Below are 144179 nucleotides of genomic sequence, written 5' to 3'. Positions count from 1 at the left end.
CCCGCCCTAGGGTTTCGTTTCCACTGTACGTCCTGCTTTCCATCTCAGTCTTAATAAGTCCTGCTAAAAGTTTGGTCCTGCTAATAAAATAAGCCCTCCTAAGAGTTCTATTTTTGGTGCAACAAATGAAGATGGGCAGTGGAGAAGATGAAAGAGAATTAGTGAGCTAGAAGAAATAATCCACCATTCACATATAATACAGTGACAGAAATGAAGTGCAACTGGTTAAGATGGTTTGGTCCCTTACAGAGAATGTAAGGGAGTAAAGTGGCACAGAAGATATACCAAGGACACCCAGGTGGCAGAAGTGACCAAGGGAAAGATGGCTGGATGACGCAGAGCATGATTAGAAGAGGGTAAGAGTAAATATATCGAGAATTAAGGCAAAGGATTGCAGCGACTGGTCAAAGATTGTTGCAGATGCCAAGGCTTTACACGTGCTGTAGCGCCGAGGAGTAAGCATAAGAGTATGAAAAGAGAATGAGAGTGGAAAAGAGAATTACGAAGGGGCAGGAAGAGAAATAGACATTGAGAGGGAAGAGACTCGTGGGGGGATCGGTTTGGTGTGGTGGCTATAGTGTTGGCTTCCCACCCGGCGGGCTCGGGTTCAAATCCTGGCAGTGGCAGAGAATTTTCAGAGATCCCTGCTTGAATGTTGTGTGGAGGACATTTCAAGCGCAACACTCCGTCCGTCGGATGGGACGTTAAGCCGTGGTCCCCTTGGCGCCTTTCGTTAAGAGCAGGCTAATGCCAACGCCAGGTTTCTCTCCACCCTTCCTTCCATACCCTTCCCTCATGGCGCAAATGACCTCAGCTGTCGGTCGCCTCCTCCAAATACCAAGTACCACCAAGGGACGCGTGAGGAGTTGAGTCCCTTGGTGTCGGAGTAATGACCATTCGCAGAAATTAGGCTGTTGTCATTTTCCGTCCCACCCTTCTCCAGCCAGTCCCAGCATCCCAATTCCACCCTACAACATAAAGCTTTCTTTCCTCCCCCCTTAATAACCCCCCTACCATCTACTTGCATCACACCAAGAATTCATAGTTTTACGAATAATCCCACGTCATGAGACCAAGTAGTTACGTGTGAAACGTGTATACATGCATAGTACTGCAATTTTAAGATGGTGGCGGCGAGGTAAAGTCCTCGCCTCCCAAACAGGAGGTCGCGGGTTCGAGTGCCGCCTGGGTAAGTTACCCCTATCCGGGGCATAGTTGTTTGTGTACGTTAAATCGTTAACATGTTAATAACCCCGATGTAAAAGGCCGTGTAGAGCTGTTTTCAGTAGTATAGAAATAAATATAAAAAATAAATGATGCCGATTTATTATGATTCGTCATGAGAAGACAGGGACTAATTATAAGACTAATTATATGGTGGGCGATGAATGGATAATAGATCCCCACTTCACGTTACATCTCATGCGGGAGATGAAGGAAAAGGAAGGGAATAGAAATAAGGTTAGATTTATAGATAGAATAAAAGCGGCTGGGTTTTAAGTACTGTGAAATGAAGAGGTACGATGGGTGTGGGAACAGGCCGGAGCGATTCGTAAAATAATAAGAGCGAACCTACCTGAACCGGAAAAATGCCTTATATTGTAGCCAAGAAGTGTCATTTCGGTGTTAATCCATCGCGAGAGTGTTGTGAATGATAGTGCAAGATTTCAAAGAGGAAGAGCCACCCAAAGGGAAAAAAGGAAGCACTCAAGTGAGCGCGTAATTGGTGATTAGGGGAAAAAATGTTAATGGATTCTAACGATGATGTTCTAGCTTAAAAGTAGTAGCTTTCGTAGAATGATCTAAAGGTCCCGGATTCAATATCTGGTGATAGCAAGTGCATTCATTGACTCCTGACCACAAATCCTAACCGTTTGAAGAACTCTGGAGAAAGAAACTGATCCTACTCGGAACGTGTGAAATTCACGCAGCTGCTGCTTAGACCGGTGTAAATTCTAGCCTGACCTATTCAAAGCAACATTCGGGTCAACAATGTGTGATTGAATGTGTATACATCGCTAATCGCACCAGATCAAGATTCATTAGGAATAAATAGTAAAAACATAAACAAGTAATTTACTTCGTACTAGAAATCTTAAGCCTGTTAAATAACAACGATACTGTCGACATTCCAATCATCGACCACAACTAACCGAATTAACTAAAATTTGGTTTTCGGCAAGGAGAGTGCAAGATTTCAACGAGGAAAAGACACCAAAAGAGAAAAGAAGGAAATAAGTGGGCGAGTAATTGAAGATTCGGGGACAAAAAAGGTTAAAAGAGACTCCCTTTACCCCCAGAAACAAAGAAATGGAAAAATCTTTATTCCTGGGTAAAGTCTGGACCCTTTCCCGTTTTTTTTTCTTTGGCTCCTTTGCGACCAATTTCTTTCCTTACTTCTCAAACTCTCCGCCCCATTTTAAGCGTCGGGCGATGGGGTGTTTTGTTTGCCCCACTGAGCTCCAGCCGACTTGACAGAAATGAGGGGAAAATTGTCAACAATTTTTTTTCTCGCCCTACGGTCGATTACAAGAAATTATTAATCTAGCTCCTTCCTTCTTGGCTCTAAAGATTTCCATTTTCTCGCTATTGACCAGCGCTTCGCAACGGATATGTCTCGTATAACATATTGTCACATTTTATTCCATCAACAAAGAGAAATATTTCCGATTTTGATGTCACCTATTTGTTCATTAGCACTCGTGGCGTCATTTCATGAATGATACTACGTCACTATGAAACGATAAGACGCCATATTCGTTTTAATGAGGAACCTCTGGATCGGATTTTAGGCTTCAATATGCCAAACGTTGCGACATGTCAATTCAAATGAGTTACTACGGAAACGAAGCGATCTTAACCATAGCAACATATACCCACAAATAAAGAGTCCCACTCGAATGGTAAAATTATCTCAAACGCTCCAAGGACCATATTTCTGAGGTTCTTGGCCCAATTTAAGGAAAACACAATGGTAATAAATAGTAAGAATCGTTCAAAGTTATAAATATGTAAATACACCTTGTTCACCCAAGTTCTACCATACACCATACCGATAACTGCGTAGTAATATATTACCTATCTTCGCTAGAAATTATATATTACTTACACCCGTATAAAATCCATCCTTTTACTTTTACGACAAAAGATTATCTTAGGTCAGTACGTCGCGTGAAGTGAACTAAACGACATAAAACTTGAGCGCTTTCAATGCAAAGTGCATGTAAAATAAAAATAATATTGGATTGTTAAACTGCGGCTTGAAAAGTATAATGAAAAAATAATGAGACGTTAAAAAAATAATGCATATAATAACCATATATCCAAAGATATATTCACTCTCCGTAGCATCCATAAGATCCCTTTAGTACATTTAAAACCTGTTCTCCACAAAAAAAAACTCATGAATTGGCACTTAGTTCGCCTTTTATCTCACTAAAACATATTACTTATTCAGTCACAATTGGATTGGACCGAAAATTAATCACCGTAAACCTCAAGGCTTTTCTATAGACTTCGTACTAATAATTCTATTCGCCACGAACCATGTAACTGTCGGCATACCTTTACCACTAATTAGGCCAGATTGCAGGCAACAGATAAGCGGGGGAGGCCGCCATCCATACCCAAGCAACTGGCACAGAAATTTGATGCAGCAGATAGGGAATTAATCCCCGAATGAAAGAAAAAATTATGAGTCCGCCATTGCACTCCTCGGACCGGTCACGAAGGCAAACAGCGAACCGATGATTCTCAATTCTGCATTTTGGGCTTCCCACTGACTCAATGCCGCCAAAAATCTGCGTTTTTTTAACTGCCAATTAAATACGCAATGTGCGATTACCTACAATTGTCTGAAACGAATAATCTTCCAGTTTAAATAAACGAGACCTATGAATGAGAATTATCGATACGATTGCGTAATCTCACCCGTATTGAGATTAAATTCATTCAAACAATTGCAATTGCAAATTTCCTTTTCGGTTTATGGGGTGGGGGGTTTCACCTTTTTCTGAGAGTTTTTTCCATCACCATAATCTAATTTCCCTGACATTTCCATGACTTCCAGTTCTGATATTTATTTCCCTAACTGGTATGACGCCTGCTTACGTCGGGAAAAGAAGTGGGAGCGATGCGTCCTCTTAATATGAGGGATTGGGGGGATAGAGGGGGCTTAAAGGGGTTGCCCACGGACAAAAGCAGAGAGAGAGAGAAGGCAAGAATAAGGGACACGGAGGAAGGAGAGGATAGGGAGGTTGGAGCCAGCCGCCTCCTGGGGAATAACTGCAGTGTGTTCCTGGCACCAATCCAGCGGGCGGCACGCATTATTAGGCGCATATATATGTGAGAGAGGGAGTGTGTGCTTCCAGCCTCCACTCCACGCCGCCACCTTCGGCAGCCGAGAGTCACGTGATTATGGGGCAAGATGCTCTCTTCACTCGCAACGACGAAATCTCCCAACAAAACACTACGTCGCACAAATCGAAAACAAAGCGATGCACCATTACATGGGGAACGAAATATAAGTTATGGATATCACGGGGAATAATATAATACGCTCCGCAGAAATTACGATACAAATTCAATGAAACATTAATTACGATCCAATTGTGAACTAAATTTCTTTATTTTTGTCCAATTCCATTCCGGGAATTGGCCGTTTTCTGTATAGGTACACTGAATCACCATTTCCATAAAAAAGCAGTAGGTAACTAACATTCTCTCATAATATGACATATATTTACAAAATACAATATTATTAATATACTGAGGACAACTTTGCAAAAGGAAGAAAAAATCTTCCAATCTTCTCTGTACTTTAGACTTACAACGAAGCTTAGTCAGCAACCCCACCAAGCGATCAATCTCTTCTTGGTCCATCCGATGTAATGGTAATCCATTAGGGTAAATGATAGGCTGACTCATAGTTAATTCCATGTTTTATTTCCTGAAGCATGAGGAGCAATGTGAGTGGAATTTTTTAGTACACGATTCTGTGATGACTTCTGTATATAATTCGTTTTCTACTACAAACTGTAGGTTTGATATTTTTTTTTAAACGTTTAGAGAGGCGTTCTTTCATGAAAGATGACTGTACGTTTCCTGAAATATATTACTCACCAACAATGCCATTGTTTGCTCTTAAGTTTTTGGTGAAGTTTCCCTAAAATGGGTGGCGGAAATAAACACTGCGCATTTAACTCGGTTTTTCACTTCATAATTTGGATTGGATTAGCAGCCACGTTTGTCATAGGAGTGGAGAAAAGATTTGGAAAAGGTATTCCACTTACAATCAAATCAATCATATGCTTGACAAATATGATAAAATATATTTATGACTGCATGATGTTCTAATGCAGTGAAAAAGAAAAGAATTTGCCCCAAAAAGGGGAATAATATCGATAACTAGAGTCAACTCGATGGTTTCGAGCTGAAACTTCATTGCAACAGTGAAAATGGTGTCAATTGTTTGCATGCTACACGCCGAATTTGGTCTCATAAGTAGACACCTATCATTACTGAGATCACTACGCTGCAACGGATGAGGACCAACTGATTTCATGATTTGTTTTAGATGGAGCATATAAATTTCATACTCATAGTCAGTTATGTAACACAAATATCATATTATTACCATTGATTTTAATGAACCGACTATATTTTCGAAATGATCGTTCCGAAGGTGTAATGCATGGATTCTTCCGGTGAGGTCACCATTATTTGGTTTCTCACACAACTAATACAAAAATTAAACCACTACATGATTGTCGAAGAAAGTGTTGTTCAAGATTAACTTTAGGTACAATACATATACCAAATTTACTCAATACCAGCGACGATTTCCATCCACCATTTTTAACCACTACCGTGAAATGAACTGTCCGATTCAGCATAAAAATCCATTTTTAAATAGAAATTTCACTACACAATAAATAAGTAATACACTACGATATCAGACATAGTACAGCGTTCAAGACTAAACAACTCCTAACTATCTGACGTGGCTCTTAAGATAAGTTGTTTCTTAGGTTTCATGTCCGACAATCTGGAGTTAGTTTTCCAGCCTCAACGTTATGCCGCAGGGTGATAATTCACAGTGTAATGGTTGTTACTGCCCAGTGGTCGACAGGAAGTGTAAAATCTATGTGATGGATAATCTTGCCGTGTAAATGGAGCAATATTAGGTGAGTACACTGAGATGAATTTGAAAATTTATTCACCAATTAATTCGTAACCTTTTTAAATAGGATTATCCATCATTTGACTGGAAGAAGTGGATTGCAATAAATCACACCGGAGATTAAATGCAATCATTACAAAAGGGCAAAGGAGGTTTCCCCTGAGGCGGTTACTTCAAGGCCATCCTGCACGCACGGTTTCAGATATTAAAATCAAGGTACGCAAGATCTATTTTCTGAAGAAGTTCATTCATGTGACAAAAATGTCTTATTCACGGCTACTAATTAAGTGCCATTAGATGATATATCAATTTTTTTCTGTGCCCTTATAAATCAGTATCAATAAAGCAATAAAATTCAGCCAGAAGAAATAAACATAAAAATCCGCGTTAACATGTATATGCAGGTGTTAAGTGTCGAGAAAAAATTGAGACGAAATTAAGATTTCGCGACTCACAATTACTTATTATAAAGTACGTACAAAATTCCCCTGATCTTTTAAAAAATACACTCATAAAATATATGTATGCATCACTTAAAAAGTTGGTTCTAAAAAATCAAATATGATAGGTGCCAGTGCCAATGATCGACCCCTAACATTCCCAAGAATGCGTTATCATTCAAAATCCAAACCGATGCATATGCTAAACCGACAGACGTATAACAATATGAGTGGCGGGACGTGTTTCGACTCCGGTAGTTATTTCCTAGGAGAAAACTGAAAAAAATTAGGTGCGGATCTAAAGAGATTAGAATGTTCGAATTCAACCTAGCATAAAATAAATATCTTTTTCGTTAAAGTAAAAACGAATATCTATGCCCATCCGTTTGTCAAAATATCGCTCTCATTTTATCATTTCTGTGGGACCTTAAAATATAGTTCGGTTATTATACGAGGTTCACCGCATCACTCTAAAATAAATGTTTTCATGATATCTCAAGCAATGTAGTTGTATCACGTACCCTCCCGAGTCACTAGCAGTTCTCAGGCTAATTCATGTAAAAGCTTTATAACGCTCCACAGTTTTTGATGAATCACGCCGCTTACCTTTGTATTTTACTGATTTCACTGATAAAAACTTTTCGCAAAGTATCTCGTTGGCATAACGAGCACTCAAAGTGTAGCCTGAAAAAAGCAAAGAAGCATCTCTCACTTTTTCTTCCCAGTATATTCCCACAACACGCTAGACGAATCCTGGCTACTTTATGGCTCTACGGAAAATATTGCATTTAAGTATGAGTTTCCACAAAAGATTTTTAAAAAGTTTGGGACTAATTTCTAATCCTTTTTCTAAACAGTACGACACATTTACATTCCCGTGCGCAGGAAATTCGTACTTCCTCATTTTGTATATAAATAGACCCAGGGAGTGCCAGGACGTAATGAAAAATACCAGATTTTCTCTGTGGTCAGATAAGATTCATTTGAAACAGCACGACCAGAGAACTGCCGAAGCGTGAAAATACGTCTTCGGAAATTGGGGGCACTTTCTTTTCGCTTAAGAGAATTATTAACCGCTACGGTTTAAGATATTAAATCCAATCCAATCACTGTAGGTAACTTAAGTTTATCAAGAATGAGATGGTGGCTTAGAGTATCAAGAATTCATATACGTACAGGTTTTCCAGAATAAACGATTTTTTCATAATAAATGTCTATCCATGTATAGAAATGCATACTGATTTAACTCTAAAATCAGTAATAACTGAATGCATTCAGCACTTACCTAATTCTTCAAGACAAACAAACAAACAATAGAAGAGCGGAACCGAGGCAGAAAAATAAAACACGATCGGTAAATAAAAAAAACGCAAGATCCACAACCACTCATCAAAGCACTCGTCAGTTTTAATAGTCATGACTGATACACACATATTTATTTTCAAACAGAATTTTGCATGTTCTAGCTTCGCAGGCGGATTGCCTTCATAAGTATTTGGTAAGTTTGCCTTTGCAAGAATGTGTAAGAATAATTTGTTAGCATTCCCAGCATTTTTATGAACGTACGGTGTGCATGTGAGAATCACTTTTCATGCTGGTATTCGATCCCCCACAGCCAAAAAACCTAGAGGTGGCTCGCAGGGTATTATGAAGATCAAGGGGATTCCATAGAGGAGGCCCAATTTCCCTTCCATTGAAGGCTGACTTCTGTTGCCACTTCGGTCGCATTTTAATCGGTTTTCAAAAATGCCCGCGGCGCGGTGATGAGTGCAATACGATCCACTTTTTCCAATATTTTGCAAAATAATGTCTGTAATTACGATGAATATCATTGATAGGTTATGAATTTGAATAAATCACATCACATTGCATACAAATTTCGGCTAAAACCAATGATTATACCTTATTTCCCCGTGACACTCGGATTAATTTGTCCGTCAGCGACTTTTGTAAACCCATTTAAATGCGAGGTGGGTGACAACACATTTAGAGTCTGTCTGGAGAATCCTCTTTTGTAATATTCATGATGCAGATGTAGACGCATGCGACCACGCACTCTGAAAACATAAAAAGGCCTGGAGACGTCAAAAACACTTACGTTACAATACTCCCTGGTCCATCTCTTCCTCGCATTTGACGATGCTGGTTGATTAGTTAGGGGGAGTTTCCCGGGGTAGGCGGAGGGTGGAGGTGAGAAGGATTAATGGGGCGAAGCACGCCCATGCCTCGAGCAGGATTCGAAACCGAACCGGTTGGGCGGGAGGATGGGGGAAAGGGCTACGGAGGAAGAGGACCTTTCTGCAAGTCGTCGGGAGCCGCCGCGCGTCGTAGTGTGGCGGCAACGGCGGTCGAGGCTGTTCCGACCGCGAAGCCGAGCGGAGCCGGTCCGACGAGGCGATGGCGAAAGCCAAGAGTCCCGAAAAACGCGTTCGGCAACGCTCGACTCCACGCAATTTCGCCATCGACATAATTAATAGCCGAGATTTTTTTCACGTCCTGGATTTTTTCCGCGTTCGCAAGCCCCGGAAAAATATACGAATCACTTTGGGCGAAAGGAAATACAGCGTCAAATCGAAAGAGATCGGCGAGAAAGACACCAGTATTGAAGAAAGAAGAAGCTTTTTTACGGCAAATAGCACCTTATACCGACGAGTTATTGTCGACGATGGACCCGGATAGAAGCGTGAAAACTGTTCATATGAATTGTCTCGAACAACATCGAAATAAGAAGTTGAAGAATTTGTTTTTATAAATCGCTGCACTCGATAGGACGACTGATTGCGTGATTTTATTTCCCAACTTGTACTTTTTGGTTCATTCTAAATTTGTACAGGATATTTTTATTCATCTCCTCATGTTTTAGTATTTTTTGGCTGTGATTTATCATGGGTAACCCTTAATTTCAATTCTAACCTTTCACGGATTGTCTAATGTAGATTGTTATAAAAATTAACTTCCCTTGATACGAAGACGAAATAGTGGAGAAAAACGAAAAGGTGGAGGGGATCTATCCCCTCATCTCCCCCATAGTTACGTCACCGTATGCGATAGCTTCAAGCTTTTTTTCTTACTTCATAGTGAATCTACTCTATTTTGGCAAAGATGATTTTCTTAGAAGAATGAACGCATCGATAATGATAGCAAGTTACCAGTGATGATGATGAGTATCGCAATACTATGAATGAAAGAGTGACGAGCAGGGCCAGATCATAGGGGGGTGGCCAAGGGGCCCAGGCTCTGGACCACCTACCAACCCGGGGCCACCCACCGAGCATGAGCCTTCCGCGAACATAGAGGTAAATCTAACAATATCGAAAAAAAAACCATCACGTATGAGTGGATTCGAAGTGAAACTGGTTTTATTTGTTTTTGGTTAACATGTAGTCATCAAAATTGACGTTAATAAATGATTACTGCTGCTGATAAAAAGCATTTTATCCGTTGGCGCAGTTAATGTAGCTCTGGACGCAACCAGTAGCATGCCTTCAGGCCGCTATACACGGTGAATGATCATGCAAATTATCATGCTGAATCATTCACAGGACAATGCGAGCAAAATAGAACTGTTCTAAAACTGTTCTGAATAGAAATGTTCTAATTTTCACTGAATGATCATGCGGGCGACGGTTCATTCGCAAATTTCACCGGTATACACGGCGGCATTTTCCTGTTATTACGTTGCAAACTGCAACACCTTGAAACACTGGGCATCCCAAGAAATGGGCTCCAGGCCACCCACATCCTAAGTCCAGCCCTGGTGACGAGACAGCACTAGGCCTAACTTACGAATGAGCCATCGGAATAGTAAGGGATGGGGGGTGGATTTGTAAGAGAGAAAACGCCCACAATAATTTTTTCAATTAACACCATGAGGTGATTTCTTTATCGAAGGGAAAATATATGGCCTCGACCCAACTTTCTCCTCCACTGACACACTCAGTCCTCCGCTTGTTCAGAAACTTGAACACGAAAGATCTGAGCATTAAGTACCCACCAATAAAATAGCAGACCAGTACCATGATTTTATTCCTGAGATCAAAATAGAAATGAAAGGCGTGTTCGTAACTCCCCGCAAATCAATTCGTTCTACCAAAGAATGCTCCTTCCTTGCATCAATAAATATGGATTTTAAAATTCCACAAGTCGATATCACGACTAATGCGACAAGTCTCGCGTGCTTCTAGTCATTCAAGGTGCAAGGATTTACGAATGAAAGGGAATAATGGATCCATAAACCTCTACCCAACTTTTACAATCTTAAAAAATACAGTTATCGTTAAATTCCTCCAGGCGTCGAGTAAATTTATATTAGTCCACAGGTAGTATTACGTGATTAGCTGGGGAGAAACCAGATTCGGATTTTGTGACTGAATGGCTATCTTTTTTACCACCATAAATCATTCCAATGTATTTCGAATCCTTCCGAACAAATGGGTCAATAACCATTGCTAGTGAGACCTCACGGAATACCAAAATTTTCATTGCTATCGTTCTCTAGCTATCGATGTCTTAAATATTATTTTCAAACAATTAATAATAAAAAATAAAGATTAATTGTAAAAGAATTTACTAAAATAAAGGCAACAACCTTGAAGGAAAAATATTATAGGGCACTAATTAATCCTAAGCCACTTACACATAAGCTCTTATTTCAAATATCATTCAATTTAATTTGAAATAGATTAGCATATTCTCCGACACAATAAATATGACTTCAAGAATGCAATTAAGGTTCATGACCATGACTTCTTAGAATAATCTTACCTATTTCGCAAATAAATCATACAACGGGATCCAGGAACGGAAAACAACTAGGATAATCATTCATTACTCTAAGACGTTTGAGTGAAAATGTACCAGCTAGCACTAATTATTTTCAATAATTAATCTGATATTATCACCAACTTGACAATAAATAATAGGACGAGTTTATAGCAAAAAGATATCTAAACGCAAATAATAGGGAGCAATCAAGTATTACGTAAGCACACTTCTTTCCTTTACGACCACCACATCCCTAGAAAATACGCACTTTACAAACATCTCTCTATACTTTCTAACGTAAAATTTCAATTATTTAATTTTGATGCATATCAAGGAAACTAAATATTTTACACCATTATTGAGGCGTTTCTTTAGCAACGCCACAACTGTGTTTTTGAAAATCGTACTAGTATAATAATCGTCCCCCACTCCTTTCTTTCCTCAAGAGTTAGACCTTACTGTCTAGCAATTCTATATCACCCCCCATCCCACTTGTCAGCAAACGTAAACATATTTGTATTCCCCCTTTCCCCAAGGATAGTTAGGTAATACAGTTAGTGTACTAGAACGTCTCCTTGGCAAGAGTACTATCAATAAAACGGAATCTAAGTCTTAATTTCAAATGGCAATGAATAGGAAGAAGAAGGAGATAACGTAAGAAGAAGATTTCGGGCATCAACCTAGAAAGGAGAGCTACCACGAAATATCTCCTGCTTCTAAGCCACAAATATTTCGTCTATTTGTAAGATTTCAAATGGCAATGAATAGGACTAAATCTTACAATTAGACGAAATATTTGTGGCTTAGAAATGGGAGATATTTCGTGGTAGCTCTCCTTTCTAGGTTGATGCCCGAAATCTTCTTCTTATGGAATCCATGTTCCGTTGAAGAGACCTGACCCAACTATGACCTCACCGCTTCCTGTGCACCATAATAATCTTGGAAGCGATGGTCAGCGTGTGGAAAGACAGTGTGCCATCCTCATTCAGAATTCGTAATTTCACGCCTCGAAGGAGTTGACGCGAGATAATACAGGAACCTACCTCACCAAATTTCCGGATAGACAACACCCCTTTCTTAATGATTTCGGGGAGAATTTTTTTTAAATCTGAACTTTCTTAACTTTCCTTTGAGGCAACCTCGGCGTTTAATGGTCTAAGCGTTTGGCTGCGATGTGGTAGGCTCCACTCTGAGCCCCAAACAACAAAAAGTGATCAAGCACCTCCAAAAGAATTTATTCAGTTTCGTAAGTGGCAAAATAATTACCTTGGATAAGACAAAACTAAAAGGTGGGCATGATTCCACTCAATTTCCAATTCTGAATCGAATTCACTCACCTCTCGGGTTAAACTAAGATTGCAGTTTGAAAAGTGTAGATGTTGGACCGGAGTTACGATAGGAAACGTAATTCACAAAAAACCGCCTTGAATATAGCGGATACTAATATTCTTTATTCTTTTACTACACTTTGTAACAGTTCCCACAATATGCCTATTGAGGGGTCTTGCGTAGTAGTAATAAGATATAGACACAGACTACTAAATCGAAATTAAATCGAAACTTGAAGCTTGTACGTGGTGGAAGGGCTCCATATTATCAATAACCGACGTTGTTACTTCCACAATATATTTTTTTTAATTTTTTTACCGGTTTCGGCTGTTACGCCATTATCACATTTTCTGTACTTACTGATAATGGTGTAACAGCCGAAACCGGTTAAAAAAAGAAATTTTTAATAATGTTGTGGAAGTAACAAAGTGTCTGTTATTGATATTACTAAATCGAAGTTCTAATGAAGTGACCGACTAATGAAACGTGGGCAGCAACTTTCGCGTTGTTATTTTCAAAATTGTGAGTTCTAGACTGAATGAAGAAGATTTTTTTCTACTTGTAAATTATATTCCCCTTCCATCAAACGAATTACTTCCCTGAATCTCGATCTTGGGTTCAATGGTGAGTACGCAACTTAAGGGTGGATGGCCATATTTGGCGGAACTGTATAACAGAAAACGTAATCACATAGGTATGCATTAACATTGTACATCTACAATAATGGACCAAGTTTCAATGCTATGTCATTCGAAAAGGATGACATAATGTGTGTTGTCGAAAATATTACAGCCATCGTTGAACCGTCGTCAGACCGTTAAAAAATTTGTGAAACCTACAATATTACTGTACATGTGATTATTTATTTACTTATTTTCATCGCCCCGAAAACAGCTCGTTTAAGGCCTTTTACATCGGAGGAAATAACATGAAACAAGGACTAACATACACAACCATTCTCTGGGTAGGGGCAACCTACCCAGGCAGGACTCGAGCCCGCGACCTTCGGTTTGGCAGGTGAGGACTTAACCCCGCCGCCACCGAAGCCGGCATTGCGATTTATGGCGGCGGATTGTGATTCCTGAACAAAAATACGCATAATTTTGCGGGAAAACGACAATTTCACGATGAAACAGATTGTAAGGCCTACTCAGATTGACAAATTTCCTCCGCCTACTCCACTGAAGGGTAGCCCTTGGGAATGCCATCGGAAAAAAACGTACCTGAGGCGTGAGAGTTGAGATATTGGTTGACGAGTGAAAAAATGATGGGTCGAATATAGTATAACCGGGGATAGAGCGGGTGGCTATGGTCTGGGACGGAAAAGAGTGAGACCGGCGCACGCCACGCCATGGCAAAGAGGCACGCGACATCCACAGACAGTGTTGTTGTGGGGGGGGGGTCCGAAGGCAACGCCGTAGTCCTCCCTTCCCCCCCGGTCACCCTCAAACACGCACGGCCTGCTTAAGCGAGAGTGCGTGACCCGAAAGACGGATCACGCATCTCGAGAACAGCAACAACGCCACTCGAGGGGAAAATATTGAAAAAAAAAAGACAACCGTCACCCGCACCACCGACGAGGACGAGGAAAAAAAATATACCACCCACGCAAAATGCGTCGCTTCTATTCCAGGGGATGAAATGCGTGGTGTAAAAAAATACGAAAGGTGATTCCTGCACCTTCCCACGTTCGGGATAGCGAACAGTCTCCCCTTTACCTCACTAGAAACTGAGCTCTCGAATTTGGGAGCGCATTAACCCAAAACAAAGGCAAACCCCGAAACCACGTGACTTCGGGAAACGTACATATTGATTTCAATCGTGGAAGCGTGGGTAGGCAAACCTAATTAAATTCCATAAGAGCGAGGTGGCTCAGAGAAAGGAACTGGCCCTCCTACTTACACACTAAATGTATGAAATCCACGCGTCTGTAGCTTACTTCGGGGTGAGCTCCAGTACATCATCATAATTAGAACGTATGCTAACTTTTTTCATAAAAACAACCGTCCCTATAATCGCTCAAGCACATATTTTACAGAGAGAGACAACAAAAACGAAAGTTATGAATGCAAACTCAAGAGGTTAGCACGAATTAAACATATAATCGATATATTCGGCTTTCACTCGGTGGAAATTCATGCACAATGAAGATAAACAACCTTTGTAAATTTCCACAGAACTTTTTTTACTGGTAAGACGCGTTTCGACGCTAATGCCTCTTTGTCTAGTACAAAACATCCCTAGCAAAATTAAGTTGAGGCTTGTTCGGTACATATCTTCGTACTCGAGGATGAGGCCTTTCCAATAATTGAAATGAATAAGCGAAAATGACGCCGACGTCGCACCAATAAAAAAAATGTGGAAATTTACAACGGTTGTTTACCTTTCAAATTCAACATCTTCATACACTCCGACATTTTTTGTGATGAATAGTCATAACGACCCATCCTGATATAATCCAAGGACCGTGACTTTATATAAGAGCGTGCTTTCTAGAAACACAACTGCGAAACGAGCTTCGATGATCTCTTGGTTACGGCAAGATGCTGTGGAAACCGCGGGCGGCACTTGGAATATTGCTGACACTCCTATTCCCGAAGAGAATTTTACACACCGTCACTCAAAAGCACGGGGGGTTTCTACTCTCACAGAAGACACCGACCACAGACCTGATGACTGCGGTTATGTTCTCCGTTACGTGAACCACAGGCCGAAGTGCGTCTCACGAGAGGCATAAGATGCCGACGTCAACGCGTAATGCATGACAATTATTTTTGGAGTCGGCCTTATATCATCACTGCCTGAAAAGCACCATAGTTATCAACCGTAGGGCGAGGAAAATGAGTATTCACAAAAATATATGACAGAGAGCGTGATGTATCTCACAGTTATGCTACGCAAAATAGGTACTGTTAACAATTTTTAGATATAATAACTTCTGATGAGTTCATTAACCGCTCGCTTAGATAGTTAGCAAAACGATGTTTTGTTGTTAACTCAATTAAAAGCTAAAATCTTCATCTTAGCAACGTTTTGCCTAAGTATCGACGCATCAACACCACAAAAATTAATTTTACAATATTATGCACAGGATCACACATTTTAAAAACACATGAAAACAGATGCATAACCATCTACTATCTTTAGATTTTTAATTACATCGGCGATTTTGAATAGGAATTTCCGCATGCCTTATTATTTCTTTTAAAATTTAAATTTTTACAAACTACATGCTACGACATGTAAAAGGTGAATACTTATCGTTACTATCAATTTTAAAGCATAAAATATTTTTTCCTTCTACCTACAGTGTAGATTGATGCCTACTATTTGCTCCACCATCGACCTCTTCGATACCAAATGACGGTGAAACTGTCAATGGTATTTCTCCAATCCCCGTAACTTACGTGAGTATTCTTGAGCAATTTGCAGGAATTTAGTAAAGGTGGAATACAAACTAGTTATTCTCTGTCTCCTCAGCACGACCCTTGCTAGCTTTTCACATGTAATCAATGGCACTTCTCTAGTATGCTTAAAATACCTATTCATAAATCAATCCAAAGCATTATGTAAGGGCATGAATAAATTATCTAATTCCAAAACAGTGCTAAACTAAGCTAATATGCTACCCATGAAAATATACAAAAATGTTAGATTCTTGCGTTTGATACGAAGATGCAGACGAAAATAGGGTGGTTTCCTATTATTTTTTTATTGCCTAAATCGAAAGATTATTACTCCTGGAGTACGTATTTCACGCTTTTAGATTTTTAAATGACGATATCTATTTTTCGCGATTAAATGAAAAGTGACAAATTTCAAGCGCGCGAAAACGCGACGCGTAAGTAGGAATGATGGGAAAAAGTCCGTGCGACGCATTTCTGGTTCCCCCTCCCGCCTTGTGAGGTGACCTTGATCGAGGCTCTGAGCGCTCATAGGACGCAGGATGCTAGCGGGTAGCTGAGTACCTTGCTGGATGGTAGCGCTTGGCTTAAAAAAGGTTTATTAATGCCTTATCAAACGAAGAAAACTTTCCGACCTTAGCCAGTTTTAATAGGTGATTATTAAGACATATTTCCCTGAGCTCTGTGCCTCATGCATGCATTGGTAACCTCAGACGATGTATAACTCCTATCCTCTCGTGTAGAAACTAGGTCCCTGTGACGTCACGTGGAGCGGAATCGCATGGGCGCCAATCTGGCCTTTTTCAAATGAGGATAAAATTTGACCCTTGCCATTCGTCTAAACCGAAATTTCAAAAACCAAATAATTTGTGTATTATGAATATACTAATGGTGGGTAACGAATCGCAATCAATGCCTTTCGTTTTCTTTGACGAAGGAAACTACCCTATTTGACCCAAGATAAAAGTGGAATGTTTACAACAAATAGCTCTAATTGTCAACCATTTTTTCCTAATTAACGGTTTACCAATGTCTGTGACTCTGAGTTGTCTAATTTGAGCTCCTTAAGCTACCATATCATTTTTTTTATTATACGTAGGACTGTGTAGCGGCTAGTCCCTCTAAATATTCGCGAAGTACATCAACGTACTCAACGCATTTCTAACGTCAACAAGAAATTTAACAGACCCGCATACACTAAACTGCCAGTTTATTTGACCGTCAATCATTCCTCACGCGGTAAAAACGGGCTGCTGGGTTAGAGTAAATATGGCGGGTTGGAATGTGGCAGATGGTAGAGGAAGAGAGACAAACGGAAAACTCAAAAGACTCGGAGGAAAACTTATGGGAAAGATATACAAACGGAAAAAAGATGAAAACCGCGGCAGCGGCGAACAGTCCCGTCTTGGCGGTCGGCTGTCTGAGGACTTGTGAGGTAGGGTAGTGAGGGAAGTTTACTTCGCGCACGCATGGAGAAAAAAGAATTTCACACATACTATTGTAAGTATTCAATTTTAATACTCTTGTTTTCTTCCATATTGAAGAAGGCATATGAAAATAATGCGATTTGAAAACCAAAGTAACACAAAATTTTAAGGTGATATTTTTATTTATTTCAATCATATTGACGGAGTCATATGCAAAGAATATGGGTTAAAAGAACCAAAGTAACCCTTCGTTGCTGACTTAAACTTACATATTATAAGGTAATACTTTTATTAATTTCATTTTTTATTCGTCACAATTATAGTGACGAAGTCAGGTGCAAAGAATATGGGTTGAAAACCTAGGTCTCTGCAACTCTTCATCATTGAGCTTAATTTACCGATCATAAGTAGATTCGGCATGTGGAACTTATTATTGCTTTTAATATTGTAGATAAGCGAATCCTGATCTGCGAATACTGCGTCGGAAGCGCTCTCTGGTCCTGGAACCCTGGTCAAGGGACATGATTTTTTCTCTGTGTATTTTTCGCACAATTCGTGCATTGCGGGTGACTCCCGTAAAAGTTATCACCGTGGCTAGTCCCTGTATGCTTGCGCTCTTCGTAAGGCTATAATCGAACAAAGTCCATTCCTACATATACTTGCGCCAAATCTTGTTTCTCCTTAATTAACCACGTAAGCACCCGATGAAGTTTTATATTTAATTACTTATGCTGATGTTGTCAGTGAGTTGTTGATGGGAGGAGAAAGAGGATTGTTGTGGAGGGAAAAAAGGAAAGGACCCCTAAGAAAAGAAGCTGTATCTCAAATAAAATTAAATGATTTGGAACAAAACAAACATAAGACTGGGTTTGAAACAAACATAAGAATCGGTTTGAAAGATACAGCGTAGGAATAAAGCTATGCCTACGAGAATAAAGAAAAATCACCACTTGAATGTAACAGCAAATATTATTTCTTCGGACTATTTTTCAGATCTTTATAGATATTCCATGAATTTTAAATACAATGAAACGCCTGGACTTTCCCTGACTCTCCTGGTTGTCCATTCGAGACTTCAGATCACCATGCATATTAAGGGAACTCAATGCCTTTGCGAAGAGCGTCGCCACAGACATCACGATTTCCCATTTTAAATATCATTTGCAGATTTCAAATTTACCTTCCCCATGGCGCACTTAAATTTTTTTAAACATTCCGAGATTGGGAAAAATTTGTGCAGTCAAAGCGAGACATTGTTCATTGTAGAGTCGAGATTGAGGACAAATTGTCTTCAATTTAATATTTATTCCCATTTCACAATACATTTTGTAGCTGTTTCGACCAAAAAATAAAGATATCACCCCATAGCTGCAAATATTGGTCTTTTAATCATTGAGCGCAAGCAGAATATTTAGATAAAAAGCTGCATTAAAGAAAACGGTGCCAGTTCTTTCGAGTTTTTATCAAATAAGTTCCAAAGATATAATAGAAAAAAAACTCAAAACACGCGTATTAATATTAAATAGTTCATACTAATACTATTACATACTGCAACAATGATAAGTTTTTTTATTCAAAATTGTGAACAAATCGCACCTAATACTTTTCGAGGACTAAATTTCTGCCAAAATAGCAACTACCCTTAATTAATAAAATCTTTTTCCGTAGCCTCCGACCGTAAACTTGGAAACACTTTTTTTCCTTCTGACCAACGACTCGCCGATTTATACGTGACGAGGAGAAGGCATCGAATGGTTCGACATTCAAGGTTGCCCTTACGGAACCATACTAATTCTTTTTTTATTGAGAAAATAGCAGGAGGTGAGAGAGATTTAGCAGTCACGAAGACTGACTGTGGAGGTAGGAAGCAAATTCGGCGGTTAGTTGGGAAGAAATTGCAAAAGAAGTCAATGGAACCTAAGACGACAGGTAAGAAAAATGTTAATAACAAGATTCGACTGAGAATACAGGTTGGAAAATGAACCGACGACAATACTAGCTTATCCCTAAATTTGGAAGAAAACAGTAGTATTAACCCTTTAAAGACCCAACTAACTTACCAACTGATTTTTTAATTTTTTTCATATCCTATTTATTTAAGAATTAATTAAGAGATATTATGAAAGACACCCCGAAAAAAAATAATGCGTTTTCAAGCATGTTTCCAAATGGGAACACGCCACAAAATTTTGATATTGCTTGAAAAATAAATGTAAAATTGGTGAAAAATCTAAGTTTAACAATGTAATAAATTGATCTCTTGAATAAATGAGCATTTGTTGCTGGAGAGTGATTGCAGGGAAACTATCGAATAAACCGCATACTCACTGCAGAGGTGATGAGAATAACCAATTTTGAAAAGGTATGATTATTGACCAATGTACATACAAGTCATGCGATACATTTAAAAAAATACTTCCACACTTTATTTACATAACAAAAGCTTTACAAATAATTACAGATGTGACATATAATTTTCATGAATTTTTATAAATATGTCCCCAAATGGGAACGTTGGACAGTAAACGATTAAAAGCAGGGATGGCAACGAAAATGTTTCGTTAAGACCCGGAGCGAAACGAAAATACGAAGCGCGGGTTTAATTTCGTTCCCGCACGAAATAAAAATCACCAAGGAGCTTAGTTCCGACCCGGGACGAAACTTTATTCCAGGGAACGAAACTAAATTAATCGAAACTCCGTTGCTCATATTTAAGTTTCGATCCCAGAAGTTGAGCGGAGGGGGCTAAGAGGGAATAGTTTCGACCCATTACGCTTGACAAACGTGTAAAGAGGTTAAAATATTGAGTTTAAAAATCGAAAGGCCAGTTTGTGTTCACCGTTCTCCTGTTAGTGGTAAAAATAAGACTGCCCCATGCATCTAATGGCGGTACGCCGAAACTAAACTTCATCCAACCATACTTCATGCTCGGTGTGTGGGTCGAAACTAAACTGTTCGAAGGTGAAGAACGTGGTCCCTCCGGTGCAAAACATTATTTGTGTTTCGTTTCGTCCCGGAGTTTAAGTTTAGTTTCGAACCGAAATAGTTTTGACGCCGATTTCGTTTCGACCCTTAGTTTATCTCCCCTGGTTTAAATCCATTTCGGTTCGTTTCTATATTTCCCTCCCGGGAACGAAACTATTGAAATTTTACTCGTTTTGACTTTCGCCTCGTTTCACTTGCTATCCCTGGTTAAAAGTGAATGATACAGTACAATCTCTGCAATCCGATTTTGCGGTATTCCGACACGTCCAGGAATCCGGGCGTGCAGGGCTGGCGACCTTCCTTCGGCTAATATAATTTGGTAAGTTTTTAATAAAAGATTTTCATAGTGAGTGTTTTTTTTACTTATGTTTGTAGGTGTTCCTCATTTCATAACTTGCATGAAGTGCTCAGGGTTTATTCTGCCCTTATGACCATAATCTTTATTATTCATTTGGTTATCTACCTTGACTGACACCTTAAGCAGGGCTTAATGCTTCAAATTATCTCCCTCACAAGCTCCAGAAGTACAGCAGATTCCTCCCGAAATAACTTGTATATGGTGAAGACCTCTCTCCTTGAATATATCCTATGCCTCTGGCTCCGCCTGCGCGCTGCAGCGTCTATTATCAATGGCGACTGTGAGGATTTTGCGCCCTCTGCCCTTCCAAGTGGCTTCCTTGCGATTAGTAAGTTGGATTTGGATAGAGTTGGTCTGAGAGGGTTTGGTGTGGAGTTTAATTGCGCATCATTATAAGCGATGACGCGGTCAGAAACTCGGAGAAAGGGGACCCCATGTAGCGCTGTGGGACTGGGCTGTCGTCGGATTCAGCGATTAACCTAGTCTCCCACCCACATCCAGCGGCTCTGCCGGTGTGTGCCCGGAACTTCGAAATCATGGGACACGCATCATTTCGTGCCGGTTTATAGGAAAAAAAATAGGGATGGCAAAAGAAACTAAACAAAAGTCGAAACGAGTAAAATTTCAATAGTTTCGTTCCCAGGAGCGAAATGTAGAAACGAAACGAAATAGATTAAACCCTTAGAGTGCCGGGGAGCGCCATCGCGCCCCTCCTATCTCTCGCTATAAGTACAGCAACTATTTTTTTAACAATAAAAATTAACTCATATTACCAAAAATTCTTCAAATACTACATTAAAAAGGTGAAACCACATATAGTAAATATTTCCTACAGTTGATGAATATATACCTTCAGTTGTTTTTGAGACCTCATTTTTTTCCTAAGCTACTGCAAAATCAGCAACAATGCCTCGGCACTTTTAGCGTAGTACCTAGGAAATAGGTTGCCACTCAAAGGGGAACTAAATTCAGGGTCGAAACGAAATCGGAGTCATAACTACTTCGGGTCGAAACTAAACTAAAACTCTGGGACGGGACGAAACGTAGGTAATGTTTCGCACCGGAGGGACCACGTGCTTCACTTTCGAGCAGTTTAGTTTCAAACCACACACCGAGTACGAAGTATAGTTAAATGAAGTATATTTTCGGCCTACCGCAATTGGATGCATGGGGCTGTACTGTAATAGAGAGGAAATTTAGTGTTTCGACATTTTTTCCCAGGGTTTTAGGGGATTGTAGAGGCGGTCAATACAATGGGTTGTTGTCGCATCTCGTCTCGTTCATCCCCAAACATTTGTATGAATCAGTCAGTTAGCGTTCCGACGTGAGTTTTATAGTACACTGATTCGGGAGCGTGGTCAAATAGTGGGTGGGGCAATTGGTTGCCGACTCCCCGGTTCAAATACTTGGTTTAGCCTTCTAATATCCGTAATTAAAATCCTCGAATTATGAGGTAACCTATGGAAAGGGACAGGCCCTCATACCACGAATGATTACCATGTGATATTCACTTGCCTGCGGAACATGTGTGTGAACAGGGGCGGATCCAGTATTTTTTTCCGAGGAAGGGAAGAGGGTCTGACAGGTATTCTCATATTTGAGATAAAAAACAAAATTAAAAAATTACTGTAGAAAATATTATCTTTATTTTGATAAAAAATTAATCACATTAAATTAAATGATTGAGGCTCCGTAATACACTAAATAAAACGAAAGTAATGATTACCGTCTTAAAACTCTTGTCTATTTATTAAACGTCAGGGGAGGGGCACGTACTCCCCCTAAATCCGCCTGTGTGTGCGAATATATAGAATTTAAAAGGACTTGAGAGTACGTAAACAAAATAAATCTTTTCAAATTAATTCGTCTTTCACATTGCGATTCAGGCGCGGATTCAAAAATCAACGCCCACGAAATCCAGCCACTTTATTTCCTAGGATCATCAAGCTCTCGCACCTTTGGCGCGGCATTCAACGCGCACGCCCTAGCGAAAATATCAATGAATTGAAATCTTATAACGACACCTAAACCCTTATCTGGATGGGACCGAAAAAAGATACCAGTGACACGCGAATCCGAAATTACTATGGAAATGGAGTGTAAATAGTGATATAAAAATTAAACCATTTGATACTATCTCCGCTCTTGATATGGAGGAATTTTCCATTCCCTTACACTGAACCACAAATTACCGAATGGCGTGCTTTTGGTCGCTGGGGCGGATGTGCTCTTTCAAAGGAACCGATTTTCTAGGTGGAACCCCCTCTCCTCGCAATCTTAATGAGCAAACTAATTCCTGTGTCCCTTTTTCCTGGCCACAAAAGAGCCTTTGTTCCTCGAACGGATAGCTATCTTACCCAGGACCAATTAATAAATCAAAGCAAATCACTATCGCAGACGCTGCAGTTATTAATTTGCCAGCTAATTTGGAAGTTGACTATCCACGCGGGAATTTTGCGGAAACCGTATAAGAGCCAAAACTTTTTCTCTCCAGAGCTCGTCAATGGATGGTACCAGAGATGACATTAACGAAGAAGACGAGAACGCAACCTTGGACCGAGAAATAAATAATTAAGAATGGTACACGAAATAAAATGCTCTGAGGCGAAACAAACGCGTGGGTGCGTGCAGAATAAATTGGAAAAGGAAATTAGATGATGAACTGCTAGCATAAGAAAATGCTCGCCAAAAAAAACTATAGCTACCTTGGGTACCTCAAGGGTTTGGCTGAGTTCTCCCATTTGCACTGACATTTCAAAAACTACCGATTTCGCAGAAGCGAGAAAAACGATAATAATACATGAAAAGCTGAAAAGCCAAGGGATATAAGTGATTTTGTTTTCCAAACGGAGTTAGGTACAGAAATTAAGTAAAAAACAAACGAGATAAACCAGATATTTTGTAGGATATTTGATTTCCCACTCGATGTCAACACAGAATAGGGACTCACTCGCATCCCTTGGCCACCAAGTTTTTGTTTATTTCTTTTATCAATTTCTGTGCCTAACTCTGTTTAGAAAAAAATTCATCTGCAGCCCTTGGCTTCTCACCCTCTCATATAATATAATAAATAAACGATAATTCACGTCACATAATACCAACGAGCTTAATAATAACAATGACAACATTATGCAATTGAAAAATAAATATATATTAGTATATTTAATGGAATCAGTATTGAGCATTAGCCCATGGAGGTTGAACCATGTAAGAAGATTGGCTCAAGAAGAGCCGTGGAAGAATAATGATCGAACCTTCATAAATAAGACGTGCTTACGTAGTTTTCAAAATAATTTCGTAAATAAGGTGCGTCTTACATGCCGTAAGATACGGTAGTTCTGATGTTGCGATCAAATTTTCTTCCTTCAGAAACCCTTAGATTGAGAGACATTAAATTTGGCGTCTCAAAATAGCCTTAAAAATGATAATTGTAGAACCGAGAAGTAATTGCATGCCATACAGGCCGGGCAAGTATTTTAACCGTCTCGTGCAGATACAGCCCTAAAATTACTGATAAACATCAACAAACTTCTCGCGAGAGAAATTATATTCTCGCTATCGCCAAGCTCACTAAAGAACCATATCATCCTAGCAGTGGCGTAACTAGGAATATGCTTTGCGAGGGTGTTGAAGGGGCTTGGGGTGGGGCCCCCCCCCCCCCCCCCCAGAGGGCAACTGGGTTTCAGGGAAAATTTTAGAAAAATGGCATGCCTTATACATTTTACTTCATTTTGGCACTTAAAATTTACCTTGAAGCAGACGCAGTTGTTGTACGTTAAAACTAGGCAATAGTTTTAATTATTTTTTTATTTCTCTGAGGCTTTTGGGGTGATCTACTCCCTAATCCCCCCTATAATTACGCCATTGCATCCTAGAGTAAAACACATGAAACAATACTTGCTAAAGTTCTATAAACTGCTATAAGGTTCCATTTGTGGCAAAGATGGCGGTGATGCAAATTTTACTTCCTTGGTTCTTTCAATTACGGGAACCGAGGGATAAATCTACATGAGATAACGGACAGAAATAATGATTATCAAATGAATCGACTGAATGAACAACGAGGAAGTTCTAAGGATAGAACGAGAGACCTCAACGAAAGCCTTCAGAAGAAGACAGAAAAACTAAATCGGCCATATCTTTAGGCATGATTGCCAGAGGAAGACATTCGTCGAGGGGCGAGTAAATGGAAAAACAGAAAAAGTATACCTCTAATAAAATACTTGGCATATGTACCGAAGGATGTATAAGAGAAGACTAAACAGCGAGGAGTGAAGATATTAAATGATAGGAAAATTGAGTTGAGGGCTGCATCAGTCCAATATTATTGTACTGGGTAAATAACGAGTGATGATGATGATGATTCAATTGTAGACCCTCATTGATATTCGCCTAATTGAGTGAATAATTAACTGTAGCCCCTACACTCAATAAGAATCACCTGCAATATTATATCATAAACATTTTCAAATGACGGAGTGGACATTTAACAAGAAATACGCCAAGAAACCCAGACAAAATACAGTCTAGATAGCGATCGAGCGATGCGCCCTCTTAAGAGGAATATTTCTCGCTCCTCGGCCATGAACCGTAGGTTTAGCTGTTCAGCAGTAAAGACAACGACACCGGCATAACTCATGAGAAGTCATTTATCTGTGGTTTTCTTCGGCGGGCATGGCTCACATGTCGGCATGTCCTGACTCATCTTTGTCTGTCTAGCCGTATCTCTGTCAATCCCTCCACCAACTTCACGCTCATCCGTAGTTAGCGACGGCTGGCAACATTATCTTCCCTTCCTCTGTTTTTAATTAGTTCGAACTAGGCTTCATAGGCCCACCTAGAGAAGTGGTCATGATACACGTATACAAAAGTAAGATAGCTATATCAGTGAGACTGATTTGACATTATTTTCCGACGCCACTCACTATACACGCTTGTTATTCGTCTGCTCGCCTCAACTAGGAATTCAATATGCGAGAAGAGCAAAAAAGGCTAACCTGATAATGAAAAAATACTAAGAATGAACTTCATCAGCTCCAAGCTCAAAATTCAATAACACAATTTTGATACACTGTTCAATAAAAAATTATATTTTATCGCTGTTAACACAGATATTTGGGAAAGAAATCACTTCTCCAACGCCTTACAAGATACTTTATATTCGTGCCAAAAAAGAGGCCCGATAGACCGAAAGCCTTCCGAAGACGGAAATTTGGCCGTGGCAAAACAGATCTTCACTATACAAGCAGTCCAAACGAAGGTGAACACAGCGCCAAAGCAAGATTCGGCACAATTATTTAAAATTACGCTACCGTTGACATGCACAAGTGTGACATACATAGCTTATTTTGGGCCCTATAGCACTTTCCATGGCTTCAAAAACAAAACTGTCGAAGTTGACACAATTTTGTGATATTTAACCAAATATGCTAAATAAATTAGGCTTTTTAATCTACTTAAAACTAAAATAAAAAGAAATCACTCCAGAATGCAGAAGTTATCAACATTTCAGCCTTGTTATTGTCTAAATTACAGAAAAAACTTATATTATTATATGCTTTATTATTAAATCTAATTGAAAATTGGCTACCACCCAGAGTGGCTATACCTATAGGGTTAACGTATGTTTAAGTAAGACCCATAATAATTAGTATAAACAATATTTTTTCTTTCAAATTGCGGCACTTTGGCATTCATAACACCCTACCCAACTACCGAACGGCTCAAAAGAAATGACCACATGTGACCTTAGTGAAGGGGAGTGGGGACACGATGAGCGACGCCTCTCCTTGTTAACTCCCGAGTCTTAAGTCAAGGGTGAACCCCAAGGATTCTTCTTCTTCCTGCGGCCATGGAGATCAGTTTTCCTCCTCTCATCGTGCTTAATTATCCCTCCGGAGTGGAAAAAGGGGGACTTCGAAGAGGGCACACCAATTAACGGAGAACCAAGAGGGAGAGGAGTGGAGATAGAGTTGGACGTAACTAAAATGTGTGCACTTGTACGAATGCATGGCTTAGGTAAAATTGAAAACACCACACCCACCTCTCCACCTTCTCTAGCATTACTATGCTCTTTTAGTCACATAGCCCTCTGCCTTTTGGGTTCACGCGTGGATGACGAAGGAAATAGACCGCAGGAAAGGGATATTTCATAGACACAAGTAATAACGTGATGTTTGACTTTATGGAAACTACTTACGTTCAGAGCAAAATAAAACTATATCCACAAACGATAGGAATATAAATGTAATCACTGAATTGAATTAAGAAAATTTGTATCATATATTGATACAACAGTTCTTTTCGAACAAACAAAAACAAAAAAGGTTCAAATGGGGTACCTATATATTCCACTGCTTTGTAAAGGGTGTTCTGTAATTGTGTATGAGAAGAAAAAAGTTAAATTATTATTATCATTAAAAATAAGTATGTTCAATAGAGAAGAGATAAATTTGAAACTTCATCCTTTCCTCGGACTACAGTGGATGGTGACAGCGGCGAAACTCATTTAAATAATCCCTACATTGACTTGGATGACGGATCAAACATTTCTCGTTTTCTTTCTTATGGATTGTATCATTTTAATTATGATCTGTCAATAAATGTTAGCTTTCGATGTAGGCGAATCTGCGCTATAGTCGAGTTTTGCATGCAGTAATTTATGGTTGGGCCAAAACAGGATATAGCAATGTAGTTTTAAGGCTTAAGTAAAGGCTTCGTGACCTGAGGAAACATTTCTTTTTCGCCAAGTGTTCCATATCGAGTGGTCGATATGAAACACTTACGGGCATGAATCGATTTTGATTTACTCTTCGATATAATTAAAAATTTCACCACCACTTTGTCATAATATGGACTTCATAATTACTTGGTGCGATTTTAAGCACAATACCCAAGATGACGCGACTCAACAATCTCTACGCCGTCCAATCATACCCCTCACGAAATTCAAGCGATAGTGTAAGTGCTCTATGAATACATATATAATATTTCTTACATTTTAAACGCTTATGAACATAATACTAAACAAAGGTGACACAGATATATCTTAGCCGTCAGTTCGAAACTCGCTTGATAATTGAGCCAAAAAAATATTTACCTTTACCTATTTTTATCTACCAGAAGAATCTGAAAGCAAATCATTCCATTCAAAAACATATTTCGACGATTTCATCCTAATTTTCGAAACGGTGCTATCGCGATCCTGTATTCTACGCTTATGGACACAATAATTGAGCACAAGGGACATAACTACGTCTCTTTACCAATTATAACCCGCTTGAGTTCAAGAATGAAATTGATGAATTCAAGCACTGAAATATTTCGTAAAATATTACTTCATGTAGAGCTCATAGGTATACGAAATGTTTTGTGATTTTGGGAAACAATGACGATAGCTATTAAAAATTCGACAAAAAAGCAATCGAACTTCGAAAAAACAGATTCGAAGATAAACAACTGAAAAACCCAAAGAATATCGGAAAAATGCTCCGATTTGTGAAGGTAATGCCAAGGATGTGGACGGGAAGGGGAGTCACAGCCATCGTTCGCCGCCGCACAGCTGTTAGGAACGTGAGTCGTGACGTGAGTGGGACATGGGAGCCAATTATTTTTTGACATGACCCAAGAGCCGGAATACCGCCCGCGCGTTCCTCTAAGGAGAGAGAGAGAGCCAGGCACGGGGGAAGAAGTGCGTAGGGCGCCGGCGGACGGATCGCCGACGACCTCCCGACGCCGGGCGAAACACCCGGCCCGCTACCTCGCCGCGCAGAAGAGGGGAGCTGGCTGTACTCGTCCCCTCTTGCGACGAAGCGGTTTCCTTCTTAAGGCCGTTTTACACGGGGCACGGAATTGCGCAGGTTAGAGCTGCATTAATTTCTACAATGGCGTGAAATTGCGCGAATGCATGAAGGAAATTAGAACAGGGGCTATTTTGCCGTCTCGCATCCACGCATTCTCGCATGTGTTGTAGCAATTCACCGCTTTACACGACGCAATATTGGTTGCGCCTTCGCACGTACGTCAGATTGCGCAATTCCGTGTACCGTGTAAAACGGCCTTTAGAGGGCACAACAAAGAATTGTCAAGAAATCGCATTTTGTGTCTTTATCTCAAGAAACTTGGATCATTTAATTAGATATTTCGTGATTTTTTTAAATCTTTACGTCCAAATTCCTCAGTCATTGCCCAAAATATAGGAAATGGTGGTATTTTCGGTGAGTTCTCGTTGAAGATTATCATTGCTCATTGTATTATCTCTCCTTGTTTTCATAACAACCCCTAAGGATTACTAAAAACAAGAGTTTCCGCGGATACGACAATGATGGAAATGACAAAATCTGAGATCACGTGACGGCTGTGATTGCCTGTCTACGAAAATAGCGATACTTTTCAGTGTTTATTTCGATTGTAATTCTATAGCACTGAACTGAATATGAAAGCATCAGATACCGGGCGATTTATAAGTAGGAGGGCATTAAGATTTTTTTAAAAACCTTACGGAGATAGTCGAATTGAGTCGAATTTCTCAAGAAACGACAGAATGACATGAAAGTAAAGAGAGCTAAAACGATAAGCAAAGAAAAATTTCAACGATGAATCCATTTTGGGTTTACTTTGGGGTAACAACTGAGGGCTTTGGACATAAACGACTAAGTACAAAATAAAACGAAATATCTAAGTTAACGATCCAAAATTCTTGAGATAAAGGCATATAAAGAGATTTGTAGACAGCGAAAGGGATCAAGACTACAAAAAAGGATGTGGTTCAGTGATATCATTCGAATTCATCAGAAAAAAATGGGAAATAACAAATAATTTACGATAATATTCCCAATTTATTAATTTCTCGGCATCAAATATTGAATTTGGATTCACGCAATTTTCAAAAAATGAAACGAATATCGAATTGAATATTCAAATTCCTTAAGGTAACGAGGGATATAATCACAGAAACACTAATTTTGTATGTTCTCTAAATTTATATTAGTATGACCCCGTTTTTGACACTGTACACCATACCATTCTCAAATGTTAGTTAAAACCTTAGAGAATAACATAGTGTACAGTGGCGATACCTTGGTCATACTAATAAAAACATTTTGAGCCATACAATATTAGTGTTCCTGTGATTATGTTACGCGTTACACAGTTCCACCAAATATGGTCATCCACCCTTAAGTTAGTTCTTAAGGTAACAATAAACTACGAGATTTGGACGCAAATAATCACGATTTAAAAAAAGCAAAAACAGTTGACGAATAATCGGCGATAATGCTGAAATTTTTTCGGGCAAACCCGTTACCGGCGCTGCCGACCCCGACAGCGCAAGAGAAGGACCCGGCGCGCACGCAGGCTCGCCGAAGACGGAACAGAGAGCCTCTCTCCTTCCCGAGTCGAGCGACGAAGCCGTTTTCTTACGGGGAGGCGCAGCTAACACCACCACGGCGAGGGTGAGAGACAAGCGGAGTGTAAGGCGGAAAGACTGGGACGCCGGCGCAAGAGATTTTCTCGGAGGGTGTGTGTGTGAGTGTAAGTGAGGGAGAAGGAGACAGAAAGAGGGAAGACGCCAAAACAAAACAAAGATCGCCGACTATCTACTTCCTCTCCCCCCTTTCGCTCTGAAAAACGTCTCCCGAGAGAGGCTCAAGGGAGAGAGAGACCCACGTGGTTTTTTCGTGCGGGGCCACAGGCGGGAAGTAGTCTAAGGGCGGCGAAGGACGGCAAGGAGCGAAATGGAAGAATAAAGACCACCGGATACCAGGGTTAAAGTGATTTTGTGTAAAAATTCAATTCGACAGTCTATAAAGATGTGGAATTCAAGGCATCGATAAACGTAGGTACACCTGAATTATGTATTTCTTCATGTATCACCGAAAACAGCACCATTGACCCTTTACCGCAGTTGTTAATTTCACAGTAAAACGCATAAGAATATACGTACCCTGGATAGGGTAGATTTACCCAGGCAGGGGTCGAACCCACGACCACTTGTATGGCAGGCAAGGACTTTTCCCCGCCGCCACCTAGAGATTGAAGTGAGAAATTTAGGGGAACAACATATCTTACACCACCAAAGGCTGATTAGCTTGGGTTGCTTCCTTTATAATTGTATTATTTGTTATTGTTACAAGAAAAAACTGGTATTTTCTCATTAAGTTCATATGAGAAAGAGTTAAAACACTAAACTGGGGACTTACAAGGGATCGGACAAACTGATACCATTGATTTGTTACAAAAATATATTACTATGCAACGCATATACAAACGAAATGGCATTGGTCTCGGGGAATTTATGGGAGCGAGAACTGGATATTTTAATATCTAAGGTTATACGCTGCTGTAAATGTATTTTATAAGAATGCGTTGAAGATATGAACAAATGGAAAATACCCGAATATACATGGAATAAACATAACCATTCGACTAAAGATAATAACATGGAAATAACACCAATATATAATGATAGATAGATGACGGCTTAATGAAAAATGTATTGGAATATAAAATCAAAGAGCTGGTAGATCGCTTGGCTGTTAACGGAAGAAACAGGAAGACCTGGACAAATAGGATTGTAAGATACTCAATGGCTATAACATGAAGATATGAGATAAGTGCAAAACTTAGCCCTTCCAGAGGAGCCGAAAAGGCTACAGAGGTATACACCCATCAGAGTTGCTCTAATGAGTGCCAACTCCATTAACTCTTAAACTGTACGACTAAAAATTTAGCAAGAGAATTTAGAACTGAAAGATGACCTTATAAGCCCAAAATCGAGCCATAGAATGGCTATGCAAAACTACGACGGGAATAGCTAAGCGGATATTGATCAATGAGAAATTTGCAGAATAACTTACATCACACAGGCTTGATCTGTACTAAGCCATGGCTTCAGTTAACCTGCTTCAGTTAGTCAGCTTCATGGAATTAGATAGGTACAATAAATTGCAATTACACGCCCACCACGAAGAGCAAACTATCACTTTGCACTGGTAATAGTTATAGGGATAACTTCATGCAGAAAACCAACTCAACTAAGCGTATATTCATGTGCACCTGAAGCACCAGGCATGGATACTTAATTGATTTGTCTTAATATTACCGTATTATGATTAATAAAGGAATGCGGAATTTTTACCCGGATATTAATTTATTATGACTAGTTTCACCCGCTACGGTACCTGAGCATGAAATGAAGGGTGACTCGATGTCAATGGTGTGATAGGTGCTATATATGTTCACTGAGTCTTTACTTCCTTCATAACCACTCACTGGCTTATCTTTGGCATATGACTAAGATCGATGCTAGATTTACAGATACAAGTACCAATTTAAACGCATTGAAACGAACGAGGTAAAGCTTTTAGAAGCATTAACTCCGATAAGTAGATGTGGTTTGAATTTCTTAAGGAAATCTGAGTCAATTATAATAATTATGCAATTTTGAGGCGAGGTGATATTTGAAGTGCGGAGCTATGAGATAGTTTTAATGGAGGTACCAAGCGAAGAGAGTATTCCACCCAAAGAAATATTTACTTACACCAGGAAATAGAAGCATGGAAGTAAGGAAACAATTTATTATGATTTACTTTTGGAGCATGCTTATTTACCGAAGTGAAGCACGGACAATGATGGCAGCGGAGAAATCAGGAGTGAAGTCCTCTGAAATTTAGTGCTACAGATGAATGATGAGAATCAAATAGATCGACCGAGTTAGTAATGAGGAAGTTCTAAGAAGAGTGGGACAGAAGATAAGCTTCATGAAAACCTTGATAAGAAGACGGAACAACTTTATAGGCCATTCCTTGAGACACGATGGCCTGACGGAGACAATCGTCGAGGGAGAAATAGATGGCAATAACGGAAAGAGTACTTGGTACAAAACGTATGGAACAGAAAAAGAAGGATGTGAAAGAGAAGAAATACGTAGATGTGAAAAGATTAACTGAAAAGAGAATTCGAGTGGAGAGTTGAGTCGTACTAACCTTAAGATTGTTGACCAGTTATAATGATAATGACAACTGTTCCCCACAAAGCAGATAATTATTGCAATAGACAATCGGAAGTGAGAAACGGTACGAATTCCCTTACAAGAACTTAATTTCCCAAGGAATGGGGGAGTAACGGCTTGTGTCTCCAACATTTTCCGCATAACTAAATAAAAAAGGGCCATTATGATGACCAAAATAAATAATTATGGATTATTCTTTGTTTTCTGTGGCTTTTCAACCCTGGAACTCAACATCTTTTTCCTAGCCTAGCCCAGACTTCAATTTCTTCCGCAAGAATTGATTTTGAAACCTGGGGTTTCAATAACAGCCTGTGTTCAGTGATATTTCCCAGCTGAGGGATAGCCAGTAGATAGGATTATAAAAGATTGGATCATGGACTGGATGTAGAACATTGGTAAAACGATTAGCCTACGAAAGAAATCAAAATTTTCGCCGCGAGAATGTATTTTGCGACTTAGGGTTTCTATTACGGCCTGCTTTCAGCAATTTTTCTCAGCTGAAGGATAGCCTGTTTATGATTGTTAAAGACTGGATCATGAACTGGTGGTAAAACGATTAGCCTAGCCCAGGCTTCATTCTTTGCGTCGCAAATTCCATTTCGCAATTTGGGGTTCCTATAACAGCCTGTTTTCAGTAATTTTTCCCAGATGAACGATAGCGCGCATAGGGTTATAAAAGACTGGATCATGAACTGGCGGTACAACGATTAGCCTAGCGCTGACTTCAATTTCCTCGTCACAAGAATTCATATAGCAACTTCGGGATTTTAAAACGTAAGTTCTTGGGTTCACTTATTTCTATTCTAATAGTTTATTTCAATTCTAAAGCATAGCATTTTATTGAAGGTGAGGAGAGCTTTCCAACAAAAGAAAGCTCTACTTACAGCGGGAAAATTCACCAGCACCAGATTATGCTATGAAGAGTGACTCGACTGGATTAGTATGATACTTCATACGTTAAGTGAGTCTTTACTGTCTTCATAACCACTCACAGGCTTATCTTTGATAGAATATTAAGAGAATTTTAATAATATTTTGGTTTTCATAAATTTTTCCCAGATGAGAGATACCCTGCATATAGGTTAAGAAAAGACTGGATCATGTATTGGCGGTAAAACGATTTGGATTTTCCAGGTTCCGGAGGCCGTCCGTATCTCTTGTAGAAGGTCGGTGTTGGATGATGCGTTAGGCGGGACGTGTTGAGGGAATGAACGGAAGGAAAAGCATCATTCCTCTCCATCCACCTTGATCCGCACAAGATCGCGAGTCATTCGAAATAAGAGGGGTGCGTTGGGGAAGGAGGATCGAGCACTTGGCGAAAAAAAGGGTGATGACGTGATGGCCCGCTGAAGTTAGCATCGGCGAAAGGGACTTGCCACGCTTAGCTGTCTGCCTTAAAAAAATCATCTGCAGTCGACTATTTCAGAGTAAGTCTTGGAATAACTATATAGCTCGCACGTATATATACATATTAAAATGGGCATGGCGGAATTTTGCAAAGTTTAATGCCACAGGAAAAGAAAATTCACTTTGTACGAAGTGTCGAAACCATGGTATATATTAATGGTCAGTGTGTAACGTAAAACGCTAATTTTCTTTCACGGTACCACCAAGTTAAACCAAAAACGTTAATATTAATGCCAAAAATGAAATTATTTCTTGATTTTTAAAATTGTAATAAAAATTTGTTTTTTTAACATACTTGCTCAACATGAATTCGTTTTGGCTTTATTTCTAATTGATTGTCAAAGTAACGGAAAGATAATGAATGCAAATTTCTACGAAACCACTGAATAAACAAATGAAATTTTCATGTAGCAGTTTTTGCCAAATATACAATCTTCTACAATGCTGAAAACACTCTCCTGACTACCTTATTTTCAAGATACATCGAATCTATTCGTTTTGGAAAAGTATAGAGATAACACAGGTACTTTGAATTGAAACAAGAAATTCGCAAGATTTTACGTTGGATACGTTAATGCAAATGAGCGGAGTAGTTGGATTGATTTAGACTTTGAAAACAGTTTGGATGAAGATAGTTTTAATGTAATTATTGCATTCGGTTTACGAAAATCAAATGTTAGATTTTAGTATTCTTAACTACATAACCCTTCAGTGTCCCGCGGACTTCGGCAGTGAAAATTGGTAGGGAAAATAAAACATTTATGAGCAAAATAACCGTTAGTAGAATTTCATTTTGGCATGGATCTTCCCATTTTCTCTAAATACATATTCTTTCAATTCCGGGAATAACAGCGAAAAAATAGGTGAAATAAAATGCCACTTCGAGTTTTGCGCTACGTTCATAATCATATGCAAATACGAATGCAAACGAATAAAAGGAGCTTACCTTAGTTACTAAATTTCTATTCACTTCTTTAGACAAGCTTTTACGAAGTACCTTCACGGCGCCCCTCGACTTACTCTTAAAATCATGACTTATGATTATGATTTACTCTTAAAATAAAATGAAAAAGGTTTTAAAAAATGTATTTGACAGACATTTTTTACCATTTCACAAGGTACTATTCAACAAAGGTACACAACTCAAGATATTGCAAAAATGATTGTTTCAAATTGAATGCTTCACGTCCAATCGTTAGGGATGTCGACAACGGGATGGAACCCTACCCCTTATGGTTCAATTAATTCGAACAATGACAAAAGGGCTTAGGATATAGTGACAATAGAAAAAGAAACAACGCTAACGGCCGTGCGATTGGTGAAATGGATTCATGAGCTTAAATTTTCTCGAACCCTGAGGGACAGTTAGATTCCATAATTTTCGAATCGTTCCTTCAATTCTACCTATTTACCAACTCAACTTCAACTATGACACTTAGGTTTTCCTACCATACTACAACTGGAATGCTAATTGGTTTTAATTGAGCACCACAACTTAAGAAAGGACTATTAGCGCTTTCAGCGCAATAGTACAGACGTAATTAATATGGATGAAGGATCATGTATTCCTACTTACATTATTCAGTCTTCCTATCATAGGAGGTAATAAATACTCAAGAAAACGAAATAATGATAAGAATAATTCTTCCATCACACCTACAATTTTAAATCAAGAATTCGAGGATGGTAAGTAGATTTGATTTAACCAAAATCCTGAAAAATGCAGTTTTTGAATAAAGTCATATTGAATATCAGCTGATTAATTTGAAAATAAATAATTCAGGTAGGATAAAGGATACAAAATACATTATAGCAGAATAGTAAAGGATTGGCTATTAACTCAAAACGAAATACCAACTCACTGACGAGCACTTATATTTGCATACCAAGTGAAATATGGAATTCTCCAAGGCCTACTTTTCCATAGATACATGCGCCATATTAAACGACAAAGCTACAGCTCATAAAGCCTATTTTCCATGTGTTTTAATATGGTCGCGAGGCCTCCAAGGTTTCATAAAACAATTTAGATTAACCGATAAGGACTATTAACTAATGTGGACGGCAAAGATCTAAGTAGTCGCTCTGCTACAATTATCTGTTCCATGATGATAATTAATGTACTCATTATTATCATGCAGTCTTCCTTTTGCTTACTTGCAATACCCGTCTTGAGGTACTATGTCTGACAAAAGTCATATAATATTGGTTCTGAAAGCAATTTGATAACGACGGCAAACTGATGTCCAACAAATAAGAAAAATACGCCAACAGGCGTACTTCAGCAAATTCGCAAATTGATATTCACGTCACAAATGATAGGTAAAATATACACCGCTGATCAAATAGTCAATTCGAGTGAAACCTATTGAGAGGTCATAATGCAAGTTCAGTTTAAACAGCTTCGAAAATTAAAAGGGTTTCTTCCATAAAAATAGCGGAAAAATTAATAAAAGGGATATTAGCGGAAAAGCATTAAACCTGCTTCATGTTATTATTTCTGACAAACATTTCACAAGTATGTACAACTATTTATCAATGAAGGACGACTGAAACTCGTAGCTAGGGGGGATGCACTACGGAGAAGCTGAATTTGCCCCTATCTTAACAAACATCCGTCAGCATAATCAAATCCTTTCATATGCAAATATGACCATTTGAATCGCTCTTCATATCGATGGGTTGAAAATAAACGTTCATAAAGTTTTTTTGTACGCAGCGGAAGCATTTAACAATTTCTGAACTGCGAAGTAAGCTGCACTATTGAATGGGAACGGTGATGGTGACCAGAACTGCTGTGGTGGAAAATGAGCAAAATATTCTTACCTTAACTTCGGAAATAATCCAGCTGTTATCCCAAGATGAGAAAAACGATTCCGTCACTTCCTAATCACAAAGCACACTTCTCAACTCGTCTAAAATTGACGAATGAGAAACACTCAATTCCCCCCCAGTCACTTCTCGTCCCAGTACTTAGACTACAAATTTCTAAGGAAGTTGAAGTCTCCCCCCATGCAATAATACCCCTCCCAACCAATTCTTGTTCTCATTTCACAAACATTTCTCCTGAAGTCTACGTTCTTGGTACGTGGAAAGATTCGAAAACCGCCGAACCAGTAACCCAGACGTTGACGGTAACGCCGCGCGGTCTAAGTCGCCGCTGGTCACTGCGACACCGTGGAAAGACCTGGGCTGTTTTTCCTCCGAGAGATCGTTGCTTGGATTAGGAGAACCACAACTGTATCGGATACGGATAATTCCGTACAAATTTCAATGAGGTATGCTACCTAATAAATATTCTCATAAGCAACAAGGGGGAGTGAGTTAAAGACTCCCTCAACACACGAATAATTGCTTATCTTCCCCACAAATCAGGACGAATTCCTCATACGTGACACTAGAGTATTTCAGGACAGTAATACAGGAACACAAAGAACGCACTCACAAGCCTTCGGGGTAAAAATGACCCGAGAAGTCCTCACACAATCGCTTGTTCTCCCAGAATATCCAAACAAGAGCACTATTGAACGACGTTTATACTCCCGGAGAGTATCTCTCAACAGCTGGCTCTATCCGGCACTAATTCCTTCCCGAAGCTCGTCCTATTTTATCCTCGGATTGTACAGATGACCCATTCGGCAACGGATAGGCGAGGGAGGATGCGCTAGCACCAGGCGGCTTGGGCAAATGACTGCGGGGTGAAGAGGAAGAGAGACAATCCCCACGTGTTCCACACAGCCCTGCGTCGAAATCCTTGGCCTACCTCTTTCGATGTCCCTCGTTTTCAGCAGCAAAATAACACAGAATAGAACTCACTGATTACAGAAGGGAAAACCTGTCGTAGTAATGAGGCAAAAGATGGAGAGAGCTGTGGAGATGGGAGGAAATAAGGGAACAGTCGGATCCCACAGTCGAAAAACCGGTCACTCCTCCCAAAGATGGTGGGCTTCCTCGCTCAGACGTTTCGTGGTCCAAAGGAAGGATGCAGCAGGAAGAGTCTCCACCATCAGACTAATCAGGCTAGGATGTTTCATCCTCGTGAGTTATCCATCATCCTATTTGAGTCGAGCACAGAGCTGGATAAAATCCTTGGAGGAACGTCTTCTTGCGAGGGAAAGACTAAAGACACCAGAGGGGATTCAGTTCAGAATACACAGGGCACTGTCTCCAGTTCAAGCGAGTTCTTTTTCTCTCCCCTGGGATGACAAAATTCTATCGGACGAAGACGAGGAACGCGGAAAAGAACATGAATCATCACATCAACTGCACGTGACTAGCTTCCTTCTTTCCTCGCTTTGGAGCACAAAAACCCACACAAAAGTTCAGCGACTGTATTCCTTTAGTACGACTACGAGAATAACTCGAACCTCCTCGACTGCACAACAGTGCGCTGGTTTTCACTTTTGAAATAATTAAAAAACCTTCTTCGAGGACTAAGCTAGTCACACTACAGTATTCCGAAGGATGTCAAGTCAACGAAAAAACAAAACAACGAACGCAAAAAAAACAAAACACTTCTCACAAGAAATCCGTGTCCAGGATATACAATATGCCTTCCTTGCGCGACGGAGCTGACCAAGGGATATGGGAGGTGCGTATAATGCGTGCGGATCCGATTGGGGCAAAACGCGCCGAATCCTCAGGCTCGAAGGTCCCACAACTTGGCTCGCCTAAAAAAAATTTTGTGCACAGGAATCACTCAACTGCGAGCGCACAACACGCGGGAAAAATCCAACATCACACTTCGGCACACTGCCACACTCCCTCGGAAGCTGCGACGAGCCTTTCCCGCCCTCGCATTGTATATGACATGCGACGCAGGGAACAGCAGAGGACAAAAACGACGGAAGAACACAGGGATACAGAGATTTAGAGAGTGGCGCTCCGTCGCGCTGCTAACAGCGACGCGAACCTTGGCGGACTAGCAGGCTGTGGAGTCTGGTCGGCCTGTCTGAGCTCTGCAAGCACTCTTAGGGGGAGAAAGATGGGTGGGGAGGAATAAGGGGAGGAGGTGGGTGGTATAAGGTTGGGCAGGGCGGGAGGGGGAAGGGGACGGTTTAATGCAAGGGCAGGGGTGGGGGGAGCGAATACGGAGGGAGGGGAGGGAATAGGCGGAGGTGGGGGAGACTCCGGGGGATGGGGAACGGAGGGGAAGTAAAAGAGGGGAAAGGCCATGCGAACAGGGAGGGGGAGAAGGGGAAGTGAGGGGTGGTTTTCTCCGAGCAGTGGAGTGAGAAAAGGGCTGAACTGAAGGGAATGGCGGTAGGGGTTTAAGGAGGGAGAATGTATACAATGGAGGTGGGGTAGAATCGGAATGCATAGGCAGGAGGGGGGCGTAGAGGGGGGGAGAACTTTGCCTTTCAGTCACTACTACCCCCTTTCACCCCTTCCCTCTCCTTTCCTTCGAAAAATAAAAAAAAAACTTTTCTTCCCTCCCCACCCCCTGCCATGTACCCCTACCCTACAGCTTTTCAGACATTCTCTCTCTCCCCCCGCCTTTTCCCTTCCCACACTACCGACACCACAGCACCTCGGGGTCCCTTCGCAGCCCAACTACTTCCCCTTCTTCTCTCTTCCTAACCCTCTTTCTAAACCCCCCTCCCATTTTAACTAACCTCACCCCCCCTAGAGACCGCCACAGAGCGCGCGCGAAGCTAAGCGATCGAGGCAGAAAGCAAACGGAGTTCGCAGAGGCTGAACGTCCGCTACGTTCGGGTCCACACCTACAACAAGTAAATTAAGTGAAACCTTTGTAAACGGACACCATTCATCTTAAGGACAGTATTCAATTCCCGGGCAGAATTATATGGATTTGCATAAGGATAGAACCATTAGTATACGTCTTTTCCCACTCACGAACATTTTTTACGCACAATTTTACTCTTTTATTGACACCGTCGCCATGGGTTTTCTGACCGATATCTCCAAAATTGTTTTTTTTAATGAAAGGCCGGCCTCGGTGGCGGTGGGGTAAAGTCCTCGCCTGCCAAACCGTAGGTCGTGGGTTCGAATCCCGCCTGGGTAGGTGATCCCTATCCAGGGCATGGATGTTTGTGTTGTACTTTGTTAATATTGGAAACCCTCGTTGTAAAAGGCCGTCATGTGCTGGTTACGGGGAATGTGATTAAAAATAAAATAAAATAAATAAATACATTTTATTCAGTTGGCATAAACTCCAATGCTATAATTCTTGCGGTGTAATGTTAAGCATAAAAGTGAAGTTTTCTATAGATAAATTTTTATTTATTTATTTATTTATTTCACACAACACCGAAAACAGCACTGTTCGGCCTTTACATCGGGGTTGATAACATTTAACTATCACAAACATCCATGCCCTGGATAATGGTAACTTACCCAGGCGGGACTCGAACCCGCGACCTTCGGTTTGGCAGGCGAGGACTTTACCCCGCCGCCACCGAGTATGGGCACCTCTCACTTCCGGACACATTATTGAGGACCGTCGGTGTCCGTTGAGGACTGGTTTCTATATGCTGTAAATTTACCACCAAGTTTTTTTCCCGACCCCTTCTTCAAACCCGTGAAAACCTCCCCCTCCCCTTTCTCAAAGGTGTAAAGGTGATGTTTCTATGTATATATGTCAGTGTCTTGTACCAGATGACGGCTCTGTGAGCCGAAACGCGTCGTACGCTTAAAAATATTTAATTTTTATTTATTTTTTATTTTAAAGAAATATAACCACATACAGCATATGCCATTTTATAGTGGCCAGGTAACAATACATAAATTAGAGGACGAAGACGCAATATAACATGTAAAAAACAATAATTACATTTACAAAAACAAAAGGACAACAAGAAACTGCAGTGACAGATTACTTCGGTGACAGATAGGATAGGGAAAGGCTTATGAAGGATTTCAATGGAAGTGCAAAGGGGTCGATGTGTGGAGGGAGTGAGTTCAACACAGAAGTAATGCGGTAGAAAAACGAACGTTTAGTGAGCGAAAGTCTAGGAATGGGCATGTGGATTAGGGGATGAGAACGGGTAGGGCGGGGTGGAACTTTAAAATTGATAAAAGAGAGCAATGCTGGGCAGTCGATGGTGGAATTGAGAATCTTATAAATAAGTTTTAAATCAGCTGTGAGCCTATGGGTAGTGAGATTGGGGATGAAGAGGGAGGAGAGAATAGCATTAGTGGACATGTTGCGTAAATGCGGTATTCTATTTTTTACTATATTGGCAAAGAAATTGCTGACACAGTCCAGGGATGAGAGGTTGGTTTGTGAAGAGATAGACCAGATGGGACAAGAGTAGGTAAGAATTGGAAGAATGATAGATGGAAAAAAAAATGGAAAATATTGTGGAAAAGTGCTACTATCTTTTATTAAAATATATCGAACTTCCACCTGAATACCATTACCCGCAAGTCGTCAATGAATGATCTTGGCGAACTAATTGATAGAAAACTTAATTTATTCAAGCTTACGGCGGTTTCTCTGATGAGAAAAAAGAAGAAAGGTGCTGTTCCGCACTCGTCCGACCCCACCTAGAATATGCAGCGGGCATATGGGATCCGGTGCAGAAAGATTTAACCCGTGAACTAAATAAAATACAAAAGAAAGATGCGCGAATCGTCCAAAATAGCTACGGTCATACAGACAGCATTATCCAGATGTCAAATAAATTAGGCTAGGAGTCGCTATAGGTGCGGAGGCTGCGCGCTATGCTTAGATTGCTGGAGAAGTTGAGGATAGATATAGAGTGACACGGAGAACACCTTATTATAGCCCCAATATATTCCCAGGTCCGACAGAAGCGATATTTTGAGAGAGATATTTCGCTGAAAGGATAGACATGGGAATTCGTTTTTTCCGCGAACCCTAAAGGACTTCAATAAAAACTTGTGATTTTGTTCGAGCATTTGCTATTTATGTATAAACGCCTAATGTCCTAACAACCCTTGCCACATGCCTTTTAGGCGGTTTGCGAGGTAGTATGTGGATGTAGATTTCTCCGAGCACATGCAAACAGTCAATTCTAAAGCCATGTCACTTTCAGGCCAGCTATTTCATTACTCGGAAATTAAAGATCCAGAAGCTCTTTGTCAATATATTTTAACATAAGTATTTCCTGTGATAACCCATTGCTCTCCTATTTGGGCGATTTCAGCTCCGTCAAATATCTCTGCTATTAAATCTCTCACAAACTTCTTCTCAAGTAAAGTAAAATAAAGAGTCCCTCACACGCGTATTATGCCCATGAACACAATCCTTAAGCCTGAATTACACGATATTTTGTTCCATCCCTCTTAGTAATCACTCGAGCGATCGCTTTTCGCGACTGGAAAAGTGATCGCTCCACTGATAATTTTTCTGAATCACACGGTCCCTCCCGCCGTCGCTTTTCGCATCATTTTCGATATCACAGCTCGTTGTTATGGGACCCGCATTACGAAAATATATTGCGTGTTTATGTTTTCCTATGTAGGTAGTTCCCACGATTGTCAAACGTTGTGCTGCAATCGCTCCATACTTCATACGTTCTGATTGGCTGATATGGTGTTTCAGTGACGGTTTCAGTGACGAAAAAAGCGACCGGACGAGTGATGAAAAAAATGATGGGAATCCTCATCATTGGAGTGATCGAGAAAAACAATTGCGCGCGACGATCATTTCCGAGGGATCACTCGAGTGATTGCTGGAGTGATCACTCGAAAATGACGGGAAAAAATGATCGTGTGATTCAGGCTTTAGTTCTATTCCATTCACAACCTTCCTTTTGTACGGCTTAAAAGTGACCTAAAATTAATCTACAACATCCTAAACTCAATCACATACTGTCCCGAAATCCTTTCTGTCTTAATTTCCGAGTGCCCTCCTGTCCTACAGGCACCCATTCTCTGTTCCACATCATTCCTAGTCTCCAGATTCATTCCTAGACTCATTCAACGTTCACTTTTTCTGTCTTTCCCCACTTCTTAATGCCCCATCTCTGAGCCTTGATATCATTTCTCAATCCCCGAAACGCTTCACAGATTTGGCTCTATCTTACCTCTCTGATCATCAATAGCACCGCTTCACGTACATTTTTCACCTTTGTTATGATTCTCTTTATTTTCATATCCTTTTTTTTCTCTTATATTTCCTTATACTTTTATGGATTTGATCCTCATTATATTTTACGTATTTGATTCTCATTATATTTTACGTATTTGCTTGTCACTGGGCCACTGTACATTGGCAATATCGCTGGTCAGTTTCAATAAAATATAAAAATATACGCATGGGGGCACACGGTGACTACGGCGCCACCATAAGCCAGGGCCAAAATTGAATCCTCAGCTTCATTATAGGAAATGGAAAAACCAGCAAATGACGTTCTTATTATAAGCCATTTTCTCTAACCTACAAATCCTACATCTTTCTCATTAGTAGAAAAAAATTGGATGAACAAAATTATTCATTATTGGTCCACATCCATTTGTTTGTTTACAGTCAGTCACTACGGAGATCGAGTCGCGAGCATCCGTCGAGCATAATAGTACGTAAAAGGATATGCATAACCCTAAATAAATAATTAAATATTAAGGTTCATTAGGCCATGCGTTCTTCTTCGTAATGTCTTTTTTGTAATTGCTGATTGGGATAGAATTAGAAAAACAAATATAAGATACCGGTACACTTCCGTTTTCAGATCCAAGGAAAATTTATCGAGCTATTCGCCCCGAAAAATACATTAAAAAACTATCAGCATACATGTTTTGGTGTGTTGCATAATTTATGCATGGAACGCATAGCCGGCAAAGGAGCGTATTTCTGATTATGGCTTGGATGAGTGCATGCTTGGTATCGAATGACCCCATGCCGCACATCTTAGAGGGGGCTTGCACGGCAGCCCGTAGAAATAGATTAAAAGAGACAGCCTTAACCCTTCCGCAGATAGGATGACGCCACAAACTCACGTCTATTGTGTCAACACACATCTTTTTCTGGGTCTTGTCTATATTTATTTATTTTATCTATTTAATATAGGTCTCATGTGATTAGTTACTACTAATGCTCTTAAAAGTCATTCCTTTCATCAATGAATGATTATTCCTAATCAAATAAATAAGCTTAAGCTATAATGATGTCATCAAATATCAAAAGTTGGCGGTAACTTTCACATACTTTATTTCCGTTGAAATTTATCCCTACTCTCCATTTACTGATCTTTCTACCGATATTTCCACGGACTATTAGTACTAATTCTTTCACTGAATTGCGATTTAGGATCTGAATGAACCACCCCATTAGTCCTAACGTCAAACCAGACTACTCACGTCACAAAGCTTATATTTTCACCTGAGGAGCCTATTCATTGTATTACAACCAAATGCGCCGGGTTTCGCATGAGGCGTGTGACTCTAGTGGTCCAGGAGAAGCTATGGAGAGCCCAAGTAGACGCGGTCTGCAGTTTGAACCAATATTTTTCCCTAGACAAGCACGTATCATTTAGATTTACTAAACATGCACCACGATACAAAATCAAAGAGGAAATTGCCGGAGGAGCAATAGGAACGAAGCAGAGGCGCAGCCAGGCATTTCGTTCGGAGGGGGGATCCATATTCAGGGGGAAAAGTTTTGAAAAACAGGGTCATAAGTAAAGGGTTTTTAACTAATTTTAACACTTTTCATAACCGAAACAACTTCATTTTTCAAAGAAATCTTTCGTAAAGTCATGATATTTCAATATTTTTTTTCTGTTATAAAGGAAATAATTGTGCTTTTATATTTCGGACCCCACCCCTCGGCCCCCCTTCCTAGCTACGCCCTTGCAACGGAGGGCAGTATTCTGAAATTTCTCTGCCTTTGCATAGCTTAAATTATGTAGACCGGTGACACATTTCAGGGATTTCAGCATATGTAGCAGGATAGGATTCTGTATTAAACACCACGTGCCACTAAGGTACCTGTTGTTACGTGTTTGGCGTCCTTAGGAGCCTTCAGGATTTATTGTCAAATACTTCCTTTTCTGTCTCGCGAGTGATCAGCGGAGATATATTTTTGAGAGATTTTACGATCCGTTGCCTGATACAGTCCCATGTCGCCTAAATAATCACATATTGATGAGTGTGCATGGACTTGAGCAGCCCTACGGGCATTTCTTACCCTTCTTCTACACGCCTATAATCTGGGAGAGGTAAGAGGCAACATTTAGCGGTCACTTAAGAAAGTGACCGCTAAAGAGAGGAGAGCGAAATACCGTTTTCATTATTATTATTATAGTATTCTAACGATTAATGTTGAAGATTAAGGTTTTCACGATTGATTGGGTATCAATCAAATTTAAGTTCTCCAGAGAAAGGAAGGGCTATTTTGTAAAAGTATCTGATTTTGAGAATAAGTAATAAAAGTAGAGAAATTGGATCTAAAACTAAAAACAGTATGAGTAAGACGTGAGATTTGCTGGCATGTTACTGTTTTATTATAGTATTCTACCAATTAAGGTAGATTTCCATGGAGTACATTTTGGGAGCCTCCCTTGCCTTCAAGTACTTCCATCTTCAATTCATAATGAGGCTTACTCCCATTCACTATATCTAAAAATCCTATTCTTTTGCTTCCTCTCCCTCGCTTACCTAACATTATACCCTATAACGCCGTTTTCAACATCCCCTCCCCGCTAAGAACTCCCTCCATCCATACCTTCTGTTTCCTCCGTATCTCATCTAAAGGATCTACCTCTCTTCACCCACCATGTCCAGCACTTCGTTGTTCCTCCTTATCTCCGTCCTCTTCACCTTCTCCATTCTTCCCAAATCTCAAATGCCTCCAGTCTTCTCTCAACCTCTTTCCTACGTGTCCACTTTTCCGCACCCTCCAAATCAAACTCTTCACTAATCTTTTCTTTAAACGTTTACATAACGATCTCCGCATAAGCTCCTTCCTGTTCGTAAATGGAATTCTTTCTAAATGAGCAGTAATTAAATGACTCATTACTGAAATGCCTACCTTAAACGGCCATGATAGATAGATGGATAGATATTTTATTTGCTCTACGATTGCCCTATAGAGCATAAGTACATGCACACATAAGTTTGAGAAAATCTAATGGGATTTTCAATGGGAAATTAAACATTGTTATTAATTGCTGATAACAAAATATAAACTTGTACATCTGGAGAAGTATTACACTCATGCAGATCCACTTTCAATATATTGACATAGTCATCAAATTTCAATATAAATTGATAAAAATGCAGTGATCAGAGCAAATATTATAATAAATAGACAAAATACAGGATTTCATACACAGAAAATACGATAACTTTCAACATTGATCGTCTGTTTATGTTTTAGATCACAGGGATGTTATCCCTGTGATGCTCTTAAAAATTTACCAGTATCACTTTCTATGAATGCATCTTTATATGGGAAGGAATGGACGTTGGCAGCAGTAGAGAAGTAAAGAGTGGAGGTATTTGAAATGTAGTGCCATCAAAGAATTATGGAGATTAAATGAATCGACGGAGTAAGTAATGAGTAAGAGCTAAGACGCGTGGGAGAAAAGAGAAATTTTCTAAAAACCCAGACGAAGAGGACAGAACAAAACAATCGGCAACGTCATGAGTCATGATGGCCGGAATGAGACAATCGCTGGAAGGCAAGTGGATGGGAAGAATGGCAAGTAGTTTCTAGTTCTAGTACTTATCGATATTTATTTCCCTGACATTTCACACATTTCTAGTATCTATTTTTACTTTCCTGATTTCTAGTTTCGATTTTATTCCCCTGATTTCAGTATCTATTTTTATTTCCCTGATTTCTAGAATCGATTTTTATTTCACTCTTTTCTAATATCGATTTTTATTTCCTTAATATTTCCCTGACTTATATTATTGATCTTTATTTCCATGATTTTAGTATCGTATTACATTCCCCAAACATTTCAATACTTTCTAGTATTGATTTTTAATTTTATGACATTAACCCGATTTTTAGTATCGATTTATATTTCCCTGATTTCACTGACCGGTACGAACCGTTTGATGATATGATGATCACTGCATTAATTTGAAAAGGTATAAGCTGACATGAGGTCGTCGATGACGACACTTTGCGCTTAATTTCCCACTTACGCATTGTTAGGTGAAAGAGAAGACTTTCTCAGGATTTCCGCTACCGGTATCATCCCAAAACATACAAAATAGTTTCATATTACTAAAACCTTCAACCAAATACATTCATAGAATTGCAAAAGGCTGTTATAATTTCAGCCTGCCATATCACGAGAAAATTTCTCAACGCAATACAACAGTAAAGAGTTACCTTGGTGAAAACCCGTGCTCTTTACAATAAAACAACTCAGTGAAAACTGAAGAAAATTTAAGAAAAAAAGATAGCAACGATAATAATAATTGAGAGGGGTTATAATGGGGTAAAGCAGAATAAATATGGGAATTCTAAGATGGTGGTCGCTAGTATGAATCTTCCTGAGGTAAGGGTACTGATAAGGTGAGGATGGAGTACGACTCGTACCCCGAAACGTCGGACCCAATGGAGGAGATTACCCATTGGAACACCCGAACAACCTTCACAACCAGCATTAATCGTGAAAGCATTAAATTTTTTCTCGCTGTTGCACTATTCATTCCCAAAAATGTCAGAATTTTTAGAATAGGATACAGGACTTACCGTTTTTTTTCACATTATGGAGGGAGAGTCAGTTTAAAATCTTTGCTAAAATAGAAGTTAAACCACATAGCGTCGGGAAGAAGGGCGACAGGGGGACTGCCCACATGCATGAGTGAGTGAAGTTATTGGCGCGGCGGAACTATATCTCCCTACGTGTCCCTTATCTCACTGCGTTTGGCTGAGTGAAGTTCTTCCTGCAAGCATGTTATAGAAAAATTATAATTATTTTCCGCTACTGATCTAATTCTTGACATTTATTTCAAATTTCCCCGTAAACGGCACATATGGGCCTTTAACAAATAAGTTCCCTCTGATTGGTATCCCCGAAACGTCGGCAGCCAGGATTCGTAGGTTTATACTGGTGGAACACACGATCGATATCATTAACAATAATGTGAAGTTTAAGTCATTTTTCTCCGACTCGCTTGGAGTAAGCCAACCAAATTATTTCGGGACACGTAGCGAGATATAGCTCCGCCTCGCTATTAGCATCGCGCATTCACGCGTGTGTTAGGCGAGCGGGCCCTTCCCACCCATATATCTCTCCGTTTTGTGATTTAACTTTTTTTAAATTACTTTCCCTCCATGTTGCAGGGAAACAATAGATTCAGGATCCTATTCCACCAATATTACCCTATGTGTTTTAACTTCTATTTCAAGGAAGATTTCGATTTTTTAGAATGTACTTTCCCTCCATAAAATATGTAAACAATAGGTCTAGTATCCTATTCTACCAATTTTGACTAATTCAGGAATACAGCGTGAAGTTTAAACCATTTTTCTCTGATTTGCTTGCATCTAGGACTACATCTAACCAAACTGAGCGATATTTCAGGACACGCAATGGGCCTAGATATAGTTCCGCCGCGCAAATAGTATCGCTAACTTGTGCTTGTGGGAAGTCCTCTCTCGTCCTCCTTACCAACACCAGTGGCGCAGCAAGGGGGGTTTTGGGGGATAAAACCCGCCCCAGAGCACAGAGAAATTTTAAATTTAATCCATTTTACTTAATTGGATTGATATTAATAATAGAAAAGTGTAAGTATTAATAAAATATCCCTCAGAAAGCCGTAAAATTCACCATTGTGAATCATTTATCTTAAATTTATCCGTAATTTATTTATCTCGCACCTACCGCTTATCTTGGTGGGTATTCCATACCCCCACTCACCCCCGTATTAGTTACACCTAAACCCCCTCAGCCTTAATTTCTAGCTGCGCCACTGTCCAACGCTTCTATTAAACTTCTATTCAAAGAATTATATCAGTTTTAAAAATTAACCTTCCCTCCATATTGTATGAAATAATGGGTCCAGTCCACCGTTTTAGCTTCAGCCTAAGTTTAAATAATTTTTAACCGATTCGCATTCAATTAAAACTTCATCAACCTTAAAATTCAGAGAGAGATTTCGAGACACGTGGCTAGATATCGTTCCGCCTCGCTAGTAGCATCGCACATTCACGTGTGTTTTTGGTGAGTTAGTCCCTCCTCAACCTTATTCCCTATTCCTTTAAGCCCAGTTCTCCTTCCCTTAGCCAGTCATCTCTCCCTTCCTCGCCTTGGCTCCGAGATAGTCCGTGTATACGCGCTATACTAAAAGCAAAAGGGAGGGAGAGAAGGCTGGACTTGGACGGAACCGTGGTATGGGGTAAAAAGAGAGACGGAGGGGAGGCAAGGAGGAGGGGAAAGTAGGGGAGGGCCGAGGACGATTGAAATCGTTTGAGGGGAAGGGAGAGAGAGAGAGAGGCAGGTTTTTACGCGAGGAGAGGGGAGGGGGAAGAAGTTAGGGGGAGAAGGTAGGGGAGGTTGTGGGTAGGGGAGGAAGTTTTGAGGTGCGGTTATACGAGGGGAAGTGGTGAGAAGAGGGGCGAAGGAGGGGGGAGTGAAGGAAAAAGGAACGCCGACAGCGCCAGTCTCCAAACCTTCGGAAGACGCCATCACTAGGCGCGCGGCCAGTCTCGGAACCAGGACGAGAAGCAGACAGACGAAGGCTTAAAAAACCGCCATTCCTAGTGATTCCCCCTCCGTCCGCCAACAACACCGTCCCCCACCCCTTTTCGTACCCCTCAAAACCTCACCCCACTCGTATATTCCCGCACAATGATAACCCCCCACCCATAACATACCCCTCCTACTTCCTCTCAACCCCCTGTATCATTCTAAAACCCCCTTAAACATCCCATGGACCGCCTCCTCCCCTCCCAGCCTGTCCCCACTCCAAAACTGACTCACCCCACGGCTTGGGTCCTTCCAAAGACCCGCTCCCTCCTTCCAACAGCCCGCCTGCGGTCCGGCCCTACCCTTTCCACCCAACACAGCCCCAGGCACTTCGGGGGGTTCAGGGGGTGGGTTAGGGTGGTAGAGAAGGGGAGGACGCAGCGGTTTGGGGCGGAGAAGGGACTGGGGAGGGTGAAGAAAGGCATGGGGGATGAGGTCCTCCAGCAAGTATAGGAGGGATAAGGGTGGGGAAAGCTATAGGTTTGAAACTACAGGGTGGGGAAGAGGAGTGAAAAGGGAGGGATGGTTGGGTTTTGATGGTCGGCGGAGAGGAAGGAAGGAGAAGAGGATGTAGGGAAGAAGAGAGAGAGAAGGATAGGATAAAGATGGGTGTGAGAAGCGTAAAGGGCTAACGAGAGAGGAGCACATTCCCTGGGTCCCAATGGGTGGTATTATCTGGCAACGTGGCGGCGTGGACGGACGGGTGCCTCAAAACCATGCATGAGTGTGATCTACGTATGTGTGTGAGTATGGGGGGGGAATTAAAATAAAAGGGGGCGGCCTTCTTTACGTGTGAGATGGGACAAAAGTGTACCTCGTTCGATTGGCGATCCCTGTCGCTTGGACTTTCGCGATCATCCATCTACAGGGTTTGCTGGTGAGTATTCATTTATTTAACACCAAAACAACACCCTTTACATTGGGTTTTATAAACAAACTAAATTACATAAATAAAGTTGAAAAAACTAGTATAAAAATGATCTCATAAATAACAATAATTTTTAACATATACAATACAAAGAAAAGGTGGGTATCAAAAGACAAGCCTTTGCAATTGGCGTTTGAAATTGGTGCGGGAAGCAAAGAGTTCAAGAGAAGAAGTAGTGTTTGAGATGGAATTGAATAGAGAATGTAAATAGGTTTTATAAAATATAATTATTTTTTTAATGCAGTCAAAAAAAGCACGAGGATAATTACAGAGGACTCACAATAATAAAGAAAATAATTCAACAGATTCAGGCTTCAATTGGTGTAAGTTAGACATATTTAAATAAATAAAAGATCGTAGCACTTTTCCGCAAAATGTTTTACTGCGTACAACGCGTTTCGGCTCGCTGAGCCATCATCTGGTACAAGACCAGATGATGTACCAGATTATGATGAGTCTTGTACCAGGTGATGGCTCAGTGAGCCGAAACGCGTTGTACGCAGTAAAAAATTTTGTGGAAAAGTGCTGCGATCTTTTATTTGTTAGAAAAATGAAAATAATTAGCTGTTATTAAGCAAAAATTAGCCAACGACGAACAAAATAATATTTAACAGTATTTATAAATGAATATCAAAGTATGGCTCAACGAGGTATTCATCACAAACAGTGGCGTAACTAAGGGGGGGGGGAAGTGGGGATAGATCCCCCCAAATCCCTCAAGAGAAATAAAAAATATTTAAAACCATCGTCTATTTTTGACATATAATTACTGCATCTGCTTAAAGTCAAATTTTTAGCGCCAAAATGATGTAAAATGTTTTTCCTGGCATGTCATTTTTCAAAAAATTTCCCGAAGTTGCCTCTCCAGGCCATCCCATCTCCTCCATCCCCAAAGTACATTCCTAATTACGCCACTCACCACGCATATAACCCAAGTTGTGTAAGACACCCAATAAAAAGCAATGAAAGAAACAAAAAAGCACTCACACGACCAAATTTTTGCTGGCACTATCACCTTCCTCGGCGTTAGGAAAAAAGGGTAAAAAAAATTAGGTATTACATAAAATATATATATATTTGAGAAGATTGGCCGATCCTACAGGCGCTTACATTGAATTTTAAACTATGCATCAATATTCTTACATAATACTGTGTATATGATAGTAATTTCAATAAATTGGTGCTGTTAATATAGACTTTACTGGTCTTTCTCAGTACCTACTTATTTGTATACCAGTCACTCTGTATTTAAAAACAAATCGTTTATGTATAAGCATGATTTGTTTCGTAGTTGTCCCTACTCTCTGTCATTACAATGTCCACAGGTTCTGATCCTAATCAACTGTATTTCCCGGGGCATCGCAAAACTGCATACAGCCTTCGCAGATAAGTTAATGACATCAAATCTTTTTTCGGACGACTGACTCTTGATGATGATGGCATGTCTGAGAATATAAAAATGTTTTATGCTGCAAGTAAATGTATGCCATGTAGAAAAACAAATACAACGATCGTTTTTTTCCTTAAAAATCACAATTAAAAAATCCAAGCACGTCACCATACTAATTTTCGAACTATTAGCAAATATATGACACAAATGAAGTCAAATTAAGCCTAAAATTATTTACTCAATTCATTTCAATGTAAGTCTTCGTAGAATAAGAATGAGGGCATGCGTTATTTTTAATACGTCCGAGGTTTTGTGACCCACTGCCGAACACTTCCCCATGCAACTAGAGTAGACAGTTTCCTGTTAGGTACTCTTCATTTGCGCTACATTACGAGATTCTTCTTCCAAAGATATCGTACTTTGCAGAAAATTCGTTATTAGTTAGCTGATTACCTCCTGAGAGGATGAAACTCGTCAGTGTTAACATCTGGGTGAGAGGATGAAGACTTCACCTGAGGACGTGGAACGTGGCAGACATCAAAACATATGATACCATTCTCTCACCCGGTTGAAAACCCGGAAGAATTTCATCTCGTTATTATTGGTCTACCATTACGTAGTCACCCGCAATAGTTCTTACAGTGTAAACATTTTAAAGGTGAAACCATTTGCCTTGACCAGGATTCGATGGCGAATCTCCCGAATACGCGCCGGAGGAGGTGTGCTTGACCGTTCGGAACTATTCTCATCGGTTTTCATTCCTAACGGTTGATTTCAAATGAACGCAATCTGACTTTGTTGCATTCGAACATTTTCATCGACGACGATATGAGCTCACGCAATGAACCGCCGGAGAGTTTATTTCCAAATACGTACAATAAATGCCGAACGCGTTGCAAACAATGAGAATGGACGGTTTGGAATAAAAACCAATCGGAATAATTCGGAATGGCGTCAAGCACACCCCCCTAAGAACCTAAGGTAATTGCAAAACCAAGACGTTCTAGCCTAGAGAAGAAATATGTACGCGGACATGTTATTGTAGGAATACACAACATCGGACTGAAGAGCAGAGTCAAAACATTTCGGAATGATGGCTTACGATGACGATGCTAATCTAATTGTACTTCATTGACTGATCACCAAGACGTACTACCCTTGCTTGTTTGACTGATAAGAATTGAAGGGAATTCGAGAGATCCGGGTTCGCGTAGTTCCCTCTGTGCAATTTACATGCAGTTAATTCGTCGAAATTGCACCAGATCACTCCATCTGCCAAATACTGTGTCTTGAATACTCTTTTCAAGTTTTCCGAATATTAATTTAATAAAATCCTTCACCTACAAGAAAGCATGTCAAAGAGAGAAACACGCAAGTTCACAGAGATCCAGAGACGTTTTATTGAAATGAAAGATAGTTGCAATTTTCCACAATAATTTAATGCGTACGACGGCTTTCGGTTCACAGAGCCATCATCTGGAACAATACTGGAGCCTCACCTGGTCTTGTACCAAATCATGGCTATGTGAACTGTAATGAGTCGTACGTATTAAATGATTATGGAAGAGTGAAACTAGCTTTCATTTCAATAAACCGAACTTCCACTATATCACGTCTGAATCGGTAGAACTTATCGATATTTCTTCTATCTACTTATTGCATCTTCGACGCACGAAATCGGTGATACTTTCCATTAACGAACGAATCTAAGAAATCATGGTGAATATTGGAAAAAAAAGTCAATGTGCCTCGAGAAATATCACGAAGTAGAGTGACAAAATAGAGAAATGAAATTAAGGTGAATATTAGGGCGTGAAGAAAAAGAAGTACATATTAAAAAATCAGTCGTGTATAGACATTAGAAATACTAAAATACTTTGAAAAAACAAAAAAAAAACGAAAAAAATCGGGATAAACTTGTGGAAAAAATATAAATGAAAAATTACTAAATTATTTAAACAGATGTATAGATTAATTGAATAGTAAAATATAGAATAATGAGAATAATAAATGGATAGAATGATTTTTAGTTCAAGCTCAATAAAACTGATTATGAAGTAGTGCATTAACTAGTAACGAATGACAAGAATTGAATAAAGAGTGCTATATTTCGAAGATGGAAATAAAGGGCGAACGGTATGGAGCACAGGTTAATTACTACGCATACCTCGTTAAATTATAAAGAGGAGGGAAGGGAAGTGAAGTACTCCGGCATTTGTATTCAATAGCTCCCCAATCCCATGGCACGGGTTCAACTCCTGGACGAGTCGAATATTTAAGTGGTTCATCCAATACCGTACTTGAGCTGGGATTCAAGAGCGTTCCATGCATGTGGAATATGCCTGGGCACGCCTCTCAACGCCTTTCGAAATGACCATTTTCAGCTCGTGCAGTGTCGAGGGGGCCAATGTAATCCTAATTACCCTCCGATCACTATCGGAGCCAATCAAATTAGCTGCCAATCGTCTTCCCTGTCAATTGCAGCCGGATAACTAGTTCCCTGCCTGGAGGACCCAGAACTTATTTGTTTTCCAAGAGGAAATGATATTTTTAAAGTACCCTATAGGCAGAAAAATAACCCAAAATCAACAATTTACTAATGATGTACCCACCTCAGATAAAAATACTCAACAACACTCACGTTGGGAGCGTAGTAAATAAAGTACATCCGATGTCAACATTGAAACCACCGTCTCATCGTTATTGTGGTAAATGGATGAAGTTTGCAAATCAAATATTTAAATTAATTTCATAAAATCTTGAGTATTCTCTATCCTTGAGAATTTACCTCGATGGATATATATTTTCCAATCGAAATAGACAATTCACAAATCATGTCGTTTCCATTTTGGTCCCATGCGTATTCGTAGAAAAGCCTTCATGCAGATTTTTTTTCTGAAGTACATAGTTCCAAATCATTTTTTTCCTCAATAACGCTACTAAATACTAACTGCGATTTTATCTGAGAAATATTTATCACACACGTTGGTTCCAACTTTAATTCTAAGTATCGTAGCTGAAATTTGCTCCAAAACGATAAGCAGCAACAATCTCTAATTGATTTTGATGGATCGATTTGCGTGATAGTATTGCGCCCTGCCTTACCATTATGCACTTGATCTCTCCTTGCAAAAAGGATTTTAATGCCTTAATGTTTCGATTGATTACTTTGCGGCTTCAAAAGTCTGAGTTAATTTGAGCTAACAATTACAGTAGCTAGCAGAGTAGCTAACATTAAGTAGGGGAAAAGAGTTCTCAATCGATTATCCAACCTCTTCTCTTGCACGGGTCAGAAGAAAGGAGGGCAATAGAAATTCAACGAAAGTCAAAACCAGTACTATTTCAATAGTTTCGTTCCCTGGAGCGAGATATAGAAACGAAACGAAATGGATTTAAACCGGGGGAGCTGAACTCAGGGTCGAAACGAAATCGGAGTCAAAAATACTTCGGGTCGAAACTAAACTAAACGGCTAGACGAAACGTAGATGAAAGTTCTCATCGGAAGGACCACGCGCTTCACTCACCAATTTAGTTTTAACCCACACTCCGAGTACGAAGTATGGTGAATGGAGGCTTAGGATCCCACTACCACCTCGAGATGTGCGGGACCCTTTTCCACTCATAATGCGCAACGCAGTATTCCGTCGCAATGTTATGAAGCTAAATGTTTTAGCCTTACTTAACTGTGACCAGAGGGGTTTCGATTAATTTAGTTTTGTTCCTTAGGGTAAAGTTTCGTCCCGGGTCGAAACTAAACTCCATGTGATTTTAATTTCATGCGGGAACGAAACTAAACCTATGCCTCGTATTTTCGTTTCCCTCCAGGTCGAAACGAAACATTTTCGTTTCGTTTGACTTGCCATTTCTAGTCAGGAGAGTGGAAACTAAGGATACACACGCATTAAAAAGTATGTAACTCTCCTGGCGCAAATTCTTCTATTTGGTTTCCATCCCTCACTACCCCGACTGAGGGGTTCCAGTCCTCCATCACCACTAGATTTTCCAAATTACCCAAGATTTCTCTGATTATTTCTCGAGATGTTCCTACTCCGCATCCTTCCTCCCTATGATTGCTAGTTGGCATGTAAATTTGAACCATCACAAGGTTGGAGGGTCGCTGTTAGATTGTGACTACCAGAATCCTACCGCTTACCTGATCAATACTGGCTTAATCACCCTCTTACCATCTCCCTTTTTAATACTAATACTACCCCTCGTTGAAACACCTCCCCAGCACTACATATAACCTGTACTCGTATAATTCCTTCCTCAGCACTGCATATAACCTGTATCCATCGCTCCAATAGTTCCCACAATCTATCCACATCACTTCGCATAGTACCAAGAAATCTATTATCCTTTTCGAATCCATTTCTTTTTTTAACCAACAAAAAAAATTATTGCTATCACCTTCGTGGGCTTCAACACTTACAAGGAGACATAACGAAATTCATGCTCGGGTTCTGGTTGTCGATGTTATTTTATGAAACTATATAGGTAAGGTAGAAAAAGTGTCACGGCTTTCTTCTACTTAGGCCTAGGTTCGAGAGATATTTGCATGCAAAGATTTCTCGTACCTTGACTAACCTTGAGTAATCGCTATCTCTCAACTTCCGCGGTTTGAATCTTGCTGTTTAGGGCACTGGGCCGAAGCGTGCGTACCGTGTTCGAGTCCTGGTGTAGGCAATATTTTTCTCTCTTATAATTTTAGAAATCACTCTTTCAACTCATCCCCATTTTGCACTTTAAACCTCCACAATAAGGGTAAAAGGAGTAAGTATGCATGGAGAGGTGTTTGGCAGAGGGCGCTTACACGGGGGTGGGGTGGGAGGAGAGCTGGCGGTGAGATGGAGAGGAGTAATGGCTTAATAGGTGCGGCGCGATGAGAAGCAAGTGAGCGGAATAAAGATGACACGGGGGAGTGGAGGGAAGGACAAAAGGGGAGGGAGGGGAGGAGTGAGATGAGATGAGGAATAGGATAGTTTCCTTCATCAAAGAAAACGAAAGGCATTGGTAGCGATTCCTTACCCACCATTAGTGTATTCATAATATACAAATTATTTGGTTTTAGAAATCCCAGTTTAGACGAATGTTAATGGTCAATTTTAACCTCATTTGAAAAAGGCCAGATTGGCGCCCATGCGATGCCACTCCACGTGACGTCACACGGATCTAAATGCTATACGAACAGTCAGGAGTTTTACATCGTCCGAGATTACCAATGCATGAATGAGACACAGAGCTCAAGGAAACATCTCTTAATAATCACCTATTAAAATTACCTAAGGTCGGAAAGTCTCTTTCGTTTGATAAGATATTATTAATCCTTATTAAAGCCCCGCTGGCTTTAATAAAGATTATTAATACCCTATCAAACGAAATATTAAACGCAGGCTGCTAGCAGGATACTCAGCTACCTGCTATCAGCCTGCATCGTAGCGCCACTCATAGCCTCGCACCAAGGTGGCCTCACATAGCGGAAAAATAATAGGAAACGTCTGAGATTACCAATGCATTCTTGAGGCACAGAGCTTAGGGAAACATCTCTTATAATCACCCATTAAAATTGCGTAAGGTCGGAAAGTTTCCTTGGTTTGATAGGGTAATAATAATCCTTATTTAAGTCAAGCGCTACCTGCTAGCAGGGTACTCAGCTATCTGCTAGCAGCCTGCATTGTATCAGCGCTCAAAGCCTCGCCCCAAGGTCACCTCACACGGCGATAGCTGGAACCAGAAATACGTCACACGGGCTTTTCCCAGCATTCCTACTCAGCCGTCGTTTTTTCGCGCGCTTGAAATTGTTCACTTTTCGTTTAATCGAAAAAAATATATATCGTCATTTAAATATCTAAGAGCGTGAAATGCGCACTCCATGAGTAAAAATCTTTCGATTTAGGCAATAAAAAAATAATAGAAACAACCTTATTGGGGTGGAGACTCCCAGGTAAAGGTCGAGGGAATTGGTTGTATTTAAAATCAAATTTTGAAGTTTTATTTGAACGAAAGCTCAAAATTGTTTAAAAATTAATCCAGCCAAGTCTACTATCCTGCTTTTCACCTAACGTTAGTCTATCCAGAGTCATAATTACCGACTATCTTGACATAATATTCCTTCAGTCACCTCTCAAAAGGATTTAGGGTATAAGGCTCACTAGGCTCACTAAGGTTCAATGCGCATATGTCTTCACAACACTTGAATGCCAGAAATGATTTGTTTGTAAAAATATTTTTAATATATATTTGCGAATTAAAAGAAATATAAGGCTGAAAGGAAACTCAATCTTATCTACGTTGAAGGTGGACCCTTGAATCAAATCTTTGGTTCTCGAGTCTTGTGTTTCACACTCGTAATGCAAGTTCCAATAGCCCGATCACCAAAAACGAAGATCCTCCTTTAGCGTCGGTAAAGTTTAAAAACCTCATATTTATTACGATTCGTAAAACAATAAGTAAACAAAATGGTGCAGAGTAGAACCCATCCTTTCCCTTCATCAACTTGAAACAAAAACGAACCCAAAAACCCCTCAAGGTAACATGCATATCTTTAATTCCCTCGCACGTTTTAATCTATGTATATAATAGAAAGTCGAAAATCGTGTTAGTTACAACACTTATAACTCGAGAACAGCTGCATCGATTTTAATGATATTAGGTTCTTTGGATTAGTCTCAGCCCCGGATAAGATATAGAACATAAAAAATCGGAAAGGTTCACACAAAAATTTCACCTTTTTCATATGGATATGTTTTTAGGAGTTAGTAACACAACAACAATTGATAAGTCGGTAAAAACTACAAATTAAATTATTTGCTTTGTTTTTACCAATTTAATAGCATAACTTCGTAAGAATATAAAATTTTAATTACTGAATATATTCAAAACATTGAAATTGCATTTTAAAAATTTCATTGGAGCTAATTGTAAGCCCAGCTCGAGTTGACAATTCACTACCGTGTTTGTAAACAAATCTCCTAGCAATTGTTGACAATCGGTAATGTCCGTATTCCTGTCGAGGAATCGAGCAGTTTTATTTCACTTCCTCGGAATGTTTGCAAGTTACTTTCATCTGAAGGTGAGCTCATTTACAAAGTGTTCCAGAATATGATTCGTCACCACAAAAATCAAAAATGCTTGATTGAGCGAGCAATTTTGACGGCCAAAAACGAAGATGTGGATGACTCAAACTAGATAAATCAGTATCAAATAGTTGGTACACCGGATGAATTCAAATCCTTTAACTGTGTAAAAAACGAAGACGAAATCACCAATTATCTAACTGAATATTTAAATTCCTTGGACGTACCTGGTTTAGCAAGGCACGATTTACAGCTAAATGTAGGCTCTGTATTCATGATCTTTCGAAACCTAAACCAACCAAAACTATCCAACGGAACGCGCTTGGTGATATAAAAAAAATTGATAATGAATGCGATTCACGCGACTTCACTCAAAGGAAAATTCAAAGATGACGGAGTTCTCATTCCGAAGATTCCATGATGCCAACTTAAGTGCCCTTTTGAGCTTAAACGAATTCAATTCCCAATTCATTCGTGATAACGATTAACAAATCGCATGATCAGTCTCTCAGTTTTTGTGATGTTTGTGCTCATGTGCTAATGAACAACCATGATTTTCTCATGGTCAATTATATGTGGTATGTTTCAGAGTCGGTAAACCATCCGCTGTATTTCTTCCTTCGCTTCAAGGGCGCAGCTAGGAATTAAGGATAGGGGGTTTTAGGCAAAGCTAATACTTGCGGGTCTGTAGGGTATAGAAAACCCGCCAAGGTAAGCGAGAGGTGTAGGGGCCCTCCTCCGGACATTTTTTAAGAAAAATGGTTCAAAATGGTGGGTTTTGCGGCTGTAGGAATAGTTAAATATGTTTTGTTTTTTGACTCATCCGTCCACCTAATATTACTAACAAAATATTTCATGAAAAAATTCTCTGAGCTCTTGGGGGGGTTTTATCCCCCAAAAACCCCCCTCACTGCGTCACTGCTTCGCTTCGCAATATTTATTTAGCTTCATCCGCTTTATCTTGCGCCTGATAACAAAACAAAAACAGTTGTTTATCAGAAGGTGCTTGACGCAAGGCATTAAACCCGAATGTATAGGGCACACCGTGGTGTGTTTACGCATGCAGCACGTTTACGCAGTGCATTTTTTCCAAACAGGATACTATAACTGGCGCGCCTAAAGTCATTTGATAATAATTCTGCTTCATAGGGGCTTTTCTTACACGATTTTGAGCATCAGTCAAGCGTCGGTCCAGCGTTGCGTTAACCTCCCCCGTGAACGGGCCAAGTTTACGCAACAGTCTTAGAACGAAAAATATTTTTTTTACGTTTAATAACACAATCAGCCAACAACTGAACGCATATAATTTTTATTTCATTAATTGCTTTATAAAACCACAGTGCCCAAAATTTCTAAGTTAAAACGTGAGAAACTTCATTGAAAAAAATCCGCGTAAACGTGCTCCGATCCACCCTATGTAGATTCAACAAAGAAAATGTCTTTCTGACAAGCAATTTGGATACTTATTTATGTAGTTTTATTGAATGTGTATCCTTAATTTACTATAAAAAATCAAATATGATTAAAAACGATACAGCCGATCTTGATTTATACATGGTGTAACTAAACTGTAAGTTCATTGATTGTTAGGCGGTACGAAGTTCGCCCGGTCATCTAGTAGTGTATAAATATATGAAAAACAAATACAATTTTTACATTATCATAAATAAAACGTGTAGACAAACACGAAAATATCCATCATAGAAATTCAGTGCCACCTAGCTCGACTTTGGTCTAGGACCAAAGTTGACATTTATGATCAGTTAGGTGAATAGAACAGGAAAAACAAGCTTCTACAGACAAGGAAAAAGTATTATCCATTAGAGTTTCTATGAACTCCGGATCTAGCTGGAGAGGAACTGGTTTCCCCCTTCTCTCTTCCAAAATATTCAACAGCTACGCATCTAGGCAACCAGTCATAAACGAGACCCTTACAAATTGCAATCTGTCATGAGGGTCGCCGAAAAAAAAAATGTTCGAGAGCCCAATTCCAGTTTAACTAGCCGTTCTTTCAGATAAGGGTAGACATGTTGACTGCATTCAAATGATACGGCTACTTTTATGCTTCATAGACCACAAATAGGCTGCCAGTAGTGTAAAATGAAGAGTCACAAGTTGAATCCACATAAAAAAAATGAAATTTAACTGGAAATTTCGTTGAAAGCTTCAACTCGAATGCAATGAAAATTTAATTTATTCTTCTTATTAGACGGTTAACGAGTGGACGTTTCGTGCAAGAGTTCCTAGCATTCAACGATGAATATAATATACTGATGTCACTTTTAAAAAACGTTAAAAAGGTACTTATGAAAATATATTGGAAAATTCCAGTTTTTTATCATTTAGTCTGGATTAGGTATTATATTTCATATCATTACCAAAATGCGAACGTGTAGGAGAAGATAGTCTTGGCCCAGGAAATCGGAAGTTTTATGATTTTCATGCTTATATTTCAGGCAAAAGACAACCTTATCCCCATTCGCTCTTTTTTGCAATCAGGGTTACCGACTTATTTCAATTCAATTATTAATTACTTCTAGGTCAACCACATTTCTACGGTTAAGTATGAATACCAATGGCTTTGCCAATTTATCTGCACACTATTTCCGATCAACCAAACCAGCCCTAATGACGAGAGTTCGAATTTAAAATAAAAACTTAAATTTTCTTTCCCAAATAATTTCCATACATTTGGTGTTATCTTCAGGTGTAAGATTGATAAGAGCTGAATATGACGCGAATAATTAAGATCTGAAGGTATAATAAAATATATTTAAACCGGTCGTGAGAGAATGGTGAAATTATTTTCGGTGAATATACATGGGCGTACCCAGCGAGGAGCAAAAAGGGGCAGATGCACCCCCTAGAGGCAAAAATCGCATAAGTCTTTCGGGAAAATCAGGATTGGATCGAGACGAAAGTATTTAACAAATTTTCTTTAAACTAAAGAAAAATGATATAAGTATAAGACAAGTAGCTAAAATATTTTTTTTTTCAAGCAAATAATAATAAAAACTAATAAAGCACTGTCATAGTTTTCTTAAAATGTTGGTTTTATTCACCTTTTCAATGCTTAAATTTTACAACTTGAACAACCATGGCTTGCCCCTCACCCTAGTTTTGATCCTGGGTACACCCTTGTAAAGATACACAGCCTTTTTAAATTTTCAGTGATTTTTTATGTTATTTAAATACCAAATTAAAAAAATATGCAAAAATTTACAAAGGTTGTACATCTTCACCTAGTGAAAGCCGAATCGATCGATTTATTTGTGGTGAATTGCCAGTCAATTTTAGTTCACTAATAATGTTTATTCAGTGAACTTGATTCTTGTTCAATGGATGTGTCCAGAAATAAATCGAACGAAATGCAAGGAGGAACCGTAGTAGCGGAAGTTGAGGGACTTCCAGCTCGGCATGGAACTGTGAGAAGCCCCACACAGAACATACTGAAATGTAACACAAAATGTACTGAAAATGATTGGAAAAGGAACAGCAAGTTTGAAGTGAATTGTGGGTAATTAGGGATTTTTAAGAAAAACTTAAATTTTCCTTCACGACCAGTTTCAAAAATTTTTGTGTTACAACACGCTAGATCCTTCATACAAAAAAAGAAAAACTAAAATGATAAATAACATACTATTATCGTATCTCCCGCAAAAACGTCGCCACCTAGCTCGAAGACTAGAATGCAAGGAAGCAGGGCGTGAACATATAAATGTGAAAGGAGGCCTTGTATGCTCCTTCAGGTGTACGTGCTCAAAGCCACGTGATTCAAAGAATAAAGACCTGAAGATATACCAAAATGTATTTAAATCAGTGGCGAGAGAAAAACTAAATTGAGTGGTTTGGAAGCCAAGGGGTACAGGTGATTTCTTTTTTACACACAGTTAGGTACAGAATTTAGCTATAGATAACAAACGAGATGAATCAGATATTTGATATAGTGCATTTGATCTTCTACTCGATGTCAGCACAGAACTGAGACTCACCCGTATCCCTTGGCAGCCAATTTTTGTGCATTTCTTCTAACAATTAACTTTACCTAACTCTGTTGAAAAAAAAATCACTTGTACCCCTTGGCTTCCAAACCACTCTATTATTTTCGGTGGATTCCAAGTAACTTACTTATATTGTATATTTAGTAAACTTGATCCCTATTCTATGAATGTGTCCAGAAATAGATCGGACGAAATACATGGAGTGACCGTGGGTACGGAAGTTGGGGGACTCCCAGAGCGGCGTGGAACTGTGAGAGGCCCCTCGTGAAACCGGGTCTCCGAGACCACGAGGCCAATAAACAAACGCCGCGGCGTCTTGAGATGGACAAGCAGGATAAAGCGGGGTTGGCGGGCGAGCGGGGAATACGAGAAAGGAATGAGTGGGCGAGCCCTTATGCCAGAGTGAGTGAGGGGAGGACGATAAGAGAAGGGAGGGGTCGCGAAGGAGATACAAGGGAGATTAGGTCCCCTTGGGCGAGGCAGCGTGGAGGGAATAATTATTGATTCATTACTGCGGAATTTCAAAACACGAATAGTCACGATCATTCCGACAACATGAAAAGTAGGATTGACTAGGTTAACTAACAGTAAACTTTGCATCCTATATTCTGCCATGATAAAATGTAAACTATGAATGATAGTTTACACATTCAAATATAAAGCTTCACTACCGAACAAAGTTTTGAAATCCTATGTCATTTTCATCCTATATCATTTCATTTGACCTTAATAATAACAATAAATAGGTATATATACACATATATAAATATAAACTACAAATGGTAATTTGCCCATTTTTATATATACAACTCCACTACCGACCATGGATTCGACAGTCTATTTCTTTTAATTTGACCTTGAAAATGATATAAGAATTTTAGTTTTAAGGTTTTCGCAGCGATTGATTTCTCCTGACGACGTTCCCAGTAAGTGGAATGAAACGTTGAGACTAATATTAAGCACGCAGACGTACACCCGAAAATGGATTATAATAGTGCATGATATAAGAATGTCGAAACCATGGTCATCAGTGGAGTTGTATATTAAAGAGTGCAAATTACCATTTGTAGTTAATATTTTACTATGAATATTTATATGGCATTTCCACAAAGCCAAGTCTGAAACAATATCTTACAAATGTTGTACCACCAATTTGAATTTTCCGCCAACTAAAAGAGACAAAAATTCAACATACGGGGCTAAAAAAATATTTAACGGAAAATTTTATGTTAAAATTCCAACAGTGGAGTCATGAAAAAATTAGCACTGCCAGAACGCCCTTTCTTTAACTTTTTTTACAAGTGAAATATTACTCATTGTTTTTTATTACGAGTTACGTATGCATATTTTGTAAACGTATATGCATTTGTTTAATCAATATTAAAAAATTTTGCTTTGGTGACGAATTATTATGTATTAGAAATTTTTGAGGGACCAAAATTGATAAGTGTTACATGACTATTATGCCTTTTGTCAACTAGGCACTATGACTCCACTGAATTCCAAGTCATTAGCCACTAATGATATTGCTTGATCAGTGGATGCTGGAGTCGTGGAATGAATCTGGATTTTAATTTACGAATAAGTGCAAGTAAGAGGTTAACTAACTGTAAACATTACAGCAAATACTGTGCCACCAATTCAAATTTTCTATTGACGTAGAGAGACGACAATTCAACATACAGGGCTAAAACTATATTTAACAGAAAATTTAAAATTAAAATTCCTAGTCATCAGCCACTAATGATATTACTTAATCAGTGAATGCTTGAGTCGTACAATAAATCTGGATTCAAATTTACAAGTAAGTACAAGTAAGAGGTTTGCTAACAGTTTACATCATAACGAATGTACACCAAGAGAGCTCTTTACTTGGAGTGAAAAGTAAAAAAAATACAATTGTTAATATGCTACCCTGCTACGTAAACTAACAAATCGAAAACTCATCGTGGAATGATCATAAGTGAGCTGCAGAGAGATTATTTTGCTGTCAAACAAATTACTTCATCTTATTCGAGTTTTGATTTAGTAGATCAACAAGATACACTATATAACAGATGGTTTCAGGCTTAACTTTGTGAAACCTTTCCATTTCGGAAAATAAAAGAATAAAATTTGTAAGGTTCACGTAATATATTTAAAAAACATACTCGGGTTTCGTAACACCCACCTGAAATTGTAACCTTGCTACGAAACCCAGGTGGTGTTTTTTTTTATTTGTCAAGTGAATTAGAAAATTCATTTTTTTATTTTCCATAGATTATGCTATCCTACCGTTAAGCATACACCCGCGTTTCTGAGAAAGTTTTTCGTCTTCGCAACGAGGCATAGGAATAATACACCACGGCATATAAGGCTCCAATGTGAACTAAAGCGATTCTAGCGCCCCTCGCTTTGTTGGGAAACTTTTTTGTTCCATGGCGTAGTTAAACGTTACACGTAAATGAACTGCCTTGGGAAAAATTATATCAACTGCTTTGTGTCAGCCCGTTCGGGTATGCCATTGTGGGGAGGGGGGAACGGAGGTCGAAGAATTTTCTCCCAATTTCCACGTCAACAAAAGAGATTTCAGATTAGTGAATACATATGGCGTTGTCACAACAAATACGAGGACCTTCACCTCAGAAATTCCTCTCTTTTTACGTGTCCAGGTTGCTGAATAGCGAGAGCCACTTTTAATACAACTCGGGTCACACGCAGCCGACCTTAAGGAAAAGGTTGAGGAAAGAAAACACAAGTGCCTCGGATACTCGACTGCCTCCAAGACGAAATACGGCAAAGACACCTGCTTACAATGAGACAGGGTGTATTTCTTTGGCGCGACATCAAACAAAGCATTCGTTGCGCACAAGGGGCGGAGAATAAGCTTTTGCCGTGCCGTGCGATAAATACGGCCAAGATGTGGATTTTTGCGCATGAGGTCAGAATTACTTACAGTGTCAGTCTCTATATCGATATTTTTACTGTCAACGATTCACACAATCCCAAATTCCTGAGTTCCATATCTTGATTATCATATTTTTTCCATACTACGATGTATTGGCTTAAACAGTGGAAATATTTGGTCCACTTAAAATCGTTATGGAGAGTATAATCGTTTTAATGAATATCCTTTCATAATAAAGACTCAGGGGATTTTTGAAACTAACCTGACCAAGACTGCATCAGCAATCAGGTACATGTATATTTTCAACAGATTGAAAATTCCGATATGGAACAAAATTCAATAAATATTAGTGGTAGATTTCTTAAAATTGATGAAAACGTTTAAGCATTGGAGTTACGTGCTTTATTAAATATGTTTAACACTCGTGAATAAAAATCTAAGAAAAGATGAGAGATGATTAGCAAAGACATCCTAGTATTGTACACATTCAGGAACTTGAGCTAAATTATGAAATTCTCCCAAAGAAAAAGTAAAATAAGGAACTTCATTACATAATTCACAAGTAACTACAAAATAATCTCTAGATAAGAGCTACCAGGCCTTCAGATATAATCTTTCAGGCCATGGGTGTCCAAAATTTTCAATGTGAGCGCCACATTATAGTTTTCCCTCATTTATGCGGGTCGAAGGATTAAAAAAATCAAAACAATCAAATCAATGTTGGTAATTTAATTTCCTCAAAAATTGGAGTATAAACATTGAAAATTAAAAAATATCTTGTTGGAAAATATCCGGGTGTTGGTAAATATCAGGTTAAACCAAAGAAAATCCTGCCGTCAGTTTTATGCAACCAAATTAGTTAGACGGATGATTTGAATTAAACATTTCATTTAAATCAGGTTCCAGGTTAGATGAGCCAGTTGCAAGAATTTTAAGTAAATACACAGGAATTTGTTTGGCGGGCCGGATGAAATTATGTGTCGGGCTGGATTTGGCGCGGGGGCCATAGTTTGTACACCCCTTTTCTAGACCAATAATTATACCATTGCTTTCGCTTAACCACCAGAATGAAGCACCTCATCGTTGATAGCCATATTTATCGAATTTAATCACCGTAAATTCAATATTATAAAGGAAATTTGAACAACGATGGTCGATGAGGATGATGGCTTTGACGAACCGGACCATTCCAAAACCTAGTTCGCCGAGCTGGCAGGATTAAAATTATTATTAAATGTCACAGAGAGAAAGTTAAGGCATATGTATAATAATCCAAGTACGGAGTATTTCAGAATAGCAATATGAAACGGTATACAAGGGAGGTTAAGAAATCATCTTCTTTTTCTTCCTTCCAGGATTAGGCTACTAGCCTGTTCCGGCTCCACATTACCAACTTTTTCTTGGTCTTCCCATACTTCTCTTGCCAATTGGTTGATATTCAATTGCTTGTTTTGGAATTTTTAAGAAATACAACAGATTACAATAAATGGTTTCCCAAGGCATGCCATAAAATTCTTCGGTCAGTTAAAATATTTATTGTGATATAATTCTATTGTCTTAACATTCCCAGTATATCCTTCGAGGTGTAACTTAAATATAAATAAAGACTTACTATTCATTAATAGTAAATTCTCTTTGACAAAGAACGCGTATTACCCATATCCAACTCATTTTTATATATTTCCCATACTCCAAAATGGGAAAATTCCTTGCTAAATAAAGAGAATATTCACTGAAAAGCATAAATCACAAACGCACACGCTAGAAGATAAACATCACTTCCGGACTAAATACAATTATTGTGAATACTACGAAAAATAGTACCTTTTTAGACTAGATATTTTGAGGAAGGATGCTGCTCCTGGATTAATTAAAAAAAGAAGAAAAACGTAATAAATCTCACCAGAATCGAAACAAGGGAATTAATGCCTTCATGATAACCATGGATGCCGACGCTTCTATTGTAGACGGAGACATCATCTTCTACACATTGGCAAGGGAACATATATTCAAATGATCCGGGCTCCTGTGGAACAAGAAAAGTTGATGTAGGAAAAAATCACTTATTTAGGAATTCGGTGGGTAGCACACAGATGCAAATGCACAGGTGTATGAATATGGTACGCAGTAAAGCATTCATATTCTCGAAAATTATTCGACCCGCAAGACTCGACGCAAGGACGAGCCTAATTACATCTCTCAAAAGAATCTTTGCGAATCCATGGGTGTTTCCCACGAAATTACTAGAATAAGAGCATTTAGTGGGAAGAATAACACACAAATATCATTATGCACATGCATAATAAACTTTGGCAGCATTATCATGGTCCTTTTGTTAGCAATATAAGGCATTTTTCACTTACTGAACTCACATCACAGCATACCGTTGAGTATAGAATCATATGTAATCTGGAGAAAATATTTTTTTTTTAAGTGTAAATAAATTAACTTGGTACAATAAATCAAAACTATTCTGAAAACTAGGAACTAAAAAAAGATTACCTTTAAATTCAAACATTACTTAAACATTTTTGTAAGTCTGACGACGTTCCCAGTAGAAGGAATGAAACGCAATCATTGAAAGTTTACTCCACACATTAGTACACCCAAAGTATACTAAATCATTCTTTGAATGTTCATTCTTCATTTAGTAGAAACAAAGAGCAAGTACTAACTAATATATACGCACGCGCAGCCGAAATAAACTAAAGAAAACCCTTAGAATTTGATCATAATTACGGAAAGGCATAAGTACAGCCCAATTAAATTTTAGACGGCCTGTACTCAAGACCCGTAAAATGCTGAACTCGCATGCATAACGAATTCCAACGTAATTGGAGACAGAATTTGCAGCACTAAATGCAAAGTAACATCTGGTGCACCAATGGTCTATTGCACAAAACAGGTAGTAGACATGCGAATATCTCATAGCAGAAGTGTGGTGGATCCTTCACAGAGAATAATAGCATAAAATAAAAGCTTTCAAAGATGAACTTGTAGATTAAGACCACGAGTAAGATTTTTTTAGTTTAAATTAAATAAGAGTTTAAGCGTGTATGTATAATACGATTGCACTATATCGCCCTTTTTGAGAAAAATTGTTTCAGAAAATTATGATCGCACATTTTCGTCCAAACTTAATCATTAAATGTCCTGAGTTTTGAATAAAATGTAGAAAAGCCTGGATACACAAGAAAAACTGTTTTCAAGGTAACTGCTAAGTGCATCCAAAAATAATTTGCGTTACCATAGTAACTGAGTAGTGGCGACTCCATTTTTATAGAAAAAATTCTATAATTGTCTCCCCTACCACCTCCAGAAGTATTGCACATTCCTGCTGAAACACTCCGTATTTGACTAAATGAGAATTTACGCATAAGGCCGATTAGTGAAAAAAACAGCAGACAGAACGTGATACTTGCGCTAAATAACAAGTAAAAATGGTATTGAGACGGAGTTGTAGACAATTCCTTAAAGGGAAGAAAATATACGCGATCATCAAATAAATCAGATTGAACTTCGAATTAAAAGCTAGCGCAGCCCTAAAAATATCTCTCCTGGTTTGAGAATTCTGTGTACACGAATAATGAACACATATTTTTCACTTCTTAAGCGACTAATTTTCTTCCGGCAGTCGGAAATAACGAGCATAAACTTCTCATTATTACATGAAAGAAAAGAAAAATCCTTAAAGCATTCCGACTTCTCGGTCCACTCCTTCCTTTCGCCCACTTTGTGGTGGTAATGATGATAAAGCTAAAGGGAAACATCGGAAGCAAAAAGAAACGCTTTTTACTGAGGGGAGTATTAAGACAACTTTTTTATCCCTGGAAAAGAGGGCATTCCACGGAGGGGGACCTGAAGTACTTCTATTTTTAAAATGAACAATGATCTAGATGAGATGAAACAATTAAGTTTCGTAATGGAAAAAATAAAGAAAGCACGGAATGTCGAGGAATGAATATTTCTATCGTTTCTATCAAATGGGCAAGGTGGTTCACGAGCCTTTAAGCTTAAAGCCATTATTATACAATTTTTTTTCTATTCTTACTCAAGTTATTGTGATGTTTTCAACGATGATTCAGCTCCTTTTCCAACTTCTTTAACCCCAAACCACAGATGCATGATAATACTCCACTTAACATTTTGACATACCTACAGTAAGACAATTTTTATAACATCATTTTTCTCCTCTAACATAATTAATGGAACTATTCAATGTGTGCGCTTGCTTCCAGAAGAATTTTGAGAACACCGATTATAGTTGGACACCATAATGTGATTTTTTTTTAATTCTCATCAAATAACACAGAACTATTTTCAGTTTTCTGGAATTTGAAGCTATCACCATCCAGGGAATGAAAGAAATTTTAATATAATCCCCCTTTTATTATCGTATACATTTTAAATTTACATTACTACCTGAATAAGCATAGAAGTAAGGAAACAATTCATCAGATGCTACGCATGGAGCAAGCTCCTATATGGAAGCGAGGTTTGGACGTTGACAGCAGCAGAGAAGTCAAGAGTGGAAGCATTCGAAATGTAGTGCTACCGAAGAATTATGAAGATAAAATGGATTGACCGTGTGAGTAACGAGGAAGTGCTAAGAAGAATGGGAGAAAAGAGAAGCCTCCTAAAAACCTTAAGCAGAAGACGGGACAACTTAGTTGGCCACAATTTGAGGCACGACGGTAGAAGGATAGGTGGAAGGGGAAAAGGGCAAGGGACGGCTCCGAATAAGTCACGTAGGACAGGCTATAAAGGATGTAAAAGAGTAGGAATAATTCGCTATGAAAAGGTCAGCGGATAGAAGAGAGGAATGGAAAGCTGCGTCAAACCAATTTTAGGATTGTTGAAAAATGATGATGATGATCTTCATAAGTAAAAATTTATAATTTTTTTATATCTTGGACGACAAACACGAAGATATCGAGCACTAACATTTGAAATGAAATCTATGACTAGGAAATGTGAAAAATGAATTTCATTAACAGGGATAAAAATTGCCAGAAATTTCTTCTTATCAATTCCTCGTTCGATTTCTAAGTCTATAAATATTAATATGTTCATCACATGCCCGCGACTAAAGTAAATGTTCATGTAAAAGTGGTGTTACAATCCATTTAGTGCAAAGAGATTTAATATTATCAAGCTATTTACATTGATACAATACTGAATTGGTACTTTATATCTTGTAGTAAAACAAAATTGTGTGAATGGCGATTATGATAAATAAGTGGCCAATTTTCCTCTTGGATCAACTTTTATTGACATCTAGTTTCGATAGTGAAAGCAAGAATAAAAAATGACTCATAATTGAATGCAAAACGACATACAATTGCCGAAACTAGTTGATATCCATCTCACAACTAAGCAATCCCACCATGTCGACTGTAATAGCTTGTAATGGAAGGGTTGTATACTAAGTCCACTTTCATCGTGAAATTCTAAATGTACTTTTTTACTATTGTGTTACTGGGGGCCCGAATCTTCCTTTTCCTAGACTTGTAGCATTAAAAAAGTCTATTTTCTTATCCGCGAGCAGAGTGCAGGCACATACTAATAGAGATGGCTTCACCTTCAATTTAGACTAGAAGAATCTACTCAATTAATTTCTTGCACTGTCTCTCTGCCCTTGATATAGCAAAGGACAGTAAAAATTTTCACTGATTATAACAACAAAGAGTTGAAAATGTCTTACTAACTGACTAGAAATTGACGAATGAGTTGCGAAACCAGTAGCCAATAAAACTTATGTTCATTTAAATACACATAATATTGAAACTCGTGACAAAAAATATTTACCATACTATGAATAACACTTATAACCAGCATGAAAATTGCCAATCAATCATTCGAACACATATTGAAACAGATCTATATCGCGAATCGTAGTGCTTACTTTTATAATGGAATGGCTGCGAGCAATAAAAAAAATCACGGGAAATATAAAATGAAATCTTTAACCTCATGTTAATTATCTTAAAAGGACAAAGTCATAATATTGCAGATATCTGATGGTGATCTATGGCTGGGGGAAATGTAGGTACAATAATCTGATAAAACAAAAAAATCGCGGGATATATAACATGCAATGTTTAACCTCACGTTAATTATCTTAAACGACGAACAAAATCGTACTCTTGCAGATCTCTCATGGTGATCTATGACTAGGGGAAATGGAGGTACTATAATCTGATAATGAAAACTCCTCTAGGCAAACGGAGCACTTAAAAAATTCAATTTTCTTCTTCGCGAGCTGGGTGCAGCCATATGCTTGGAGATGGATTCGCGTTCGGTTTCCACGAGATGAATCTACTCGATGAATCTCTTACACTAACTGTCTCTCTCTCTCTCCATCCTGGAGAGGGAGCAAAGGACGATAAAATTTTCCACCGATTGAAACCGTTTAAAGAGAGACGTTTGATGGCTTCCGTACTCCCAGATTGTGTATATATCTCATCTCCTACCCCCCCGTCGTCCACCCCTATAGCATCATCATCGTGTCTTTCCCTCTTCGGGTGATGTGCACGGAGAGGTGGGGGGAGAATTGCGAGTACGTAGGAGTACGATGTTACTCTCGCAAATTATATTTTTTGATCGGGAAGGAGGAGAAGAATTTCATAATCGAACGTTAATGTGATGGGCGGGTGCCGCACATAAACAAACTAAAGGGCTTTGGATGAGATCGAGTCTGGTAGAGATAGGCAGAAGATACTCGCGCGCTGAGATGGGAGAGGAGGGTATTATCTACGCTATAGTTAGTGCCAATATTTTTTCTAGCCATAGATCAGCATAAAAGATCTGTGGGAATACAATTTGTCGGGCGTTTATGATTATTAATTTAAAAGTAACTTGTCAAGCAACATTTAATTTCACCGTTTAAAAGTTCAGCGATTGTAAAATCAAATTTATATATATATTTCACATACTCATCAGTAAATAATGAACGAGCATATCATGCTGCGTACGACGAACGAACATAAAAAGACATCGGATGCGATCAAGTCTGAAGTAAGTAGGTAGAGTTTACTCGCACGCTGAGATGGAAAAGGAAAATTTCTATGCAATAGTATTTCTATTTCTTCTAGCCTTAGAAAACCATCTGAGCTTCGTAAAAGTACAACTTTTCCGGCGTTTATGATTATTAACTTCAAAGTTATCTACCGGACAAAACTTAATTTCATCGTCTAAAAGTTCGTAGATTGTGGTTTCGCCTTTATAAGATAATTTCTCTCACTCATCCGTAAATGATGGACGAACTAAAGGGTTTTGAATGCGATCGAATCTGAGAAGGTAAGTGGAGAATACTCTCACGCTGACACGGGAGAGGAGGATAATATCTATGATAAAGTTAGTACCTCTTTTTCTCTCAGCTATAGATCACCATCAGAGCTCGTCAAGAGTACAACGTGTCCGAGATTTAAGATTATAAATTTCATAGTAAATTACCGGGAAAATTTTCATTTTACCGCATAAAAGTTCGTAGATTGCGAAATAACGTTGATAGCATCTATTCACTCACTCATCGGTAAATGAAAAACCATTGCAAACTACTTACGAAGAACTACCATAAAAATACATCGGATATGATCAAGTTTGGAATGGGTAGGAATATGGTCGTACGCTGAGATGGTAGAAGAGAATAATTCCTAAACTATTGTACCTCTGTTTCCTAGCCATGGATCATCATTATAGCTCTGGAAAAACATACTTTCGTTCGACGAATAATTGCTCCCTAATTAATCTCAGTAAGATAACAGGTAAAATTTAATTTCAACGTTTAAAATATCACCTCTATAGAATCAATTATTTAACTCATCAGTAAATGATGATTGTATATTTCACATTGCTCACGAGGAACGAGTATTAAAAGACTGGAAGCGATCCAGGCTGGAATAGCTAGGTAGAAGATATTGGCACGCCGATATCACTCTTTCTAAGCCCACGGTTCCTCTGTATTTCCAAACAATACATCATCGTTAAAGCTGAGTGAGGGCAAAATTGCCTTGGTGAATTATGACGGTTAATTTCTCCTGCATTTCATCGCACGAAGAGCGATAAAATTTAATTTATTCTTTAAAATTTTCAAAAATAGTGGGCTCTCGTTCGCAATAACACTGCATTTAGTCGTCGATAAAAGATAAACGCATATTTCATACTGTATATGAGGGACAGATAATCATAGACTATGGATGTGGGAGAATCCATAGAAGATAGACGATTTACAAAACTGAGAGAACAGGAAACTTTGCACTAATCAGACTTTCTAAACACGATTTACCTCGAAGTATTTCCAAGATATTGATCAAAATTGAGTCGCCCAATGAAAAAAAATCGTTTCGCGCATTTTACTTCACCAATTCATCACAAGGCAGAAACTACTTCATTCAAAAACCTCTAACTGCACAAGATATACCTCAGCATTGCGATACAGACAGCAACCATGTTCTATGGTTGATTAGAAAAAGATTCAACCACTAGGACCAACAATAAACTAAGGACAGTTATCCCTAACATTGAAAATTACCATAATTTTATTTTGGAGAGAAGCTATAATGGCTTTACAGTAAGACGCCTCAATAGATAGATCAATAACAAAAACTTTCTCTCCCACTGCATATCAAGCAAGCGAAGTGAAATGTAATTGCATAAATTAGGCAGGCGATATAGGAAGATGGGAGAACAGGATATTTATCACATACTTTTTCACCTAGACGTTTCCTACCTTTCTATTTTTCTGACCATAGATCACTATTAAATGCTTTCCGGTCAAATTAATCGAATCGATCGTCCTAGATACAATATTTCTCTGGAACTTCAAATTAAAATTTCTCGGTAAAAATTTAATTTCTTTTACTTTCATATAAACAACCGCATATCACATACCGTGACTATTCGCGAAGAGATAGATGCATTTTCCAGACGACTCATGGTTGATTAAACTCAATCGATTATTGATGCTATCGAATAGTAATGCGGTGATGGGAAAATAAAAAGATTGTCAGCAAACAGAAATTCCTCCATGTATTTCAGTGCTCTATTTCCCGTGCATGTATCATAACTTTAAAGTTACTTAACCGATACTATGGTGTTGGTTGACTGTGAAGTGTAATTGCAATGTATGATAAGTGAAATTACTTTTTCCGTTATCACATCAACGATTGTGAAAACATGTCCAAATAATCACCTCTAACTCCTTCGTATGCAACGAATATATATTTCAGACCACTGACGAGGGATGAGCATTGGGATGCAAAAAAGTCAAGAACAGATTGGCAGACGATTTGCAAGGACGGAGAAAAGGAAATTTCTCGCAAATCAGACGTTTATAAAATCGCACCACCACAGTATTTCCTGGTCATCACATGTAAGGAGGTTGAAACGAAACTTACTGTTAGTATATGTCTTTTTCATGAAATTTTCAAAACATAATAAGCTTTCTGTGCGATATTATTTTGGCAATCACATTTGAATTCCATTGCAACATCAGGATTTTGCAATAGGTCTCAAGTAAGAGCATGCCTTATGATAGGGAAAAAAGTTGATTACTGCTAGAATATACATGCTATTTTGGGAAATTAAACTAATATAATATATGTTTATGCCATTGTAATATAACTTAGGCTCATCACCGAAGTATTTTTGGAGTTATACCAAAATAAATGCCTTTATAATTACGTAATTGAAATAAAATCACGCAAGTGGTAAAAAATAGAGCTACTGCTAGGGGTCAACCCAGATATCTGAACAAAATATCAATTTAAAATATGAGGATTGGATAATGAAATTATTTGTACTCAATTTTACTTTTATATCTCGATGGATATCGGCTAAAATGGCAAAAATATAAAACAAATTTTGTGAGAGTTATTTGTTTAGAATAGTGTGGTAGCGAATCCACTTCCGTAATGACATAAAACGTAGGGGCAGAGCATGCAACCAAGAATAGGCATGGATAATAACTGCAGTAAACCAACGCTAGGATTCTAATACTAGAGCTGTCATTCTCCTTCGTAGTAAAAATAAAAGCGAACAATATAAAGAGATGAGTTTCTTTCATCTTCATGTAAGCATCTGTCACAGTTTAAAAATTACTCTCCACCAGTCCTCATAGGTTTCTGACTTCTACGATAGAACAGTGTAGGAAAGGGTCTACACTGATGTACACGAAGAGCATAAGGTTTTCCTTGAAAGAGAGAGAGACAGTTTTTCTAAAATTTTTTTGCTGCATTTTTATTTTCAATCTACTTGAAACCACGGAGCAAGCTGAGCAATTATCAGGAAAAAGCAAAGAACGCATTAACGCTTGTTTTTTTTCACTCAATTCTTTAAAACGATGCTGCCAACACACACGCACACGCTATATGGTAGGTAAAGCTTGAAAATTATTCTAACGCGAATGAAAAGTGTATACTTTTGCTGGTTAATATCTTGGAGAATTAAAATCTTGTTTGTATCATAGCTGGCATAAAATTTAAGATGGGTTAATAAGGGCTGATAGATATCGAGTGGGTACAACGTAGAGAAAGGAAAAAATCCGAAGATCCAAGCGCGATGTTGAGGATATTTTCCATATTGAAATAAGCACTTGCAATTTTCCACTGTTATAAAATTTATTTAAGCCTAGATTTTGACGTTACCGCATCATCTTTAAGATACAAAATCGTTCATAATGGTGTGTAGTGCATTGAATTTAAACGATTATAATTGGTTTAAAATTGTATAAATTCCATGCATCACATACCTTAATCTTCAAGGTACAAAATTGTTCAAAATGGTGTGTAGTGCATGAAATGTATACAATTTTATCCAATTACTTAAAATTTTATAAATTGGATACACTACGCACTATTATGAACGAAATTTGTTCATTGACGATGATGTAGTAACGTGGAAACCCAAGTACAAATTTCGTTCATAATAGTGCGTAGTGCATCCAATTTATATAATTCTAATTTGATAAAAATTGTATACATTCCATGCACTACACAACATTTTGAACAATTTTGTACCTTGAAGGTTATGGTACCTATGTAGTGCATGCAATTCATACATTTTTAACCGGTAAAAGATGTATGAATTAGATGCACTGCGCACCATTTCGAACTGTTATATACCTTAAAGATGATGGTATGTATTGCATGCAATTCATACCATTTTAACCGGTTAAAAACTGCATAAATTGCGTGAAATTACACACCATTTTAAACAATTTTGTACCCTTAAGACGGAGTACTAATATCGAAACCTGGGTCGGAATAAATTTTTATAATCGTGGAAAATAGAACGTGTTCATTTCAACTTAGAGAAAGAGATAGGACAACTCAATTAAGCCGCGGAAACATATTGGAGGGATGAGGGAGCACTCTTGATTTTTACGTTCATCGGTTATCCATTCCTCCGATCCAAACGCACTGCCGTCCCCTTCAATTCCCATCTACCGTTGCAGAGAGACCCCCTTTTAATGCTCCCCGTCGTCTCCTTCCCTGCACATCACCCCAAACCCCTTCCCGAAGCTTTTTAATTTCGTTTTAATCTCCGCATCGGGCCGACAATCTTGCGTAGTGCCACTCCATCCTCTACCCCCCTCCCCTCCTCGCCCTCCTCACTCACCCTTCGACCTTCATCCAATCTTAACCCTTCACCCCACAGCCACGTCTTTCCCACCCCCCTCTCTCGGACTTCCTTGTTTTTCACTCTCTCCTCTCCCTTCATTTACACAATATGATTTCCCGGAGAACACTACGGAGGTATAAAGACATATTGGTTTTCTTTTACGTTCCCATTCAAAATTCTTGCATAAATTTTCTTAATATCGTTAGTATTGCAAATACTTATATAAAAGTCGTTCAGTATTGTTACTGTATTGTTGTTACTCCTACAAGATTTCTTGCTGGGATTCCAGGATCAGACATACCGTGGCGATGACTCGGTTAGTTTCATTTTGAAATAATTAAAACTCGATTAACTGCCTTTTTATATAGCATTACTGATTAATTTCGAAATAAATAATTAATTTAGAAATAAAATCTTATATGTCCGTACATAATTCTGCATTTTGCGTTCAACGGCGAAACCTATCTCTTACGATCAGTCAAACAGCAACTGTCCAAGAACTTATGTGTTTAAGCGATGAATGTCCTTCCTCAGAGGTTAGCCGTAGAAAATTACCTTTCTTTATATTTGCATGGTTCTATACTTACTTTAAGAACAATGTTTGGTCTCCCTTATGATATGATGCATATAATTATCCGCAGAGACAACTGCGAAGGTAAAGAGTTTTGGTTTTCTTCTATGATTATATTCAAATTTCTTATGTAAATTTTCTGAAGATTATTAGTATTACAACTTATATAAAATTCATACGGTATTGTTTTTATTGCCACAAGATTTCTGATTGGGACTACAGGATCAGAAATATCGAGGCATTGACTCCATTCATTTCGGTAAGAAATAGTATAACACTGGTAAGTACACGAGCACAGTATTTTCCCATATAATTCTGAATTATACTAACGACAGTGGAATCTATCACTTACGGCCATTAAAACAGTGACGGTCCACGAGCATATACTTCGGTGTTTCAGCGAGGGATGACCTTCGTTAGAGGTTAATCGCAGAAAATTACCTATTTTTATATTTGCTTTCTTGCATACGAATATTATGTTGGGTTTCCCTTCATTTACACTGTATAATTTCCCTGAGAATACTACGGAGGTAATGACTTTTGGTTCTTTTTTACATCTCTACTCAGAATTCTAACGAACATTTTATAAATATTATTAGTATTACAAGGACTTATATAAAATTCATACATTATTTAACTGATGAATTCAGGTTTAACTGTGTGAACCTTTCCAATATGGAAAATGTAAGAATAAACTTTTCTGGGCTCATTATTCTATTGAATGAACATAAAACTATGTTTTTACGCATAAAATATTAATTAGATCACTGCCATCGTTTCAACACACTGCGTCATCCTCAGGCCAGAAGATGACGCAGTGCATTGTGTGTCTAAACCATGGTAATGATCTAATAAATATTTTATGTGGAAAAACATTTTAACAGTTTAATTTTCATTCAGTATGAATAAATTCCATAAAGTAACGCCTCAAACCATCAACTCATTATTGTATTTGAACACGCACGACCCGGGTTTCATAACAAAGTTACACGGTCGGGTTACCTCGGTGAACCTAACAAAGTTCATTCATTCATTACTCATCATGCATAATAGCTTTCACTGCAACAAGATTTCTCACTGGGATTCCAGAATCAGACATACTGTGGCATTGATAACATTCTTTTCTTTTAGAAATAGTATAACAGTCGCAAGTACACGTCTCCAATATTTTCCTGTAGAGCTCTGCATTTTACGCACTACGGTTAAACCTGTCACTTACGGTCAGTAAGACACTAACGGTCCAAGAATATATATGTGAATAAGCGAGGGATGTCCTTCGTTAGAGATTATCCGCAGAAAAGTATCTTTATATTTATAAAGTTGTACCCTTCCTTTGTGAATATAATGTCGGGTCTCATGCAGTAATTTTCCTATTATAATGTAAACAAAAGAGACATCGTGGTTTTTGTATGACTGATAAGTACACTAGTTAATTAAAATGTATGCACGTCTGAAACACCTTTTTGAATTACCTTCAACTCCTGTGTTCTCCTCTTCACCCTTCGAATGTCATGGCATCTTGGCCCTTTTTCTCTTCAAGGTTGTTACATCTACCACACAAAATTCCTTTCCTTTTCTTCTCTCGAGCACTACTCTTCATTTACATTATTAATATAGTCCTCTAGATATAACTATGGAGATGAAGTCTTTCGGAATTTCTCGAGATCACTCCCAACCGTATTTACCAACTAGTGAAAGAATAAGAAACATTCTTATTAATTTCAAAAATTATTTTAAAACTAGATTCCTTAATGGAATACTAGAATATCTTTACCAAGAAATTGGATAAATCTACAGTTCATAATGAAATAGTGTCTCAATGCCATGCACTGCTGGGATTAAGACTTGGGCATTTTAAATTGTTATTTCTCTCTACAAATTATTCCACTGATCCATCGCAATAGTTTTACTCAATTTTATTAATTTTATTACTAATTAACAAATGAGGCCTGTCAATGAAAGTCTAAATGGGATAACAGTATATCTTCATAATTTCTGTATAAATATTTTCTTTATAATTAAGGCAAGACTATCACTGGTGTTACAACCCCTTATAAAGATCTTTTTCACTGACACTGAGAGCTAGGTAAGTAGATTTGGGCAGATATACATCGGCAAAACTCAATTTTCTGCTAAGGCCGATACCTTCGAGGGGATTTTAATTAAAAACAAACAAAATATAGCGCAGATGAAACTAATATATACTGGTTGAATCTTCAGGAGTAAGATTTACTTTGTCATAGGGTCTTTTGAATTATAAATTCTAACCAGAATTTTCTAGATCAATACACCATACCTTTGTTTAAAAATCATCAGGATGTAGCACAGTTAACATATCGTTATATTATATTTAACTAAATTCATGAACAAAATGAGACAGAAACTAAATATTTTCCTCGAGAAAAAAAGATTACTCAATAAAAAATGCAGATCAATCCAACTGATAAAGCACGTGAAAAGTTTCGATATAATGCTCACTTTTCATACTGATACGAAGAAAAATTTGTGCTCAAAAACAAGATACAAATCTAAATAAACGCGATCTTGTCATATCAACAGATAGTCAATGAAAGAGCAAAGCCATCGCTATGCCATGCTACTGTCGTAACTACTAAAAAAGCAAGCAAGACAAATTTTTAAATAGCGAATTCAACGAAATTGTTCGCTACGTAATAAAAGAAACAAAACTGTCCAGGACATGATCGTGAATCACATAAATTCAACGCGAGTCTAAAAATAAAGTACCCACGAGATTGTTGTGAGGCAACAACAGATGAGACAATCCATTGTGCACGATATCGCTCAATCTATAACCAGTTTTCAGGCATTACAATGAAGCTATGAATACAAATGATGTAATCTCCGGTGGTAATACACTTGTAGTGGTGATATCCGAGGTGAATTCACAACGCGTATTACAGAGAATGGAAAAGATCGGAATATGTGAGTGAGCGTATCAACGGCTTGTTTTAAATTTAATTGCAATACGCTGTTTCTCGTGGATCTTTGCGGACAATAATAGGTCCTCAGACATCGGGACAGTCCAATTATCTTTCTATATTTTTTACCAAAAAATGAATAAGTTTTATACCCATAATTTTAAGTAGGTATCAATGAGACAAAAGGAATTTCATAGTCGGTAAGGATAATACCGAAATATAATTTCCTAATCGCAGTGTAGAATTAATAACTAGGAAAGTAAACGGCAGAGTGGAAGAATTCAGTCATATTTTGCGTTTGTTGGCATGTTATATTAATTGCACGACACTTAAATATTAGTATAGTAGATGGGATAATACCTTTTATAGGTGTTTGGAAAAGATGAGTCAGATCTCCTTGGAAGTGATACAGAAGGAAATATGCTATTAAGTTCTTAAAGGATGATCGATCCTTCAAATGATCAATTTAGTTAAGATATTTACAGTGAAATAATTAATTTGGTTTTGAAATAAATGCATCAAAAGAGGATCATTTTAGTTCTCATTAAAGCAGAAACGTGGTAGTGGGTAGCAGTGGCGCAGCGAGGGGAGGGTTTTGGGGGATAAATCCCCTCCCCCCCAGAGCTCAGAGAAATTTTTTAAGTTTAATCCATTTTACTTACTTGAATTGATATTAATACAGAACAGTGTGCGGATTAATAAAATATCCCTCAGAAAGCCGTAAAACTCACCATTTTGAACCAATTATCTTAAAATTCCGCAATTTATTAATCTCGCACCTACCGCTTATCCTGGTGGGTATTCCATACCCCACACACCTTGGTATAAGTTGCAACTAATCCCCCCCCCCCCAGCCTTAATTCCTAGCTGCGCCCCTGGCGGGTAGAACATTTTCCTACGGATCAATAGGTGCTGGGTTCAAAAGCGGGTGAGCATTGAGAAAATAAAAAACGATCTTTAGATTCAATTAATGAAACTGCTCCCGACTCCCAGAAACTGCATAGCTGGAAGTTCACAGTCCTATGGCTTAACCCAGGGTGATCTCTACATTCATATATCCAGATCAGCCTTCAGGTTGAGGCATTGACATAGCAACGTAATTCTTCTTTTTTCATCGTTTGTAACCTGTCCTATATAACTAATTCTAAACTGTGCCTTACCCTTCTTCACTTTCAACTATCCTTTCACGATTGTTTTCATCAGGGCAACAACCCTCATAATGTGGCCAACTAAGTTGTTTTGTATTCTCCCTAAGGTTTTTAGAAGACATCTCTTTATCTAATCTGCCAATAGAGCTAGAATATACAAAACATGCAAAACATTATGAAATATGCATTAAGGAATACATAAGTTAGTAGGCTACACTACAAGTCAATTAACCTATTTGTGAGTTCTAACGCTGCAGTTTTAGTCTCTTATTGATCGAGGAAAAAACAGCATTTTGAACCTATCTATTATACTGTCTATCTCTCTTTTTTGTGTATGTGACTGCTGCAATTTCAATACGGATAATTTTAGTAATAATGAACTGCGCTCCACTCGTCGGAAATCTTTGAAAGAATAATAAAATGCGCCCGAATCGGCAACAAAAATCAAGATTCCACAGGATAGAATATACGGCCTCCTCCATGTATTCGTCATAAAACGGAGAACCTTCCTCGGGGAGGCGATACAAGGCGAAAGGCTGACGCTGTTGCGGTGGGGAGTTCTCAAAAGCATCGGCGGTGCAGCGCCGTCATATTTGCGGGATAGGCGCCGGACAGCTGCGGTCTCTGGCGTCGCCCTGGAATAGTCGCCTAATTAGGCGGAGGGATTATAGAAGATGAGGGATGGCTCCGAGATGGGTCTTGTAGGCTCACGCGGTGACGATCCGCTCAACACGACAGGGGGGGGGGTGAAGTGGATAAGGACATCAATCGTCAAAGAGAATGCTACATAACGGACTTAGCGGGAAATACCTCAATAAAAGGATATTTCCCATTGTAGGAGCACTTAAAGTGTTCATTAAGTTGATATAGTTTTCACGCAAGAAAATATGAAATATTTCGATGACGGGAAGAAACGCTTGATACTTCAGCATTACTAACATCTAGTACCATGAGCCTCGGAAAAATGCCATGGTAATTAATGAGCATGGATAGCGTTGTGGTCCCCACAGTGGTCCGGTAAGCTAAAGGTCCTTGGTTCGATTCCTGGTGAAGGGATTTTTTCGTGGCAATTCATGTATACAAGATATATCAGTAATTTTCCACAGTTACAATGAAATACACATCATCCTACGTTTCGTCATTTTAGGGGTATGAAAAGAAAAAAATAACTACAGAAGTCAATTTCTTCCATCATAATTCAAGAATACCGGGACTAGCCACGGTAATAACTTTACGGGAGTCACCCGCAATGTACAAATTGTGCGAGAAATCCACAGAGAAAAAATCATTCGTCTTGACCAGGATTCTGGTCAAGGCGATGATTCTGGTCAAGGTAATGATTTTCTCTGTGGATTTCTCGCACAATTCTTCCATCATCATGAAGAACTGATGGAAGAACCTGAGTCAACAAGTTTGTAAATAAAAACTATTTATTCGAATATTATTGGTGTACGATACATTTCAAACCTGCTGCGCGAACGACGGTAAAATTCATATTAGGAAAAACTTCCCCTGAACCAGGAATGGAAACTCGGACTTTATAGGCGACTGCGCAGACTATAGAGTCATTTCTATGAAATTATATCGAACCAATATTCATGCAAATAACAAAAATGAAACTAGTCGGAACAGCAAAAGCGAAAATCAATTCTTTTCGCAGTCATTTTGAGTGTATCAATATTTTCATGACAGAAAGTCGAGCTTTTAAAAAACGGAAATAATTACATCAATGAAGACGAACTCAGATCAGGGGCGAAGTCAGCATCAAATTTGGGGGTGGGGCCGTGAGCTGGGTCCGGGGAATATGGAATACTCTAATACCCCCTAAGAGAGAAAGAGGCGTTCCTCCGTGTGAAATAAAAAAAAATACCCATTCTTTACGCATTTTGGAGCCTAAAATTTCATTCATATTCCTAGCAACAGATAAAATTGAACAGTTTTAGTCATTTAAGCAGTGGAGTAACTAGGAATATGCTTTGGGGGGATGATGGCGTGGCGACCCCCCCCCCCCCCCCCCACGCAACGGGGGTACGGGAAACATTTTTAAAATATGACATGCCCGGATATACATTTTACATCATTTAGGCACTAAAAATTTAACTTTAAGCAGATGCAGTTTCTGAATTTCAAAACTAGACAATTATTTCAAATAACTCTATTATTTCTCTGAGGCTTTGAGGGAGGATCTATTCCCCCATTCCTACCCAAAGTTACGCCACTGCATTTAAGGACACGAAAACTATAAAAATAATAAAAATAAACAATTTTTGATGAAATTTGGGGATATTCATGGTATTACAAAAAAAAACACAGCACAGTTCCGCAAACTTAACGGTGCTGTCGACTGGTTTTCTACGGCTATGTATCACAAACATATTTGTCTTGAGAATGACGCTATATTCGTCAACACTAGTAAACAGCAGCATAAAACTTGTGGAATTGCCCTTTGTTTTTTTTTCTTCCATGAATGTCTCTTCTTTCGACCAAGTCACGCCAAAATCAGATGATTTCAAAATTTGGGGGGGGGGGGTCATGACCCCTGTAACCTCCTTAAATCCGCCACTGAATCTAGGGCCACACAGATAGGGCTTTTTAATGAGGAATGGAATGGTATTAGAACTAAGGGCCTCAGCCGGCTATTTTAATGCTTTCAAGTAACTTCTCAATATTCCACGTCAATAGATGATCACTTGCATAATTACAGAATGAATTCGTGCCATTACAGCACTGATTAAAGAATAAACGTAAGGATTACAAGACGAAATAAAGAAGGAATGCAACACCAAAGCGCTTGCGTTTGATCGCTAATTGCATCAATAAGTCCCTCAAACGAACGTTGACATTTTGGCTTAACCTCAGTGAGACTTTGTGCCGTCTCACTTCCCAATCCTAACACCTTTCCCGCATAAATTTCATCTCCATTGTACTCTACGGATGTCATTGTTCCTTCATCTACGCAGAAAGAGAAGACAGGCAAAGAGGTCTCGTCATTCCGCAATGTTGAGAGTCATCGCTTTCAATAAATGACTTCTCGCGACCCATACCTCCGGAGACAAAGGCTTTCGGGTCTCGACTCTTCAGCCACTCCCACGGTTTAAGTATATACTCTAAAGAAGCTACACCTCTGATTCCTAAAATAAAACTTATGTAATCCTATCCTTCTCCTCTTCAGTGATACGCCTTTCGCGATACGTTGTCGTTTATTTGAAAACTAATGCTAGAGTTAGTTATAGATAGAACATGATTTGATAGTTTCCCGGCGAATATTGAGTATGACCCAAAATTAGCCCTCATACAAGTAGTGCCGCGCGCCGATATATCGGCCTTTGCTTCACAGCCGAAAACTGCCAAAAGCCGAAATATAGGTCTTGATGTTGTTAATTGTTCACGTGAATAATTATGCAGTGACAAAACTCTTGAATAAAAATCAGGATTACGTAAACAGCTAAAAGTTACGCAAATACTTTAATGTCATTATTAACTTGCTGGTTAAGGTGAACATTGTTAACTGGCACAATTGTAACGCGCCTACAGCGCGACAAATAATGTGAGACCAGTGCAATAGGAGTCAAATTTAAAAAGTAGCATATTGTTATACCTCAAAGTGAAATAATAAAGTTTTTCTCGAAGATGTCATATTTTATTTACCAAAAAACCTTTAGTATTTCTCGCCAGGGCCACTCCATAGGTGGGTGCCACTAAGAAGGTTAAATTATTTAAATTATTCACGGCATATTACCAAATGTGAGACTCAAGATAAAAGTAGGTTGGGAAAAACTTGAGCAGGTGGAGATATTCAACTATTTAGGCAGCACATTAGAAGAAAACGGATGCAGTAGCAAGGACATTAGTAAGCGAATTGCATTAGCAAAGAAGGCGTTCATGTACAGGAAGGAGCTTCTGAGAGGATCGTTATGTAAGAGTTTAAAGAAAAGGTTAGTGAAGAGTTTGATCTGGAGAGTAGCTCTGTACGGTGCGGAAACATGGACACTAAGGAAAGAGGACGTGAGGAGACTGGAGGCATTCGAGATGTGGGTGTGAAGAAGAATGGAAAAGGTAAAGTGGACGGATAGGAAGAGGAACGACGAAGTGCTGGACATGGTGGCTGAGGAGAGGTAGCTGTTAGATGAGATGCGGAGGAGACATAAGGTATGGACGGAAGGAGTACTTGGTGCGGTTGGTATGTTGAAAACAGTGTTAAAAGGTATAATGTTGGGTAAACGAGGGAGAGCAAGGAAAAGAATAGTTTTTTTTAGATGGGTTAAAGGGGGTATCCGGTATTCTGAATTGAAGAGGGAAATGCTTGAATAAAGAGGATTTTCCCAGCATGCTTTCAAAGTGCTCCATGGAAACCTACCTTAATAGGTCGAATACTAAAGTAATAAACCCTTAAGGTAGATTAGCATAGTGAATTTAACGAATCACAATAGCAAATTCTCCTCTACACCCATATCAAGTACTTCTCAAATATTCACGTGTAATTCCAAGTTTTTGAGGCTAATTTTACATTTTTTTAATGTTAGCCGCTGGACGCAAATTGAACTCACTTGGACCGTAGCCTACGTTATTCATATCGTATAATGTATATAGCGCAGGTTACGCTTGGACACTAGGATATGGTGCCTGATAAAGTAAATATATATCTTGTTAATGGCAGGATCCAGCCAGGTGACACAGATACCCACCTCTCTCTTAGGTTACTTTCTTCTAGTAATACTCATACGTCTGGATATTTAAAATTCCCCCTCCCCACTCCAATTTCTTCAAAACTTCCAGATTTGCGCTCCAACGCCCCCAAAAGAGCTAAAAAGAAGAGACATTTTTTAAGCACCAGCTTGGTATAAGAACAGAGGAAAAGGCTACACAGACGTTGTTTATCTAGAATTATTATGCCTGATTGCGAAACACGGACCCACGGAAGAAAGATAGGAAGAATGAAGAATTTAAGAAGAAGAGAATGATAGATGAAATAACTAATGAAGGCGCAATGAACAATTTGAAGAATAGAGGAAAATACTTCATAACATCCTTGTGGGAAAACTATATTTGGACAGGTTTGTACTTGGAAGACAGTTCAAAATGACGATTTGGTTCGAAAGTGAAAAAATTAGATAAGTAAGTACTTGGTATCCCATTATTTTATTAAGATAAAACTGTATTTTTTCATTCATCAATGTTTCTAATTGTTTCTTAGGCTATATACTTTTCTTTGAAATAAATAAAGACAAAAACCTTTATAAAATCTATCATTTTCAACCGATTGAACGAATGATGAATGATTATGTATACATTTAATTAAATATATTATCAATTATGTTTTTTCATCCCCAATGACGTCCACCACCCTTAGAAGAATTTATCCTCTCCGCTACAATTTCTGGAGGTAGTTTTCAAATATTCTCCACCAAAACAAGCGTTATTTGGCCTTGGTTAAGCATTCCAGTTAGGACCTGATTTTCCAATAGGCTAACTAGGCTTCAGCCAATGGCCTCAAGGTAAAGAAGGGCCAACATTCAATTTGTTCGCAAAACTAAAATTTCACTGTCCTAAAAACAGTTACCACCAAAACACTGAACCGAAAACGAGAAAAAATTCTAAGCGTATGACTAATAAACGAGCATTAAAAAGTATTGGTTAAGATAGACGCGTTAGGCTTATTAGGTCTATTTGTTTTTCGTACACCAGATTGCACCAAAGTATAGATCCTTACCTCCTCTTTGGCAGACGAGGACGTTACCCCGCCGCCACTGACGCCGGCATTAAAAGTACGACAGCGATAACGAAACTAACCTATCACCTTGAAACTTGTAAAGACAAAATAATTAATATACAAAGCATGCTTGATCAGCGTCAAACGACAGTACTACCAAAATAAACAAAGAAATAACTAAATTGCGGATAGTAATTGACTTACCCTCGTAAATCTGACCTTGATTCCAGTAAATTCCGGTTTTCTCCATTTTCCTCCGTAACCAAGCTCAGAGGATTCCTTCAAATCATCGCTATACCCGCACCCTCTCGAGGCATGCCACTTTAACCTTCGTTAAGTCTGCAAGTCCAAACATGGAATGCATAATGAAAGTCAAAATTGTAACGCGCATCGGGTAAGAGAAAAAAGCACTTGAAATCATTCCGGGAAAAGAAGAGGACACACTAATGTCCATTGTTCTCATGCCGTGTCCATAAATTTTTACAAAAATAATATTCGAGGGCAATTAGATGTTATCTCACGGCTGGGTAACTCGAATTATCATTTTGCTCAAAGCGGGACCCAAAATGTGAACCCTCGCATTTCGTCTGACAAGTGGAATCCAAGGGAAAGCGTATTTACCCGTCCTCGACGGCAGAATGCATAAGCGCGACGTTTAAGTCACACCACACACCAATTATTTCGAGTTTCTTTATTTCTGGTGGAGCGTGGAAAAGTTGGAAAGGACGATGAGTTTGGTCAAGTTAAAAAGAAAGGAATCGTTCTAGGTTTCTTGGAATTCTGCGCAGGAATCTTCCCTCATTCCTTCTTAGCAGGTCTAATATGCACAATGGCCATCTCATATTAAATACGCCATCACTATGTAATTCATCATCGCCATTTGTCAAGAATACTTAGTTTGGTTTGACGCAGCTCTCCATTCCCATCTCCTATCCGCTTGCATTTTCATAGCGACGTATTTATTGTCTTTTACATCATTAGTCTGTCCTTTTAGTATTTTACATCATTAGCCTGTCCTAAGTAACCATATAGAGGAGCATGCTTCACATGTTGCATATAATGAATTTGTGTCCTTACTTCTCTGCTGCATTCTCAACTGTTATAAGATTCTTCTTTATGTAGAAAGCCCTCTTCGCCTACTCTATTCTTCTGACTATTTCTTTCTTGCTTCGTCTGTCGTTGGTAATTCGGTTTCAACTCGGCTTCAATTCGCCTGGATAACAAAAAAAAACACTTTCACCTCTTCCAGCTTTTGTTTTCCTTGCTTAATGTTTGTCCTAGCCTCCCTTCTTTTGCTGCATACCTTAGTCTTAATATTTTAGTCTTATTTTTCTTGATTTTCAGCTGATATCTGACCATTCCCCTTTCCATATTTGTCAAAGTTTCCATTATATAACTACGGGCTGGAAAAAAATGTATACTCGATTTTGGAAAGTTGCCAATCTCCACAAATCAGATGAATAAATATCTAAAAATCCTAATTAAAGATGTTTCTTGAATATGGGGAAAGAACTGACGAGTGCCACGAGTGTCTCATAAAAAAACATGCCTTTTGTTAAATGTTTGTATTCAGATGATGATACCAGACTAGAAAAGGCTGAATGGTTTCAATAAAAAGGTAGTCCTGAGGAATAAATACAGAGCAACTTTTCTGTTGGCCGCAAGTTCAGGAGCCAAAACTCGATCTTCCTTTCCCTACTCTCAGCTGCCAACGTTTAATAATAACCGGCTTTTCTTCGCTTAGAGAGAATAAGAAACGAATCCAATGATTCTCATCAGCATTCAATATTGGTACTCTCGGTAAGGAATGGCGATAATCAGTTATACGATCCCTTCACCGCCATATAATGCCTTCATTTCCAGGTACCTTATTCCCCGTCACACTTGTTCACGTTCCCTCGGCAATAGCTTCGCGAAAGTCGTCCTTAAGTCTCCCTCACATTCAGTAATTACCCTCCCTCGGGACTCTTAGTTAAAAAGTCTCCACGAATCGCAATCATAATGCCCCATTATAAATCTCACGCATGTCCCCTTTTCCCGTTAGCGACGGAGAAATTAGCTTCCGAGAAAATATTCTACCTGGGATGAATGATGGATGCAACAACATCGGCTGTCGGCAATTTACTTCGTGAACGAGGAGGCATCGCTTCAAAATGTGCTCTTTCTCAGGAAAAAAAATGTGAATTCAATGAAAATAAGAATATTTTCCCAAGGTGTGGAGGTGAGCGGCCTCATGAAAATTCATATTTTTAAAGCATTAATTTATGCGCTCATACTTCCAGCTGTTCTTTTCGCATTCACGGTGACTTAATCGAGTTAAACAGTGGCCAGCCGCGCATCTTCTTAAGGGGATGGTGGCCTTTAACATTGTTCATTCGCTGAATCTATCTCAATACTAATAGAGAAAATAATTTGCACCTATCATTCTTCTTCCTTAGTCCTCTTATTTCCGGTATTGCGACCCAAATTCGGATATGCCTTTTAGAACGAAGGTTTCCACTGTGGTGGTTCGATCTCTGCATTTTCGTTTGGGTTCTCTGCCGCGTCAGTTGGCTTGTGGACAACAGTTTCCTGCCAGCAACTTCAGGTCGAATTCTGCCTCGCTTATACTGTATGTTAGGCTGGCTATGTGCAACTCTTTGATTGGCCTTCTCTTGGATGAGTTTTCCAGGTGCTGTGAAGGGGATATCCGTTACCTAGGTTGAAATGTAATGGCTATTTTTCTCACCCCTTAAAAAGCTTTGTCGCATCAAAATTAACGTCTTGGCCGGGTCCTTTACACGCGTGTTCGGCCATGGTGGAAAGTCGAAATTCCTTACTTTTCCTCGCTCTCTGGTGTTCTTTTATCCGAAAATTCGTTTTGCGATTACTATTAAAACGCACCGGCTTGCATTTGAGTATTGTATCACTATTATAAACAAAAAATTTGGATTCTAAACATCCCTTGCCACACGCCTTTTTAAGCGTTAATATGTAGATGTAGATGAAGATTTGAAGTAAAGAGATCAGCGCACTAAAAATACCAATCTATTTAAACGTAATTAAAATTAGTATTCAAGTTAAGAAATCAATAAAGGTGGCTAATTATCTTATATTTAACCCATTAACGATAATTCATAGCTGAGAGCGAATAGTGAGTTCGGCCTGCGACATCAGGAATTAATGAAACGCTTCAATTTTAAAATTGAGCTGTGTGACACCTTATGAAACAAAAAATACGAAGTTGAGTAACCGACATATGAAAAATATCATCTAATTCGCTGAATAGTAGAGGCCTTCACGTTGTAGAAATCCATCTTACTGATTTGTGAATGAAAAACTTTGCTGTTTCTACAATTTGGAACTTTATTTTCCTGACTAGTTTCGATACACTGTATCACATTCAGCTGGCTAGTCCTATGAATATGATACAGTGTATCGAAACTAGTCAGGAAAATAAAGTTCCAAATTGTAGAAACAGCAAAGTTTTTCATTCACAAATCAATCATCTAATTCATTATCTGATTTTTTAAATTTCCAATCTGAGCGAAAACAAAACCACTATACAAGTTAATAAATCAATGAAGGTATCTCACTATTTGATTTTAATCCTTTAATAATAATTTATAGACGGGGCGAAAAATGATTTCCTCCTGCGACATTAGCAATTGATGAAACGCTTCAATTTGGAATTCGACAGGAAGGAGCATCGCGACCTTAGAGGTTAAGCAACATTACGGCGTTAAGAACGTGCAACCTCTCCGCGGGGTTCGAAATTTCCCAGCCATAACTCATCGACGCTCGCTTGTAACCTTAAACCCGCTGCGTCATCTATCCATATCCTCCCACCAAACGTGCTGATTCTCTTCTCAAAGCATTCTCGCTCTATCTAAATAACCCTGCCATGCGCCATAAATTTTTATTAAGATATCAACGTCAGAAGTGGGAATTCTTCCTTTTTGGAAACACCCAAACACGCACTTCCTTGTATGAGCCAATGTCAATATACCACCACAACGTATTTTTTGGTGCATTTACTGACCGTTAAGGTAATACGTTAGCAATGGCGGAGCCAAAGTTTCTTCCGGGTTACAATCCGAGATGGCAATCGAAACAAAGAAAGTCAAAACTAGTAAAATTTTAATATAGAAACGAAACGAAAAACAATTAAACCCGAGTAGATAAACTCAGAGTCGAAACGAAATGGGAGTCAAAACTACTTCGGGTCGAAACTCAATTTTTTTTTCCATACCACCGAAATCAGCTCTATACAGCATTTAACATAGGGGTTATTAACTTTTTAACAGTTTAACGTAAACAAGCAACATTGCCCTGGATAGGGATGACTTACCCAAGGGGGATTCGAACCCGCGAACTTCTATTTGACGTGCGAGGACTCTACCTCGCCGCCACCAGGGCCGACAAACTAAACCTCTGAGACGAAACGAAACACGGATTATGTTTCGCACCGGAGGGACCACGTGATTCACTTTCGAAAGATTTAGTTTCGACGCACACATCAGGTACGAAGTATGGTTGAATGAAGTACAGGTTCAACCTTCCGGCATTAGATGAATGGGGCACTCATATTTTTGCCACAAACAGGAGAACGATGAACGCAAACTGGCCATACGATTTTTAATCTCATTGTTATTCGCATTCTGTCATGGAATGTGTCGAACATATTCCCTCTTTTCTCCCTCCAGTCAACTTCTGGGATCGAAACTTAACTATGAGCAGCGGAGTTTTGATTAATTTAGTTTCGTTCCTGGGAGTAAAGTTTCGTCCCGGGTCGAAACTAAACTCCTCGGTGATTTTAATGTCGTGCGGGAACGAAACTAAACCAGAGCCTCGTACTTTCGTTTCGCTCCGGTTTGAAACGAAATATTTTCGTTTCATCTCGCTTGCCATCCCTGAGAGAGAATGATGAAAATCAAATCGATCGACCGAGTTAGTAACGAGGAAGTCCTAAGAAGGGTAGGAGAGAAGAGAAGCCTCATGAAAACCTTAATAAGAAGACGGAACAACCTTATAGGCCACATATTGAGACATGATGGCCTGATGAAGACAATCGTCGAAGGACAGGTGGAAGGCAAGAATGGAAAAGGAAGACCTCGAACAAAATATATGGAACAAGTAAAGAGAGATGTGAAAGAGAAGCAATACGTAGGTGTGAAAAGATTAGCTGATAGGAGAACTGAGTGGAGAGCTGCGTCAAACCAATCCTAGGATTGTTGACCAGTGATGATGATGCCATCCCTGGTTACAATCCTCCCTTGAGCCTTAAAAAGACTTTTCCGCTGCTCATAGTTATGTTTTGGTCACAGAAGTTGAGCGGAGGGGGATGAGAGGGAATAGTTTCGACCAATTACGTTTGACATGCGTGTAGAGAAGCGAGCTTAAAAATCGAGTGAACAGTTTGCGTCCACCGTTCTCCTGTTATTGGTTAAAATATTAGTACCCCTTGCATCTATTGGCATGGCGGTAGCGCGAACCTCTACTTCATTCGACCATACTGCGTACTTGCTGTGTGGGTCGAAACTAAACTGTTCGAAGGTGAAGCACGTTGTCCCTCCGGTGTGAAGAATCATCTGTATATCGTTTCGTTCCAGAGTTTTAGTTTAGTTTCGACCCGAAGTAGTTTTGACTCCGATTTCGATTCGACCCAGAGTTTAGCTCCCCGGGTTTAAATCCATTTCCTTTCGTTTCTACATTTCGCTCCCGGGAACTTAACTATTGAAATTTTATTCGTTTGAATTTCGTTTAGTTTCTACTGCCATCCCTGGTTTAAACCAGTTGAACAAATGAAATAGTGTGGAAAATTACTACAGCTGTATACCTCATTACTATCGTGGGGCCCAGTGGTTAGAGTTAGGAGCTAAAAGATATTCTTCGCGCATTACTTTCCCACAGTGGAAACGAACCTCCCTTAACCGCAGGTGGATATTTGGAGAATATGGAAAGCCGAGTGAGGAGGAGAAGTGATGCTGTATGTATCGACGACGATCGCTTGCGGCTGGAGGTCTTGTGGGATGGATTGACGACTTCTTAAAGCTTTCGCGAAGATTGATTCACGCTTAAAGGTTGCCTTCGTGATTGACCCCCGGGGCGAAGGTGCAGTGGGATGGGGTCGTCTCGGTGAAAATTCATCGGGGCAGGAGGGGAGGGCAGTGCCTTGAAAGGGGAAGGGGTCAAGGTGGGTCACCTCGGAAAGAGATGGTGCGAGCCAGAACATGGGAATTGGAAAATTCCGGTCCCGCCAGCATTCAGGTAAAAAGCGCTTCGAAGATAATGTGATTATGAATATTTTTTTTAGTTTTTATTTGCCATATCTCTATTCACATTTCGTTTTTGATGTTCTTGAGGGGTTTCTTGGTAAAACAGTTGATAAAACTTGTTTGGTGAAAGTTTTAATTTATTTTAAAATTTTGATCAGGCCTCATAAATCAAAAACACCACGACAAATCCAAAATAATGTTGTACATCAAGTTCATAAGTTTTCAAAGCTATTCCTGGCATTAGAAAACATTCATCATCATCATCATCACTGGTCAACAATCCTAGGATTGGTTTGACGCAGCTCTCCACTCAGTCTTCCTATCAGCTAATCTTTTCACACCTACGTATTTCTTCTCTTTCACATCCTTCTTCACTTGTTCCATACAGAAAATATTATACAGCCAAATATAAAAAAAAGGATCGCATTGCACTCTTCACCGCTCCGCAGATATTTTTGAATACCAATTAAAATGCGACCGAAGCGGCAACATAAATCAGCAGGGATGGCAGAGGAGACTAAACGAAAGTCGAAACCAGTAAAATTTCAGTAGTTTCGTTCCCAGGAGCGAAATGTTGAAATGAAATATAATGGATTTAAACCCGGGGAACTAAGCTCAGCGTGGAAACAAAATCGCAGTTAGAACTACTTCGGGTCGGAACTAAACAAAAACTCTGGAATGGAACGAAACGTAGGTAATGTTTCGTTCCGGAGGGAGCACGTGCTTCACCTTTGAACAGGTTAATTTCGACCTACACTCCGAGCATGAAGTATGATTGAATGAAGTAGAGGTTCGGCCAACCGCCATTAGATGTATGGGGCATTCATATTTTTACCACTAACAGGATAACGATGAACACAAGTTGGCTCTTCGATTTTTTAGCTCGATATTTTAACTTCTCTACACGTATGTCTAACGTAATGGGTCGAAAATAATCCCTATTATCCCCTCCACTCAACTTCTGTGATCGAAACTTAACTATGAGCAGCGGTGTGTCGATTAATTTAGTTTCGTTCCCGGAAGTCAAGTTTCGTTCCAGGTTGAAACTAAACTCCTATGTGATTTTAATTTCGTGCGGGAACGAAACTAAACCTTAGCCTCGTATTATCGTTTCCCTCCGGGTCGGAACGAAACATTTTCGTTTCGTTTCACTTGCCATCCCTGGAAATAAGCCTTATATGCAATGGCGTACCCAGCGAGGGGCAGGGAGGGGCAGCTGCCCCCCCAGAAGCAAAAAAAATCGCTAAAGTCTTTAAGCAAAATCAGTACTGAATTGAAACGAATGTATTCAACATTTTCTTTAAACCCACGAAAAATGATATGTATTAGTATAAGATATGTAACTAAAATAAAACTATTTTTTCAAAGAAATAATCTCATAAACTAATGAAGCGATGTCATAATTTTCTTAAAATGTTGGTTTCATTCACCTTTTCCATACTTAAATGTCACAACTTGGCTTGCTCCCCCCCCCCTATTCCATGGCTTGCTCCCCCCTAGTTGTGATCCTGGGTACGCTATTGAGTATATGGGATATAATTCGGCCTCCTCTTATGCAGCCCCTTGTATAATACAATAGAAGGGGCACGCTACTAACCGCATTCAATTCTGTGTCACGCTATCCCACTCACAGGTCCCGTAAGGAAGGGAATGGCTGAATTTCATCCCATCATGACAACTAGGTTTTCCCGGGACACGCATTTCCCCCGAGCCGTCCTTCGGCGACTTGAAAATCAAAACGACGCGGAAGAGCAAGTCAATTGGATTCGACCGAAGGAGAGGTCTAGTTTCTCGAGGAGGCACGAGCCTCTCTTGCGGTCATCGCACGCCGACATTCAATACCTAATTGCAAGTCGGCGGTTGAGAAGGCGAGAGCGGTGCGTGCCTGCACAACAAACACGCGGAAACTTGGATAAGCCGCATTAAGAGATTTCATGATTGAAAGTAGTGGTTATGATAATGTATCGCTCCCCCGCTTCCGATCTTATTTTATTTATGTATATCTCTACATAGAACTTACTAACGCTCGATATAGGGGTTTTGTACCCCCAAACGTCATTAAATTGGTAATCAATATCGTCTCCTTTCACAGCAGCAAATTAAAAGTTACGGGCCATTTTCCAAAACTACTATATTTTATCTTCACGATCGGTGTTGGTAAATTTTTACTATCTTCATATGAATTTTTTTTTAAGATAATACATTTTTATTTTGTATTTAGTTGAAAATAATGTATTATTTTCAGTTCACGACAATAAAAAATATATTGAAACCGGTTTAGAAAATTTAACTGGTTAACAGAGATATAATAGTCACATAACACTTTTATCAATATTGTTGTCTCAAAATTTCTAATATATACATTCGTAACCAAAACAAAAAATGTAAATAACATTTTTTAATAAGGAAAACACTCAGAGTAATACTGCTCACTAACAGCACTCACTGCTAATTTTGCCATGACGTCACTGTTTTAGAAGTGAAATTAAATTATTAGCGGAAAAAGGGACTTTACTAATTTATGGATTTACTAATACGTTAGCATGATGTAATGTTTGGTTGGATAGTTGGATTCCTGAATTCCTGAAGACGATGGGCGAGTTGCTTATCGAAACATTGGATGGAGACATGGAGGATCTGATCTGGTGCATAACCGAGAAACCTGTACTGCAGAAGACGTAAGCATTCCATCAGATAAATCCTGAAACTACTCTCTATATAGAGAGCTTCTTTTGAGCGAATTAAGGTTAGCATCGAAGTGGGCAGAGAATGAAAATAGTGGGAGACGGAAGAAAAGGGAGCGGTCCATCCCTTCCGCTCCAGGAATCATATGAACCGTTTTGAGTGGGAGTGTTGTGTTAAAAGATGCTGGGCGGAGGTGTGGAAATTCTTGAGCTGGGAGGGGGAATAAGAGAGGTCACCGCCCCAGCAGCCGTTTCACAGGCAGCCCATACGCCCCACCCAAATGTCCCCCTCCCAGAGTTCCTACACCTCCTCACCCCCTCACACGTATTTTCGCCTATCTTCCGGCCCTTCTAGATGCTCAATTTTTCAAAGGAATCGCCACCAGATATGAAGGTATTTGATAAGAGGGTAGTTTCCTTCATCAAAGAAACTCGCCTCGCTTACGGACAAATTGATTCGAGTTTCATGGGAAAATAAGGTATAATTAGGGGTGTAATTCGAAATTTATACAGGTGATGATGTGATCTGTCAATTTTATAACTTTTCAATGCCATTCCTCGCAATAGGGTAGTTTCCTTCATCAAAGAAAACGAAAGGCATTGATTGCGATTCGTTATCCACCATTAGTGTATTCATAACATACAAATTATTTTGTTTTAGAAATCCCAGTTCAGACGAATGTCAATGGTCCATTTTAACCTCATTTGAAAAAGACCAAATTGGGGCCCATGAGATGCCACTCCACGTGACGTCACAGGGACCTAGATACTATACGGGTAGTCAGGAGGTATACAATGTATACCTCCTGATATACTATACATCGTCTGAGATTACCAATGCATGCATGAGGCACAGAGCTCAGGGAATCATCTCCTATTGAAATTGCCTAAGGTCGGAAAGTTTCCTTCGTTTGATAGGGTAATAATAATCTTATTTAAGCCAAGCGCTACCTGCTAGCAGGTCACTCTGCTGCCTGCTAGCAGCCTGCATCGTAGTGGCGCTCACCGTTTCGCACCAAGGTGGACTCACACGGCGGCAGCCGGGACCAGAATAACGTGCATGGGCTTTTCCCAGTATTCATACTTAGCCGTCGCGTTTTCGCGCGCTTGAAAATTTTCACTTTTCATTTAATCGCGAAAATTAGATATCGTCATTAAAAAATCTAAAATCGTGAAATACGTACTCCAGGAGTAATAATATTTCGATTTAGGCAATAAAAAAATAGAAAACCAGCCTATTGGAGGAGGCAATCGACAGCTGACGTCATTTGCGCCATTAGGGAATGATAGGTAAGAGAAACCCGGCGGACGGACGGAGTGCTGCACTTGAGGTGCCCTCCATAAGGCACTCAAGCAGGGATCGGGCGGCCTCTAACAAATCTTTGCCACCGTCTGGGTTTGGACCCTGTTTGTCCGGGTGGGAAGCCAATATCCTTGCCACCACACCAACCCGATCCCCACCAGATATTGAGGAGAACTATATATGCTTAATGATTCATTGCTGTAGTCGAATAAACAATGATATTTTACATGGCCCTTATGGCCAATAGTCTGAATTTAACCTTTTTTGCGCAGATAGTAGTTACTGAAGTCCTTTAATTTTCGGGGGAAAAACGAATTCCCATACCTACCCGTTCGGGAAAATATCTCTCTTAATTTATTGCTAATGTAGGACCTGGAAATATAGTGGGGTTCGAATATGATGTTCTTCGTGTCACTCTTAAAGACATCTATCCTCCATTGTTCAAGCAATCTTAGCCTAGAGTCTCCAGCGGCTCCCAGCCTAATCGCTTAACATCCGTTTAACGCTATCTTCTGTGCGCCCGTAGCGGTTTTTAGGGATCGCACAGTTTTCCGAACGAAGTCTTTCTGTAACGGATCCCATATGCTCGCTGTACGATACGTACATAAGGTGTGGCCGGACGTGTGCGAAATAGCACCTCTCCTTAATTTTATCATCCGAAAATCTTCACATAACAAGCTTGACGAATCCTAGCTTCTTCAAGGCCCTGCCTCTAATATTTCTTATAGTATGTCGTCCCTACGATAGGTTCGAAGTGTATTTATTTAATTTATTTATGTATTACACCGCCGAAAATAGAACTGTTCGGCCTTTACATCGGGGTTAAGCCTTTGGTGTCCATAAAGATTACATCAATAAGATTGCAAAACAAAATATGTTTTTAGGCTGACATCAATGCGTAGATTCCAAAAAAATTATATGAAAGCAATATCTCTAATAGTTTCTGAAGGCCTGGTTATAGGATACATTAACACGTACGGGTTAATGTCTAAATGTATGAACGCGAGAATGAACGCCCTAATGCACCGTGTGACCACCCAACTTGTGCGAATTCATGCACAGAAAATAGAACCTGTTCTAATTTGGTTCATGAATTCGTACATATTCCGTTCCGGTCCACCAAAATCATTCACGCAAACGTGCATTAACTTGTCCGTGCTAATGTACCGTGTAACCAGGCCTAGAGATAGTCTGAGACGTGAAAAAATCCAATCCTTGCTCCCTTATTATGGGGACATATTTTGTCACTAACATAAGAACACTTATTTTTTGAAAATTAAAGCACAAATGGAGAGTTTTTCGCACTAACTCCACAGGCTACGTAACAGAAAGGATAAACCGAAAGTCCTGTTATCGCTGACATTCTCATCGATTTGTTATAAAATATCAAATGTCCACTTCGTAAACAGCATTTCAAGTGAAAGTTCTTAACGATGTGGGAACTAAAATATCAAAAGGGCATCACAAAAAGAATTTAAAACTAGAAGTCAACATATTATTCTTCAATACAACCAATTCTTACTATGATACACCTCATTTGATTTTGAGAGAATTAAAAAAAATTGAGACATATATGTCCCTTGGACCTCAAAGAGTTAACAATAAAGCGATCACAAACATCCCTGCCATGGATAAGGTTAACTTACACACTGTGACTCGAACCCGCAATCTTCGTTTGATCCCCGCCGCAACCGCCGACAAGCAAATTGACATAACTCCTAGATATTTCACTTCGCCTGTCTTCGCTTGATGTCGAGCACTGGTAAAATACCAGGGTTGGTGAGTGAAACGAAACGAAAATCAAAACCAGTAGAATTTCAATAGTTTCGTTCCAGGGAGCGGAACGTAGAAACGAAACATAATGGATTTAAACCCGGGGTGCTAAACTCAGGGTCGAAACGAAATCGGAGTCTAATTCGGGTCTAATTCTAAGTCTACTTCGGGTCGAAACTACACTTAAACTCTGAGACGAAACGAAACGCAGATGCTTCGTACCGGAGAGACACCTTCAACGCCGAATACGAAACATGGTTGAATGAATAGAGGTTCGGCCCACCGCCATTAGATGCATGGGGCACTCATACTTTTACCACTAACAGGAGAACGGTGAACGTAAACTGGCCATTCAATTTTTAAGCTCAATGTTATAGCCTCTCTACACGTATGCCACACGTAATGGATCGAAGCTGCTCCCCTTCTTCCCCCTCCTTTCAACTTCTGGGATCGAAACTTAACTATGGGAGTTTCGATTAATTTAGTTTCGTTCCCGGGAGTATGGTTTCGTCCCGGGTCGAAAGTAAACTCCTTGGTAATTTTAATTTTGTGCGGGTACGAAACTAAGCGTCCTCTTATTTTCGTTTCCCTCCGGTTCGAAATGAAACATTTTCGTTTCGTTTCAGTCGCTAACCCGGTACTAACACAAAAGGAAAAATCCGGTATTGATAGGCAAAAGTGGGAGCTGTGGGACGCAACGAATTCGGCGTGTGGCAGAATCGCCCGGTCCATGACCCTCTCCGTCGTCTTTTCATCGTTCGGCGACATTCCTCGAGTGCCTTCCCATGATTCCCGTTCCATCCCCTCCCCTCCCTCATAATTCCCCCTTTTTATCACTCACCGCCGTTTCCACGGCCATATTTCTCCTTCCCCACTACTGTTAATCCCACACCTAGCCTCAAACCAAGTCTCCCACATGCTGGTTCTACTACTTTTCCTTCAGACTTCTCGCCTGGATCAATCCTGACCCACTCGGAGACTGGGAGAGAGGAAGATGAACCATCAAGATGGGTAAGGGATGAGCATACGATGTTGCGTGGCTATATACTTACCCGGGTATCCGCATTCGTGAAGCAAATTTATGTATATGCTTGTATAAATTTGTTTTCTTTCCTTTTTTCTCTATTTTTTGCATTTACTGAGTCTTGCTGTTTTTTTCTTTGTACCTCTGTCAAATGATTTTTACTAAATTGTAGTGCACTTGTAAATGGGCCGCGATAATCAATTAAGTGAAACTGAACGACAACTAAGATGCAAACAGTCCACTGTAGAAAAATCATTTGCCTTGGCCGGGATTCGAAACCGGATCTACCATATGAACTACTGTGGCATATTGGTACAGTCGAGCCGGCGAGAGTTGTCCCATGACTTTTCAAAAGGAAACCCTGTGCCAGCACGATTTGCAGCCAATCGCTGTCCCCCAAACGCACCTCACTCCCTCCCATAGTCATACAACGTTGTCACATGCATATGAAGCACTAAAACAAGCCCTTTTTTCGAATCACCAAAACAAAGGTTTCTTCCTTTGGGTCCTTCATGCTCGTTGTCCCTTCTGACTCCTGTCTTCACGGAACCTTTTTGTTTACAATTGGCGTGGGCGTTTCCCGTTCTTACCTGGCAACTTTGCCCCCTACCCGGAACTACGTAAATATCATCGGACAACTCTCGGTGGCTGGAGTGTAGTTAGCGGCTGTTGTATCTAGCGATTTGATCGATGGATTTTTCTTCCTCATAGGAAAACCCACTAAAATCCCTGGCACATTAATGGCTTTGCCTGGTTTCGCTGTTAGTAGGGCCCTCTTCGTTTCTATAGCGTTGAGGTGTCTTTCCCTCGTCCCGTCCCTTCCGCACCTTTCCTTTCCCAGAAGCGTCGACGGGCTCCTATCGCGGCGGCGCCCCTTTCCTTTTCCCTTCCTTTCCTCCCCCTCCCCGGGTGTCTGGGCGTATAAGCCACTGGCTTGGTTCCCGGCCGCGGTGTGTTGTATACTTGTGATTTGAATAGGGATAAAAGGCATAATGTGCACTTAAGTGAGACTCCGTAAAGGCATGCTGCTATCTAATCTCTTGAAGAATGACTACTAGTTGACCAATTTTTCATGCCGTAAGCTTGGTACATTTACTTGTACGTACTTGGCTCATTCGTTGAATGCAGAATTTTCGATTGTGATTGACAGGCAAAACTTTCCGTTTTTCGAACAATTGTGTACTCCTCGAGCTATCCGCGAGGAAAAATGACAGCCTCAAACCTTTCCCAGATAAGTCCCTGACGTCACGAGTCTGATGCGTTACAGCGTCTCAGCAACTCGTCGGTCTCTTACATGGCTCCTCCGTGTTTCGCTATTAAATAATGGAGGAATTCAAAATTCGAGTTGCAGGTAAGATCCACCGCATATGAAGTTGCGTTTGATGAAACGAAGTTCCATTTTTTTCTGAGGGCCTGGAAAATACTTAAATGTGCACTAAATATACCGCAGCAACAACCTTAACGGCCACAAAATCCTTATTTTCGCTGTTACACCTTAAATCATTCTCGAAATGACTGTCAAATGCACGCAGAGTGCTTGCTTGAACTAGTATTATTATAGAATTGTTATTTAAATCTTTCTTGAATATATTTTGTGTGTTTCGCTCTAAATATTAGTGAGTGTTTATCAAATACAGGCAGCATAGCCATTTTACTTACAATAAAAATTGAGTGTTTGGAACGAATTTAATTTTGTGCGGGTTTGACATGAAAAAGAAAGGATCTCACGCTGACCCATTACGTTGGTGCTTGCTAAATTGATTAGGTACCAATCATATTTAAATCAAAGCTATCGAGAGATACGAAGGAGTATATGACGAAAGGATCTGGGAATAAGTAATGGGAGTAAACAAATGGGACTAAGAAATTGTAAGTGTAGTATGAGAAGGACGTGATATTTGCTGGCATGCTGCATTTAGAAATACATCTGGTACATTTTCGTTGTAACTCTTAGCGTAATGTCATCAAAAGCTCATATGCATATGAGGATCTTCTATCAAAACTTTTTGCAACCAATTTGCAAGATCAAAAGATAATATTCATGGACGTATCGCCATAAGCTCCGGCCCCTTGTTTCGGTCAAATTATAGACCAATAAGTTTTCAAAATTTTGAATACGTTGTGGTTTCCATCTGACAAGTTTGAAAATTACCTCTTAAAAGTTGATATGCAACCAACCCTAAAATGACTCATGGAAGAGGTTTATGATCATTCATTTGATGCAATGATGCTTTTAATAAGCAAATTACTTTATAATTTTACTATCCAATTTACCTTGGCTAACAGCTCCCGCGCCAGATTGATTAGGAGCTATTTCATGAACGATGCGCTGTGCCAATGAATATAATGCCTGCATCTGTGAATAAGTAGTATATTGTAGTTCCAAAGGTAATTTGATGAAATGAGTTACGGTACAATTATATGCACATTTCGACCCCATAAAACCTATTTAGATTGAGCTTAATGGAAAGAATTTCCAATTCAATTATTTGAAAGGTATTAAGAACAATTGATTGGAAGAAAACATCGATAAAATGGATTTTAAAAAGCAATGTTGATTGATAAAAATATAATTGAACGTTTTTCTATCAGCCTTCGATAATACGTTCCCATTGTAATTAGGAAAGTATCATATACTTGAATAATTAAAATGAACTTAAGTTATTTTTATGAAGAAGAGCGACTTCTTGACATTATTATTCATGTACAATAAACATATAAACAACACATAAAGATGGCATGATTCTATTTTTATAAGTTCCAAATAGTCAAAATAACAACAGCGATGAATTTTCAATCACAAGTAAAATATTGTATCTGAAACCCAACAACTTATTTCTCAGTTATTTGTATGCATGTTTTCATTAGTATGACACTCATTAACAATATTTAGTTACTTTATATTTATGGTTTGCTTTTTGATTCATACTTTTCATAGTATTATCATAAGAGGAATGAGTATGGTATGATAATGAGGACATTGTTCAATGCTCAATTTCCGTTATATGTGGAATAGATTATGTTCCCAAACTTGGTCTGTCAATTGCAAAGCAAATTACTTTAGAAGTTCTTATTTGAAGTTCTTGAAGCTAGTTGAGGTTAGTAAATCTATGATATTAAAGATTGAAATTTCAATTTGACAGGCAGCAAAGATGTAGCTTCTTAAAAGGGGAGATTAAATTAAATAGAACGCCACATTTTTAACTGCTACTTTTATTTTTTCAAACTTTATTCCCAAGTAAGATTGTAATAAATTCTCAGCAGTGACCATAATCTTTTTTTAATGAGGAAATATTTTGATTCGCCACATAAACGCTCAGCAGTCAGAATAAAAACTGCCATGTCTTCCCAATCATAAGTAGCCTGTTATCATTCATGACTTTAATTTCATTCCTGCCACCGTAATACATACCTACTTACTCGAAAGAGCACTTCCCTTAATGTCTACCGAGCATGCAAATTTTATTGCCTTCCAATTACCACCTGAGCGTTTCTTAATCAAATTCGCACATCAAATTAATGCGCATATTCTTTTTGCCCATGGTGTATCACCGACTCAGCAACCGAAATTATCCGCGAAAAAATTTTCCACCGGAGGTTGGAGGGAATAAAAAAGCGCCGAGTTCACCCTAAAACATGGTAACGACCCTCTCGTGCAATCATCTCTCTTTACCATAAACACGAATGCAATCTTTACGGAAGACGACTCATCATTGCTTCCGGTTTCCTCAATTTCTTTTTTGCCCAAAGAGTGGACGAAAAAAAATTAATTCGCCTTTTTTTAAAAGAAAAGGTGGAAGTAGCAATCGCGGTAAAATATTTGAAAACCATTATTTTTTTCTCGACTCCTTTTTAAGGAAGAAGAGGTAGCAATCATTATATTTATTGCCCGCCCCCGAATAATTGAACCATGTGAGCACGAGAGGCTTCTCACAGATCTTGATAGCGGTGCAACCATTTTTATCGCCCATTCCGGGTTACACCTTTACGCCTCCCCGAGCACTTGAATGGAAGGCAACGACCTGCAGGCCGAAATGAAAGCACAAAGGTATTACGGAAGAAACGAATTTGTCAGTATTTAACCTTTTAAATGATAATGTTTTATAAAACTTAAAAGAAAGATGAAAATGGAAAATTGATTAAATAATAAGAATACGATGAATAGGGGTGCGCTAACTATTATTATTTTTCGATAATATTTACATTTACCTGTAATCAGTGGTGGATCTATTGGGGGGGGGGGGAAGCTAAGAAGGATATAGTCCCCCTTTGTGGATCAAATTTACACTAAATAGAATGGCAATTTTTTCCAACCCCCACTACTGCTGGAATTTTAACCCTCACTTAGCCACCCCCTTGTCCAAAGTGATTTTTTTTCCTGGGCGATACGGTGGATAATTAACTCCACCCCAGGATTTGCTTTACGAGTTGTGCATTATACATGATTGTATCAAACGGAAGGGTTGGCGAACTTATTATACCTTGAAGTACGTGCAGGAAGTACAAAGATGATAATGCGGCTTTGAATTACGCCCGGAGGGAATGGGAAGGAATGCGAATTTCCAAGCAAGATATGATACGAGGAAAAGCAAAAATATCTCAATGTTCTTCATTACAATGTGTACCACATAATTTTTTGATTGGCCAGATAAAAAAGAAAATAAAGAATAGGATGGAAGGCTATCAGAAATGAAGTATTCTCGTATTTCTCTCTTGATTCTTACAATTCGTATTAAAAACCTGAGGCTTGCCATCCAATTGCGTCATGAAGTTATATTTTTCCGATGATTAATTGACAACAAAATATAAATACAACTCGGATAACAGTCAAGATCTCCACAAAGCTAATTTTTTCCTAAGTACGTGGATCACTTGAATAATTGGGCAAAGTCCTGCCTGCCAAACCGAAGGTCGCGGGTTCGAGTACCGCCTGGGTAAGTTGAACCTACCCAGGGCATGGGCGTTTGTGATTATCCTTTTTTATTGAAAGTTGTTGATTCCCCGTTGTAAAGGTTTTAGGTGAGCTGTTAACGGGGTGATGAAAAAAATAAAATAAAAATTTCGTAACTAATAACTTCAGGCTTTACTTTGTGAAACCTCTCCATATTGGAAGTAAGGAAATAAAACTTTGTAAGGGTCACTGTTATTTAATTATGGGCACGACCCGGGTTTCGTAACTTGGTTACATCGTCAGGTGACTGATCTTGCATGCATCATACATTTATACAAAAGTACACAAGATGTCCTCACTGTCACTTGTGTGCTTTTGTATAAATGTATGATGCATGCAAGATCAGTCACCTGACGATGTAACCAAGTTACGAAACCCGGGTCGTGCCCAAAATTAAATAACAGTGAACCTTACAAAGTTTTATTTCCTTACTTCCAATAAAAATTTCGAAACATTCTATTAAACTCTTTCGCCGAAACTTCACTGTATTATTACTTTTCACTCTCTTTTTTCTTTAGAGCTATTCCTTTTTGCACTAGGGTAAAGTACAACAATTCACTCAGAACTAAAAACATTACATCGCTAAACAGAACCTTTTTTATAATTCTTAGATAAATTAATTAATTTAGACCACAAAAATAGAATAGGATCGCAATGCTCAGAAAATTCTTCTTTTGAAAAGTACTCTCCCATCTAATTATTCTACAGGAACCCGGGGCATAATGGGGTATTAAGTTCAAAACATAAAAAAAGAAGCACACTCTGGCTTAATAAAATTACCTCACATTTTTAATAGACCTTTTGAAATCTATTGAGCATAAATACAATAATATCGTGGAAAACAAATATTAATTATATATTTTTTCCCCAAAGGCAAAAAGTTGTCATTTGCCCCGTTCTGTCCCAGGTACGGGGCGAAATGGGGTAGTGTGGCAATGCATTGCAAAAACAAATTAAATATTTTAATTAAGAAGAAAACTCAACTTGTATGTTCTAATCTTTTAATTTGAATGACTTTTTGGGAGTAGTACATATATACTTAGTGTTTCTTAGTGTGCCACTCATATACACTTAGTGTACCACTCTTGCATACGAATTGTGAGCCAATTTATTGAAAATGCAACAAACGACCCAGTCTTCAACTGATTGTTAATGGAAATCGCCGCAATATAAATTCCACCATTCTTTTTTCCATTGTTTCTTACTTCTCCGTTTCGCCCCCGTTCTGCCCCAAGAACACGTTTACGCTTACCTAAAAACTGACACCCGAAAACAGAGTTTAGTCAGACGTTAAACAATACGAAACTATCGATAATTAGACGGAAGTTATCCTTAAATATGATCTTTAATTATTGTACTCGACTTTTGGGCCCAAATTGATCAAAAATTAAATAACACACATTTCACCTGGGAGTAGAATTTTACTGAAACACGCGCAAATAAAATTAATCACTACAACTTGTCAAAAACTGCTCCGTCAGTCATAATGGTGTTGTGGAGAAAGGGGAAGTGTGCTACCAACCTTCTGATAGATTCCTAGCACGATTCAGTTTCTATTGTATGTATTAGCTCGACTGGGCCATCCTGCCCCTATGGCCAACGTGCCCCGGTCTCCCCTACTTCAAGCAAATACCAAGAATTACTGTAATTTAAACACTTTAATATGACTTACCATCGATACAAAATCTTCCGAATTTAGAAAACAACAGCAAAAATTCACACAACTCAAAGTTCCCGCGTTAAAAATTAAATAAATAAACCAACATGGCTGCTAAAGATAAGCAATAACAGGTTAACCTATTTTGAATAACCTCTAATTGTTGACAGCACCTCCTAGACTCCAAAAACCCCGAACCTCATTCTGCTACGGCCCCCGATCCACCCCGTGTTCCCCTAAATCAATACAAATAGCAGAAATAAGTATAGAAATTCATTTCAAGAGTGACAATTAAACTCACAAGACAGAAAGTTACCACAACTTCCGTCCATAATCCATGATTTATAGATTCAATTAATATTGTTCCCCCATTTGGAATTGCAAGTACAAAGCACTTAAGGTTTATGAAGAAAAATATTGAGCTTCTCTTCGTGGAAGTTACTTCTATTTATAACTTTATGCCTGTACTTTTCCTCTTAGCATAAGTTATATACATTTAATCATGAATTCTAACGGTTTATTTGACAGCATGTGAATTAAAACGATGACTTATGCTCCCAGTAACTCGTATAGCTTTATGAAATGCCCGATAGTACAGTTTTTCTTTCTATACGAGGTTGACCTGCTTGGATGAAGTTTTGGGAACTCTGTTAACGTTTGAATATTAAGGCCAATATATTTGGTTGGGGCTTTCTTTATTGAAGTTTTAATTAAATTTTGGACAGGAACCCTAAACCCGTCAAGCGGCGGGTACATATTACATCAGAAATAGACCACTAAAAAGATTCTCTCTTCGATTTTCACGAGCCGGGCAGACGTTTTTTCGGCACTTTATAACAACGAGCCTCATAATCCTAGTACTGAGAAAGAATCAAATCCCTGTGTATGAAAAATTCAATAATCAGATATCAATCTCGAATTGATATAATTACACCAACGAGTGTAATCAAAATATAAATTGTAACGTAAGACGATTAATTTTCATAACCTTTTTTATTTACTTCAATTCTCTCCACAATACTCCACAAAACCCTCTCCTTTTCACATCCCTCTCAACAATCCCCTCCCCAACTTCAAAAAATCAGACGTTACAAAATGAATCCATCAACTTCTTAAATCAATGAGTCCTTCAAGGGAGTTTGAATATGTTTCTCAAAGGTATTTTGTTCTTTTTTTAATATTACACTTTCAAACGAAGACTTTCATGATCCTAGTACTAAGAATGAATCAAATCTCAGGGCATAAAAATTTCATAATCAAAAATCAGTCTCGAATCGATGCTATGACACCAACATGCACAAATAAAAGAGAAATGAATCCATGAATGAGAATGAAGTCCTTGAATTAAGGTATTCCTCAAGGTAGTTTGGACGTGTTTATTACATACTATTTTATTACTAATTAACTATTTTTATTACTAGTTATTATTAGCTATTAAACTAAAACGATTTAAGTTTTTCCTGGTGAATACTTCTGACAAATATTTCTCGGGTTTGCCTCCAGGTTAAAGCTTTTATGTAAGCCGACGTTTCGGAGACGACGTGTCTTCCATCCTCAAGGATTTTCAAGGATGGAAGACAAGTCGTCTTCCGAAACGTCGGCTTACATTAAAGCTTTAACCTGGATGCAAACCCGAGAAATATTTGTCAGCTATTAAACTATTTAACGAATTCTTCCAATATAGAACCCAAATGTCAACGAATGAAATGATGAATATATCGCAGCGTAAGGCAGCGTATTGTGCTCGTCAATTGCTATCTTTCCGTCTGCTGCTGCTCCCTGCATGCGAAAGCAAAGGAAATATACTCATTACTTTTTCCTGCTGTTTTATTTCATTAATTTCATACGTGAATTCTTATGGCAGGGTTATGAATGAAGCTACATTTTTAGAAGGCCACGCAGGAGCGGGCTTCGACCGTGTTTTTCAAAATTTTGACGTCACAAGGACACGGGATGGTCAGGATTGAAGGATGTTAACCTCTCTCGATACTCTTAAGAAGTTTAGGTTCAATTTCAATGCATGGGAAATTCATGCAATGCATGCAATGCATGTAAAGGAAATGCATGCAATGCATGCAATTCCTTTACATGGGAAAGACTTAGGTGTCGACATCAGCAGAGTAGTCATGAGTTGAAGCATTCGAAATTTGGTGCCACCGAAGAGTGATAAAGACAAAATGGATCGAACGAGTAAGGAATGAGGAAGTGCTAAGACGAGTGGGATAAAGGAGAAATATTAACAAAAAGCCTTAAGGAGAAGATGGAACAACTTAGTTGGCCACATTATGAGGCCTTATGAAATCAATCGTAGAAGGACAGGTGGAAGGAAAAAAGGGCAAGGCAACGAATTATATAAGACAGGTTATAAAGGATGTAAAAGAGAATAATTACGTCTCTATAAAAAGACTTGCGGATTAGAGAACTGGATTAGATCCTAGAATTGTTGACTGATTATGATAATCCCATTTCTTTTACTATGCATTTTCAATGCCGGCATTAAGGAAGTGTGTTTAAGTTCATCTCTTTTCTGATTCAAGTTCTTCTACAAAATCGGGTGAGTAATTTATTTTCATTATATTTTTAATGCAAACATTTTTCTATAAAATCAACCTCTACGAGTATGCTTGAACCACTATTTTGGCAATATACTTAGCTCGCGCTTAGTCTGCGGCGATTCTCATATCTTCCGTGTTTTTCATTTTCTGTGTCTCCCAGGCCGGAACCTAGAGGTTCGGTTACAACATATTAAACTAAAAGTTTTCAAGAAAACAGCGTTGGTGTCAGATGGTGTTTCCAGCTATTTGAAGAAGTCTCAGGCCAAGGAGCAACTTCAAATGAGCTCTCAGATAATCCAAATAGGTTCGTTGACGAGAACGGATGCTATGTTGCTATTCACTTCTCCTAATATCGAGGGAAAAATCCGTTTTACTAATTTCAAGTAAATGCGTAGGGTGCAATCGAAAATTATTTGGCTAAAACTCAAAGGTAAGAGAATGGTTCAATAAGTCTTTCGAAAAAAAGTTGAAAAACAAATTATATTGGGTCAGTTTTTTTATTTTTCAACATAGTCTCCAATCTACAGCTGAAACTTTAACAGCTGACTTGTAAAGAGTGCTATTTACTAGGAGAAATGATTTTTTGACACTAAGATAGCCATTTTTCAGAAATTATAAGGACTTAATGGACGATCCTCGTATTTAAATTTGGGGAAATAATTCCTTTCGAATTTTTTTACAATCATATATATTATTACAAGGCCTTTCCTCTGCCATTTAGCATATGCTCCGTTAATTTTGCACCTACATTGATAAATAAAGTATTATTTTAAACGTTGAATAACCGGCTTCTGAGGAAAAATACAATCTCAAACTCAAATTTCACAATTTACCCAATAATTTGACGTAAAAGTATCGAATTTTCCATGTCGATTACTCGCTCGAGGTATATAGCACATTTTTTTATTCTAAACTTAAAAAAGAAACGACCATGTCATTCCAAATAACAAGAAAACAATTCCCAATCAAAGTGGCCTTTGTAATGATAGTTAATAAAGCACAGGGTCACACTCTTCAGAGAGCCGGGTTGTACTTGCCAGCACATGTTATTACGGAAGAACAGTTGTATGTAGTATTTTCCAGAGTTTGCCTAATCCGTGATATTTATGTTTGTGTTAAAGAGATTCATATCCAAAAAGTTACAGACGACTACATTGTTACTTCTAACATTGTCTTTAAATAAGTTTTGTGTATTGCGTGTCATTATTCAGTAACAGACGTTATGATTGTCCCTTCCGGTACCAAACTCTCTAGCCCGTTGCGTATTCATGTTTTGTATATTTTGCAAGAAAACAAATATGGAGAAAGTACTTTATGATGCACCTTCTTCTCCATTTAAAACCCAATCACACCATTCCCTTTACATACTTTCCCCTGATAGCGCGAAATTGCAAAATTTTCGCACAGGTATCTACTTATTACTACACCTGACTATCTTTACAATATGATTATATGTAACCAGAGTGAAACCAGTAGAATAGTAAGAGCTAGAAGGCGTTTTAAAATACCAAATTGCCGAACTACGGTGTTCCAATTGTCCACTTTAAACTCTGCTATAAGATTTTGGAATGAAATACCGGATGATATTGTTAATTGTAAAACTGTTAATCAATTCAAAATGAAAATGTTTGTTTATTTACTCGAAAAATATGATTGTAATTAAAATACTGTAATATATTTGTCATTAATACTGTTAAATTGTATTTTCACTTTTTCTATGTTGTTCACTGCTGAGACTTAACTGTAAAATTTGATATGTTCCTTAGGACAAGGTCCTAGAACAATAAATTTATTATTATTATTATTATTAGCATTAAAGTAGATTTAAAATTCTTCAAGTATTCGTTTTTTCCGTGTATTGTATTAATCTATTTTATATATTTTTGCAAGAAAACAAGTAGATATAAATGAAGTACTTTATGATACACCTTCTTCTCCATTTAAAACCTAAGTACACCGTTTCCTTAACATACTTATTCTCTGATGGCGTGAAAGTGCAAAATATTCGCACAGATCACCTAGTAACTACTCATTAGCATTAAAGTAGATTTAAAATTCATCAGGCATTCATTTGTTCCCTGTATTGTATTAATCTGTTTTGTATATTTTTTCAAGAAAATAAGTATAAAGAAAGTACTTAATAATACACATTCTTCTCCACTTAAAACCCCAATTACACTGTTTCCGTAACATAGTTTTCCCTAATAGCGCAAAATTGCAAAATTTTCGCACAAATAGCATTTAAGTAGATTTAAGATTCATCAAGAATTCATTTTTTCGCATAATTACTATTCATCAATACTGATGAGATTCCAGAATGTAAGGGTTGAAAAAATGTCTGACTACTAATAGTCAACATACATATCTTTTCAACCCCTTATCGGTAATGCATCTCCAATACCACTTGACGTCTATCCGTACATTTGAGACAAACGAGAGTTGCGCGGCTTTCATGTTCTTTACCCCTCCTCTTCGATTTAAAATTCCTGCAATCGTCCCGAACGGACAGGCGAAACACCGTTGTTCCTCGTCCGTTCAATAGCTGACCAATTAAAAATAGATTTCCAAGGGCTTTGTATGTAAGGGGGAGGGGGCAAAACCTTTTCATTATATTTTTTTTTGGCAGAGGGTAACAACGTCTGAGCATTGTTTGAAGCGTCCATTCAAAAAGCTTGTGCCTATACAGACAACACGCGGGACTCCCAGGCCTCTGTGCAAAACATAAAAAAAGAAGAAACGAAATTGTAAGGTCCAACATTTTACTCGGGAAAAAATTCAAAACCGAAAAGTTTTACGGCGTCAAAATCCGCTGGCAATAATTTCAAACGGGGCCCATACGAAGGGAAATGTTTCAGCAACTTCCTCCGCCCCTTCCCTCTTCCCTAGGGACATGTCTGTGAGCAATACCCTTCCCTTTCCTGACACGTCTGCGCACAATAGAAATATGAATGATCAATCTACTATTCAACAAATCTCTTTCTACTCACCATTGACGACGGGTTCGCGATAATTTAATACACGACTTTCGTTTCCTTAATGCTATCAAGGTTGGTGATTCTCAGTAATCAGAGAGAAGGGCGATGAATAGCAACACAGCAGCAGATCACGTCAAAGAATCTATTTCGACTATCTGAAAACTTCACCTTTAGACAATGACCTGAAAAGGTCGAAACAATTTTTTTACTATTATTACCTCGTATAAGTATTTAATTTTTATTAATGCTGCGTGGAATGCAACAAAGTTTACTTTTAAATCTGTAACCTGGCTCATTTGATGATCCTCCATGGCCTGACGCTTTTATTATATAGCTGGAAATACCGTTTGAAGCCTGCGCTGTTACCTAGAAAACTTTTAGTTTAATATACTGTAGCCGAACCTCGGAATACTCTAGATTCTGGCTATCCGGTTAACCGGGTTACTTAGGCAGCCAGTTTACTTGGACCGTGTAAACAAAAACAGAATGTCTCTTTTTTTCGATCCGAAGCCTACTCCGCGATCTATTTGTCGTGAGAAATCGACAGCCTCAGCAGCTTCGCTGGTAAGTTTATGACGTCACGGACTCACACGTAATGTTTCGCCGCGTCCCAGCTGGGTACTCATTGCTTTTTTGTAATTATTTCCAGCGATTACTTCCCTCTGTTAACTGACCTTCTTGGTGAGAGTAAATGAAATAAAACTCGAATGAAGACACCAAAAAAATCTATTTACCTCCAATTTACCTACTTATATTACGGAATTACTATTCCGCGTCTGATTGAAAGACCCCATCCAAGTATTTTTCGTAATTAAAGCGCAACTATTGAATCACAGAAGAAGAATGCACTATTATCTTGTATAATCTTCTTTGTCATTTTGACGTTCATGTATTCATATTTACGGAATGTTTCGGAAAAATGGAGCAGCCTCCAAATTGCGACAAATTGTACCTGTCTAGATAAATCCCACTCGACCGGAAAGCACTGAGTTATACAGTCATACAGTGATCACTTTCTAGATAAGATAGTAGTGATTTTTCAGTAATTACTCCATCATATTCATGGAGCAATTTAGACAACGCAGCAACTACTTATTCCACTAAAGAGGAAATTTATCCTCCGTAACCGCCGACACAACGGCACAAATGAATTCCCAACCACCTTTGAGCAGGTACAGTTACACATCCATTTCAATAGTCATGAACATGATGCTCCAGTACAAAATTTTTAATTACGTAAACAAACAAAAAAAAAAATAAAAAAAATGATGTAGAGTATGATTTGTGAAAATGAATTGAAAACCCTTTATGTAAATTGGTAACTGAAAATATCTTTCACATAGGTACCTCTTTGACGAACGGGCGATGACTTGCACTCGTCATCCGTTGGGATATGACCCTGCAGGAAAGAAAGAGAAATATCATCTTTATCTGTTTCCATTTTCAAATAAAAAGACTATGCGAATCAAAGTAACCGATTATCCGAAATCTAGAAATAATTCCCCATAATATATATAACATGATAGGGGAGGTGAGGTTGAGGTGATTAGGGGAATGAAGGGCGAGGAGAGGGGGAGGGAGAAAAAATTTTATTTCGTAATTCCAACACAGAATATTGAACAAAAATTTGTCACCTGCTCCCCGAGAAGCAGATGATATTCATCGGATATCGAAATAAGGTTGATAAATCTAAAACACGTTGTTATTACGTATGTCGTAATAATTGTATTGACATGGATAATGCACGGATGTCAATAGGGTAGTTTCCTTCATCAAAGAAAACGAAAGGCATTGATTACAATTCGTTACCCACCATTAGTGTACTCATAATATAGAAATTATTTGATTTTAGAAATCCCAGCTTAGACGAATTTTCATGGTCAATTTTAACCTCATTTGAAAACGGCCAGATTGGTGGCCATGGGATGCCACTCAACGTGATGTCACAGATGCTATACGAGTAGTCAGGAATTTTACATCGTCTGAGAAGACTAATGCATTCATGAGGCACAGAGGTCAGGGAAACATCTCTTAATAATCACTTAACTGCCTAAGGTCGGAAAGTTTCCTTTGTTTGATAGGGCATTAATAATCCATATTTAAGCCAAGCGCTAACGACTAGCAGCCTGCATCGTAGCGGCGGACATAGCCTTGCACAAATGTGGCCTTACACAGCGGCAGCAGGAACTAGAATGACGTCACACGTACTTTTCCCAGCATTCATACTTAGCCGTCGCGTTTTCGCGTGCTCGAAAAATTTCCGTAAATACATAAATATACAATTGAATAATCGTCCGTATCGTGCAAATATACTAGTATTTAGCGGACCATTTTTTAAAGTGAAACAAGCACAACAAAAAAATAAAATGATACAAGGAAATGAAGGGGACAGTTTGTAAACTAAAACAGAAAAAAATTGTAACAACATGCCTTTTTTACAGCTTATAAAATCAAATCCATTTTATATAAATATACAAACTAATACAGATACATAGTTTTTTGCAAATATACCGAACATTGGATTGAATTGAATTTATTATGTGAGGCCAGATCAGAGCGTGAACTTAGTTTGAGTAACATGTAGCCAAGAATCTTTGCCAAAATATTCGGCTACTTTTGGAACTACTTACTTCACTAGATCTAGTATCTAGGATAAGGCGCTGGCGTAATTTTCCGATATGGCCGATGCATCGAGGTTAGTGCTGTGATCAAGGGGACTGCATAGAGGTGGCTCAATTCTATCCCACAGAAGGCTTTCAATCGGTTTACAAAAATGTCCGCGTCGTGGTGATGAGTGCAATGCGATCCACTTTTTTTCCATTATTTTGCAGTATAAACTTTGTCATTGCAAGGAAAAGCATTGGAAAGTAATTAATGTGATAGATCACTTCATAATATGCATAAATTTCGGTTCTATTAAACCTTATTTTCCCGTTAAACTCGGATAAATTTGTCCATCAGCGTCACGAGTGCCGACTTTTGTAAATCCATTTAAATGGGAGGTGGGGGACAACACATTTAGAGGCCGACCTGAGGATCCTCTTTTGTAATATTCAATAAATTCCTACCATTACTTTAAGGCATTCAATATATTGCTACCATTTTCTACGAAGTACCTATTGTAGGTACAAGTCCGGTGGATGGGGAATTGCAGGTTGAGAGAAGGGGGAGGAAGAAATGGGAACGGAGGATGAGATGAAGATGGGTAATGCCGGGTCTACACTAGTAACTTAAGTGACTACTTAAGTTGGCTCTGTATTTAAGTTGGTAGTGTAGGTGTCACCAGCTTCATTTAAGTACACCTCCACTTAAGTCATCTTAGAACCCAACTTAAATTGCGTAGGCAACTGTTTCCGCACGGTTAAAGCTCTTCATGTGTTGTAAATGGCACATAAATACCCATCTCACATCATCCCGTTGATTATGTTCTAAGTTGTGCTGTATTGTATGATGTGGTTATTGAGCGTTCTATTACGTTAGTTAATTTCTAGTGTTGGGGATATTAATTCGACGAATTTATTTTGTAGTGTTTCTCATCTTATTGTTGGTTTTATTTCCGTGAAAACTAATTGCTATACCTTTTGCTCACGGTGAAACTCGATTTATAAAACTTAGAAACGTTTTAAGGAATTTTAAGACTGACAATGAGACGACGGCAGAGGATCCGGTAAAACAGTTTATTTTCCATGGTGTCATAATCGAAAATAACGTAAACGAATGCACTCAGTAACTTCCCACACTCTGTTATTGAAACTATTGCATAGGGCTTTTATGTTAGTCCTAGGGATGCCGAGGGAGATAAGATGTGGCGATTTCATTGGACGTGGGAGGAATTAATGGTTGAAATTTAACATCAATGGTTTTAATAAAGCAGTGGAATTTGACTAGCAATAAGTGTTTTTGTTTACGTTATGAATATGTCATTCCACGAAGTCACGCTTAGTAATTCTAAATTCCTCTGGCTCCATCACCTCTCGCCATATAGCGTTCCCTCAGGAACTGAAATCGGTCTTTCCTTTTAACCTTCTGAATCCAAAATGGTTAATTCACGGAGTTTGGAAGTTTATTTCAAATAACAGTCGCTTTGGATCAAAGAATCACTAATTGCTCTCCTAGACCTTCATCTGTCAACATAACTGTTTCCCGATATAGACAATCACGGTGCTGAAGTCGACTTAAAGCTCAAGTGTAGCTACCGCACCACATTTAAGATTATATTTAAGTGAAGTCACTTAAGTTAAGTGTGTAGTGTAGACAAGGCATAAGGCGGACGAAGACAAAACAAGGGCGCTTGCGTGAAAAAAATGAAGAACGCCTAGCGGTGGGGAGAGGACCTTGGGGTTTCCCCCGCGCACAAAGTTGAGCAGACGCGAGGGAAGACGTGGAAAGGGATGGGGGAATCGTTTGTGAGAGACAGGCATCAGTGATAAAGGAGGAGAGAATATTTCGAGCAAGAAAAAGGAAGAGACAAAGAAATGTAGAGGGCTCTTTATTAGCGTCCAAAAGTTTCGCGGGGATCCACAAAGCTGGTATAAAAAGTTTTTGCGGCAAGGAAAAAGAAAGCAGAGATAATTATTTTCTCACCTTTTGGGTTGTGCGTTTCATTTCCGCTTTGAAATACAAATAGACACCTTTAAAAATGCAGCCAATATTGGTAAATGAGGTAAATCGGTATCTTTAAAAATTTCCTCGGATTTTCTGATATCAAGACTTAATTTTCAGTTCTCTTTTCATTACTACATTAACAATAAAAATAATTATTTCAATATAATCTCATATCAAAATTGTGATGCAGTTACTGGTACTAGACAACTGATTTGCCTACGCTGATGATGATCTAAGTTCGTCTTACGCCGTCAACTATTCTTCTAAGAGAAATAGTTAAATCAATATAGAAGAAGTTAATATTTTAGGAATGAAAGAGAAGATACAATAAATCCAGAGCACGCCTTATATGATTCCGAAAACTTCCCTGGGCTCCATAAAGCTGACATAAAACGTTTTATCGAGAAAAAAGAAAGTTAACGGAATTATTTGCTTATTTAATGAGTTATATTTCATATCAGCCATGAAGTAATAAAAACTGGCAATATATTTATTTTTGTTACTGATTGATATAATTCTGTATGGCAAGATTTTTTCATCCGAACATTCTTGATGCTCGACAATAATTTTTTACGTCCTTTCCATAAAAATAGTAAAATAATAATTCAAATCTTATCGCTAATGAAATATACAAAAAATGGTATTCTAACAGAACAAAATTGAGTCAACTACTCTCTTTATTGTCTGGATAGGTCAATCATCGTCAGCGGATTCTTTTAAGACTCATATCCGCACAAGGCTCATAAATCTGGAACTCGCACAACACTAGGGACAATAAGGACGATGGCTTATTTAAAATTAATTATTTTAATATTGCTTCATTTGAACACCTATTCATACACGTTACTATGATGGCTATGGTAATATAATGACAATTTTTGGGCTGCGGAATCGAGGTTTTCACAATTAGTTCAAATCCGAGCAGTCACGCAAGACGGGGAAAATATATAAAAAACGATGAAGAGTATGTGAAGTAAATTAATCATGTTGGTAGAAGAGGAGAAAATATTTCGAGAAAGAAAGGAGAGACAAAAAAATATACCCAGTGAGCGCTTAGTTAGCATCCGAAAACTTCGCGGGCTACACAGAGAAAGAAATGGTAAGTTTTAGCGGGATAAAAAATGAAAACAGATGGAATTCTTTGCCCACCTGTTGGGTGATGTGTTTCGTTATATTTAGGGAATAAAAAAATATTTTTTTCATAAATTCATTATTATTGATAAATGACGTGACATACTACCACGAAATTAACGTACTCGGGCAATTTGAGGACGATATTGATTTTAAATTACCATTATAAATGTAATGCAAAAATTATTACACTAAAAAACTGCATGCGATATTAGCCTAGAATTGCTCGTGGTATTCGATAAAACTGAATTATTTGCTCTGCCATTTTTTGTCGTCTTGACGTCGTTCGTTTGAAGTCTTTCGACGTCTGCCATCAAAATAGAAGTGCTAAAAATTGGGAAATGTGAATAATTGTTTTATTGGATGCTTGTAAAAATATCGCCACATTTTTTAGCTATCACATGCATCATAACAAGCTCTCTTTTTAACACTTTTTAAATATTTTAGCTTCTTTAAACGAGAGCTTTGAGCGAGTAAATAATACAACTACGTAATTGTCCTAAAAATATAGAGTATTGAGTAAAATATCGAAAAGGGTGGATACCCAAGAAAAACCGTTCTCGTTGTAATTGCAAAGTGCATCCAAAACTATATTTGCGTTGTCATAGCTCAGAAACTAAGGAGTTGCGACCCAATGTTTATGAACAAAAAATGCTTTAAATAGTCTTCTCTACCACTTCCTGAAGTATTGTGGATTCCTTCTGAAACGCCCTCCATAGTGATGGTTTGTATTATATAAGATGGTTAAAATGCATGCTATAGCAGCAAGATTCCATCACTGAATTCCACGGTGACTTACGTAAATAAACCAGACCTCGAACGATTCTTGTATTTATAACTAGACAAGACACAGCGTCCTTTTGACCTTTACCAAGCAGAACCAGAAATAAAGAGACTCGAAATAATTGCATGAGTTCAAATAACCCCGGGGACTTTTCTTTCTTGATTTTAGTCACAAGATATGTGTCACATAAAATTTTCAAGACGTTGATAAAATCTGTATTTAATTTAGATAAACTGAGCAAGTATTAATTTCTTATTTACTTTCAAAATCTCCGAAAACAGCGCATAAGCAGCTTTTACATCGAGAGTTCTAACTAAGTACCAGCGTAGACGTAGTGCTTATGCATCCTGCCATAGCTCAGTAACTGAGGAGCGGTGACCCCATGTTTAGAGACAAAAAGATGCTTAAAACTGTCTCCTCTACCACCTCCTGAAGTATTGCGGATTCCAGAGCCTTGATGTGGGGTAGGGGGGATGATCTCGCAGGGAGAGTGGCAAGATGTCTTCCGCAATCCCACTCTGGAAAATCACCCTAATACGCTGCTCAAGGGACAAATAACACACCCCCACATAACCTTAACTCCAGACCCCCTTCAACATGCACGCACATATATTTTTTCTTGCCGGAAGACACCCCTCTCTTACATTCCTATCTCATCTCCCTCCTTTAACCGCTTAATCCCCATTTCCTAAAAACCCTCTTGCCGACACGCCGGAAAGAAAATAAGACTTGTTAAAGGAGAAGTTTGTGTGCGGTCTCGAGAAACGGATGGTATTTTTTTCGGGTGGGTTATAGGGGAATTGAGGATCTGGGGGGACATTTTTTTTCCTCCGATTTACACTTCATCTCCCTTCTCTGTCTTTTTCTCCCCCTTCGGCATATTCGAACTCTCCTCCCTCTTAAGTTAAGGCCCTCCTTTAAGTAGGTCTGCTCCAATACTAACCTCTTCCCTTCCTCTCTCCCTGACCCTATGTCTTTAACCCAGAGGATTTAGTTCCCTATTTTCTCCTCCGTACTTTTTTGAGCCTTGAAGGAATACATCTCATGAATTGCCTCCGCCTGCAAATTCGGTTATAAGAGAAGGAATGGAGGTTTACGAAAGAGAGGAGAGAGGATGCGAGGATTTTAAGGCGAGCCTCTAGGAATTCATAAAGGAAATGCGAAAGGATATGGGGAGATGGCGGAGAAAAAATAAGCTAGTGAAATGTCCGTAAACAAAATCTGAATAATGCTATTCATTCGATATAATATTATAAATTATCTACCACCACATTAATTTTTTTCTGATTGGTACTGTATTCCTTCATTTCCTTATCTATAACCTTGTAAAGAGAGTCCTGGTCTAGAGGAAGAGGGGGCCGGATTGTGGCCTCATCTGGGCCAGGTAAACGAAATAAATCAAATCAAATCGAAGTTGAAAACTATAACAGTAGAATATTAGGGTCGACGAGTAGACCACGAATACGAAATAGCTGGTATCGATTGAGAAAGTGGTCGATCTTGATTAGAACTATTCGCTAATTCGAAGCAATCTGACTACAGGCAATGGTTTAACTTTGATTCTATAAGGGATTTGTTATAACGTTTTTTTAGCAAGCAGAATTTTGATTTAACAATTCAAGAAAAGAATTTGGCCATATCTCGCTATATTTGAACATCGTCGTTCCTTGTATAAAACCTGAACCAAGATATACCGAAGTATAATTTCTCACACATCACAGAAAACGAACGAAGTAGTCTTTCGCCACCGATATTTCCTTTTTTCCACTTCTGGAATCACAAAGAGCTCAAGTACCCCTGGGGAATTTTCTCCCTTAATGTTAGTCACAAGATATTTGCAACATATAATTTTCTAGACATTGCTAAAAACTGTCTTTATTTTAGGTAAACTGAATAAGTATTAACTTCAACATCTCCGAAAACAGCACATTACGGCTTTTACATCGGGAGTTCTAACTAAGAGTCATTAACATTCATAAAAGCTTCCCTTCAAACCTTCAGTAGACGTGGTGAGGACTTTACACCGTCACATATAGACCAGGGAAATACCACAAAAGTCAGTAGCAGAATAATTTGTACAACAAAAGACATCATTCAATTGCCATTTCTTACTAGAAAGGTATGCATGACTTTCATTGACTATATCTGACATTTGGGGCCTAAATGGTTGACTCCGTGTTTATGAAGGATAAAACTGACGAGGGGATGCTGGTATTTATGTAAATTTAATCGAAACTCCGCTGCTCATAGTTAAGTGTCGATCCCAGAAATTCAGTGGAAGGGGATTAGAGGGAATAGTTTCGAGTCGTTTCATTTCAGAATATAGAGAGGTTAAAACATTGAGCTTAAAAATCAAATGGCAAGTTTGCTTTCACAGTTCTCCTGTTAGTAGTAAAAATATGAGTGCCCCATGCATCTAATGGCGTCAGGAAGCACGAGGTCCCTCAGGCGCGAAGCATAATCTGTGCTCGGTTTCGACCCTGAGTTTAGTTCCCCGGGTTTAATTCCTTTCGTTTCGGGAACGAAACTATTGAAATTTTACTGGTTTTGACTTTCGTTTAGCTTCAATAGCCATCCTTGGCAAAACCACAGATAGCAAGGAAAGGAAAGTTCTAGAGGAGACAGGCAGGATACAGAGCATTACTATGGATCGAGCACTGAGATGGAAGGGGATAGTAAAATCAGAGTTACAGGAAAATAATTTTAGGTTAGTAGGGAAGGGAGAAGACGGGATTAGATTTGTTGATAGAATGGACGGGATTTGGCCTTGCGTAGAATTTGAAAGGGAATTTCAATTTGGAAATGGGGGAGATTTGCAAAATATTACACGTAAAGCTATCTTAAACGAAAGAATACTTTCATAATAAAGTACAGACTAGCAGTGCCAACCTGCCTGTTCAACAGCCGGGTTGACTCTGCCACACTCTGCGCTACCGGTATTAGCTTTGTCCCCTATCGTTGTGGCGCTGTTGCCTGTCATAGTTTTGCACCTGTTGTTGGCTGATAGTGTTTTGCGAAAGAGAACCACTGCAGGGGTGAGACAGGTATTAATTGCGACTTGTCACTGTTTGCCTCCTGTTTTGTGGGCACGCTGGTTTTGGCCTATTTTTGGACGTTCTTGCCCGCAACTTTTACGCATTGTCGATCTACAGCGCTGGGACCAAGTCTAAAGGCCTGGTTACACTGTACATTAACACGTACAAGTTAATGTACGTTTGCGTGAATGATTTTGTTGGCCCGAACGGAACATGTACGAATGCATGAACCAAATTAGAACAGGTTCTATTTTCCGTTCATGCATTCGCACAAGTTAGGTGGTTACACGGTACATTTTCGTGTTCATTCACGCGTTCATACATTTAGACGTTAACCCGTACGTGTTAATGCATCGTGTAACCAGGCCTTTAAGACCATTTTATAGGGGGCATGTAGCTGCGCAGGTTAGCACTGAAAACATTTTTGACATTGCGAGAATGCGAGCTCGGAATAACAGCAGGGGCTATTTAGCCATATGGCATCCATGCATTCTCGCATGCATTCTAGTTCAATTTTGACTGCGCCTTCGTACATACGTCAGACTGCGCAATGACGTGCCCGGAGTAAAACGGCCTTAAAATCAGGGATGGCGATAGAAATTAAACGAAAGTCAGTACCAAGTTTGAACAAGTTTATTTTGTGATCTCTTTTGTATGTAATATTCATATTATGTTCTTAATGGACATTTGTCCAAGAACAATAAATATTATTATTATTACCAGTAAAATTTCAATAGTTTCGTTCCCAAGAGCGAAATGTAGAAACCAATTCGGAGTCATAACTAATTTGGGTCGAAACTTTACTAAAACTCTGGGACGAAACGAAACGTAGATTATGTTTCGCAGCGGAGGGACCACATGCTTCGCCTTCAAATAGTTTAGTTTCGACCCACATACCGAGTACGAAGTAGGGTTGAATGAAGTAGAGGTTCGGCCTACCGCCATTACATGCATGGTGCACTCATATTTTTACCACTAACAGGAGAACTGGCCATTCGATTTTTAAGCTCGATGCTTTAACCCTTCTACAAGTATGTCAAACGTAATGTGTCGAAACTATTCCTTCCAATCCCCCTCCACTCAACTTCAGGGATCGAAACCTAACAATGAGCAGCGGAGTTGCAATTAATTTAGTTTCGTTCGTGGGATTAAGGTTTTGTCCAGGGTGGAAACTAAACTCTTTGGTAATTTTAATTTCGTGCGGGAACGAAACTAAACCTAGGCCTCGTATTTTCGCTTCCCTCCGGGTCGAAAGGAAACATTTTCGTTTCGTTTGATTTGCCATCCCTGCTTGAAAATGTGCGTGAAGAGATTCTACGTCGAACGAGCCAAACCCCCCCATTCCTGTAGCACTTGATACGACTGAGATAGGTGGACCTTTAAGCATGACAGCGCAAAATGCAGACAGACTGACACACTACAAACTTCATATATAAATAGACACTGCGCGGAGAACCTTTGGGTACAGAACCACGTCCGCCGCATAAGACGTTTAGGCGCGGTCCCCTCGGAGACTATCGTTGAAAGCTGGCTAATACCGATGCAAGTTTTCTCTCCACCCTTTCTTCTCTAAAAGGCACCTACGACCCCCTGCAAAAATACCACACCTACATATAGCTTCAATGACTTCAAACTTTCACGTCCACGTCTCCTCACGAGTCCAAAAACTTTGCAGTAATAATATTCTATACGCAAACTTCGGGTCGATTTTTTTTAATATTCGGGATAAATAATGAAAAAGAGAGGAGATATGAGAAACTTAAAGCGAGGGAAAGCAGAGTGGAAGCGAAAGAGATGAAGGACAAGGGGAGTGGAGAGAGAGAAAAAACTCGGCGTGTTATTAAAAACACAATTAACTTCTTCCCTTACTAATGCATCCACGAGGCTGCCGTCCGCCACCGCTACCGCCTGCCTCGGATATATATATTTTTTGCGCTCGTCCAACGTCTGTGCTGGGCATATCAGACACCGCAGCCCTTATTGAAGCAAAGACCCCCTTCGCTGGCAGATTGATCACCGCTTGTAGTGGGTCTTATTAAAAGTGAATCATACGGAGAGGAGGACGATGGGGGTTGGGAGGAGGGGTGAGTTGAAGGGAAGGGAGGGGGTGAGATGTCGGACAGGGGAGGGGGGATGCATAAAGATGGCGAGAGATGATGAGACCAGGAGACATGAGGAGAGGAAGTTAAGGCCGCTATGCGCACTGGATGCGAAGCTATGCGAGGGAGCCACGAGAGAACTGAATGGTAAGGTTTTAAACGCAGTGATGCAGGGTGTATGGCAGATAATTAAAAAATCCCTGAGATATTAAATCGTTTCAGGCTTGATTTTGTGTAAGCTCGATATATATCCATGATAAAAACACAAAGGGTAATTTCCACACATCAATTCAAAACTCAACTACCGTCCATGTTATGTCATTCTCAAGGACATATTATGTCATATTTTCAACATATTTCATGATAATATGTTGAAACCATGGTCGGTAGTTGAGTTCGGAATTAAAGTGTGAAAATTGCCATTTCTGTTTTTATCATGGATGATTCCAGGGCCGGGTTTGGGATGCGGGTGGCCCGGTGTCCATTTAGGTGGGAGGAGGGGAAGTGCCACTGGTTGCGTTCAGAGCTACATATAAACAACGTCAACGGAATTTTTTTATCAGCAGCGTTAACTATTCATTTAAAGTTACCGTTGACGACAACATGTTAAACAAAAAACAATCCAACTTCACCTCTAATTCCCTCATTTATGATGTTTTTTTTCTGTTTTTCCGATTTTGTGAGATTTAGTGAGTGGTGAGATCATCTATATATTGGCGGAGGGCTACTTGGTGGGTGGCCCTAGGTTGGTGGAATGGCCCATGGCCCGGGCCCCTTGTAACCCTCTTTGATCCGGCCCTGTATGAATCCCGTAGTATAACACGAACTTGTTGTATAACTCGAATTTTTGTTTTAAAACACAATGTTACATGTAACATATTACACGGATTTGTAACTTTTTCGTAAAATATATTGTATGTAACTTGATTCATATTACATGTCACACAGTATAAACACACCTTGAGATTTCCAGGTTTTCCGGGGAAATTGCTTAGTTTTCCAGGGTGCTATCCTAAAACAAGTATTTTTGGCTAATTTTTTATGGAAATTACTGACAACAGGTCTCGATCGTGATCCGAATCAAAGAGCACAAGCGTCATTTCTAGCTTTTCCAACCATCAAAATCGACAGTCTCGTATCATGCCATCGGCTTCGACCACCCCATACAAAGAGATGAAACCAAAATGCTCGGCCACTCCAAGGGTTACTGGGATCGTCTAACCAAGTAGGCAAACGAAATACGGCTATCCGAGAATAACTTCAATAGAGACGAGGGGTTCAGCAGAAGTAGTGCATGGAACTCGAACTTGAAAATGGCGGGGAAACGAACTCGGTCTCCGCCACTCGGAACTGTCCCAACATGACTACCTAGCTGTGCGAAAAATCCACAGAGAAAATAACCCACAACCTGTATATATCTGTGATAAAAACACAAATTGTAATTACGACTCTTAAATTCCGAACTCAACTACCGACCATGGTTTCAACATATCATGAGGGTCCTTCAGTAAGTCCTTAGAATCTCCGAGATTTATTTCTCTCTATGGATTTTTCGCACAAGTTGTGCATTGCGGGTGCCTCAATTAAGATATCACCGTGGCTAATCCCGGTATTCTTAAATGACTACCAAGCACCTAGCATCCAAAGATGTCACCTAAAACTGGCATAGTTGGCCCTGATGACAATGGAAAAGAATTTCATGCACATATTTGCAGCGATGGAGGTTGAGGAGGTTACCCGGATAAAATCCCTTGAAGAATTTACTACCACTTTTAGTGTATCTCGATCGTCAGCTCTGATGACGATATGATCTGTATCGAAATTAGTGGTGTTAATCACACTTATTGTTAGTCGTGGAAAATGACGACAATATATTCTCAATATATTACAATTTCACCTTGAAAGCGTACTGGGAGTAAACACATCTTGATATTAATATATCCCAATCAACCTTTGGATGTCTTTCAAAAATAAAAATTTTACCTCGTCATTATATCTGAAGTAACATATCTTGTATGATGTTGGGCAAGTTCTTAATATTAGTAAAATATTTTAATATCTTAGTTTTACTAATAACTGAAGTAACATTATTATATTTGAGATGCAGGTGAATGCTAACAAGGATTAACTCTGAAAACTTGAAAAGTTCAAGATGATATCGTCAGTTGTAAACGAACAACACGTTGACTAATTGAGGAATAACCATAAGATATCTTCGGTTAACAGGAATAAAAAATGATTTAAACCGGCTATTCATCGACAGCATTGGCCCAACACTTGCGTCAAGATATCTAACTTTTTAAACAGAAGAAAACGATTTTTTACATCCTCTTCCATCGTCTCTCTTGACGCTGCTTATACAGGGTGTACCATTTATCTTGACCACCCAAAATAACTTTTTGTCCAGATGTAAATTCAAAAATACGTCAAGCAAATGTTCATTAGCCGCCAGGGGGACATTTTTTAGCATGATTTCCTTCCTTGTATCTTTGTTATTTACAAAGATATGAACAGCGGTATTTCTTTTTTAAATGGCACCATTTATTTTTTATTCGGCAATTCATTTCCTCCATTTAAAAGAGACATACCGCTGTTCATATTTTTGTAAATAACAAAGCTACAAGGAAGGCAGTCATGCTGATTAATTGTCCCCCTGACGGCTAATGAACATTTACTTGACACATACTTTTGAATTTGTATCTGGACATAAAGCTACTTCGGGTGGTCAAGATAAATGGGACACCCTGTATTATAAACATGCTCCCATGTGTATAGGCTGATAGAATTTTATATAATTTTAAACCTCATCTCAGTATTATCTGAAACACCTGGTAACTTTCATATTTATAGTAACTACTGAATATTTATCTTCAAATTACGCATTTTAATAAATGTTTACGTTCATGTACGAATACTTACGTAATGCTTCGAACGCACCTGCTAAATTGGAGTACGTGTGCCGGACCCGATGCGTCCCAGTTAACTCGAATGTAATGCATAAGTAACCGTAATCAGAGGCGTAACTAGGAAAATTCTTTGGGGGAGATGAAGGGGTATGGCAAGGGACCCCAAACCTACCCCCTCTCCTGGCAACGGGAAAATTTTTGAAATTTGACAAACCAAAATTTGGATGTAGCTGCATCAATGGGTATGCTAAAACTCAGTGACGTAATCAGTAATATGCTTTGGGTTGAATGGGGGGCTTAGGGCAACGACCCCCCACCTGGAAACGGGAGGGGGGGGAGGGTGGACCGAGGGTAAATTTTTGAAAACTGACATGCCTGGAAATACATTTTAAACCATTTTGATACTTAAAATTTGGGTTTCACTCATAATTGTGCGGGAAATCCTCACAGTAGGGAAAACAACAGAGGCACATTGTATACTATACAATTTTCTAAAGCTTTGGGGAGGGATCTATCCCCTTGTTTCACTCGTAATTATGCGGGAAATCTTCACAGTAGGGAAAACAACAGAGGCACATAGTATACTATACAATTTTCTGAGGCTTTGGGGAGGGATCTATCCCCTCATCCCCCATAGTTACGCCACTTCCTAATATGAAAACATCAGGACACGTAAACAGTGAATAGTTCTCGGGTCTCCCACCGGGTAAGGTCCTCCATATCTCCTTCCGAAGTTTCGATGTGCAACTCGCCTATCTTCTTCATTGATTCAAGAATTCCCGATTCCTTGGATTCCTGAATACCTGAAGACGATGGGCGAGTTGTACATGGAAACGTCAGACGTATATATGGAAGACTTACCCGGTGTGAAACCCAAGAAATCTTCACTGCCAATGTTGTTCGGGAAAAAAAAAAGAAATTATATCATCAGGACACATTACTTCATCATTTAAGGTAATTTCTTTTTTTCCCCGACTCATAAATGACTTTAATAAATGCTAGTCGTAATTTTGTTTGAGCACTTGCTTTTTATATGTGGACGGCTGGTGTCCTAACACCCCCTGCCACACGCCTTTATAGGCGGCTTGCGGGATAGTATGCAGATTTAGACACGTAGCGAGAGTAGTCCCCCGTCGCGTAGCATCGCACTAAGAATGTGAACGGGGAGGTGATACAGAAAGTGACGGGAGGAAAGGGTTTGCCAAGTGTAATGATGTCTAGCTGGAAAGAGTGATGGAGGGGGAAAGGGGTAAGGGCAAGCAGAAGGGGTGCTGAGGGATATGAGTTCCAGGATTACGACGAAGGGGTACGCAGTGTGAGGAAAAGGGTGGTATTTCACCCCCTCGTGTACAGAGAATGGAAGAGTGAGGGAAGTAGATGTGGAGTTTAAAGTTGCATAGCATAGAGACTCATATCTCCGACTAAATTACCAACTGCCTCCAGGGACTCGTCAATAAGGTATAATTTCAATTTTTGTAATCCCTCCAAAATAAAGGACATTTATTTCACATTTGAATATTATTTTTCTCGATATTTTATTAATGTTCCTTCACACGATATATGGTATTCTTGGCAAGATCAAACATTTTGACATATTTAGAAGTTTTATGCTACCATCGTTCCAGTTGTGTCCAATACTTTAAGAAATACTTCCGTGATTATTATTTATGTAAGAGCCTCAATATAAAACCAGAAATTTACTGATCTCATCAATAATTCGAGGCATAAGTAGTTACTCATCCTAAAAGCCACGCATACGCATTTTGACCCAAATAGCGATCTAAACAGGATAAAATTCCAATCATATAATTCCAGTTAGTATTGTGAGTTCTAATTTTGCGTTATTAATTAAATATTGAAGTTAATGCATAAATCTTCATGGACGTTATTTCTACAGCAAATATGTTTTGTAGATGTCCATTCACTTTTTATCGTCACAACGCAAGTCAAATGGATGAGACTCACGCACTAGGTCGGAGAGATGAAATAAAATGAAATTTTAAAAATATAACACACCATATAATGACTTAAAATATTTTTCGATAGTAATTTGAATAACCACGAAAGAACACAAAATATTTTGACCAGGCGAAAGATTGACGCAAATACTGGCATGCAAAAATTTTTAATGAAATGAAAAATTCCACTTTTTACGGTCGCAAGGAAATAAATTATTGCCAGCGACTCCCTATAAAATTATTTCCCGAATTATATTCAGTGACTCTAACTCACAATAACCTATGTTTTTACCACTTTAGAGCATAATATCCGCGGCAAGTTAACTGCATACTAAACTACATAGTGAAGTTTTAGATAAAATGCTTTTGAAGTAATACTTAATCTTTCTGTCTACTAAAAGAAGTTAGTGTTGTTACTTATGTCAAGAAATAAATCACGCTCGAATGAACTGCAATATCTAATTAAAAATGTAATACTTTACCATGATTAATTCTTTTTAATTTCACATTATTTGAAGGGAAAAATTTGCATGTACTCTAGTCTGTAAGGAAGCTGTGTGACTGCGTGACTAGTTTCATTAGAAATGACCTCCTTCTATGCCTAGGTTAAATGAAGAAACTTGCGATGGTGATATGCGGCCTTTATTGCGAAATCCTGAGCCTTGGGTGCCGTTTTAATATTATTTTTTGCGGTGGGGATGAGCGTCGTAATATAGGTACATCCCAATTTATTATGCCCTTTTGATTAATTGACGTCATACTCTGTCCGTTCCCCTCCAAGCTTTAGCTGACGCTTTTTCGCTTAGGGCTCGCAGAGGGTGCGTCGGGGGAAATATTGAATGTACGTTAAACGAGAATGGGGTGCAGGACCTTCCATTCTCTAGAATTCGGAACCCTTCAATTACCACACCTATTAAAAATATTTCGACCATTAGATTAACTTTTCGGTACAAATATTTTGAAAATAAAATAGACCAACGGAGTAAGCAATGAGGGATTGCTGAGAAGAGTGGGAGAAAAGAGAACTCTTCTTGAAGGGAAGACGGGAAAACTTGGTTGGCCACAAAATGAGACATGATGAAAACAATTGCAGAAGGATAGGTGGCAGGGAAGAAGGACAAAGGACGACCCCGACTGACTTACATAGAACTTATAAAGGATGAGAAAGAGAAGAAATACGTCGCTATAAAAAGGCTAGCGGATGGGAGAGAGGAATGGAGAGCTGCGTCAAACCAATCTTAGGATTGTTGGCTAATGATGGTGATGATCTGCATAAGTAAAATTTAAAAAAGTTTTTTTTATATAATCTGGACGAAAAGCAAGAAGATAGAAGAAGTGTTAACATTTGAAATGAAATCTATGACTGAAAAATACGAAAAATTAATTTCATTTACAGGGATAAAAATTGCCAGAAATTTCTTATTATCAATTCCTCGTTCGATTTCTAAGTCTATAAATATTGATATGTTCATCACATGCCCGCGACTATAGTAAATGTTTATGTGTACGTGATGTCACTGTCCATTAAAAATCGAAATTCATGAAATTAAGCGTCAAGTATCTCCTGTAGGAAACGTGGTAAAAGACCCTTCTTTGTCTCAAGGCACAGATTTAAGCTTTAAAACATTCTGAGTCAAGAAACCGCTATGTACCTATAATGAGCGAAGCACAAACTGGTTAATAGAAAGGGTCTGCATCGTCTTCCGCGACCGTGCTAGGGCGCCCCCTTAACTTTAATGCTGATGTTAATGCTGAATTTAAATGATATCATTAGATACTGAAGCAAAAACATATCGGTTATTACTTCATTTCATCACTTCGTTGTACAAGAAAGACATCTTCATGGTTCTCATTTTTCATTCAAAAGCACGCCTTAATTTCCCTATTGTATTGAATGCTTAATTTAATAGAGTTATTTAATGGTACAATAAATATCACCTAGGAAAAACACCTTTTCCGTCCCTAGTCGCGCTATTCTTAGGATAGCCAGTGGACGGACGAAAAAAAGAATGACGAAAATATCGATCGATCGATCAATCAAGAAAGGGAAAAATAATCGATCTATCGGAGGACACGCACTCTCAAAAGGGGATCGGCGAGGCTTGAAGCTGTTTATTAATTAAAAGTTCCATCTGTTTGATCCAGTGGACTCATTTTCACGTGAGATTGCGTGTGTTTAACGTGAGAAAGAATCTGGACCACGAAAGGGTTTCTTTTTTTTAATCAGGGTGGTGAGCCTTCAATTTTGATGAAACCCGTGACCCTGTGCTGATTTCATGGGGAATATGTCAATGCGACGAGGGATGGGGAGGAAAGGAGAGATAGGAGACGATAACAGACTACATGATCACAATTCCTTTCCTACGAGGGTAATCTAGAAAGTAACTGCCTTTTGTAAGCAGCGCTAGAAGTAGCGGGGTTACGCCGTAATTTTGACATAGACGCGCGCAGTAGATCAGTAAGGCCTCGTTCAAATTACGATTATCCGAGCGATCGTCCTAATAATAGTTTGCAGTGTGAATGAATGCCAATTTACCATGGTTACAAATCACCAAAAGCAAGAAAAACAGGCACTCTAATACACAGGTTTCAATGGCACACGAGTAGCGAACGGTGATACCAAGATGGCTAATTGCGCAAGAATTTTCTGACGTCCGGCTTCAGCGCCACCGTTAGGAAAAGATAGGCACTGCCAATCTAGAAGTATATATCTGTGAAGGGCACCGTTACAACTAGGGGTGACGACTGATAAAAGATATTGGGGGGGGCAACACTGGGGGGTCAAGCACCGGGACATTTTATGAATAGTGAGTTTTAAAGTTTTTTAATATATTTTAGAAGAGTCATATGATGAACATTGGGACCCTGAAAACTCTTCTCTCGATAACTCGGCAATCCGGGGAAAATCGACAAGCCTGACACATCTTTTCCTCCCCTCAATATCAAATTTTTGAGGGGGCTCGGACCCCCTCAGAACCCATGGAGTCAGCGCCACTGCCTGCAACCATGACCTATCTCCAAAAGGCGAAAAAGTAGCCTTGGCAACCCAAACAATCTAACATAAATTGAAAACTTTTATCATAAAACAAAAAAAAGAAATTAGGCAAATTAGGGATGAGTCGATCCGATTATCATCATTATCGATGGAATCATAATAAAAAAAAGACGATCGATTTATCCGATTACCCGATCGGATTAGTCTATCATATTTTTTTCGATTCCGATTCTTTCAAATCGATTCCCGATTCTCGATTCCATCGATACATTTTTTACTAACACGTGGGATATTGATTTGTCACTAGCATTGCACTCATTAAAATTTAAGAATTGAATGGAATAAAATAACAAAGAAAATTAAGAGGCACAAAATGTACATTTATTAAAATAGCGAATTAGTATTACCGTATCAAATCCTCAGCTTTAATAAAAAAAGAAACACTTTAAGGCATAAATTGTATGTATTATATTGATTTTCAGACATAATTGTATAACTTAATAATGTACAGTGCACAATGGCTCTGATGAGTAGCGGCCTTTAATCTCCAAGATAATAGTATATTTTCATATTATTAATCTTCCTGCAGTCGATGGAATTGGAATCGACTTTAGCTGATCGATTCTCGCTTTCGATTCTGACCCCGAGAATCGGCGGAATCAAGAATTGGCATTTGGAATCGACTCATCCCTAAAGCAAATACATGGTGAAGAAACAATGTATCATACGGTCAAGAACCAAAGAAATTCTAACGGAAAAGCTGCAGGTCGTAAGAGAGATACATCGATATGTATCGCTTCATCCAATCTCAAGAACAATTTTATTGCATACATCTTAGAATCAAAACTTTATTTTTCCTCATAGTGGCCAAATAGATTCAAGCACTTGTCGTATCTTTTAACTGTCTTTGCAATCCACCCTTCATAAATATCTGCCGCCCGTGAATGAAGCCAACCTGTCACTGCATTTTGAAGCTCCTCGTCATTACTGAACCGCTGAATCCGTTGAGTTGTGAACGTTTGTTCTTCCATAAAAAAAATCGTACCCAATGACGGACTAAACCTTCAATCATAATGTTTGGGCAATAAGCCGCACACAATTTACGATGAATTTGGGCTGTTGATCGATTTTGTGATCAATGAATTCTTGTAACACCACGCTCTTCACTTCCTGAATCTTCTCTCACACCTTTCTCAATCGAGAGAATTCCTAGGCAGTTGCCACCTCCTGCACAATACATTCCATCACTCCAGACAACCCCTTGAAGTGGGTGTGCATAAGTATGCTATATTTTTACGTAAGAATTCGAAGAAAAAGATAGCGAAAAGTCTAATCTGGACTGTACCACTTTACGGTGCGGAAACGTGGACGTAAAAGAAGGAGGACGAGAAGAGACAGGAAGAGTTCGAAATGTGGGTCTGGAAAGAATAATGAAGATTAATATGATAGAATAAAAGAGGAATAACGAAATTCTGAACGCGGTGGGCGCGAAGAGTAACCTTCTAGATAAGATACGGAAAAGACAAGAGCTTTTACTACACCTTCCCTCATTCGTACTGTGAGAATTCGAAGAAAAAGATGGTGAAAAGTCTGATCTGAAGTGTAGTACTTCACGGTGCGGAAACTTGGACGTCGAAGAAAGAGTATATACTGGAAGTGTTTGAAATGTGGGTGAGAATGAAGAGAATGAAGAAGGCGAATTTGACTAGTGGAAGAGAAATGAAGTGCATAACATGGTGGGCGAGAAGAGAAAGCTTCTAGATAAGATACTGTGGAGACAGAGAATTAGGATGGAGCAAGTACTGGTGGGGAAGGGATGTTGAAAACAGTGCTAGAGGAAAGATTTTTAGGTAAGATTAAAAGAGGATGGAAGAGAATAGGATTCATAGACAGAATGAAAATGAGTAGCCCATGTTTAGAATTGAAGGGGGAAGTCTATGATGGGAACATTTAACCTTCTACGTCCCATATTATACTTTTTAAGACATCTATCATAGGAATTTTAGCGTCCTTTCATTATTACTGGATAAATTTACAAAATTATTACACACAAATCAGCGTTTTTATTTCCTAGACTGACAATTTTTCCAAAAACTCATTTTCTCCAGATACTGCCAAATGAACTAAAAAAAGACACTCCTTTCATTTCACTGTGCGAATTTTAAAGCTACAAGCACTGCCAAGGAAAGCAAAGAGCACCAAATGCATATGAAATGCCAACTACTGCACAGCTGGTGAGCTGTAATTGTGACATGTTACACCCGATAGCATATTTCATGCTCAACTCCGTGCTCTGTTATCTTTTCGCTAGGGTCTCGACGCTGATGATAGCGATATAAAAAACAATTTTTATCCAAAAATGTAAAATATTGTTCAGAAAACGTAAAAATTTTGTACTTATTAATGTTCGAACTAAAGATATACATCAATCATACTAACAAGGCCTGTAATCGAAAATACGAAAAAAAAGCAAGTTTTTCTCTCACTTACATCATTAAACTTATGACTAACAAAAAATAAAATTATATTTCCACGGAGATGACACTTTTTTATAGCATTCGCGAATGTAAACTGTGATGTTCGAAGAAGCTGAAATTTGCTGCAACTAAAATAACTCATACGTTAGATAGCAAGGGTACTTGCATGTGCTTAATAAAGAAATGTAATCTGGATTTACATAATGCCCTACTTTCATTCCGAAAAGCACTAAAGTTTTCTCTTAGTGACGGAAGAGAGACATTTTCTTATCTACCCTCTAATGAAAACAATTTTTCGTGCCATGAAATTTTTTTTTTACTAATTTTCCCCGTGACATTTTCAAATAAACCAGCGAGATAGCATGGGTCACACGGGTCGAATTCTTTCATTCTCCAGCCGGGACGCAGGAATGATACTCACTTAAGGAAATTTTGGGGACGCGCATTATTTTCTCCGAGCGATTATGATCTGCCGGGCACTCGAACGGTGGTGGGGATACCTTCCTTTTGACGAGTTTTTTCATCCCGTATTTCATAATCCGAGTAATGGGAGATGCGTGCCGTAGCTTTGACTGCCCCCGGACATGCCTCGAATGCTGAGTGACACAATCTTCCGATCTTTTGACCCCCACGGTTGCTTGACTTCGCATGCATTCCGTAATATATTCTTCGACTCCACATGCGCCGACTTCTGCTGAGGAGAGTAATGACTTCCCGAGAAGAGTTAATGTCCAATATGGGAACTTTTTTTGTTTTCAAAAGAAAAATAAAATTCGATACTTCCCCAGAGTTATTCGAGTAGAAAATTAAAAACTTGGCGGCTCATTACCTATATTTGGTGGTCATCATCAGTGGAGATTGTTGAGCCCTACCATAATCAGCGTCACAGTAAAAGCTATGACCATCCTTCACCCATATGGCCTTATCCCGGCCATTACAACTACTTAATATGACTTTCTAAAGAATTAGCAATGACAACATTTCGTGACTTCCAAAGTTTGTTTACAAAAATGCGACCGTTTTCGGCGATCAAGCCGTGATTGTGTTTATGCACCTGCTAATGGCTTAATACGCGAAACTAATCGTAATCTTTTAAATTAATTGTGGGAGTTACGAAGTGTTATCATTGCTCATATGGAGCCCTTCCATCACGTTCAAGCTTTTATTTTCGATTCAATTGACTCTCTAAAGCTTTTTCAGTCCTTCAGGTGCCCAAACAGGGCTGGGTTTCTGATATGGTATCTGTAAATTGACAGTAATCACATGTTTACGTGATTTTCTTTATCTATCCAGGCATAAGCTGTCCTCTCACACGTTTTTTTAATCTATAATGTAGACAATTTTCGGAAACATTCGAGTTCTCTCCTAGATGACACTGATGGAAATTAAGTTATGAAATTCGCTACGTAGGTAAGGATCAAAGTTCATATCCCAGTACAATCACAAAAAATTCTTTGGCATGCAATGTGGTCCAGATAAAACAAATAGCCCCCCTTCCCGGAATGTACCACCTTTCTCGCCTTCGGTTTAGTATGGTATGGAATTTAGAGGAGACGACCGACAGCTACGGTCATTTGCGTCATAAGAAAGGGTAGGGAAAGGAAGAGTTGAGAGAAATCCGGCGTCGGAATTATCCTGATCTTTACGAGAGGCGCCAAGGGGAACACGGCTTAACGACCCATGCGACGGACGGAGTGCTTCACTTTAGGTGCTCCCCACGAAGCACGTAAATAAAACTGTTTATAATTGTTTCAGACGATTATAAAGGCAAAATTTCGTCCAACCTTAATTATTTAATGCCACAAAAAATTTGCAGTACTGAATAAAATATCGAAAAGGCTGGATGCCCAAGAAAAAACGTATTCATGGAAACTGCAGAGTGAATCCAAAACTATGTTTGCGTTGTTATAGCTCAGTAACTAAGGCGTTGCAGCCCCATATTTACGGACAAAAATGCTAACAATTTTCTCCCCTAGAAACTCATGAAGTATAGCAGATTCTACCTAAACACCCTGTATATCCACCTCCAAAAACAATGAATTCGTAAGGTTTCCACATGCGTGTATTAGACATCGCCCCACATCGGATAAATCTTCGCTTGATCATTCTAATCTTACAAAAGCCATCCAAAAAGTTTAGACCTCCAAGAACTAGCGAACACCATTGCACTGATCATATGGGTGGGAACTTCCTTACTACTATAAGAACTAGGGTTACGTTGCAACCAAGGCGAGGCTCCCCAGAGTAGCCTGGTCTTTCAATTAAGACGCTGAAGTCAGCACCTCCACGACCTGCTCCTAAGAACTCGCTTGGAATTAGAATCCATTATTCCGTGCCATTAAGAGCCGTTAGCATTAATGGACGTGACGTCTCTTTGAGGAGAGAAGAGATTCATTAACACGTAAACCCTGAACACTGCATACCCTTATTCGATAACGTAAAAAGTGAACCATGTAAATTTCTCCAGGGATTTGCATTAGCCAAAATTGTTAATATGGGTGATGCTTTTCACTGATTCCTAATAGAAAACGGTGGACTCTCATCCTTCAGGTATGCACAACATTTCCGAGTCCTACAGGGCCTTCGAGAATTGCATCGCGTCTTCTCAGCCTTTGTTGACCCAGTTTCCGTCTCCTGAGAGATGAGGGCATGATGCCTTGAGCTCGTCTTTTCTTCCGCTATGCTCCACCCACGAAGAGTCACCTCGTTGGCTCAAAAATGAGGCAAGCCAATATCCATGAGTGCACCTATAGGAACCGCATAGGGATGCCAGGGATCATATCCATCTCATCCATATCCACGAATGACTTAATGGCGAAATGTGTTTTGATAGAATGGGACTTCTTCATTAGCTCACTGAAATATTTGGTCGTTCCATCTTCGCTTTCTTCCCAAAGAGGTGACCAGGTAGTCCATGTAATTCGTATAAAATCCGAAGATCCAGGGATGATAGAGTGGAATTTTTCCATATTGAAATTAATCCTTGTAATTTTCCGTGATTACAAAATTTATTACGACCTGTGTTTCAATGATATTACACCACTTCATTATCCTGTGACCTTTTATGTGTCCAAGTGGTCTTGAAGACGATGTAGTACCATTAAAACCTCGGTCGTAATTAATTTTATCATTATGGGAATTTGCATTAATATTTATTTCAAAATGCTATTCATCGCCACGATTTTTCATTTCACTCATTCGTCAGCAGAAACTAAACGCCAAAGTAGAAAATTTGTATGTATTATAAGCATTTTAGAAAGCATTGAATTATTCACGAGTCAATATTAATACCCACCGTGGTTGGTAAACATAAAAGGGTGCATTAAAAACTATAACTCACTAGGGATTTGCGATTAGTACTTTTTGATCTCGAGTCGAGTTGAAAAGTACTCGCGAGTATCAAGTCAAGTATGTTAATTTCTGACCAGGCAATAGAACATGCATGCTCCAACATATTCTCATTTTTCAAATCCTCTTGTGAATTTTCTGCTTTAACGAAAAGATAATGAGGAATATTGGTGGTAATTTTACCAGAATTAGAAGCTAAATGAAAATGTATGCGTCCATAAGCACAATTGAAATGAATTAACCCATAGAGGTATCTGGTCAATTTTATTAATACATATATGTATCCAATCTGCTTGAAAGAGCCCTGAGCAAAGTCATTTTCACAGTTTACAAAACAGAAAAACCTATTGTTCCACACGCTCAGGGAGTAGGGTTTGAAGTCTCCACGTTACAGAATTACTGCCTGCCGAAAATTGCCTTTCACTACATACTTGTGTGGCTGGACTGGTACTTTCTTGCCAAAATTGCAAGATTTGGGAACGTTGGGAATTTTTATTAAAATTATTTCAACGATTTTTATGGTTAATCCTGTTAAATCCTGTAAAATCTTCAAAGAATTTAAGCGGACGATCCGAACGAACAATAGGACTTAACATTAGATTTGTGGGCCAAAAACATTTTTTTTTCTCACTTTGTTTAATCAGTCTTAGAAACTCTGGTTTCGTAAGTTCAAGAAGGAAACTATACTAAACAAAGGAATAAACGAAAATTTAATAAAGGAATAAACATCGGACGTACATAGAACGTAAAAAGGCTGGAAAACGGTCAGGGACACAGTCCTCTCATATTTGGGATTAAAAACTACATGCAACAGTTTAGCTACGAAATGTAGGTATTCTAAATTTCATTATAAAAGTTATTTATTTGTAAATATTGATAAATTGCATATTAAAATATAGGATGCTTAATATTTGTATGAAAAATCTCGTCTATTTTTTAAGCATCTTAGAAGGGGGGCACGTGCCCCCCTCTATATCTGCCTATGGCTAGTGTCCTAACTCCCTGTGCCATACGCTTTATGCGGTGGCTTGCGGGGTGGTATATAGATGCATATGCGTTATCGTTCTAGTATCGATTAATGAAGGACCTATTGACTGATTCTTATGAAGATCTAACACGCAGGGGCGCAGCTAGGAATTAAGGCTGGGGGAGGGGATTAGTTGCAACTTATACCAAGGTGTGTGGGGTATGGAATACCCACCAGGATAAGCGGTAGGTGCGAGATTAATAAATTGCGGAATTTTAAGATAATAGGTTCAAAATGGTGAGTTTTACGGCTTTCTGAGGGACATTTTTATTAATCCGCACACTGTTCTGTATTAATATCAATTCAAGTAAGTAAAATGGATTAAACTTAAAAAATTTCTCTGAGCTCTGGGGGGGGGTGTTTATCCCCCAAAACCTCCCCTCGCTTCGCCACTGCTAACACGCATCCGATCGTGGTCATTTTCATTCTGATGCGACTAGTGGGTTGAACGATTCGGAACCCACTTCAGGTATTTAACCACCGAAAATATTTTGGGGACCTCTATTAATAAACTTATCTCCGCGGTGGTTCAGGAAATAATCGGTATTATTACACTTTACAATGTCTGTAGCTTAGTTCGGGATCAGTTCTGCCATCACCTAACCGAACCAACGTTGACGTTGAAGCAGTGAGCAACTCAGTAAGTGATTCTCTGAATATATTTACGTTTGTTTTCTTGCCTCGATCAACCAGTAAAAATTGAAGAGATATCTTATTTTTAGTTCAACGGGTTTAGAAAATAAAAAAATTACAATCTTTAATCTAAAATCGTAAAAAGTCATTCATTCCGAAGTTATGGAGATGATTTAAGAAAGAACTTTAGTTGTTTTTCCGTCCGCTAAAATGTTTTAGTTTGCTTAAGCATATAGAACTAAACGATGACGGTGGATTGAGAAATTATTATTTTTCTCACTTTATCGTTGAGAAGATAAGCCGACAAGGTTCACTCCATTTCTCCAACTGGCTGGTTAATATAATGACGGGTAATTTAAAGATTGAAATCTAATTTTAATTACTTTATGACACTTGACGTCAAAGTGCCAATTTCCGTCGATTTACCTATGCCCACAGTCTCTTCCGATGCAGTTATATCTGAAGCATTTTTCAAGGACTTCTATGCAGCATGAAGAGATGATTATCGATGTATTTTTAGCTTGTGTAGCTTGTGGTGTATCCAACAATTTTTCTCTGCACTCGGAAATTATTTTGGATGAAAAAAATATACACAATAATATCGTATAAAATATTATAAAATTTAAAATGCTGCTTTGAGGGTATTTATGAGCATGCTGGACTAATTACCATACCAATTATAATAGATAAAGATTTATTTTAGAGTTTTTAGAATTATTTTATTTTTAGAATTTATCAAACACCATTAAATAAGAAATAGAAGTACTTAAAGTAACGGTTCTCCCTAAAAATGTATGGCAATTCTTCCGAGACATAAGGTGTTTGCGACCCCTCTTAATAACTTGGCTCTCATTAACCGTTTCCGCAGCGCATAAATAAATAAAAATGGGATAAATCATAAAATATAAACACAAATATTAATACCTCCGTTAAAATTTCATAAATGATGCCATTCTATGACTCCGCTTGCAATTTTATTGATGTTTGAATTCCTGTACGTCACAAAGCAAGGGATTAAACAGCTTTCCAAGTTAATGTTTCCATTCCTAAATGTCCTGTTTAGGAATGAGAGCTTTTTGACTTTATTTTAATGGAAAATCTGTTTCAATCAGTAGATATTGTCATTTTAACCAAAAAACAATGGCTTTTCGAGATTTTTTTCGAAGCTCGCCCCATGCTCTGTCATCCTTCATTATTCCATAAAATTCCCATATTCTACTTCTTTACCGTCTCTACTGCAGACGCTCACATTCAAAGAATCCCATTTCACTATCTTATTTTCAGCAGAAATGTTAGTGAATAGTCTGGTCAGGATGGTAGCGCTTCACGGTGCGAAAACAATGGACACTTAGGAAGAAAGACGAGAGAAGACTGGAGGCATTCGAGATGTGGGTGGGGTGGAGAATGGAAAAGGTGAAGTGGACAGAGAGGCAGAGAAACGACGAAGTGCTGGACGTGGTGGGTGAGTAGAGGCAGCTTTTAGATGAAATACGAAGTAGAAAGAAGATACATATCACGGGAGGGGATATTGAAAAGTGTTATAAGAGAGTAGATTATTAGGAAAAAAGAGGGAGAGGAAGGAAGATAATAGGATTTGTTATTAGTTAGAATGAAAAGGACTTGGCCTTAGTGTGAATTGAAAAGGGACGCACATAAAGGGGAGGCTACCATAATGCTTCTTAAAGCAGCTGAAGTTCCTCGGTAAAAGTAACAAGAATTTAATGAACATTTTGTCACATATTCTTTGAAAGACGTACTTTCCAATGATTCAAAGAAAAAGGGATTCCAATTTGCCGTTTTTTTTTATATTTAACGGTAACATTAGGATAATATAACATGGGTTCTTATTAAGAAATACGCTTTTTCGAGCTGGCGAAGCAGTTTGTTTCAAATCTTTGTTGAAACGGCACTCATTAGAAGCAACATTTTGTGACTCACCTATATACGTTCGAGAAAGTATAAGTTCATTATAATATAAGAAATATATTTAATCGGTAGAATGCTATAATTATAATAAAAATAATAATTTACTACGATTTGCCGATCCAAACAGATAAACTATAGTCAACAATAGACCGGACATAATGTTGATTGACAAGAAATATAGAACTTGTTATATATTGCTGATATTGCTGTACCACTATCCAATAACATCGAAAAGACAATAGCCGGAAAGATAAATAAGTACCAAGAATTGGCAAAAGAAATAAAAATAATATGGAACATGGAACAGGTTTTTATAGCTCCAATTGTCATCTCAGCTACCGTCACCATCCCAAAACATATACAAAATAGTTTCAAAATACTCAACCTTCATCCAAATACATTAATCAAGTTGCAAAAGGCTATAATAATTTCTCAACGCAATGGAACAGTAAAGAGTTACCTTGGTGAAAACTCGTGCTCTTTAAAATAAAACAACTCAGTGAAAACTGAAGAAAATTTAAGGAAAAAGATAATAATATTAATAATGATAATAATAATAACAATAATAATTTTCAGCAGACTCGGTGGCATGGACTAGTTTTCCGTGTTGGGGCTCCTTTCTCTATTAACGAGTAGACTCGTTGCAATCATGATAATTTTCGGTGCATACTTCAACTTTTCCTCTTCTCGATCATACCGAATAAATTGAGAAGACACATTGAAGATATAGAGAAGTACTTTAAAGGGTCGATGAAACGAGAAAATTCCCTCCCCCTTTGGCAGGGACGAGGAGTGCGACTAATAGGACACGTGCTTGGGTGGATGGGAGATGGAGAAGAGGGTAGCAAGAGTTCCCTGTAGAAGGGAGAAGACATGATGGGTTCCGCTGGGCCTCGTTTCGAATACGTATACGGAGAAAATCTCAGAATACATGCCTCGGAGTCGGTACCAGGAATTCACCCGGAAAACGTGTGGGTAAGAGAGGAGGAGGAGAGATAGGGACAACTGGCCAAAGGATTACCAATTATGGAGAGATTTGGAAGCTGGGAAGGCATAATTCGATACCCGATATGATTATACGCCGCGAAGCACTTGACGGTGCTTGTTTAAGTTGACTAGTATGCAATACGCAAGAGATAACTTACAAGTCGTAAAGAATTTTTAATCACCTAGGTGTGTACAGCGTTAACCGTGTCCCTACGGTACCTGTTAGATTAAGAAATGTAAATATCCCCAATCCACCTAAAATCAACATAAAAATCACAATGCTTGTTGAGCTAGCACGGTGATGTGAGAGATATAACCAAAGGTGTCACTGTCAATAGGGCTGAACGCATGTCTGTCGAAGATATGATATGTTTTGACACCAAGTATCTCACACTAAAGATTGTCTCGGCGTTTTGATTACAGATAGAAATGTACTGTATCATCTATACATCATAAAATCCCCTAACGACCACTCATTCATTCATTCATTCATTCACTCACCTATACAAATGTTTGGGGTGAACGAGACGAGATACGGCAAAAAGTCTAATGAAGACCCCCTCTAAAATTGTCTGAAACCCCAGGAAAAATTATGAAAACACTAAATTTACAATTATTCATCTGTCTATTAATCTAAAATTGAGTATGGGGATTAGTTCAAAAAATGGCCACCAAATTCCAGTGGCGGCGCGGCAGTCATACAAACGAACAATCATAGCAACATATTTGTTTACGCAAACAAGAGGAGCTAAATCGGGAAAGAAGATAAAGGAATTAAAACGAAAAACTGATAAATATAAGGAAGGAAATTAAGAAAGTAATATTTGAAGTGTCTATTTCTTTGCGTCTTCTTTCCGCAAGAAAAAACATCTGT

This window comes from Ischnura elegans, chromosome 9 (genome assembly GCF_921293095.1).
Source record: "Ischnura elegans chromosome 9, ioIscEleg1.1, whole genome shotgun sequence".
NCBI classification, from domain to species: domain Eukaryota; kingdom Metazoa; phylum Arthropoda; class Insecta; order Odonata; family Coenagrionidae; genus Ischnura; species Ischnura elegans.
Note: the sequence above shows the minus strand (reverse complement) of the source record.